The following is a 110,031-nucleotide window of genomic DNA, read 5'->3' on the forward strand; positions in this document are numbered from 1 at the left end:
CAATTGCGTTGATCGATGCTCATGAAATCAATCACTTGTTTGTGTGGTCCAGATTTTTTACAGACCGTCTCCTAGAGCTGGAATATTGCTGAGAGCGGCGTTAAACAACAAACCAAACAAACAAACAAAGCTCTAGGACTGCAACAAACACATCCCCCCTTCGTGCCCCTCCGCTCTGTGTGTGCAGCTCCAGCTTATGGCTCAGACAAGCCTGTATAATTACAACGTACAGTCCGGTCGTTTGTTACAATTGGATAACCTCGCCTGACTGATGCAATCGCGTTATCCTGACGAACTTTTGGAATCTCTGCTCGTAAAATATAGAACAATGAGTAATGTTCAATGAAAATCGATGAAAACTGTCAGCCATTCTAACTATCCCCTGAACAATGAACCTGTAGGTTTTCTGGAAGCATCTCAATTGATCAACCACATTCATGTTTTTTTTCTAGGGAAGCCAAACGAACCGTACTCTTCACTTGTTTATGTTGATATATATTCGCTGTCAGTGTTTGTAAACACGGCTCGTTGATATGGACACAGTATACCGACAGTACGATTGACGATACACGTTATACTAGATTTAAGAACATATACCCATATCTTTGTCCTTTAACGCCCTTATTACTCTAAGTGGATCTGTGCTGTTGTTTTATACTTGGTATTCTCTCAGATAAAATGTGACATGTTTTAATTATCTTTAGAATGAATAGAGATTTCGTCACAAATGAATGATAACAGAGAAGTGAGGAAGTACAATGAGTGAGTGAGTGAGTTGGGTTTAACGCCGCTTTGAACAGTATTTCAGTAATATTACAGCTACAACTAACTGGCAACTCGAAATGACGGATTATCTCTCCCGAGTGAAATAATGATTAAAAATTAATTCAATTGGGACCGGAGAGTAATCCCTCGGATATTCCGTAAATATACTGCCGGGCATAAAAAGGATACACTTAAAAATTGGTTTTGACCAAAATATTTTTGAACGTTATTAAAACGCTACTGGGCTGAAAACATTTGCCGAAACACTGCAAACTTCAGTCCAAGACCCAACTATGATAACGGTATCACCATCACAGACACAAGCAGCCACATACATGCACATGCGTACACGTCGCTAAAAGTGCATTAATCTTGAGGACGACGTTAAACACCATTTCACCGCCTCTGCATTGAAATAGTTACACTGGTTCATACAACTATATGCGTGTTGTTCTGCTTCGTTTGCATATTGATATTGTAATGCCACTACCTGAGCAGAAAATATATCTTAAATAGTTCACTGGTCCTCGAGGTCATGATCCATTAGTCTAAAGTTCGTGGGTTCGAATCCCTGCTTCACCCCGATTATTTTCCATGGTTGGTCAGCACCATACCCGTGCTTGTAGTTGTCCTGGTGGAACAACCTGCATCTATCTCTACTTTCCTCCAACATCTAGACAACAACAAACTGATGAAAAACAAAGAAGGCACCGGTGGCCCTGTCGTCAAAATCTTCGAAATGCGCTGTGCAGAGTTGCGTCCCTTGGGCACGCAAGAAACCTATGATTGTGGGTTCGAATTCCGTTTCGCCCCGATTATGTTTCTAGGTTTGTCAGCACCATACCCGTGCTCGAGGGTTTCTAGAAAGTAGTAAACGTCTGAGACCTGCATCACTTTGGGCTTTCCTCCCACATTAAGCTGACACGCAGTGAGTGAGTCGGGTTTAACGCCGCTTTGACCAGCAGTCCAGTTATATCACGGCACTGACACGCAGTGATATAACTGGAATACTTTTCAAGACGGCTTTAAACCCAACTCGCTCGCTCACTCATGTCTCGGCAAGTTCTCGCGTGATCTGTAAAGCCGCATAGAGTGTAATACTATCCATGCTATAAGCATCACAATAATGAAGGATTTTTTTGTATCGGTATAGTTAGTGGCGCGTTGCAGCAGACACTGATATCGATCACCGTAGTTTGTGGGTACATTTCCAATGTCTGAGATTGATTTTAAATAATGGTGTCTTCCTGTCCTGGAGAAAGATCTGACCTTTAACGGGAAGAAACCAGATGCCCTTTTCAACCACTGAATTCACCAACATCGAAATAAACTATGTGATAAGTAGCAAATAAGATTGACATTCGACATTTATCACATTTGTATCGGTACACTCGATACCGATGTATTTCTCTCTCTGGAGCTCTAAGTTTCAACAAAGGCTAGCAAATGTACAGGGGCAAACCTCAAAATGGAGTAAATTAGAGAAAATAGATAATTTTCGGATAATAAATAATGCCAATGATACCTGTATATCTCTCAGTCATATTTTTTGTTTGTTTGTTTGTTTGTTTGTTTGTTTTTTGTTTTTTGTTTATACTATACGACGTAGGTCTGTAAATAATCGAGTCTGGACCAGACAACCCAGTAATTGACATCATGATAATTGATCTACGCAACTGAAATACGATGACATGCATCAACCAAGTTAGCGAGCCTGACCACCCGATCCTGTTAGTCGCCTCTTACGACAAGCATAGTCGCCTTTTACGGCAAGCATGGGTTGCTGAAGACTTATTCTCTACCCGGGTCTTCACGGGTCTCAGTCATAATGTGGCTTGATTAGTATTAGAATGTATTCCGAACTATATATGGAACTACGTAGTTCTATTCATGTGTTACCGACCACAGGCTTGTATCCCACTTACGGGGTCGGTGAGGTAGCCTAGTGGTTAAAGCGTTCGCTCGTCAAATCGAAGACCCTTGTTTGATTCCCAACATGGGTACAATGGGTAAAACTCATTTCGAAAGTTCCCCGCTGTGCTATTGCGGGAATAATGTGAAAAGCGGCGTAAAACAATACTCACTCATCACTATCCCGCTTACGCTATTGTGAGCATGAAAGAGAAGTGTCTCGTCTCTTCATGGCAATACTGGCAACTTAAGGCGTTAAGAGTTACCTACCTTTAAAGGATTCTACCTCCGCTTCATTATATCTTTCGTAGCTTTTGGTGATATCGATTGAAAACACAAAGTTTGTTTTTTAAAACATATTGCTACAATATGGTAATACATATAATTATTTAATCAGTCATCACATATAGCCAGTCCGTAGGTTGGGCGTGTGATGTAAGAAACTGTTATAGGTGGTGCTAACTCGGAATAAATAACATAATATCGAGCTGAATGAATTATTTCAGTTGAATATAACATAATACACGTCAATATTTGTGGGAGAATTCATATTTATACCTCTGATACATTAACGTAAAAAATGTCCAGCCAGTATATATACACGTAGGAGATCCTTGGCTCACCTTACAGTTGTGACATCAGGGCACTCGTGAAATGTATATATTTGTGTCCTCACCATATAATTCAATCGTTGTTTCTTCATGATTTTGTTAAAAACGCAATGTTACCACTGTCAAGTTGATATCACGTCAATAACATCTGTGCTTGGTCTGCGATATCGACAACACTGTCACATCCAAATGTCGTTCAGCATCGCGTTGCCATGGTTATGGCAAAATACGCCGACATCTGGTGTTGTTTGTGAGAATGTACATGGCGCATGTGGAACTCGTGCATTTAGTAAATAGTGTATTATGTTCAGTATTAATATTTGAGTTGGTGAAATTTTGAGTTTTGTGCTATCCATGAAATCTAGCGAGGAAACAGTATTGTGATCACATCAGCTGTTGTTTGGGTTTGAATGTACACCAATACAGCCAGCAATATTGAACTCCCCAACCCATCTCACTGTGATTCGCTAAATATGAAGGGAAACGTCCATTAGGAGAGAACTATTTGAAACATTTCAGCTTATTTGATTTCGAAACATTCTCCCTGCGGAAGAAGTTCATTATGGTTGCATGTTCTTCAATATGGTTCCACGTTCTTCAATATGGTTACACGTTCCTCAGTTGGTTCCTGTTTCCTCAATTTTGAGTATGAGTTTGCATTATATTCAATAGAACTTTTGTAAATGGAAAAGATTCACGGAATCTTGAAGTGCTTGGCATATGTTATGTCTTTGTTACTCAAATAAACATGTATACATGATGTAAAGAAAGTATTTCTCAGTGAGTTGGAGTTGTCTACTGCTTGAGATGACAAATGAGGGTGAGATGGTTACGGTGACCTGGCTGTGGTCATCGTAGCGTGAATACGTGGTACGTAGTTCATGCTGTCCACCAGTGGCTTGCCAGGGCAACAGGAATTATCAGCTGTACATCACACACTTCTAGTGTCTATGTCTGGCTAATGTCTATGACTGGTCGAGAGTCGATCGTCAATAGAGACGCGAAATCAAATTCCCGAAGCAGTCGTAAAATATCAGCTGAACTCAAGAAATATTTGTGATGACCGTCTGTGAATTATAGTGCAGCTGTTGACACAGGTAAGGTTGGAATAGGTGTGGGTGGATGCTATTTCACGCTGAAATTGACAAGTTTAATCAAGTAGGCCCGTAAACAATCGAGACTATGCCAGTAAAAAACAATAACGATCCAGATTGGTGGTGAGGTGAAATGGTGTTAACGTTGCGTTCAAGATAATTCCACTTCATAGCGTGCATGCGTACGTGCGTGCGCACGCTTTTGCTGATCCTTACGAATTCTGTTTTTAGTGCTAGTCCACTGAGATGCCATGCCGCGCGCCAGGCAGGATAACAAGTACTATCTTTTAACATGTTTTGGTACGACGGGGCCGGGGATCGAACCACCGCCGACCTTCCGGTCTCTGGGTACTTGACCATGGGGATGGTCCTCAACGATCCAGGACACTGTCTTGGTGTTAAGTCATCAGAGAGAATTGCCCACCCCAGGGTACAGATCCAGGAGGCGCCTGTGTGAGTAGAATGATAACATAATAATCAAACCATAAGCTCCATATCCTGCAGACATTGTGGCCATCCACTCTTCATAAGATAGGACAGGGAGACATCATGTTATAGGGGCTGAATGCTTTGGTTCCTCACACCCAAAGTCTAGGTTCAACTCTACATGGGTACATTGTGTGAAGACTTTTCTTGGTGCCCTCCACAGTTAATGGATTGAATATGTTTACAAGTGGCATACAATCCTGTCCCTCTTACTTAAAAGGGTTTTTCCTTAGTTGTTGTTTAAGGCAACAACCAGCAATATTCCAGCTATATCATGGCGATCTGTAAATAATCGAATCTGGACCAGAGAATCCAGTGATTGACATCATGCACATCGATCCACATAATTGGGATACAATGACATGCATCAACCAAGTCAGCGAGCCTGACCACCCGATCCCTTTAGTTGCCTTTTACGACAAGCTTAGTTGCCTTTTACGGCAAGCATGGATTGTTGTGAATGACCGAGTCTGGAGTAAACATCACACGTGTCAAGTGGTCAGGGTCGCGGACTTGGTTGATGGCTGATCCCAATTGCGTGGATCGATGCTCATGATATTAATCACTGTATTGTCTGGTCAAGGCTCGATTATTTACAGACCGCCGTATTAAAGCTGGAATATTGCTGAGTGCGGCGTAAAAAAACAAACCAACCAACCAAATCATATATGTCGATCCTTGCTATAGGTAAGTGAGCGAGTTGGGTTTGCCGCTTTTAACAGTATTCCAGTTATATTGCGGCGTTTCAGCTTAATGTGGGAGGAAAGCCCGAAGTGATGCAGACGTTTACCACTTCGGTGAAACCCACAAGCACAGGTATGGTGTTGACAAACCTAGAAACAAAATCAGGGCAAACCGGGATTCAAACACACAATCATAGGTTTCTGGCGTGCCCAAGGGACGCAACTCTGCACAGCGAATTGGAGCGCCTTAGACGACTAGGCCATCCATGCCCCCTTTCTCGGTAAGACATGACACCGCAATGACTTCTCCCTGTTAGACAAGACACCACAATGACTTCTCCAAGTAAGACAAGACACCACAATGACTTCTCCAAGTAAGACAAAGACACCACAATGACTTCGCCCTGTAAGACAAGACACCACAATGACATCTCCCAGTAAGACAAAACACCACAATGATTTCTCCCTGCTTTATTCCCACCATGTTTGTGCATTCACAATTACATCATACACACGTGATGCCGCTCACTAAGTGCCCTGTTACGACGTAAATTGTAATCAAAAGGTAAATTATAATACTTGCAATCTATGCTGCATTTGCTGATGACTGTATTTTTCCATTTGACATTGCACAGGAGATCTGTCACTCATTTGTTGTATTTGAATTCTTCGTCAAAATATAATACAAAACACATAGAGTATTTCTCAAATAAATAAGAAAACTAAGTTCATTCTAGTAATTAATCCTCTTCTGGACAACCATAGAAATGAAATTCCAACAATGTACGATAACGACATCAATCCTCCCCCACGCCCATACTTTAATGACGATTGTACGATAAACCCTGTACCAACCCTGACAAGGATAGGTTCTAGACATTTAACGCCTTTGACACTAAACTTATAAGGTTATTACAATTTACGTAAAAAGTTATTACACTATACCGCAAGTTGAGATTATTACAATTTACGTCAAATTTTATAAAATTTACGTCAAAATTATTACAATATACCTTTTATTACAATTTACGTCGTAACATGCCCTCATATATACAACATTGGAACAAATGTAAACAATCAGAAAATCAAATAATTTATACAGGCCTTGAGGCAGTGTGAACATAAATATCTGGAATAGTTAGTCATGAATACACTTGTAACATTCAAATACACCTGCATCAATGGTATACAGATATATAACAGAAAACAACATATCCAGCTGTGACACATTCTGCTTTTAAGAATCCAAATCCTTATTTGCATACCCCTGTCACAAGTCAATTCCATCTTCCCGAGGCAAGAGAGTTAACTGACTATAAAGTCCAGTTTCCACCCTTGCCGAACAAGGCTGGAATTCCTGGGCTCTACCACAGCGCCACCAGTGGCTATTACCAGTTATGTTCCTTCTAAGCCTCTCCTATAGACCAGTCAGATTCACCTCTCGTATCACTGGCATTTGCTTCAAACAAAACAGTGGCTCCAAGTCAGGACGATCTGATCGATTCAAGGTCTATATTGTGATAAAATGCATCAAATCAATAAAATGAAAACATGAAAAGATTTCATAAATATCTGTTGACAACGAGTTGACGGTGCACATGCTTTGCAAATCTTGCAATCGACCAAAATCTGCAGGATAGTTTACGAACTTGATTTCGATTTCGTTGCGCTGTTTTGATTGGACTATGCAGAGACTTGTTAGTCCAGCCAAAATGTAACTCCATAATACCAGCCTAGTTCGGCAAGGGTGGAAACTGGAAACTTCAAAGTCAGTTAACTCTTTTGCCTCTGGAAGATGAGTCAATTCACCAAGAGGCTTACATCAGAAGAGGAATGTGGACCTTAACAGGATTAACAGCATTTCAATAATAGCATGGTGTGATAGCTGGATGTGGGAGGAAAGTCCAAAGTGATGTAGGTCTCAGATGTTTACCACTTTAGTGAACCCACACAAAAGATGGTGATGACAAACCAAGAAACAACCGGAGCAAACCAAGATTCGAACACATAATCATAGGATTCTGTCATGCCTAAGGGACACAATTTACCCTGCACAGCACATTCTGAAGACAGGGCCACCTGTGCCCACTGGTTAAATAAAAAGGTTATCTCCAAGATGTAACATAAACATGGATGAATGTGTCGAACTCTGTGAATAGTTTAATAACAATTTGAAGGTGGACAGTGAAACCCAGGAAACTTGCACCATTCCTAAGTGATATTATACAGATGCCCTGTTTAACGAATCTTTAACATAGAGACTTATAACAATTATCCTCCGTAACAAAGTGAGTGAGTGAGTGAGTTGAGTTTAATGTCGCTTTAACAGTATTCCAGTTATATCACGGCTTGTCAGCTTATTGTGGGAGGAAAGCCCAAAGTGATGCAGGTCTCTGACGTTTACCACTTCGGTGAAACCCACTAGCACGGGTATGGTGCTGACAAACCTAGAAACATAATCAGGGGAACTGGGATTCGAACCCAACAATCATAGGTTTCTGGCATGCCCAAGGGACGCAACTCTGCACAGTGAATAGTCCCGCCTTAGATGACTGGGCCAGCCGTGCCCCCCATAACAAAGGGTTTCTGGACTAAAGTGTCAATGAAGGAAACGTAAGTCCGGGTTCCACTTTTACTGATGGAAATATAATGAAGATGGGAAAGCCAATTACATAATTCATCAAAGCATTTGTATTGTCTTGTGTAAAACATATAACTTAATAAAATATAAAAATGCTGAGTAAGAGGATCAATTAGGATTTGATGAGATCTAATACTTTGTAGGAGACATCAGTTTGTAATAGTACCATCAACAAACTGATTGTGGCAAGACTTACGATAAATATTTAAAAAAAAGGCCACCTTGTGTTTGACAACCAGCTAGACTTATCCATCTGTGCCTTGCTTATTTCAAAGGTTTAACACATGTGAACAAAACTAATAGCTTCATGATACAAATAGTCCGTTATTCAACATATTGATCACCCATCAAAAGTACTCTGCCCCTTACATTTTCAAAACAAATTTTCAATAACCCTTAAAATGAATTAGACCCAAACCTAGTGGATGAAAGTAAGAGCATTAATACTGTTGATATCAAGAGTTAGTTCTTACTGTTATAGCTGTGAGGAGCTCGGACAAATACATGTGCACATAGAATGTGATGTCAATGTTTGTTCATGCGTCTGTGAAAATACAATCTCATTAAAATCAGATCTAAGTTCTCATTGCCGCTAAACAAAGATATGAGGACATCCTATTATGGGTCAAGTCAGAACGACCTTTCGCGAACTTTGACAGACCACTGAAATGACTAACAAGAAGTCGACATCAGCCAATTAGAAAGCAGCTTTCTCAAACTTTACGGCACTCGTTTCAACCAGGCAACTTCCATTTCAGACTACGCTTGAAAAATATGTTTTCAGTTCTTGATTAAAATTTTGAAAACTGAACTAACGAACATTCTGGAATGTCTAATATATAGTTGAGATTGTATGGCAATGCTTCCCATGTACTTTGCAATGCCTCCTCCTTTCAAATGTTTATCCCATGGAAGTGAGAGACAGACAATAATTTTGACTGAATCAGTCCTTCTGACCGTAATTGTCATACAGAATACAACATGTTAACTTTTTTTTTAGGTTGGATGATTAGAAAACACATTCCAACTGTCACTTTCATGATCTGGTAAGCGACGCTTTGATTGGTTGAATGAAAGGTCATTCTGACGTGACCCGTAATGGGATGTCCTCAGATCTTTGTTTAGCGAAAGCGAGAACTGAGTTCTGATTTAATGAGATTGATCAAAATATTGGTCATTATTAATTGAGCCTGAGAAAATGAAACAGGACAAAAAAATCCAAGCACAACGCTATCTGCACCTTCCATTAGCACAAATTAATATTGTCAACAAAACTCTTTAATAGCCAGACTTAGATTAATAACAACATGAAGGACTGGATTTCCAATAAACAACATCATCAACCTATACTTTAGGTGAACTTGGTCCTGCTTCAAGGCCGTAGTTAACATTTTTTGACAGGGGGGGCAAATACTTGTACAAGTATCACTTGTCCCCAACTTGATTCAAATATACTGTTTTCTATAAAGAAATCATGGGTGGGCAACCGCCCGGCTGGCTACGGCACTTAAGTAAGCAATAATTATCAACATGGATATATTGAACAAAACTGCTGATATCGAATGGTGATGATTGACTGGTCCCTATACAGAGTGACATAGCAGGGCAAGTACACGTCTCGAACTCGTCCAACTGAAACAGTGCTGCGTGGCATGTCGGGAAAACGTAAATTGCGTCAGTGTCCTTTCGAGAGCAACCCAGACTAACACAGTTACAATAGATACCAGAAGTATGGCTACTGTAAATCTATAATTAAAACTACAGGAGACACGTTGAATTGATTGTAAAATAAACACTGTAACAATACCATACCAGGAGTATGGCTACCGTAAATCGGCCATAGAACATTATCCCACTTGCAAAAATCACTTGTGACACCATACTCCCATACTTTAATTCACAGACCTGATACAGTTGTACAGCTGTGATCACTTTATGCCAAATTTGTAACTGACAAAATAGCACAAGGTCAAGTAAAAAGGATGTGTGCCGAAAATACAATCTGTTTTTCTATTTCAGTTTTTTATCTAAGCTGCTAGTAAACAAAACATTAGTTTCAGTTTTGACTTCAGGGTAAATGTTTCAGTTTGAATGTTTCACATATTTCTTCTAAGCTATACACATAAATATAACATTTTCAAACTTCTTGTATAGACACAAGGAAATCATTAAGTTTGACAATATGTAAGTCATAAGCTGTTGATATGAGGTGGGGTTCAACTCCACAATAAATCTCAATTTCAAACTGCTCTAAAAAACAATTTTAATATTTTTATGAATAAAATTAGGGATTATTCCAAAAGCTAAGCATGTTCCCTCAACAAATACAAAAAAACAAATCTTCCAGTAAGAGGTAGGAATCTGTTGTGAATGAAAGCAACATTTTAAAAAAATTGGTCGGAAACAAATTTAAAGATTTGCGGATTTGGCTGCTGTATTCCTTTTGTTGCATTAGGGTTACCTCCCCTTTGCCAGCATGTATATATATTGCTATATATATAGCTATCACAACATGAATACACACACATAAATAATTGCATAACAACCATATCTGTAAACAAGCAACACTCAGTCTTCCACACAATCACTGTGTAAAAACAAACACTCAGTACAAAATTGCAACAATTTGTTGATAACAAAAAGGAAAAAGCTGTCCAAAATAAACAACTGTATAACATTAGATCACCCACCTTGCAAACCTATGAATTCATATCTTATAACCCAGAATCACCATTTATTGCATGTAAATATAATATGTTTAAAGAAAATACAATACATACTAGACCACACTTTTGCTTGACACTTGCTTAGAAAAGTTGGAATGGAGCAAGCAGCATCGTGACCGAGCTGATACAAAATGGAGTGAGTGAGTGAGTGATTGAAGTTCAACTCTGGTTTGAACAGTATTTCTGTATTACAGGATTTCAGTTTCATGGGGGGGACACCTGCATGTGAAGCAGGTCGTAGATGTTTACAATCTCACTAAACCAGATCTTTTACCGACATGATACCCAACACTTGAACATCGGAGAACACCCCATAGGAAGGCTTGTCAGGTGAACTATCTAATCAGCATATCAGCGTCTAGGCTTCTAAATTGTAGTGCGACTGAGCAAAACATTCACACCAGCATATCTGATTTCTGTTTCTAGAAAACTTGTCTATGGGACTTCCGATTGTGATAAAAATAAGGCAATGCTTCTATATTGTGGTGGACGTGTTATACATCTTGTCATTTCTGAACAGCAGGCATGTTACACCAAAATGGGAAGATTAGAACCTGAAATCATTTTAGAACATTCAGATTGGCTCAAGAACTCACACAGAGCAATATTCCAGCTATTTGACGGCAGTCTGTAAATAATCAAGTCTGGACCAGACAATCCAGTGATTGACATCATGGGCATCTATCCACGCAATTGGGTTACGATGACATGTATCAACCAAGTCAGCGAGCCTGACCACCCGATCCCATCAGTGGCGTCTTACGGCATGCATAGTCACCTCTCATGGCAAGCATGGGTTGCTTAAGACCTATCCTGACCCGGATGTTCACATGTCACACAGAGAGCGGTATCATATCGGAGTAAAAGATCTGATCTGAATAGATTGTACCAGTATGGTGCTGACAACCAAGTCACGTGAGGAATCTGGGATTTGAACAAACGATAAGCGGATACTTGTATGACTAAGGGACGCAATTCTGTACAGCATAATTTAGCACCTTAGACCACTGGGCTACCAGGCCCCCTAAAAAATGAAATACACTGATAACAGGTTGAATATAGAGAATAAACAGGATTGTAAATCTTAGTCAGCAAATGAACTATGTGTATATATATCACAGGATTCACAGACGGCTGAGAAAGAGACAGTATTGAAGGATCTTATCAGCAGATTCCATGAGTTATCTCCCTTATATCATGTAATAGTTTTCTGACATCATATCTGATGGTCATGATAATTCAATTTTGCTGCTCAGAAAAATCAAAGTATCAAGCAAAAGTCATCTTCAGAACACGAAAATACAATCCTCTGAGTTGTAACAGCGATGGCCTCTAACATGTGCCTCAGCTAAATCTTTCTAAAACTACATCCATACCTAGATTCAGAAATGAACCTAATATATCATGAAAATATATCTAGCTCACACTGACCAAACTCATCACATATATACTCTATCTCCCACTACTGTCATATTTATCTAAATTATCATCTGGGGTCTGTATAATCTATATCTTCCTCTAGTAGTTGTGAAGAAAGTAGTTTCAGTCAGTCACCCATATCTTATTGAATAGGGCCATGAAGTTGTCGTAGATCATGAAGGTGATGGCGACATCCAGGCACACTCGACTTAACCGAGGAACTGTGCCCTTGTAAAATCTGAGGAGAACAAAAGAAATGTTGTAAAAGAAAAATTGAGAAAAGGAGAATCATGTTGACTGGAGAAAAGTGAGTGAGTATTGTTTTATGCCGCTCTAGCAATTTTCCAGCAAAATCACGGCAGGGGGTCATCAGAAATGGGCTTCACTCATTGTATCCATGTTGGGAATCAAACCCAGGTGTGAGGCGTGACAAGCGAATGCTTTACCCACTAGACTACCCCACCCCGCAAATGTAGAAAAGATGATTACAACAATGAAGGTTTCAACAAGACACAAATATTACATTGTATACACACACAAATTTAGAATGAAAGCAAATAATTTACATTTGAAGAGCTGGGGACACAATATGTCTGACAAATAAAAACTTATTATTGTTGATGTTATGTTACATATAACTGACATTTCTGTTCTAGTTGGGAATCATGGTTGTCCGTAAACGATAGCCTGGTCCACACACCAACTGTATGAGTGAGTGAGAGGTTTAACACAGCCTTTAACAGTATTCCAGTTATATCACGGCATGTCAGCTCAATGTGGGAGGAAAACCCGAAATGATGCAGTTCGTTTACCACTTCAGTGAAACCCACGAGCACGGGTATGGTGCTGAGAAACCTAGAAACTTAATCGGGGCGAACCCGTATTCGAACCCACAATAGCTTTCTGGCGTGCCCAAAGGATGCAACTCTGCACAGCGAATCGCGGTGCCTTAGACAACTTGGCCACCCGGCCACCCGTCCCCCCCAACTGTATGAGGTGCCAGTGATCTATTCTGAACCAGAATCTACACAGGCCTTGGAAAAAGACAAGATAACTGTTCACATTATCCAAATATTTCTACTCACGCTCTTGGACCCTCGTGTTTAAATATCTGTGTGGCGCAGTGGAGGGTGTTTTTGTACTTGGCCGCATCCAGACCCTGTTGTTTTGTAGGCAGAAAGTTAAATTTACTTACAAATAAAAAGCACCAAAATAACGAATATTAGATGAACAATTTTTTTCTTTCTAAAAAGACAACAATAGACTCTTTTTTTTAAAAGTTTCTTTTGCAGAAAAAACATGTTATACAAATCAATTATTTTCCCTCTCGTGAGCTGATCATTAAATCACCACCAAATTAATTGGAAGTATTTTTTCCCACACACATCCTTCACTTCAGCTGACACAACCAGTAATACTGATACCGAGGTTTCCGGATATCTGAAGTCCGTATAAGCGGGGCACGACTGTATAAGTATCACATCACAACAGTTAAACCTCACAAAGTTCTTGGGAGCTTTGGAAATACATGGAGGACATTTGGCTTTTCTTGTCCAAATGACTTTATTTTATCAAGTGACCTGATTAGAATTGACATTTCCATTTTCACAACTATTCATAGGAGAAAGATTGAAGACGTGACATAAAGTGTAGACTGCCTTCAACCTGAAACGCCTAACTGCATGTGTTAATCACATCTATGTTATCACCTCCATCCATCAACGCACCTGCATTCTTGTTTTGATCACATCTATGGTATGACCTCAATCCATCAACGCACCTGCATTCTTGATTACATCTATCGTATGACCTCAATCCATCAACACACCTGCATTCTTGATTACATCTATCGTATGACCTCCATCCACCAACGCACCTGCTTTCTTGTTTTAATCACATCTATCGTATGACCTCCATCCATCAACGCACCTGCATTCTTGTTTTAATCACATCTATCGTATGACCTTCATCCATCAATGCACCTGCATTCTTGTTTTAATCTCATCTATCGTATGACCTCCATCCATCAACGCACCTGCATTCTTGTTTTAATCACATCTATCGTATGACCTTCATCCATCAACGCACCTGCATTCTTGTTTTAATCTCATCTATCTTATGACTTCCATCCATCAACGCACCTGCATTCTTGTTTTAATCACATCTATCGTATGACCTCCATCCATCAACGCACCTGCATTCTTGTTTTAATCACATCTATCGTATGACCTCCAAACAACAACCCACCTGCATTCTTGTTTTAATCATATCTATTTTATGATGACCTTCATCAATTAACGCACCTGCATTCTTGTTTTAATCACATCTATCGTATGACCTCCAAACAACAACCCACCTGCATTCTTGTTTTAATCACATCTATTTTTTGATGACCTCCATCAGTCAACGCACCTGCATTCTTGTTTTAATGACATCTATTTTATGATGACCTCCGACCAACAACCCACCTGCATTCTTGTTTTAATCACATCTATTTTATGATGACCTCCATCAATCAACGCACCAGCATTCTTGTTTTAATGACATCTATTTTATGATGACCTCCGACCAACAACCCACCTGCATTCTTGTTTTAATGACATCTATGGGCGTGTTCCCGAACACAGACGCTGCCCCAGCGATGGCGCCAAACAGTCCGACCAGTAACGTTGGGACATGCTTCTTCTTGTCCTCCCCACGGTACATGTCCTTCATAGTCTCCATGACAAAGAAGCGGATGGCCTGGTTGCTCCCCTGTTTGATGATGGTGGGCGTCAAGCCCTGATATGTGCCACGGATACCTGAAGTGTCAACATGTCTGCTCAACGACTACTGCATAGTTAAGCTCAAATAGTGCTGATTGAGTTATAGTAACTACTCAAGGAGATTGATGCCAAGTTAGCTGCAATGGGTGAGAGACAAAACACGTGTCCCATCTTAAGTCAATTTGGGGAGAAACTAAAGGCATGAATATATGTCAGATCCAAATTCCCAATTCCTATGGCAACAAGAATCTCCAGGCGTTGTTGTCATTTCAGATCTGTTCTAAGGTTTTACAAACTTATGAAAACATAAATTAATATTCCAGTTTTTAACTGAAATATGTCTGTTCATTATATTTTTTCAACTCTTATTATTTAGGATCATTGATGCTGTGGTTGTTGTTTAATGCCAGCTATATGATCTGTCAATAAATGAGTCTAGACCAGACAATCCAGTGACTGACATCATGAGCATCGATCCACACAATCGGGATACGATGACATGCATCAACCAAGTCAGCAAGCCTGACCATCCGATCCCATATTTCTTATCATCCTGGACAATGTCCATTATTCCTACTTGCCTCATGTCTCGGCATAGTGACCCCAAAAATGTGTAATGTTCCACATTATCAAAATGATAAATTAATATTTCAAAAATTTTGGCAGGTCTATTCATCAAAACAGAACTATAAAGTTACTGGTCTGTCCTTTTCAATAACTGAGTCTTGGTTTCATAAACTCATTAATCACATGACTATATAAGAAACACTTTGTATAACCAATGTATTTTCAGTTTTTCACTGGCACACATGCTTCCAAAGAAACACTATCCTGAAGCAAGTTCCATGCTTGTCACCTACCTTGGTCCTTGATAATACACCCGACGCCGTGGACGAAACCACGATATTGAGGCTTGTGAGACGTTTGGTCGTTGATGAATTTAACTTTGAGAGTTTCCATTGGCGTCACCGCCAGTATAGCTTCGCATACTCCCGCGCCTGAAACAAGATAAACATGACTGTCCGGGCAAATCGTTCATATATTGCCTTACTTTAACCTGTATTGCAATACTCCCGCGCCTGAAACAAGATTAAGAGGACTGTCTGGTCAAAACGTTCATATATTGCCTTACTTTAACCTGTATTGCAATACTCCCACGCCTGAAACAAGATAAACAGGACTGTCTGGGCAAAACGTTCATATATTGCCTTACTTTAACCTGTATTGCAATACTCCCACGCTGAAACAAGATAAACAGGACTGTCTGGGCAAATCGTTCATATATTGCCTTACTTTAACCTGTATTGCAAGACTCCGACACCTGAAACAAGATAAACAGGACTGTCTGGGCAAAACGTTCATATATTGCCTTACTTTAACCTGTATTGCAAGACTCCCGCACCTGAAACAAGATAAACAGGACTGTCTGGGCAAAACGTTCATATATTGCCTTACTTTAACCTGTATTGCAAGACTCCCGCACCTGAAACAAGATAAACAGGCTGTCTGGGCTAAACGTTCATATATTGCCTTACTTTAACCTGTATTGCAATATGCATTGCAATAAATTGCCAATTTACATTTTCATCAGTTAATCAGAGTTATACCCTGTATTAATGTCATTTACCATCAGTCAGTGTCCCTCACTATTTTTCCTTTTCAGTGAATACTGTATTCGACGTAATAAGCGCCCAGGGCTCTCTCAAAATTAGAAATAGGGGACTCTTATTAGAATATAATTTTGGTGAGAAAAAAGATTGCAAATTTCGTGATTTATGCCGACAGCCTGAAATGATACAAAAGAAAATTCTGTGCGTATTATACACGACATATATTTTCCAGAATTTCATTGCCCATAATTAAGGGTGCATATAACACAAAAGTGTGTATTATACACAAATGAATAAGTCTTGTGTACATTGATCAATCGGGAGGGGTGCTAATTGGGATTGTTCACAAGCCAATATACCGTAATTGACGTAATAAGCGCCCAGGGCGCTCTCAAAATTACAAATAGGGGGCTCTTATTAGAATATTATTTTGGTGAGAGAAAAAAACAGAGTTGAAAGATACATTTCGTGGTTTATGCTGACAGCCTGAAATGTTTATGTACGACAGATATATTTTTCTGAAATTGAATTGCCCATAAATAAGGGTGCAAATAACACACGAGTGCGTATTGTACGCGAATTAATAAGTCTTGTGAACATTGATCAATCGGAAGGGGTGCTAATTGGGATTGTTCACGAGCCAATATATTAGAAAATACCGTCGTGGGTGCTTATTAGAACGGGGCGCTTATTACGTCAAATACGGTACTACCAAATATCACCGTGGGTGCTTATTAGAGCAAGGTGCTTTTTATGTCAATACGGTAAATGTATGATAAAGAGATTAAAGAATAAAAACAAAACAAGAAGAGCTTGATAGAATGTGTACACGCTAATTGATATAAAGATTGTCAGAGGCAAGTTGAATCAGAAAGATACTATTTTCCATCTCAATATCGATTAGGAACACATAAATATACTTATTTATATTTGCCCCAATATATTGCTACATTTACAAACGTCTTGCAATATGTATTGCTGGAGGTTTGCACAACAATATACCGCACACCCTCAGTTGTCACTACCCCTAGTGTACAGTACATACACCCTGTGTACTCAGAACAACCCAATGGCAGATGAGCAGATGGTGGAAACACTTATATGTTCCTACACCCAAAATCTTTCTTCTCCATAATCAAACAACAGTGGTATAAAGTCAGTTGGATTGTTTTAATGTAGCTTCGCGCTTTGTTTCAGTTACATCATGACATGTCAGCTTTATCTGTGAGGTGAATGTAAAAAAACACTCTAGTTTGGTTGGGTTGTATACTCCTCAGGGAGTTCAGAATAGGGACAAGAATGCAAACAGATCCACTGGTCGGAGAACAAATAAAACAGCATTTGAGCAGACACTAGTACCTAGATACGTGTGGTATATAAAAGCATAATATAAATATATAAATATATTATTTCAGCTATATCAAAGCTTCCTGCACACAAAACTTCTTGGCCGCAATATAGCTGGAATATTGCTGAGTGCGGCATTAAACAACAAACAAAACAAAAGTTCTTATAACATGAGTAGCCAGCCACAGTGATGGGGTACGATGATAAACCATGCATCAGGTCACACATTTTAACCAACCAATTCTCATTTTAGCTGGATGTTACACATTGTATTTCTGCCCCCAAATCTCCACAGGGGAAGTATGCCAACAAGCCAAATACTCAAGTCCTTGTTAACTTAAACACTGTGTTCCAGCTTTAAGAGAGTGAGTGAGTGAGTAGGGTTTAACGCCGCTTTTACCAGTATTCCAGTTACATCACAGCGCGTCAGCTCAATGTGAAGCCTAGAAACATAATCGGGGCAAACCGGGATTCGAACCCACAATCATAGGTTTCTGGTGTGCCCAAGGGACGCAACTCTGCACAGCGAATGGCGGCGCCTTAGACGACTTGGCCACCCACGCCACCTCCAGCTTTAAGAGAATCAATGATATGTACACTAACTTTTCATGAAGAGAATATTCATCCTTTTCACACCCTTTCTTGTGGAGAGATTGTCAATGCTTAACACTGATATCGATTCACAATAACACACCTGTGTCTATATTTAAGCCCCAGTAAGCTAACAGCAAAGGAAAGGGTGAGTGTTATATAATTGTAGCTTGGGTGTCTGTCTTTTCAAGCCAGAAGACACAGAGTGATTAGTTCCCAGGTCAGACTGGTATTGAATGGATGGGCCAAATCAGCAGTGTTTAAACCACAAACATTTCTCATCGATTGGATTCTGATGGACTTATGTGCAGAGACATGGGACATCATTCTAGCAAAAAGTATGACTTTCTAATTGCATTCAGTGACACTGATATTGGACTAATGTTATGGAAAAAATTGTGAGACTGGCAGAAATAAATTCTTCTTAAATTGTTGTGTGACCTCTCTTTGTTATAGATGGAGGCTGTGTAATGGATCCACTCTTAACAATAGAATATTAAATTTTGGTACATTCAGTTCTGGTTTGTTTGTTGTTTAACGCCGCACTCAACAATATTCCAGCTATATGACGGCGGTTTGTAAGTTATCGAGTCTGGACCAGACAATCCAGTCATTGACAACATGAGCATCGATCCACACAATTGGGATCAATGACATGCATCAACCAAGTCAGCTAGCCTGACCACCCGATACCGTTAGTCGCCTCTTACGACAAGCATAGTTTTGTCCACACCTGTCACAAATATTGCAGGGCTATTGACGGGGTGAAAATGCGATTACAAGGCCATGTCCCTGGCAACATCTGCCCGAACAAGCCTGTAACTAATACAAACAACGCTCACTTGTCCCCACCGATGTTCACAGCTGACAGATCTTATTTCTATAACAACATTTACATTGTCCAAAAATAGGTCAGTCTAAAACCATTGACAGCCTCAAGACAGTATGACTGGTAAATAACTATTTTCATTTTTACTTAAGTCATATAACACATGATTTCTGTTGTTAGTTTATTCTTAAGCATATCAAGAGAACTTAGTTTCTGTCAGTACAAATAAGGTTGGAATTGTGACAGTAAGGTGAGGAAGTTTGGTCCTTTTTTGCCAAAAATGTCACCGTCTTACAAAATGTTGAAGAAACAGTCACATACTGTCCAAACTATATCTGAATATCAAGATATAATACTATTTGTTTGTTTGTTTGTTGCTTAACACTGCACTCTGCAATATTCCAGCTACATGACGGCGGTCTGTAAATAATCAGGTCTGGACCAGACAATCCAGTGATTGACATCATGAGTATCGATCCACACAATTGGGATACGCTGGCATGCATCAACCAAGTCAGCGAGCCTGACTACCCGATCCCTTTTGTGTCCTCTTACCATAAGCATGGGTTGTGAAAACCTATTCTAAAACACTGAAGGTAGCGGGTTTCTTTTTCACCTTGTATTTACCAGCCAGAGGGAGCGTTTCCAGTGTAGCCAGGGCAGATTATAGGAATCCCCCCCCCCCCCCCACCCCCTCACAAACTGACAGATATATGCTGTTTATAACAAAATGATAATCTCTGAGCTGTTCACGTGCATTCGTCAGTCTATGAAAACATACGAGTCTGTTTAAAACGGCAACAAATAATTCATATGCATATGATATATTCCATAACGAATATGATGAATAAGTGCATGACATGTGTCGTGTGATATTCAATTTCACAGGTGGGTTAAACAATCTTTTTCACTTGTTTGCATTCATGGAATAGTAATAGAATGTTGACAGATGTCACACAGGTGCAAACACAGGGCTATTTGAGTCGCCCAGACAACATGTGGGGCTAGGACTAGAATGAGCATGCCTCCTCGGAGTGGATATTAATTAGTATTATTTTAATAATTATTATTTTTAAAACAATATTCATACTTACCCAAGCCACAGAGCAGCCTGTGCTGGGGTAGTAACACCCCCCTCTCGTCTGCTAAACGTTTCTTAAATTCTTCAAAAGTACCAAATCTGAAACAAAGATTTAACAGTCATCATAGATATACTCATAGCTTCACTGTATCAATACCACTATCCTTGGTGACAACGTAGATTTGAACACATTAGCCCACACCCGAAAGCACATAAATTATCCATAATTTGACTCTACTTTGTGAGAATGTTGAAGAATATATCATGTTTATTTGTTTGCTTGTTGTTCAAGCCGCGCTCAGTATTATTCCAGCTAAATGACAGCGGTCTGTAAATAATCGAGTCTGGACCAGACAAATCAGTGATTGACATCATGACCATCGATCCATGGAATTCGGATCGATGACATGCATTAACCAAGTCGGCAAGCCTGACCATCCAATCCCGTTAGTCGCCTCTTACCAGCAATGTCACCTTTTATGGCAAGCATGGGTTGCTGAAGATCTATTCTACCCCGGATCTTCACGTGTCACAATATATCATGCACAGATGGAATATGTGCATGTATGAATGTTACACAATATATCATGCACAGATGGAATATTTGCATGTGTTATACAACTAAACATGTACTGATACAATCTTATACAATGTATCCCAACCGATGTATACATGTGTGAACCTGCCCTCTGTACTGATTTCGCTATCTCCAGTGTAGGGCCAGGGAAGTCTCCATTTGATGGGAGAGAGCACCTGCCAGGTACATTTAGTGATATGGACTTGGAACCTCCTGACACCACCACCTAGCAGACTAAGTCGCTGCAAGTTATCTTTAAGATGGCAATTGGCTTTATTTGTTTGTTGTTTAACGCGGCACTTTGCAATATTCCAGCTACATCACTGCGGTCAGCATATAATCGATTGATGCGTGCGTAGATCCCAATTATGTGGATCGATGTTCATGATGTCAATCACTGGATTGTCTGGTCAAGACTTGATTATTTACAGACCGCGGTCAAATTGCTGGAATATTGCTGAGTGCGGCGTTAAACAACAAACAAACAAACTTGGCGAACTGGACTCATTACTCAAACCGCCCAATCTAAATGGCTGTGTGTAAATAATTGAGTCTGGACAAGGCAATCAGTGATTGACATCATGAGCATCAATCCATGTACTTGGGACATGATGACATGCATCAACCTAGTCAGCAAGCCTACCCACCCGATCCCGTTAGTTAGACAAGCATTGGTTGCTGAAGACCTATTCTAACCCGGATCTTCAGAGGTCTACCAGCATTTTAAGTGTTTAAGAATATACTGCAACACCTTTGCTTACATTTTAATTTCCCCTCATTACATCACTGGTTTATGTTCACATTTCTTTCTAACACTGCACGCCTTCCTTCTGACATTTATATGTTTGAGTAAGGATGCTTTAGGCTTCAGTAAACTTCGGTATATTCATGATTAGATCATTTTATACATGTATATAAATAGTTTTTGCCAGGGCTGTGTAAAACAATTCCCAATCAGACATTGAGTGAGGGAGTGAGGGACTGAGTGTGGTTTTACACCGTTTTTTACACCAGCAATATCAGAGCGGGGGACGCCAGAAATGAGCTTCGCACGTTGTACAATTTGTGAGGAATCGAACTGAGGTCTTCAGCATGATGAAGGAACGCCCTGATCACTTGCCTACCCCACCGCCTCCATACTGGAAGTAACCACCCACTGTCAGCTCACATGGCCCCCGTGTGAACAATGTCATCACCATCATGCACACTCGTTATGGGAAGGCATATTCTGTCAATACCAGGCAAACATTACCCAGACCAATGTGAGCGGCGATCGCTGTATACACCTTGTCCATGGCATCAATTAAAATCTTTGCTTCAGTTGATAACATACGCTTGCATCTTATTGGATTATATATGTTTGCAAAATGTCTTCCCAATCAAGCAGCCTCCAGACTCCCACATAAGACACTGATGCCAAGTGCAACAGACATATTAGAAATAGGTTCTTGAAATTAATTTTGGCATTACAAAGGCTCCAATATCTCCTCTGTGGTGTGTGAATTGCAAAGAGTGATCGATAACGTTCCCTGTTAGCAAATAGGTTCCACTCGTTCCAATCAACCTAAAAAATAAATGGCCCATCCTGAAAGTAATAGGCATTAATGCTAACTCTATCAATAAAACTGATATCAATAACTTTCTGTCCAAAGCCACACAAGTCAACACTGAATTCTGTTCCCAACTCATGGCTATTGTATAATTTGAAACAAAATGTCTCCATTCCTTCTCAACATTGTCATTACATCGAAACCGCATAATAAAATCATCTCATAGTTCTATTCCTTAACAGGAATACAAGTATCGAGAAAAGTCTATGCTATTTTCAGCCTTATCTGTCAAAGCCCGAGACAGTGTCATTGTGTAATTTCATTTAACTTTTGTAGGCTTCAAATTAAAGAAATCTTGAGCCTACATTCAGACAGATCTGAGAAGGACAAGCAATGTACTCCTCACTGACATCACAATAACCAAGATCGATACTGCATGCCCGTTATACACAACGCCCTACTGGTTTTCAAATGACTTCAGAAAAAATGTCTTAGAGGATATCTGTATTCTCTAATGACAATAACTCCTCTATGCAAGAGCATATTTCTGTTGAATGGCGGGTTGGGTCAGGAGTCTGATATGGCTGGCTGACCACAGAGGTCGTTACATCCTCCAATATCCAGTGTGCTGTCTCCATTCTATTTACAATTAAATGATGGTGGGAGTTGTTTATCATGTGATAAAACACGGCAGGGAGAATAAACCATGCTGTGTGCAGCCCCGAGTGGTTTATTCTTTCTGCAGTGTTTTATTGTACTATAAACAATGACCATATATGAGACATCAACATTTTGTAAGCCTGTCATATCTCTCCCACTTTTGAATGCGATCGTTCTGCCATTGTGTTCATCTGCGCTGCCCAGCTTCATCTATGGAGAACAACTCACAAACACTTCCCTCTCAAAAGTAACGTCAACCAATTTATGTCATCAAGTTGCGAGCGCATGTCCAAATCTCCAGAAATGACGTCATGATAGATCAATGTTTTATCAGAGACCATATAATAGAATAAGCTGGGTTTAACATTGTTTTTAACAGTATTCTAGTCATATTACAGTATTATGTGGGAGGAAAGCTTGAAGTGAGTGAGTGAGTGAGTGAGTGAGTGAGTGAGTTGTGTTTAAGGCCGCTTTTTTAACAGTATTCCAGTCATATTACGGCGCATCAGCCCAAGGAAAGCCCAAAGTGATGCAGTTCTTAGACGTTTACCACTTCAGTGAAACCCACGAGCCGTGGGTATGGTGCTGACAAAACTAGAAACATAATTGGGGCAAACTGGGATTCGAACCCACAATCATAAGTTTCTGGTGTGCCCAAGGGATGCAACTCTGCACAGCAAATTGCGGCGCTTTAGACGACTGGGCCACCCGTGTCCCTGAAAGCCTGAAGTGTCAATCATGAAGAAATGAAATTTGATTGGATGTCTATTTTTAGCATTGTTGCATTTGAACCAGACTCAAAACAAGGACCTTTTGTAGAAAAGCCAAAATAACATGACAAATTCATTACTCTGTTGATATGGGTATAAAGTTTCCTGGATAATACATGAAAAATATTATTGACATATGATCCAGAAATGAACACTACCTGTTGATATGGGTATAAAGTTTCCTGGATAATACATGAAAAATATTATTGATATATGATCCAGAAATGAACACTACAACCCATCTGGTAATGAAAGTGACCTGTATTACGGTTACCGTATTCAACATAATAAGCGCCCACGGCGATATTTGCTAATATATTCCCTTCTGATTGATCAATGTACGCAAGACTTATTTATTCGTGTATAATACGCATCCGTGTGTTATATGCACCCTTAATTATGGGCAATTAAATTCTGGATAAATATATCTGTCGTGTATCATACACACAGAATTTTATTTTGTACCATTTCAGGCTGTCAGCATAAACCACTAAATTTACAATCTTTCAACTCAGGTTTTTTTTCTCCAAAATATTATTCTAATAAGAGCCCCCTATTTCAAATTTTGAGAGTGCCCTGGGCACTTATTACGTCGAATACGGTAAGTCCAACCTGTTGACAATGAAACTGTAAAAGGCACAAGTTCAGCACGTGTTGGATATATATGCAAAGTAATAAAATATTGAACAGTGTCCAAGTTATGCTCCGAAAATGAAATGGGACAGACAAACGGACAGACGGACGGATGGACAGAAGGGGGGATGGACAGCACTTATTCCTATGGCCCTCTCCCAATTCGTGGCAGAGGATAATAAAGTGCATCCTTGTTTCATATATCAAAAATAATAATTGTGCAAAATATGTTACATTCATGCTTGTTTGCAGGACTAATTAAATTCTTGTTGGTCTTTTATTAAAACATGTCAAAAGGAAGGGAGGAAAAGTAAATGACTGTCTTGTTGTGGGTGTTTGTTTGAAGTTATTTTTCTAAAATGTATATATTTAATTACATAAAGATGATGAAAAAAGCTCATTTTCAATCAAAAACTTTGAATTTATTCAACAAAGTTCACCCCATTTTGTTTTTTACTACAATTTAGGGTAAATTTGTGAAGAACCTAAATTGGCCTTGCTTTATTGTGTAGGCATGTCTGTTTGTTGTTTAACTGCACTCAGTAATATTCCAGCTATATGAAGGTGGTCCCTAAAAAAACAATCTATAATACAAACCATTCACACAAACACCTCCATTCTGAAGAAAATGAATATTTTATCCATAGTAATCCATTTGCTTTGAATATCCAAGAAATACACCAGCAGGCCTGGTAGAATTATCTCCCCTTATTGCCCCACCAAAGGGAGACAACTCCCTCCACAAGGGAGACAACTGAACTAACCTGACAGCAGATTTGGGTATGGAGCCATACAAGAGGACACTAAGTCCTCTATATAAGCCACGGACTCCATGTTCTTTCACTGTCACTTTAACACAATCTACTGGTCCCTTGTAACGTTTCACAGCACCAGTCCTTTCATCCAGCTGAAGCTGGGTTTTCACATACTCTGTGGGGAATGTAATGCAGATCTCAAGTCCTCCAGTAATGCCACCTGCAATTGAAAATAGAATTTTGTCAATTTTCAGTAGCCATGGCAACAGTGAACTCACAGCGTCAGACAATCAGTAGTTTTATTACCAAAGTCATCGAAGAATGTGGGTGATTGAGTGAGTATGGTTTTACACCACTTTAAGCAATATTCCAGCTATATCACGGCGGGGGACACCAGAAACAGACAGGCTTCACACATTGTACCCACGTCGGGATTTGTACATCACTGAAAACTCAGCTAAACACGTGATACATGGCATTGCTGATAGCCTCACGATAGTGTTTGTTAACCAATATAGCCACAGTTGAGAGACTGCTTGTGATAATTGCTGTGTCCACCTGATATATATGCAGAAAACCTTAGCTCCAAAACTTCAGGAACAAATCATCCAAAAGACAGAATTAGATCAAATACTAAATTCCATTTAACAAATGTTATATTTGGGACAACACTTCCTTAGTAAAGTGGTAAAGTAAAGTGGTAAAGTAAGGTGGTTAAAGCGTTGGCTCGTCACGCCGAAGACCCGGGTTTGATTCCCGACATGGGTACAATGTGTGAAGCCCATTTCTGGTGTCCCCCGCCGTGATATTGCTGGAATATTGCTAAAAGCGGCGTAAAACCATACTCACTCACTCACTCCTTAGTAAACTACAATTTCTGGTACATTTTTGGGTTGTGTCAAATCCACGATACGAACCCACACTCCAGAGTGAGGCACCTACTTGCCTGCACACAAAGTCAGCGATCTAACCCACAAGAATCTGTACTTTTCAAAATTATCGCCTATCTCTCGCTTCCGTGAGATAAACATTTGAACGGAAGAGGCGTTGCACAGTACAGAAATCTCTATGTGTGATGTACAATCTCAACCATATATTAGACATTGCGGAATGTTCGTTTGTTTTAAAAAATTTAATCAAGAACTGTGTCAACATATTTTTTAAGTGTAGTCTGAAATGGAAGTCGCCAGGTTGAAACGAGTGCCGTAAAGCTGGAGAAAGCTGTTTTTCTAATTGGCTGATGTCGACTTCTTGTTAGTCATTTCAGTGGTCGGTCAAAGTTTGCGAAAGGTTGTTCTGACATGACCTGTAATGGGATGTCCTCAGATCTTTGTTTAGCGGCAACGAAAACTTAGATCTGATTTTAATGAGATTGGAGTACATTTTTAAAACTGTGTAAGCTCTTGCTTTATGTGCTACATAGTAACTACGCCCCTGTTAGCAACATATAATGTATCCATGGAGTTACATTGTTTCATGACAATAACAATATATTACGTGACTAACCACAGGTCCGGGTAGTCCTGTGGGTACCCAGGTACCCGAGTTACCCATCCCAGCACACCCTATCACTTCCACATGGGGAGCAATATGTCTAACATCAAACAACGTCAAGATGGTAGAATTGTGGTCAAAGTATATTATATTAACCTCCAGCCAGTCAACAAGGAAACTGTCCAAAATTCTTTATATACATTCATTGATCCTAAACATGTTTAAGCTCAGCCAATCATGCAAGGCCATATGGACTGGATATATGGACTTACTGTCTCCACCAACCTAACTGGTATCTGTCATGCAAGGTGTCTCACAACACAGCCATAAACGTTATTAAAGCAAAAGCAATCTTGCAGCAGGATAATTACTGACTTCTCTCCAAGTTAGGGGACAGTTCCAGGCAATACTGGCAGTATTTATTCACAAAACATTTTTTTGTACTCCAAAATAATGACGTCTCTGTTCATAGGTTTGCTGAGTTTGTATCAATGCATGCTGGTAGCTAGTTGGTTGGTTTTTTGATGCCCCACTCAGCAGTTTTTCAGCAATATGATTGCAGTCTGTAATTAATCTAATCTGGTGGATGAGTGGTAGGGTAAGTGGTTGTGAGGGTGGTAAGTGGATGAGTGGTAGGGCAAGTGGATGAGTGGTAGGGTTAATGGTTGTGAGGGTGGTAAGTGGATGAGTGGTAGGGTAAGTGGATGAGTGGTAGGGTTAATGGTTGTGAGGGTGGTAAGTGGATGAGTGGTAGGGCAAGTGGATGAGTGGTAGGGTTAATGGTTGTGAGGGTGGTAAGTGGATGAGTGGTAGGGTAAGTGGATGAGTGGTAGGGTAAGTGGTTGTGAGGATGGTAAGTGGATGAGTGGTAGGGTAAGTGGATGAGTGGTAGGGTAAGTGGATGAGTGGTAGGGTAAGTGGATGAGTGGTAGGGTAAGTGGATGAGTGGTAGGGTAAGTGGATGAGTGGTAGGGTAAGTGGTTGTGAGGATGGTAAGTGGATGAGTGGTAGGGTAAGTGGATGAGTGGTAGGGTAAGTGGATGAGTGGTAGGGTAAGTGGATGAGTGGTAGGGTAAGTGGATGAGTGGTAGGGTAAGTGGTTGTGAGGATGGTAAGTGGATGAGTGGTAGGGTAAGTGGATGAGTGGTAGGGTAAGTGGATGAGTGGTAGGGTAAGTGGTTGTGAGGGTGGTAAGTGGATGAGTGGTAGGGTAAGTGGATGAGTGGTAGGGTAAGTGGATGAGTGGTAGGGTAAGTGGATGAGTGGTAGGGCAAGTGGTTGTGAGGGTGGTAAGTGGATGAGTGGTAGGGTAAGTGGATGAGTGGTAGGGTAAGTGGATGAGTGGTAGGGTAAGTGGTTGTGAGGATGGTAAGTGGATGAGTGGTAGGGAAAGTGGTTGAGTGGTAGGGTAAGTGGATGAGTGGTAGGGTTAATGGTTGTGTGGTAGGGTTAATGGTTGTGTGGTAGGGTTAATGGTTGTGTGGTAGGGTCATGTACAGATGGCGTATCACGTGATACATCAAGATTGTGGCACATATGTGCATCTGTATGGATCAAACAAATTACTCTTCTATTGATGTATTGTACCAGCACACAAGCATCTTCAACAATGTTGAAATTGAAATTAATCAATGACACACCCCTACATTGACAAACAAACAGACATGGCACAAATTGATTCAGTACATAAAATGCCCTCAATTAAAAAAAACTCCCCGGTTGATAATAACCAAACCAAACAATCATCAATGTTGCAGACAAAAAAAACATGTGTCATGCTGCGATCATAATGTGCTATTTTCCCGCTCAGCATGCTGTAAATATTTCATTATTCATCACGACCATCAAAAACTATCTCTCCCTTGCCTATCCAACTTTCAGAGAATTACCACTCAGATGCCTGCGACCAGCAGTCTTAGATTCACACCATGTCAGGAAGTTCATTGACTAAAATCACAAGAGATGGTAATAAGGGACTGGTCATTTATTATAGGGGAGGTAGGTGAAGTGGTCTTAGGACTTTCGCATTTTGTTGATCTCCCATATTATTTCATTCCCCACTACCAATATACAATGTTGTCAGTTGAGCAGTAAAATATTTACACACTCCAAACTGGACCTCTTTTCCTAGACTTGCATTTAGTCCCAGAAATAAAGTTATCTTATTTAAAAACATGTCTACAAAATAAAAAAAAAGTCCAAATGGAGCACAGAAAAATCCTTAATTTACTGAGGCAATCTAGGCTTGCCAAATCATTCTAGACTTTAGTTGGACTCCTTCAATAATTTTTTGTCTAGGGTCTGGGAGAATAGTCGATCTCAATAACAACATGATGATTCACACTTACTTTGCATGACGAATTTTAAATAAACTTCATATCTGAACATTTTCAAAAATAAATTTTGGACTCAATAATTTCATAAATTTATGACAAAAAATATTTAAATACATAAAGATTAAACTAAATTTATTGAACCACAACTTTGATATGCTCCCTTCACAACCCTATTCATTTATAATCTGATCAAACAATTCTGACGACCCTTCACATTATATTGACAAGGATATCAATTTCCTTGACTGAAATAAAGGGTCATTACGTTCAGCACCCTGATTAGCAGACAAAGTATCCTTTACACCAACGATGCGGAAGCAACACGGAGGGATGTTTGCAGCACTTCATCGCGAACAAGACTTGTGAATTATTGAGAGTTTTGCCACCACAAAACCCCTTTGCCACAGCACTATATCCTGCCACTACAGGCACTATATTGATTACAGGGTCTACGCTGGCATTGATTTTGACAAAGTGTAGCAAGAAACGTACCAATTTCGGCCAGATTTAGCAGAAAATAAAATTAGCCTTGGAGACTATGGATTCTTCAGTGACGATGACCGAGAGGGTGGGAAAAGTACTCCCGTGATTATGATTTGGAATATCGCAATGTCAATTAGAAGATCGCATCGTGATGAAGAAAGAGATCAGTTAGAACACAACTCTTTGGGCAGGATTATCAGTTGTGCTGGCTGTAACTAAATGTCTGTCATTGGTTTATCCTCAATGTGAAGAATTCTGGCAAAAAATGTTGGTTTAGGAGGGTGTTTTCTGGCTGTTAATTCGCTGGCCTTTTAACAAGCCACAGTTCCTGTCAGAAAATCTTTTCCTTGTTTCAATGTCACTGTGAGTTGCTAGGTTACAAGGACAATTCAAGTAACATATCCAAATGTTACTTTACTTTCTTGTGTATAATGCACACTCCCTTTTTGGATTTTCATTTCCTTCAATAACTATCTTACATTCAATGGCCAGTTACGCTTAGTAAATTCTGAACGAATTGAGCGAGAGAACAAGTTTAGCCAAAATGTAGATGTAATTTTCTGATTGTACTGGACACGGTTCCTGACTACTAATTGTATTTACTGTGATGCGATGCATATTTGAAATTGTGTGACTTTCTCGAACAATAACCAGACATGGCAAGCCCATTGAATTCAAACAGTGTATTTTGGTGTCTGGCAATTTGATTCACAGTTTAAGTCTTTTACCTCAACAATGAGGTAATTAAAGCCAATCTGACTGTGTGTACTGGACCATGTCATCCTCAGTTGAATGGTAAACTTCAAGCAATATTTGGTTCATCGCCATGATTTGTGTGACAAACTGGAGAATTAAGAATTCAAGATGGATTGTAACGGATATAGTGTCAAGCATTAATGTGTATCACTATCAAGTTGAGTCCTGTTTGGTTTTTTAGATGTCTTTGGCTCACAGTCTAGCATGTCTCCTACGGGATGTAGACAAAAAACAAGGATGGCTCAAGGTTAACTACCGACAAAACAACAATTTTAGATTAACATCTTATAGTGGAGCTCTGCTCCATGATCGGACACCCTATTTTCAGTTTGTTTGTTTGTTTGTTTGTTTGTTTGTTTGTTGAACTTCACACTCAGCAATATTCAAACTATATGACAGCAGTCAGTAAATAATTGAGTCTGGACCAGACAAACCAGTGATTGACAACGTGAGCATTGATCCACGCAATTGGGATAAAATGACATGCATCAACCAAGTCAGTGAGCCTGACCACCGATCCCTTAGGACAAGTGAAGTTACTGTTACGGCAAGCAAGGGTTGCTGAAGGCCTATGATTCGAACCCAGGTCTTCATGGGTTCCCATTTTCAGCAAATGTCTTGATGTTGTTACTGAATTAGTCCTAATCTGATGAGGATCAGGGCCCAATTCAAAAAAGCTGTCGTAGCACTAAGACAATCGTAACTTTAACACAGACTTACGCCAGTCAAAGTGCTACGTTTGCTTTGTGGAATGGGACCCAGATCTTTTACTCCAATTCAATACCTCTCTGTGTCAGCTCAACTTAATCGACCAATCCTCATCTAGGCTACTAAATATTTTTACGAGTGACCGAAGCATTCAGACAAGCATATATATGTTTTCTGTATCTCAAAAATGAATGTTATCAGGTAGTAACGAATGCAAAAAACAAAGTTATATTGTCGTGGATGGCGTCTATACACAGAGCTTAGGTATCATTGAAAGAATATATGTGTTCTATGTGGGAGGCTTGTAACAGGTGTATTGGCAATCTTTTAAGTCAGATCCAAACAAAGTATATTCAACATGTTCAATCCACCACCCATGAACATCCGGGGTAGAATAGGTCTTCGGCAACCCATGCTTGTCATAAGAAGCGACTAACAGGATCGGGTGGTCAGACTCGCTGATTTGGTTGATTCATGTCATCGTATCCGAGTTGTGTGGATCGATGCTCATGATATCAATCACTGGATTGGCTGGTCCAGACTTGATGATTTACAGACTGACGTCATATAGCATACAAACATACATAAAAAATACCCAATGAACCACATACTATAGTTGTTTTTAACTTCAGAAGGTTGTATGATCATTTGTACAAGAAACAATACTTGTCTGGCATAAATACAAAAGAAGTTTGATACCCAAAATGGTAATTAAATATATTTCCCATACTTAATACAAAACACCATGTAAATTAACTGATGTCAGTCTCGCTGACTTGGTTGATGCATGTCATCGATTCCAATTGTGTGGATCGATGCTCATGATATCAATCACTGGATTGTCTGGTCCAGACCCGATTACTTACAGACTGCCGTCATATAGCTGGAATATTGCTGAGTGCAGCGTAAAACAACAAACAAACAAACCAACCGATATATCTTTAAGTGACTGAAATTCCAAATTATTTTTCACATTAGGTTATCTTTATGTGCCCTCTCACAAACACATATACTGGTATACCCTCATCAAAATTACATACTTCCTTTCAGCAACCAGCCTACCATGGTGCTTGGTGACCCTCCCAATTCTCTCTTGCCCACCCCTACAACCCTGGCAATAATAAAGCCCCCCCCATCACCCAACTAGCAACCATTTTTTTAATGTAAAACAAAGGTGAATTTTCAATCCGTGCTTTGCCGACTTAGACCAAATTGGATTCTTCTAATTGGTTTCCGCAGTTACAGGAACTATTGATCCAGAAAGTCATTCAAATCAATGTTGATATCCCCTGAGACATAGATAACCTAATGATAGCGCAATAGCCAGAGAGTTCATAAGCCAGATCAAAGGCAATTGAACAAATCTCTAAGATATTTACACCAGACCAAATATTTCTTTGTATTACAGCTCTGCCAAACTGATTTTTCCCTCTATTTTAGAGAAACAAAAATTGAATGAAATATTATGTTGTTGGGTTTTTTAAACATTATGTCTACAACACTAAAATATTTCAATTACTCAATGGAGCGGAATCAACTCTTGTCACTTGCCATCAGCAGAAGTGTAAATAGATTTCATCGGACGATAGCTGAGTCTCTGCCAGTCATAATCCTCACCACTTGAAACATAATCATGAAATATTTCGATGCTTAATTATTCGTTTGTTTGTTGTTTAACGCTGCACTCAGCAATGTTCAAGCGGTCGATGCTTAATTAACCAAGATAGCTGCATGTGTGCTAATACTTAGAAAGGGAAAACAAGTTATTCCGTCAAAAAAGAATATTACCTACTCTAATGTCAAAAATTGCAATGAGCGTTTTTCAAGAAATGTCCATGTTCTTAGCGATAAACATCATTGAGTTTTGATCACATGATTACAATCTGCTTGAGGATCAGCCGTCAGATGATTGCGAGCAGCTATTTTTAGCAGCATGTGCAGCAGACTACATTGTCAGCACAAACTGAAAGAAAAACGTGCAGATGTACACACTATCAACCAAGGTCACAGCAAAACATAACAACTCGTAGTCACCTGACTGTCGATTCTAACCCGAATTGCAACAATGTGATAATCAAACTCAATTATGGCACACTCGCTGATTTTTTGTTGTTGATTTTCCCTCTTCCATCTATCCAATTTGGTCCAAAGAAAGGTACGAAATGGTCTGGCCTAACTTGTTCTTTAGTTACTTGACTCAAAGAATGTTGTTCCAAAACATTAGGGTTTGTCATCAAAATAAATTGTAACTACAAAAAAAGAAAAAGGTTTCAACATTATTATTTTTGCCTGTGAAGATCTGGGGTAGAATAGGTCTTCTGCAACCCATGCTTGCCGTAAAAGGAGACTATGCTTGTCATAAGAGGCAACTGACGGGATCAGGTTGTCAGTCTCGCTGACTTGGTTGATGCATGTCATCGTATCCCAATTGCGTGGATCGATGCTCATGATGTCAATCACTGGATTGTCTGGTCCAGACTCGATTATTTACAGACCGCCGTCATATAGCGTAAAAAAAGACAACAAACAAACAAACAACAACAATATTTTCAAAAGATTTTTGAAAATGTTCACTCATTCTTCACACTTTCTATGATGAATTTAGATCCCTGCCACTTAATTCTTTTCATTTAAAACTGGGAACTAAAATCCAAGGAATTCCTTAATATCCCATCTTTAATCATATCACAAATCACACACCACTTGTATCAAAGATCCCCAAATAGATCATAATTGATATTACATCAAACTGTCCTTTGTAAGTCAGCAATGCTGAGCAAAATCACATCAGAAGGCAATGTGACTAAAAGATGTCCTTTGAATCGATATCTCCTGTCTGACAAGGACAATTTAAAGAACAACGACGGGCAGTGTCATCCTACAGACATGTCAGGCTTACTGTACCAGGATTCAAATGATTTGCAGAATGAGTGTCCTGGATGTCGTCATTAATCTGTTGTGTCATTTCCCCAGGTGATTAGTGTTTTAGTGAGTCGGCATAGTTTTACTGTGACTGCTGTTAGTGACATTCCTGCAATATCACGTCAGGACTCAGGAGACACAAGATATGTACTTATCAAGGGAATCGACCCCAGTACTTCAGCAATCTGAGCACATGCTTTAACCACACGTCTACACTACAGCTCCATTTATTGATTACAGATCTTTCAAAAACGAGACAAATACTAATCAAGATTTCTGTCAATACTGGACCTAATTAACAATTCCAGTAAATTATGTTTACAACCAAAAGTCTTATAACGAACTGACCGATATAACAAACTTATTTTTTAGTCCAGGCCATTTGTTGTATATATGTTGTATCTAATATGCTTATAACGAACTACGGTAATTACAAACTAAAATTAGTGGTCCCTTAAACTTTGTTATAACCGTAGTTTACTGTACATTATCAAGCAAAATAAACAATGCTGGACTTTCCTAATTTCAGACAAACATTTTGGACCAAATAATAATAATGATGATAATAATAATAATAATTAGTCAATTTGAATGGCTCCAAACTCCATACCAGCTCTTGTGCTCATGGCGCTTACATTATTACCCCAGTTAATGGATCAGTGAGCACTCGATTTTCATTCTCAGCTCCCTGGGGAGTATACAACCCAAGCTGCCTGTGAGGTGCTAGAAGGTTAACAGTCACATTAACATCTCATCCTCACGGGTACCCACTCACTGCTTGGTGAACAGAAGCACATTTCGAACAAAGTCACTTGCCAAAGGTCGACATACATGTGGTACATGTGTTTCAATCATTTTATCATGTAACTCACACTCCCCAGTTCAGTTTAGCTTTTATCACACGTTTCTGAGTGTGTGAAATAGCCAGCCAGGCTAGCCATATATTTTTTTCTAGCCGATATCAGAAATAACCAATTTTTAACTCTACCAAATACACTAAATAGGTATCAATTTGATTAAAGGATTAACTGAAAAGGTACATGTTTCAAGTAATGTTCAAACATTACAAAATGAACGGATATTTTTCTCTCCATTTTCTTTTGAATGGACTGTCACTGTCAAGTAGAATTAAATGTTGAACTAACTTGTATTTATGTAAATAAACATTACTGTACACACTGGTATCTAAGTATACGAGAAATCCAACTTATAAACCGACTCATCACATAGACAACGTTTTTAATTAAATAACTGTAATAAAAACACTCAAATGTATAACCTGTATCAGAGATGAAATATCGCCTGCAGTCGTGAACTCGGTGACCTCAGCTCATTGGTTTCGCAACGGAGCGAAATGTGCGTCTTGCAATGGCACGAAATCTGCATGTGTGTCTCTTAGGCTGAGACTATTACACGTTTTGCTTTGACTGACGCTCATTCATTGTTGTAGTTTGTGTTCTATCAAGGGTTTACAATGATTGTAAGCCCTCCTGCGAGGTGTTACCACAATTTCAAAAACTCCATATCGAGTTACACAAATAGCCAGAAGGTTAATAACACTGGTAATTCTAAGCCACTGACATCAGCCTAAGTTCTCCATGTATGATATATGATGTTGAGAAAAACTCAATACTTGTGATGTGTGTTAGTGACATACATTTACAGTTGAACATCTGTCTGAGCCTGACCTGTGGGACTGAAAATGTAATCAGGTGTAGACAATGGCCCGGATTAGTAAGATCATGTGTGTGTGTTTGTTCTTAATCACCGCACTTAACAATATCCACGGTATGATGGCACCCTGTAGATAATCATGTCCGGACCAGAAAATCCAGTGAATCATGATCCATGCGCTCGGTTATGATGACACAACATGTAATCGAGCCTGACCACCATCAGGTATCCCTGACAATTAACCCCACGGAAGATAAGAGCAGTGTTATGTCCAAATGAATACTACAACTTCTCGTCTTTTTAAAAGTCATGACAAATCACAGACCTTCAGAAATACATGTAATCAATGATTTAGATTGTTCTTTGTATGTTAGCAATGTAAAACTAAACAGAAGAAAAGTGAAACATTGATGTCAAGATGGAGAAAAGGAATCAATACTTCATGCCGTGCCTGGCCGAGCTGGTGACATATGTCAGGATCCAATTAGAGGAGCAAAAACTCATCACTGAACCGCTGGATGCAGTGTGAGATTCCAGGAAACTCAAAGAATGAGTGTTTGTTTGTTATTAAACACCACACTCAGCAATATTCCAGATATATGACAGTGGTCTGTAACCCATACAATCCACTGTGATTGACATCATGAGTGAGTGAGTGAGTGAGTGAGTGAGTGAGTGAGTGAGTGAGTGACTATGGTTTTTACGCCGCTTTTAGCAATTTTCCAGCAATATCACTGCAGGGGACACCATATATGGGCTTCACACATGGTACGGGAATTGAACCGGGGTCTTCGGCGTGACAAGCGAACACTTTAACTACTAGGCTACCCAACCGCCCCTGATTGACATCATGAGCATCGAACCATGCAATTGGGATACGATGGCATTCATAAACCAAGTCAGAGAGTTTGACAAAGCCGATCCCGTTAGCTGCTTCTTGTTGTGTATGTATTATGTTATTTGTCCGACCCGCACATTGGAGGAACATCAAATCTTCAGTACATAACAAAATCGCAGTTGGCTCAATCACTGTTTAATGTGGAACTGGCACTGCCTCACACAGCTGCCCAGGTTACAACAACATAATGACGTCACACCTAAAGTGACGTCACTGCACGTGCGCATTGGCGCACTTACAATGTAAACATACCTAACATGCACAACATTTCTCCCCCTTAAAAGAAATTACTTTCTACTTCTCTAACCAATACATTTACAATATTCAGAACACAGTACTATGAGCTATTTTCTAAAGTTATAATTTAACAATGTTACAACTTTCAACCATAAATGATAAACTCATATATATATATATATATATAATATCTGCTACACATTGCTGAATACTTTATTCTACATTGTGTTCTCACAGGGTTAGTCTATCGGGAGGTTTTCTCACTCTTTCTGAACGTCTCACGGTTTGTTTTGCCGGTACATTTGCAATTGTCACCTCACTGTCTTCACACTGGCGTTCATCACATTGCTGTGATGCACTAGGTATTCCTATAGGGTCGCCTTTGTTGACCCTGATACTTTCTACAGTCCCTGCACTACAGTCACTTTGAACAATCATGTTCTCGTTACCATGGTTACTAGTTGCATCTCTACACCTCAATTGATCAATATGACGCTTGACAGTTCTATTGCCAATGTCAACATCATAATGTCTTTCACCACATTTTGTCATCACCTTGCCAGCCGTCCATTTGTCTTCTTTGTTGTACTCACGCACCCACACCTTATCATTGTCATTTAGCTGTCTTGTGTCGCCAGGTTGACACAATGAAGAAGACTGTTTTGTAGCAACAACATCAGCATGATTAGGCTTGATTAAGTCAAGTCTACATCTTAGTTCTCTTCCAAGAAAAAGTTTTGCTGGAGTTTCTTGAGTTGTGCAATGGGGACTAGAACGATAGGCTAGCAGAAACCTATCAATCTTCTTCTGTAATGTTGCATCATCCCCTCTAGTTGATTTCATAGCTTGTTTGAAGGATTGAACAGCTCTCTCAGCCAGTCCGTTAGTAGCAGGATGATATGGAGCAGATAAAATGTGTTTTACACCATTACTTCTCAAGAATGTTTCAAACTCATTTGACACAAATTGTGGACCATTATCTGTAACAACTTGCAGTGGTAATCCATATTTCGCGAACAAACCTCTCATCACTTTCACTGTCGCATCAGCAGTAGTTGAATTCATAACAATCACCTCTAACCATTTGGAATGAGAATCTACAACAATCAGGTACATGTGACCCATGAAAGGACCAGCAAAGTCCAAATGAATGCGACACCATGGTTTTGATGGCCATGACCAATGATGAACAGGAGCTTTTGTTGGATCATTTTGAACATTCTGGCATGTAATACACATTCTTGCAGTACTTTCAATATCAGCATCTACTCCAGGCCACCACACATAACTTCTAGCAACTGATTTCATTTTCACCATTCCAAAATGACCACCATGTAACTCATTTAGAACACCGTTTCTGAGTTTAGAAGGAATCACTACTCTCATTCCCCATACAATGCATCCTAATTGAATTGAAAGCTCATATCTTCTTGAGTGAAATGGTTTCATTATTTTGTTCTCACTGTGATCTTTATCCCAACCATTCATCACTGCCATGTACACTTGTGAAAGAACAGGATCTCGCCTTGTCTCATTTCTCACATCACCTGCTGTAATAGGCAGATGTTCAAACTGACTTGCATAGAACAATTCTACATCATCACTCACACATTTCGTAGTATCAGGTAGAGGTAAACGAGACAACACATCAGCATTTGCATTGGCAGAGGAAGATTTGTACAGAATTTTGTAATCATATGCACTGAGAATCAATGCCCATCTCTGTAGACGAGCAGCAACTAATGATGGTACTGACCGTCCCTCACCAAACAGGGCAGTGAGAGGTCGATGATCTGTCACGAGAGTGAAATGCCTACCATACACATACTGATGAAATCTTTTCACACCAAATATAATCGCTAGGGCTTCTCTGTCAATTTGTGAATATCCCTTTTCAGCCTTGTTCAGTGTTCTTGAAGCAAATGCAATCGGTCGTTCAGTACCATCACTCATCACATGAGACAACACAGCACCCACGCCATAGGAGGATGCATCACATGCCAATGTTATTGGCAACAATGGATCATAATGACACAACACATCGGAACTTGCAATTTTTGCTTTAGACATTTTGAAAGATTTCTCACATTCAATTGACCATAGCCATTTCTTGTCTTTCTGCAACAGTTCGTTTAACGGGTGAACGATTGTAGAAAGGTTCTGGATGAATCTGCCATAGTAGTTGACTCCACCAAGAAAGGAACGTAGTTGTGTCACATTTTCAGGTCTTGGAGCACTGATGATAGCTTTCACCTTATCTTCTGAAGTATGAAGTCCTTCTTTGTCAATAACATGACCGAGATACTTGACTGAGTCTACAAAGAATTTACACTTACTTTGTTTTACTCTCAAGCCAAATTGTTGTAATCTTGACAAAACTGCATCTAAGTTCTGTAAGTGTTCTTCATCATTTGAACCGGTCACTAGAATATCATCTTGATGACATAATACTTTCTGCAAACCTTGAAGAATTTGGTCCATTGTAGCTTGAAAAATTGCAGGAGCTGAAGCAATGCCGAAAGCAAGTCTTGTGTACCTGTAGAGTCCTTTTGGAGTATTGATGGTGAGTAGTTTCTGTGAGTCTTCATCCACCTCCATTTGTTGATAAGCATGAGCAAGATCAATCTTTGAGAATTTCTGACCTCCGGCAAGTTGAGCGAACATGTCTTCAATCTTGTTTTGTGGATACTGGTTCACATTTAAAGCTGGGTTTACAGTAGATTTGAAATCGCCACAAATTCTGACAGATTTGTCAGGTTTGACCACTGGAACTATTGGTGTAGCCCACTCAGAATGTTCTACTTTGATAATCACGCCATTTTTCTCCATTCTTGAAATTTCTTCACTCACTCTATCATGAAGTGCATAAGGAACAGGCCTAGCTTTCATGTATTTAGGAGACATGCCATCTTTCACTTCTAAATGGGCTTTGATTCCATTAATTGTACCCAGTCCATCAGAAAATACATCACAGTATTTCACAAACATTTCACTGAGTTGATCTTCATTTGACATTTTGTGACACGTGTTGACATTATTTCCTAATGATTTCCAGTCAATATTTACGTATGGTAACCACGCCCTTCCCAGTAACGGAGGACCTTTTCCCTGCACGACATGTAGTGGTAACTGGTTGACTCTTTCACCGTCACGAACGTCAACATGTATGATACCAAGATTTGTGACAAGCTCACCTGTGTATGTTTTCATTGGGATTGGCGATTCTTGTAAGCTGCATTCTGAAAAGTTCTGTCTGTAAACGCCTTCAGTAATGATAGAACTTCTTGAGCCAGTATCTAACTCCATCTTAAGATCACGTCCATTTACATTCACTGTCACCCATATGACATCTGCAGCACCGTGAATAGCGAGCAAATGATTTAGACAGTCACCTAAATCATCTAGAATGTCATCTTCATATTCATGGGTTGAACAAAGTTCTTCATTGATAGCATTTACACGAAAAGTTTGACGCCTACCGTTTCTGTTTACATTGCTGGAGCTAGCACTTCCTGTTTGACGAAACCCGGATGTTGAACTTTGACCTGACCTTTGACTCCATTTCTTCGCTTTGCATACCTCCTGAATATGGCCTTTCTTTTGACAGAATGAGCAAAACTGTATCTTTGAAATTACAAGTATCAGCTAAATGCGAAGGCTTTCCACATCTATAGCAATAACGTTCATACCTTGCATTAGATCTTCTGTTGTTGAAAGAAAACACCTCTGACTGTGATTGTTCCTTCGGTAATCCGTTGCGGCACAATTCTTCTGAATCTTTCGCAGCTAATTCCATTGAATTTGCAATTGAAACTGCACGTTCTAGTGTCAATTCTAATTCTGCAAGCAATTTCCTTTGAACATTTACACTTTTCAGTCCAAGAACTAGTTGATCTCTTAAACGTTCATTCAGTGTAGCGCCGAAGTCACAAAATCTAGCCAGTCCTTTCAAAACAACAACATATTGTGAAACAGTTTCGTTTTCGGTCTGCATTTTCTTGTGAAATCTGTATCTTTCAGCAATAACACTTGGTCTAGGCATAAAATGATCACGTAAAACAGTGAATAATTGTTCCAAAGTACGTGTACGAGGCAAATCAGGAGAAACCAACGATTTGAGAACATTGTAAGTTTTTGCACCAATCATGGAAAGAAACCCGGAAACTCTTCGTTCATTTGGAATGTCATTAGCATCGAAATATAAACTCACTCTTTCAGAATATGACATCCAATCTTCTAAACTTTCATCGAACTGTCCAACATCTCCAATGACGCCTGCCATTATGGAAAAGCACTGACTGTATTCACGTATAGAAAGTTTTATCCTCGTCGCCACTGTTGTGTATGTATTATGTTATTTGTCCGACCCGCACATTGGAGGAACATCAAATCTTCAGTACATAACAAAATCGCAGTTGGCTCAATCACTGTTTAATGTGGAACTGGCACTGCCTCACACAGCTGCCCAGGTTACAACAACATAATGACGTCACACCTAAAGTGACGTCACTGCACGTGCGCATTGGCGCACTTACAATGTAAACATACCTAACATGCACAACACTTCTTACAACAAGCATAGTCGCCTTTCACAGGGAGCATGGTTGCTGAGGACCACTGAGTAATTTAACCCGGATCTTCACGGGTTCAAAGAATGAGTGAGCGAATGTGTCAGTCATACCATGGCAGCATGTAAACAAGCCAGTCTGGGCTAGGCAAAACCAGTGGTTAACAGCATGAGCAAAACTGAGGTACAACCAAACACAATTAGCCATTGTGCCCAGCTAATCCTCTTTTAAGTCACTGTTACAAACTTGGGACATTGGTGACTAAATCTGCCCAACAACATCAAGGAATTCTCAGAATATTAGGTCTCATTCATTCAAAGAGAGTGTCACAGTTTCAATGATAGGCAGTTACACTGACCTGAAGCTCTGCCTGATCATTGTCATCGTGACTTGAATATGTTCCAATTGATTGCTGGGACTATATATCTGCTCAGTATGTTAGATGTTGACGTCCACCTACGTGGGGTTCGAGGTCAGTGTAGGTAGCCAGTATCCCAGGCCAACTAACACTGAAGGGGTCTTGTTTGGCCAAGGCCGAAATAAAAATACAGAAGTGTATCCAAGTTGGACCTGCATATAGAAAAGGCCACACTTTTCAATTTTATGTTTCATGGATCAATTCCAGCTTTTCCACAGAAGGTCAGTCAAAACAGAATTTTAAAAAAATAACAATGTCAATTATTTATAAAGTCATTCTTCTGTGAGTTAAAACTACAGCTTGCTTTTTGAATCACTGATATTGATGTAGACATGGAACTGATATATAACATTTTTCATTGTATAATAAGTCTATATTACAAGAGGAGACATAATAAAAAGTAAATATTTGTATGTTTAATTTATTTCATGGACCGGCTGCTTTTCAGTAGGAGTGGTGGGCCCATGAAAAGAAAAATGCACAATGTGTGGTCTAATATAGCCATAAATTCATTTCACATGTCCATTCGACAATGCTCAAAATCGGTTCTTCTGCAGGCAGACTTCTGGCAGATTCAATCGTGTTGGACTTTTGCTCTAATAAACCATTTCAACAACAACAATCTGGCTTGCAGTACTATTAGTAACAAGATAAGTTAAACATTTCAATGCACCACTCAACAGACACAGAGGCATCAGTGCCATGCAGTAGTCAGCTTGGACACATTCTGTGTTGTGTTTTCACCATGTGTAAAAACTTAATGGGATATAAATTATACAGAATTAAGGTTTGGCAAACTAAATCATCCCTAGTTTCTAATGAGACAGGTAAGCACATGGAATATGAATCACATCAATTTAACAAAGCTAATTGCAATACCACATCAGTTGTAATTATAATCACTGGTCGGGGGAACAACAAATTTCTTCAAAATCAAAGGTCCATTGATGCATAAATAATTGCCTGCACTGTGAATTGACCAAATCCACCTCTTCTCTAATCAGACAAGTCATGCAGATCGACCGTGTACAGAATACTTATTACAGCATTTAAAACCAGACCGAAGCTGTTCATTAGCATGGTTAACCTCGTTAAGCCGTGTGTGCATAATTGCTTGATTGGGTCGCTTGATATATCGCCTAGATGGACAAAGAGTCTGATTGGTTCCTTGCCCCATGTCCCAAGGGGGAAAGAATCAATGTCCACTTTCTGTTGGCTAACGAGGTCTTTAAGTGACACATCAAGTCTCACTACCAGCAGGCATAGCAAGGTTGTGAGGCTTGGGGCAGAGGGGACATCAGTTCTGGAACTGTATGCCACTTCAACCAACTGGAACTTGAGAGATATCACTTTTTTACTTGTGACTAGAATTAAGGCTAAAACGCTACATCGGTGAACTGGTGCATCGTGAGTTTACATGCGATGAAACAAAACACGTTAACTTGTTTTTTTCTGTATCGATACAAGACAATACACTTGTTAAAATTGATCACTATGAACATGTGTCTACAGCTAGCTTAACCTTTTGAACCTGCTCTGAAATATTTATTGTCAAGACGTTTTCATGCAATTGGACGTAAATATGCGTTTGTTCCAGCCTTGTTAAAACACAATAGCAAAACTGTGGATTTTTTTAAACAAATAATTTGCTTAAGAAATTACTGGAAAAAACTATAATATTTCACTTGACATGCAGGAAATCCTGCAAAAATATAATTGTGCATCTACTCCTTTTCAGAGAAAACAAATGTACATCTTGAAGCAGTCACCAAAATATCAGTAGCTAGATTCATGCAAAACTGACCATCACAAAAACAAATGTTTAAGTTGTTTCTGTATGCTTTTTTCTTCAGATCAAAGTGTAAACCTAATGTCTTTAAAGCACAGAACAGCCTGTCCTCAATAACAAATCACAATATAATATATACAAACAAGAGTCATCAGGAGATGACATATTCCTCCGATCTGGTGCAATTCGGAAATGGAGTTTGGCTTATAAGGCTGGTATTATGGAGTTATATTTTGGCTGGACTAACGAGTCTATGCATAGTCCAAATTGTAAACCGTCGTGCAGATTTCAGTCGATTGCAGGATTTACAAAGCATGTGCATCGCCAACTCGTTGTCAACAGATATTTTCCAAATCTTTTCATGTTTTTAATCAAGGTGCTCGCGTGATTTGATGCACTTTGCGGTGTAAGTCCCATTTTATCACAATATAGATCTTGATTATCAAGCCGATCGTCTTGACTGGGTGCCGCCATGTTGTTTGAAGCGAATGCAAGTGAAATGAAAGGTGGAATCTGATTGGTCCATAGGTGAGAAATAGAAGGGACATAACTCGTAATAGCAACTGGTGTTGCTACGATTGAGCCCAGGAATTCCAGCCTAGTTCGGCAAGGGTGGTAACTGGACTTTTAAAGTCAGTTAACTCCCTTGCCTCAGGAAGATGGTCCAACAAGAAATATTCAACAGTTTAGGACTTCTGGTCTGGATGGGAAAACAGAGACATCAGTTGGATGGACGGGCTGGCTGATTGCTATATCCCCCCAGAGTTTTTTTCAAAACAGGGATAGATGACATATGCAGAAGGATCTGGGGTTACAATATCACTACTCCACTGCAGCCTTAAAGCTGATATCATAAGCATTAAGTTTAATTTTTCATATTTTGATAGGATTTAAAGCAATTCACAGAGACTCAGTGAGCACGTTTACTTGGTTTTGCTGTGAAGTAGCTTTCATCTCAGTTGAGTTGTTCTGGTCCAATGATCTCGTTCAAGTTAATGTCTACATACAAGCACACCATATTCTTAGAAGAAAGTAAGTCATAGTCAATAAGCTGGTTTACAAGAAAGTCAGGAGTAAGTCTTGAGCTGACAATCCAATGATGATGATGATGATGATGACGCATGGCTTAGACAACACAAGGATCATAATATGTCTATCTGGGAGAATCTGATTTCTGATATTCAGCTGGTAACCAGGATGATGCTGTGATGATGATGATGATGATGATGATGATGATGATGATGATGATGTTTGTTTGTTGTTTAATGCCGGACTCAGCAATATTCCAGCTATAAGACGGCGGTCTGTAAATAATCGAGTCTAGACCAGACAATCCAGTGATTTACATCATGAGCATCGATCCAGGCAATTGGGATATGATGACATGAATCAACCAAGTCAGCAAGCCTGACCACCCAATCCTGTTAGTCGCCTCTTACGACAAGCATAGTCGCCTTTTACCGCAAGCATGGGTTGCTGAAGACCTATTCTACCCCAGATCTTCACGGGTCGATGACGACGACGATGATGATGATCATCATCATCATCATCATCATCATCATCATCATCATCCATTCCATGCAGGCACCCAGTAGCAGATACACTGTATGAATGTACAGATTACAGGTGTCATATTTCCACGCTATGTCACTGTGACCCAGATGCTTGACATGTGTCATCAGTGCTGGTAACCCCAGGTCAAAAGTGGGAGGGCAAATATACTACTATTATAAATGCTTGTCATGAAAACAACTTGAAAATTTGTGTTGGGAATGCATAACCATAACAAGCGACTGCTCTTTTTTCACAGATGACATTTGCCACATCAGGTCCATATATAATGGGATCCTGTCTCCCTAAAACAATTAGTCTGGCGTTGACAGATTTCTAAGTCAAAATCACCAACACCACAGGAGAAGCTTGTGAAAGAGTTTATCATCCAAAAACAAATTTTCAAGGTGCACAGTTTTTAGCTGCCAGAATAAATATTAGGGGCAGGTCATTGATTCTGTACAAGTGTTGGGCACATAAACAAATCCATTAGTAGTACTATACAAATAGGTAAGTAACCCTCTCCAAATGCATAAATCATGGCCTTAACTGAGTACATACTAAGTGTAACATATTCGCCGTAATAGACCCGTGAAGATCCGGGGTAAAGGTGACTATGCTTGTCGTAAAAGGCGACTAACGGGATCTGGTGGTCAGGCTCGCTGACTTGGTTGATGCATGTCATCGTATCCCAATCGCGTGTATCGATGCTCATGATGTCAATCACTGGATTGTCTGGAATATTGCTGAGTGGGGCGTTGAACAACCAACCAACCATTTGCCGTAATAAGCGCCCTGCTCCAATAAGCCCTCCAGAGAGAGTCTCAGCAACTTCTAGACCAATCTGTAAATATTCTTTATAAGAGGCCTATAAAGACTTAACTTTACATGACAGTCCATAGTTTCTTGTGTATATTATACAAAAAACAGGTATATTACTGCCGACTAACTTTTGTTGAAAAAGTTTTAGTTTCAAGGTCTGAGTTTGTTAGCTACCACTCAATCTCTGAAAACAAATTTAACTTTGTATGGTTTTATGACCTCTTTTAATCACACCAAATGAGGAAAAATTGCCAAAGTAGTTCTCTAGCATGTGATTAGTCTAGGTCTTATGTTACAATATCACTCTGTACTGGGTTTTTCATCTCTATGAACATGTTGTTTTTTTATGCCGCAAATAGCAGTAAGATATGCACCATTAAACAGTATATATAATCATTCTCTCACTTACTTTACCCGTAAAGATCCGTATCAGAATAGGTCTCCAGCAACCCAGCTTGTCGTAGGAGGCGACTAACGGGATCGGGAGATCAGTGTTCATTTATGCATTTAAGGTACATGTATCTTGGGCAATTGAGGATGGTAAATAATGTGTGGCAGGGTGTTTTGGAATCTAATAGTCAGGAAATGGTGAAGCCGAGCAATAGTTATTCTGTATTCTACTTGCAGTATTTTTCATGGAATTAGTGTTGTAGAGAACAGCTTACACTCAGACCTGTCTCAATAATAATGCAGTATAAAAGTAACGAAAGAGATTTTTGTTGGTTGTTTGTCATTTTTTTACCTTTACAATGAACACTAGATTTGTAAACACTGAGCAGTTTTCTATCATCATTACACGTACAAATTTTACGATAAACTATGGACATTCACAGACCAAAACTTCTATTTTTAGTGTTTTAGTCGATTTAAGGTGTGAGTTAAAGCCAACACAAATTAGCAACATAATTGCAGCCCTTGGACAGTTGAACAATGAACACCGAATAACTCAGACTCTACAAGGCTTATAACAACCTTGTTGCGCACCTCCATCTGAAATTCCTCTGCATCAAATACCCAATAAACCCAGGATATGACCGTATACAATATGTTTATCACCAAAATCAAGTACTCTGTAGTTTGAGATGAGTGAGTTCTAAGCTACACCACGTTGCCAATGAACATTTTGCTGGTACCAAAAGTTACATCGTCTCAAACAATATGCTATGTTACAGGTCGGGTTGCAAGGTTTCAGGGCCATACCAGTGTTTGTGTAGGAAATTGTTCTGACACTTCTCAACAAAATTCCATCACACCTGATCAACAAGGTCAAGATTATGAGAAAATCCCAGCCCATGGGGATCTTTACTCACAGTGTTAAATTATGCAGCATTCCAGGGTAAACTAAGTCAATATTTTGGAGAGACAGCCTTTCCGTAAAACTCAATAAGGAAATTTAGTTAACCTGACATGAAACAGCCAAGCATATGGAAATCAATATCTGATCAATACACTGCATGATTTCAGGAGCGTAAGAAAACGGTTATTTATACTGGGTAGAAAACAGATTATTCATCCATGGTCGTACACCAAAACATCCAACATGTCAAATGTGTCATTTCATATGTGACCACATCGTGTTTATTATATTGTATTAATACAACTTGATACTAATGATGACTGCTCCAGTATCACATGTTGCCGCCCCAGTGAAGATGCAGGTTAGAGGAGGCCACTAACGGGTTCGGGTGGTCAGGCTCGCTGACTTGGTTGATCGTATCCCGATTGCATGGATCGATGCTCATGAAGTCAATCACTGGATTGTCTGGTCCAGACTCAATTATTTACAGACTGCTGTCATATAGCCGAAATATTGCTGAGTGCAGCATTAAACAACAAACAAACATATGTTGCTGCATGTGCATAACAAGGTCAAGGACACTTATCATGTTCATACCAAGATATTTAACATGTGACGGGAAATGATCATAACCTGGTGATTACGATGTACTGAAGTACCAACGAAATACCGTATCCGACATAATAAGCGCCCTGCTCTAATAAGCGCCCACCGTGATATTTGCGAATATATTGGCTAGTAAACAATCCCAATTAGCACCCCTTTCAATTGATCAATGTACACAAGACTTATTTATTCGTGTATAATACGTGTGTTATATGCATCCTTAATTATGGGAAATTTAATTCTGGAAAAATATATCTGTCGTATGTAAATATTTCAGGCTGTCAGCATAAACCACGAAATTTACGATCTTTCAACTCTGTTGTTTTTCAGCCAAAAAATATTCACATAAGAGCCCTCTAGTTCTAATTTTGTGAGCACCCCTAGCGCTTACGTCGAATACAGTACATCAAAGGGTTTTGTTGTTGTCTTATTTATGAAAGAATAAGCAAAATTATATTAATAAAACAAAACAAGTTCAGGTATAGTAAACAGACTCGCATGGACAAACCACCATTATGCAGACTAAGTCAGACAAGTCACCATTATGCAGACTAAGTCAGACAAACCACCATTATGCAGGCTAAGTCAGACAAACCACCATTATACAGGCTAAGTCAGACAAACCACCATTATGCAGACTAAGTCAGACAAACCACCATTATGCAGACTAACTCAGACAAACCACCATTATGCAGACTAACTACAACAAATCATCAATAAACAGACAAACATGGATGAACCATGAGGGAACCGTGATGGAACCGACCTGAAAACATGAACAAACCACGAGTAAACAGACAAGCACGGAAAAACTGTAAAGCAACAGACTCCAACATTGACAAACCGTGAATGAACCGACAAACACAGAAGAAACACAACCTTCAATTTGCGAAAGCTGTAACTTATAAGAGAACCGTGACAGATTAGCCACCTCTCCAACTGACTATTCATAACATTCTTATCAAGTGCTAAACACGCCAATGAAAGTGACTCTTGTACAAAAGAGTTCATTCATCGAGAAATCAATGAAGGAGACAGGCATCGATCACTTCATGACAAAGACGGAACGGGAAACACGAGGGAACGAGCGCGTACGAGGCCAACAAGAATCAAGAACCATGTACCTATTTCCAGAAAACCAGACCCCAGTGTGTCTTCATAGATTTTATTGATTTCCCTGTATCAATAATCAGCTATAATTGCATGTTTGGTCAATCCTGCATGTTTAAGCACAGCTTCAAAATGGCTGGATCGATAGAAACAAGATGTTTTTGCAATGCAGTCCCTGGCAATTTAGTGCAGAAGAAATAATTAAAGCTTTTATCTTCTTTGAATAATCTTCTCATGAATTTAACCCTCACTGAGCCAGCCTTGTCCAGAGCTTGGTTTGGTTAAGCGAGGACACATAGAGCAGCCATGTTAAGTCCTAATCCCTATATATAATCTACAAAAACAAAACATTTACTCGAGTCAATGGTGTGCCATTGGTATGGATTCATTCAAGTTATCCCACTTATCGAGACTAGCATCAGAGCTTGATTGGATCACTAATATCATATTATGGCAAGCTATGAGATGCTATTAACAGATGGAGGAGACGGCAACAGACGATTGATTCAAGATTCAAGTTGGACTTGTGAAGAAAAAAACATGTCTCAGAAGATAAAAGGCTAAGCTTTCTACTTATAGGACAAGTTATTTGAGCATTTTGTCCTCAATTATTTTATTAGCTTGCACTGCCTACACACTGGAATAGGATATTACTTAAACAACAATATCTGAAGCATAAGAGGATTTTGTTCATTGAGTATTACCATATTCGACTTAATAAGCGTTCCGCTCTAAAAAGCGCCCATGGCGATATTTGCTAATATATTGGTTAGTGAACAATCCCAATTAGCACCCTTCTGATTGATCAATGTACACAAGACTTATTTATTCATGTATAATATGCACTCGTGTGTTATATGCATCATTCATTGAGGGCAATTAAATTCTGGGAAAATATATCTGTTGTGTATAATATGCACAGACTTTTCTTTTATCATTTCAGGCTGTCAAATTAAACCATGAAATTTACGATCTTTTAACTCACCAAAATTATATTCTAATAAGAGCCCCCTATTTCTAATTTTGAGGGCGCCCTAGGCGCTTATTATGTGAAATACGGTAATGTGAATGAATGTTGTTTCAAAAGTTAAATGCTGTAGTCAGCAATATGCCTGCTGTGACCCTCGATGTGTGTACTGTCATCACTATTCAAAGATGTAACTGCCTGATCAAATCTATACAGTGAATAGAAAGGAATATGCTGGAAAGCAAAGATGGCTTACAGTATGAAAGTGGTTAGTGACTGGGCCAGGAAAACCAGTGGTTGAAACCATGAGCATCAACCAATGCCTTCTGGATGCAATGTCACACAATTAGCCAGGTCTCTGTTATAACTGACTGTAAATGTCCAGTTTCCACCATTGCTTGAACTACGCTGGAATTTCTGGGCTCGATCATAGCACCATCATTAGCTATTACGAATTATGTCCCTTCCATATCCCTCCTATTAACCAATCACATTCCATCACTCATATCACTTGCATTTACTTCAAACAAAATGGCTGCACCCAATCAAGACGATCTGATCGATGATCAAGATCTATATTGTAAAATAACGGGTCTTACCTCGCAAAGTGCATCAAATCACATGAGCACCTTGATTAAAACCATGAAAAGATTTGGAAAATATCTGTTGACACCCAGTGGATGTACGAGTGGGAGATAAATCCATTATGCCAAACTTAGAAGCAAAAAGCAGCATGCTTTTTCAGAGTCAATGAAAGTCACATGACAAAGCAAAGTTAACCTCAGCTCAATTGAACAGCTCTTTTCTATCAATTTTGAATTTGTTTTAACGTGTTGGTAAGATAAATTTGTTGTAAAAAGTATCAAACAGGGTATCCCTCACAGGGATGTATAAAACCACATGTACCCCTCATAAAACTGCTACAACTTACAGCAATACAATGTATTACTACTGCCAGAACTTACGCAATGTCTGCACCAGAACAGGAAACGTGCAAAAATGGTCTACATTATGAATAAATTGTTTGATAGGCATTACTTAGAAGTTGGCGGATGACAAGATAGACACAATTTTTATGGATAACAACTTCTTTAATACTGTAAAAGGCAACGTTTCGGTATAGATCCTTATACCGTTGTCAAGCAAGTCTTGCCTTTTACAGTATTAAAGAAGTGGTTATCCATAAAAATTGTGTCTATCTTGTACATTATGAATCTTGACCTCGAGCTCCCAGCATCATTATCTTGCTAAATTCATCGATGCTGTGCTGAGAGCTTAAAAGACCGAAAGGGTAGACAAAACCTAAGCCACTCCCATTCTTCAATATCTCTGATAAACAACAGTGAGGATTGTTTTAAAAAACAGGAAATGTCTCACTTTCTTCTCAATAGCAGGGTGATCTATGTTCACTGTATCAAGCGGGCTAGTTTTACTTTTAAGCAGGATGGTAGATGGGAACCACACAAAATAATATAGACGGCCTAATAGAGATATTTAGTAAGGCTAGCTACAACCCAGGAAAATCAATGCAAGTTGGCCTGGCTCTAGACAGTGATAAAGTGCTGTGTCCATCTACTGGGCAGATTATACAGTCTGCCACTGAATCGTAGTGCAAGTGTGGGAGAAATCAATGAATGCACTACCCACTTAAAGTGGGAATATCATTAAATATACCAAATTGACTGACCAATACATTTAGTGCGATATAATCTCCTGCCATTTGAAATTGGAACTATCCTTAAATCAACCACAGATTGCTGATTAAATTCTCGATCCAGGTACCAGTCTGCATACAAAACATGCTTGTTTGCATCTTTGTTTTAACGATATAATCAGCAATATTCCACCTTTTGACTTTCCTATCACATTTAGCTGACACACCTTGACATAACTGGAATAATGTTAAAAAGCAGCGTTAAACTCACTCACTCACTCACTAATCCCTGTGTTACATGTTAATTGTCAAGCTCTCTTAGGCTTGATGTCATCAAACTGTGGGTACTTCAAGATAATGTGCACATGTTCCTGTAACATTTTACTGTAATGCATCATTAACTTAACTTAATTTAATAACACTGCCAGCCTATGTTTCAGCTTTGACTAATTTATGGGACCAGGGTGCAACCTGGTGTTGTTTGGTGCAACGTGGTTTTCATGTAAACATGCATCTGGTGCAAGTTAAATCAAGTTCCTTAAAGCAAGTCCTCACTAATATGATAAGACAATCATGAGGTACTGTGGGCCTAGTCAGCTCTTACAACAAGCATGGGGTACTGGGAGTCTAGTTAGCTCTTACAACAAGCATGGGGTACTGGGAGTCTAGTCAGCTCTTACAACAATCATGGGGTACTGGGGGTCTAGTCAGCTCTTACAACAAGCATGGGGTACTGGGAGTCTAGTTAGCTACTTACAACAAGCATGGGGTACTGGGGACCTAGTCAGCTCTTCCAATCATGGGGTACTGGGGACCTAGTCAGCTCTTACAACAAGCATGGGGTACTGGGGGCCTAGTCAGCTCTTACAACAAGCATGGGTACTGGGGACCTAGTCAGCTCTTACAACAAGCATGGGGTACTGGGGGCCTAGTCAGCTCTTACAACAAGCATGAGGTACTGGGGACCTAGTCAGCTCTTAAAACAAGCATTGGGTACTGGGGACCAACTCTGCTCTAACAACAAGGATGGGGTACTGGGGCCCTAGTCAGCTCTTAAAACAAGCATTGGGTACTGGGGACCAACTCTGCTCTAACAACAAGGATGGGGTACTGGGGGCCTAGTCAGCTCTTACAATAAGCATTGGATACTGGGGAACAACTCTGCTCTAACAACAAGCATTGGGTACTGGGGACCAACTCTGCTCTAACAACAAGGATGGGGTACTGGGGGCCTAGTCAGCTCTTACAACAAGCATTGGGTACTGGGGAACAACTCTGTTCTAACAACAAGCATTGGGTACTGGGGACCAACTCTGCTCTAACAACAAGCATGGGGTACTGGGGGCCGAGTCTGCTCTAACAACAAGTATGGGGTACTGGCCTCACCAAGTCACCTCCAGAACACAAACAGGGGAAGGATAAGGGAAGTTACGGGCCCTATTTGTCCCACTGGAAATGTCAAAATTACGTAAAACTTTCTAACGAGATCTTTCTTCGAGAATTAACAGACATGTCCAAATGGTTGACAACTAGCCTTTTCATCTTTTTCATACTTGCAGTTTTCAACTTTCAAGTGCACAAGGATGGCAAAAGTGTGAGAAGAATGCTGAAAATCAAGAGAAAACCTAACTACAAACAAATCTGACCCAAGATGAATTCTTTTACCATATGATTTAATTAATATCTCTTCAGAAAGTCAGTCTGTGTCAGCTCATCTTCAAATATTAAAATGTTTCCTGAAAACCTCTACAAGCAGGATATTAGCACACCTTTACCTTAACTATGTTCAGTTTTGTTTTGAATCCAAAACTTGCAAGTGTGGAAAAAGTCTAGTTCTTATTCATGAGCTCATCTGGTAAATGTCATAACAGTTTCTATGTCTTTGTTAGTTGTTTAACGCCGCACTCAGCAATATTCCAGCTATATGACGTCCGTCTGTAAATAATCAAGTCTGGACTAGACAATCCAGTGATTGACATCATGAGCATTGATCTACACAATTAGGATATGATGACATGCATCAGCCAAGTCAGCGAGTCTGACCACCCGAACCCGTTAGTCGCGTCTCACGACAAGCATAGTCGCCTTTTACAGGAAGCACGGGTTGTTGAAGACCTATTCTACCCCGGATCTTAACAATTTCTTAAAGTTTTGCTCATTTCTTAAATCCTGCAGATCATGTTGGCTACAAAAAAGCCCTTGCCATACCTTGTCCTTTACAATATGTTTAGCCCTAAATTTCTTTTAAATTTCTCATTATATACTTCTTTTAAATTTATCATGTCAAGTTGCCATGGTTACAGGCCAAGGATAATGGTGATGAATGGCTGCTGTGGGCGATACCTAGCATTAAGTGTTGCAAGGGGCACTCAGTCAAGTGGGAGAGGATGAAATCTCACAGTTGAGCTATTGCCCTACCCTACAGGACACTGAATCAGCATGAGCTAACAGTGCTTGTCATTGTGCCAGTGAGCAGTTTCATAACAAATTCCATGTCAGCCTGATTCATTCATCGCAGAGAAGTGAGGGACTGTTCAACAAAGTGATAATTATGTCCATTTAAGGTTTAGGGAGCCCTTGATTTTCTAGGAGAAGGCCTGAGAAATTCTCAAAAAAGTAATCTTACTCTTGGTTTTAAAAAACCCCAACAATATATTCATTGGATATCTTCAAAAATGTGTCATGGGTACCAACACATTGTCTCCTCCATCCAGAAAAAAGAGAGCCACTAGGCTCTGTAGTTCACCCGAATTATGAAGAAATTATGCCAACCATGTTTAATCTTATCAGAATTCTGTGAGCTGTTTTTTGAGGCATCACAGCTGGGATCATTCATACAAAGTTTCAGGTCAATATGTATTGTAGTTTCGGAGTGAGTGAGTGAGTATGGTTTTATGCTGCTTTTAGCAATATTCCAGCAATATCGACAGGGACACCAGAAATGGGCTGCACACATTGTACCCATGTCGGAAATCGAACCCAGGTCTTCGGTGTTATGAGCGAACGCTTTAACCACTAGGCCACCTGACCACCATTGTAGTTTCAGAAGGCACATAAAAATGCTGTAAAACTAGAGCTGGGGGGATGTGAAGGTCAAAAGGTGTAGCTTGATTACAAAAACTGTATTATACATGTATGACACTCTGCACACCACATACTTGCTGCATATCAAATTTCACAAAGATACATGCAGGAATGGCTGAGTAATTGGCAAAAAACGTTTTCAAAACACTGTGGTAGCCTTGCTTAATTTCAGTGAGCACTTTCAGAAACAAAGCTGGAATCATTCATGCAAATTTTCAACTCCATAAAAGTTGACAAGATGGACAGACAGATAATTGGATAGACAGTCAGGCGGCCCTTGGACACTTCGCAACAATATAAGCTCACTTAAAGGAGCAACAGGAAAAATGGTCTGTCTCTAACAAGAAAAACTCCCTAGAATATTACATCAAATAATGTTAGAGTTATGACACTGACCAAGAAAAAAACAATACATTCTTTCAATTACCCTTAACATTTTCATCTGGCCAGTTTAATTCTATATATTTTACAATTTTTGGTTACCTCATACAAACTGCTGAATGTGATGCATAATCACATTCACTCACCCTTTAATTCAGTGTACACCCAATAGAAACAATATAGAAAACAACACAAAATCATAAAATACAAATTGACAAATTTCAACTTCAAAGTTTCGCCTGCAAAGGCTTCCAATCCAGGTAAATATTATAGTAAGTAGTAGGTAAACAGTATGTCCACATTCTCCTGAGCAAAGTTTACACAGGCGTGAGGTGGGATCTTGATAGATTAGAGTCCTCGGGAGGATAGCAGCACTTGCCGATTGTACACAGAAAGGAAAACGTGACCTCTCGGAAAATTGACCCTCTACTGCAGCAGCCGATCACTACCATTCCCAGCATGCACCTGTCTACAGTCAGCAGATGCCATTTTTATGTTTATATTTAAAAAATGATCAATGTGTCAAGCTGTCGTAAACAGAGTCAGAGGAAATCTAAACGTTGTATTGGGTGAACCGCTTCATTCTACACGATGGATATTAATATGATGGTTTTGGGACCTTGACCTTACGAGGTGACAGATTTTCCCTTGTTCGTATTTCTATTGATATTGGACACTTGATACCCCCAGTTAGTTTTACTATTGTTTATTATAAAGCTCATTAAACTCAAAAACAAATTAAATAATGTTTTGACTGATTTCACTGGTTATCACAACTTGAGCCTGTCTTGCAAAATGCACTCTCTACTTACAAAATATGCTTCAATTCCATCAATATTTGTTGAAATAATTGTCTTGTATTAAATAGTACTTGGCCAATTTTAGATAATTTACCTTTGACCAACATAATATTGATGATGAGGGCTAGTCTGACTACCCACACATATAATTTGTTCAAAATTAATGTCAGAAACCAAGATGCCTTTATGGATGACAGACGACCAGACATTGTCTGAGCCCTGGTGGTCTTTCATCAGTCTGCATCCTCGATTATCCAGGGTATTTTATTTCCATCATATTAAAATCAATTTCCTGGATCCATTCACTACCCATCTTCCTGAGGCAAGGGAGTTAAGTGACTATTAAAGACCAGTTTCCACCCTTGCCCACCTAGACTGGAATTTCTGAGATATATTTTGGCTGGCGAAATGGTTCTATGCAGAGTCTAGTCAAAATCGTGTAAAGGAATTGACATTCAGTTCATAAAAAAAATAGATTACAGGACTTGCAAAGCATGTGTACTGTCACCTGTGTGTCAACAGATATTTTCTAAATTGTTTCAGGTTTCAACCTTTCTCGTTTTCACTCGGGTTCTATGGAGGTTTTATGCGTCCCTTGTTTTATACCATGAGCCAGAGTGATGCATAAAACCCCACGTACCCCTCGTGATCCTGCTACAACTTACAATAGCTACTTGTGGCACTATATCAAGTCACGGAAATAAGAAATTGTTTGCCACAAAAATAACATTTTTGCTATGTGTTTTTTAGAAAAAAAATTTCCGGCTCATTCTTTTAATTAAAATTTTATCCGCAACAGTCCATATTTTCTTGTGTATATTACAGAATTATTTTTTTTAAATAGCAGCGCGGAAGGGACATATCAATGCCCAGTAACAATTATCAGAGTTCCATTGATGTTTGTACAAACTTTGTTCTCTCCTGTTCGATCTCTGACAACAAATTGAACCTGTTTTCGAAACGCCCAAAGCAGTCATTACAGCGAGTAGGGTATGTGGTCCATCTATGATATGTGGGTTATATGAACTGATATTCATTAATGTGTATGGCAACAAATTCCTGTGGAACAGGTGTTTCTTAACTAAAAATATTAATATCCCATCAATTATACACCTGACTATCACACATTGAATATCCCCAATTTTAATAGTGTTTTGGCAATTGTGTACCGGCAACATATTTCAATTGTTAGGGGAACACATTTCATTGATGCGTTTTATAGTATCACGTAAACAATGTCCTTCATTAGGCAAGCCACAGCCAGCTGTGTGTGTTCCCAATCAGGATCAGGACAAATTGCTGAGTGTGCTTTTAATAGACCCAGATCTTGTGTGTGGCAAGCAGACACTTTAATCACTAAGCTACTCTACTGCCCCCAGTTTTGTATGAGGTCTATGTAAAAAATAAAACAACAAGTACAAAAAATCTGTTTGCACTTGAAAATGAAAATGATATTGACTAAAGCCTTCAACCAAGGATATAAATTACAGAAACTGGAAATTGTAGCATTCAGCTGTCAACCTAGGGGCTGTAATTCTTTCAAACACTGATTTACACAGTGTCAATGTTTTAGGTTTGATATAGTGTAATTAGTTTTATAGCACACATAAAGCTCCAGGCTAGAATTGGTCTTCTGCAACCCATGCTTGTCGTACAAGACGACTTACGGGATTGAGTGGTTAGGCTGACTTGGTTGTTGCATATCATCATATCCCAATTGTGTAGATGAAAGCTCATGATGACAATCACCGGATTGTCTGGTCCAAACTTAATTATTTTCACACGCCATCATACAGATGGAATATTGATGAGTGCACTGTTAAACCAGAAACCAACAAGAATATATTATAGAGAGTGCATTAGAAAAATAATGTATTCAACGTAATAGGCATATATTGAGTTTTTGGGTTTTTTTTATAAATATACAGAATTTGTATGTGCATGAATATAATAATCATAAGTGTGGTCATGTTCCACAGTATAGTGAAAATAACTGTATGTAACCTTGGACTAAACCTACTTGAACTCCAGTCAGGATGTTAGACTTTGAACTCCTGTCTACAGGAGATACCCGTGTCTAATCTTGTTTTCATGACCCCTGGCTATCAAGGTCAGAGACAGGCCTCAAAGTTTAAATTTTTACCAAGTAGCCATATGGCTACAAGTATTTTTTTCCAGGTAGCCAGTGGTAAAATCAAGAAGTCAAGCCAATATTGTAGGTAGCCAAAAGCATTTAAAATGATCTTTTATCAAATAACTATTATAATATGTACAAGTCATAGCACTAGTCTTGGAATTGTACATTAGTGGAAACTGTACTTGAGTTATGTTATTTGTGACTTGAACAATGATGCAATGTATGTTACTAGATTATATAGGTATATCCTTCCTTATCCAATAAACTATTAACTAAAGTAAAATACTAATTACATTAATATTTATGTATTTCGGTTCACTTTTGACTTTAGGAGGAATTATTTGCCAGTACAATTAGTAGCAGACATGTTTATTATTGAGTCTACATATGTGTATCAATAGAATTTTGAATCTATTTTGTAGCAATAGATACTTTTGAAGGTAGTCATTTGGCTACCTCTGAATTTTATACAGTGGACAAATTCAAATTTAGGTCGCATTCGTGATCATTTTAGTCGCAACTTTGAGGCCTGAGCAAATGTGTTGACCTATCTTATAGGTGCTTGTGTCTCCTTCATCGAGTATGTCAATCAATTATCAGCTGTTGGTCAGCTGCTACTGTTTGTTTGTTGCTTAATGCCGCACTCAGCAATATTCCAGCTATATGAAGATGATCTGTAAATAATCAAGTCTGGGCCAGACAATCCAGTGATTGACATCATGAGCATCTATCTAGGCAATACGGATCCCGTTAGCATAGTCGCCTCTTACAGTAAGCATGGATTGCTGACCTGGATCTTCATGAGCCCAGTTAATACTGAATATTGCAGTGTCAATTTTCATTCATACTGAGAATCCAGGCATTAGACTCCCAATAGTGTGCAAGATGGTTGTCATTTAGGTATAATCATTCAGAGATGCCATCCTTCTGAAGTAATATCTGTGTAAACCAATTAGTTACCCATCTGCACCCACAAAGAGCAATTGGTCAAATTACTTGAGTGTTTTAACATAACAACAATCGGCGACCTTGCATCACTGAGTAATCGCTACTTTAACATGTAATGGTATGTGAATTGAAAGTATGTCTCTCATTGGTCAACATAGTCTTGATATCAAATGCATCATGTCATACTTTTAGGCTCAAAATTGTAACGTTTACACCAAAATCTCAATGACTGCATCTCTGTTATGTCACTTGGCACAGTATTCAGTGACCAGTGTATCATTATCACTGCACGTCAGCTTATTGCTGGAGGAAAGCCTGAAGTGATGCTGGTCTACAACTTTGGTGAAACTCATGCGCATGCATGTGGTGATGACAAACCAAAGATACTGGGAGATACTGGGATTCACGATCCTGGCACACCTAAGGGTAATTGTAACGTTTACACCAAAATCTCAATGACTGCATCTCTGTTATGTCACTTGGCACAGTATTCAGTGACCAGTGTATCATTATCACTGCACGTCAGCTTATTGCTGGAGGAAAGCCTGAAGTGATGCTGGTCTACAACTTTGGTGAAACTCATGCGCATGCATGTGGTGATGACAAACCAAAGATACTGGGAGATACTGGGATTCACGATCCTGGCACACCTAAGGGAAGCAACTCGATTCAATATCAGAATCCTAACAAACAACACAATTCACCCACACATGAAACATCTATAACAGACATGAGTCTAAAACCTGGGATTGTGCAGAAGCCAAATGACTGTAGCATGTGGAATATGTTGTTTCATGGATAGAATCAGAAATATGCCTGACAGTCATATGTCCACCTAGGTCTAGGTCAGGCACATAGGTAATGTATATGATAGCTACCTTTACTATTGCAACAGTATTGCGATCATAGTGAACAAACTTTACAGCTTGATAATTATATTAATCAACAGAAATATACAGAGTAAAGCTGATCTCTAAGTCGGCCATTTTCCTCCCTGTTGCTACTCAACCCAAAGGGGAGTAACTCTAATCTGATGTCCTAATCCTTGCTGGCGAACACAGGCAGGTTTGAAGTTCATGTAATTTATGTTGCTTCCATTGAAAAATAGTATTGAAATTTTTAAATTCCTAATGATACTGTACTATCATATGTCAATAAATTGCAATACATGGATAGTTTGATATATTGTCACAGTCCTAAAGAGCAATGACCTACATCATCGAGATGATTCCAGCAGAAGAACATAGGTTACTTATCTGACACATGAGTTTGTGACGGATGGATGATCAAGGATCGCAATCAGAACAATCTGGGAATAGAACCATGTACAGCTAAGGGACACAACTCTGCAAATTGAAGCACCATAGACTACTGGGCCACCCTTTTTCTGCATAGCCTGACTACATGAGAGTCTTAATAATCATGATAATCATGATAATCCTGACAATAATGACTATAAAACCATAAAGCTATAATACCTTAATTTACAGCAGGATAAAATAGGGTCATTCTCCAATTCCTACTGAACACAACAGAGTGCATCTGATCTCAAGTAAATGTGTTCAAAGTCCAATGAATGTACATACATAAGAGGTCAGCTTCTTGAGATAATGAATGTGGAGACGGAGATAGGACACACATGTAACACCTGGATATCAGATGTGCTCCCTGTACAAAGACTTCATCATCACTCCCAACACAAACAGCCTCAACACTAGACTGACATTTAGTCCCAGAAATAAAATAATGTAATTTAAATATATAGAGAGAGTAAATTAAAAAAATAAAATCCAAATGGAGACCAGAATAATCCTTATTGAGGCAATCTCGACTTGCCAAATCATCCTAGACTTGCCAAATCATCCTAGACTTTAGCTGTCTTGACTCTTTTTTCAATTTTTATTCTCTCGGCTTTGGAAGAGAGACTACCTCAACACCTGGGTGAAAGACAATCAATGGCACTCTGGCAACATGTGTTTAAATTGATATATTAGATAAGTCAAAATAGACAGTCTTTTTCTTTAAGTGTGAAAGACATTTTAGCCAGTTGTCCACATTCCAAATTTTGTCTTTTGGCCAAACCACTTGTTACATTTGTTGTTTTAAAACCATATTTGTTAATAGACCCCTGAATATCCGGGTTGGGATAGGTCTTCAGCAACCCATGCTTGTTGAAAGAGCCAGTGAACGGGATCAGGTGGCCAGGCCCGCTGACTTGGTTAATGCATATCATCATATCCTAAATGCATAGAATCGATGCTCATGATGTCAATCACTGGATTGTCTTGTCCAGACTTGATTATTTACAGACTATCATCATATAGCTGGAATATTGTTGAGTGTGGTTTTAAAAAACAAACAAACAAACATATTATATATGTTAAATATTTGTGAAAAGGACAAGATACAGAAATTGATTTGGGATCCTATAACCTGATAACAGCCAATGGAAATCAACAATGATAAATGGTCAATACAATATTTTTTACAAAAATTATTTCTTTATATATTTATAGGGAGAACCAAAAATATCCATATGTTTGTCTGCTAGCTGCTTAGCACCAATCAGCAATATTCTAGTTAAACAAAGCCTGGCCTCAAATACTGCCCAGCTGTTTTACTGATCATGCTGATACAACGGAGTGTAGAATGTTCATTGTTTGTTTGATCAATACAAACAAAGGCATTTCAGACATGACTGATATCAAACAACTATGAGGATTCCTTTATAGTAACACTATTAGATCGCAATCAGGACGAAACAAAGGATAGAGTAAAGTGCCTTCTACAAGTGTAGTAGCTTGATTAGAAATAATCAAGTGATCTTATGACAGAAAATTTACAGTTTCATGTACTACAAAGTTTTCTAAAATTAAGGAGGGGCATGTGACAAGACTCCAGAAGAGAGTCACATCCCAAAAATGGACTTAATGACCAGTTCTTAATGTAAATAATGAAAGATCTATCAATTAATGTATTGTTGTGGATACACTTTTTCATTCCTGAGCACTGTAGCATGTACACTCAAAACATGGAACCATACATCTATATGTTTGCCAATCAGCAATATTCTAGTTAAACGAAGCCTGGCCTCAAATACTGCCCAGCTGTTCTACTGATGCAACGGACTGTAGAATGGTCATTGTTTTTTTAATCAATACAAACACAGGCATTTCAGACATGACTGATATCAAACAACTATGAGGATTCCTTTACAGGAACACTATTAAATTAGAATCAGAATGAAATAGAAAATAGAGTAAAGTGCATAATATAAGAGCATTAGCTTGATTAGGATTATTCTGGTTACCTTATGACAGAAAAGTTACATACTTTGATGTATGACAAAATTTCTAAAATTATGGAGGGGCATATGACGAGACTCCATAAGAGAGCATAAACATGTTTTCATGAAACAGAATATATCTGTGCTTCACAGAACAGAGTTTAATAAATATTATTCTAAGATTGACTTTGGCTATAAAATTTTAAATCTTATATGTGCCTTATATAAATGCTAACTGCATGTGAGAAATCTCATGGTTTTTTTTATATAGATTATTTTTACTATTTGTAAAAGACTAAATCTGAATTAGCAGTTCTCTAATTTAGCCAGACTCTTCAAAATGGTGTTAAATATACCAAGTTGATCATGTTGATACTTCTACACTATATAACAAAAGACGCACTCAGATTTTTATGTCTCGAAAATGAATTTAAACAGCCAGTTCTGAATGTAAATTAAAAAAGTACTATTATATTGTTGAAGATACATCCTGTCATATCTGAGCACTGTAGCATGTACTATCAGAGGGAGAACCAAACATATCTATGTGTTTGTTTGCTTGTTGCTTGGCCCCACGCAGTGATATTCCAATTATATGACAACAGCAAATAACAGTAAATAATGAAGTCTGGACCACACAAACCAGTGATTGATGTTATGAACAACGGTCCACATTGTTGGGGCACAATGACACACTATCACTCAAGCCACAGAGCCTGAACACCTAATCTATGATGTCGTACCTCCTACGACCAGCACAGATTTTAACAGGTAATTGCCACCAGGGCATATTGAATTGCAAGTGAGGATTCACACCTACGGAACACACCTAAGGTATTTTAATAAGGTGGTTTGGATTTGTTCATTCCCCCCCCCCCCCCCCCCCACACACACACACACATCCATCACAGGTCATAGATTGTCTTGTCGGGGACCAGGAAGCTCCATACAAAAACACTCCTGTATCTATAACACCAAACATGCTAAATACATGTCGCATAAAGCGTCTTACAGTCTCATTTACAAACCACAGCTCCAGATAGATATAATCAATGAACCCAGTTGACCCTTTCTAATTATAGACAGGCTTCTAATACAGTCTATCTTCTATTCATTTCATACACATTGAACAATAGCTTCAACGCTATTCCAACGTCAACTTCCTGAAACAGGAGCTCTACATGTTTGCTTCAATGTCTTCAGGCATGTGTGAAAATGGGGAGGGGAGTCTAGACATCATTGATAGGATTTCCACGAACAGGTGGGATTGTGTACTGATGAACTTGGAAATCAGGACATTCGTAGTGTATATAAAATTTAATTGGATACTGACAACCAATTTGAACATTTCACACCTGAGAAATTTAAGTATTTAATAGATTACGGAAATACACATTAGTTTAGTATTAGATTACGAAAATACACATCCCATAATAACCTCTAAACTGTCATATATTTCTACTGATAGACCAAATTCCTATTGCTCATGATTTCTGTTCATGTTGTGTATAATAAATAATAAATGTAAATTTTGAGACCTTCATCTACATTTGGATACTAAAAATGATTAGAAATGTCACTAATGAATGATCAAACCTTGTAAAAACATACTAGATTCTACTATCTATCAAAATTGAAAATGTTAAGATGAATATATAAGTTCAACCATATAATTGTTCAATCACAGACAAAACATTCAGTTACAAATAGAGTTACTTGCACAGATCCAAATCATTTTAAAACAAGCTCTTGGAAAATCTTCAACAGGACCATGACATGATGATTGAAAAAAACCCCAGAAAATCAGACACCACCTTAAAAGTCACATCCCCGAATTGCCACCTGACTGTGCACAATATAGACCTTGAACATGGTGACCACTGAGGCAAACATGAATCTTCAAAAACATTTATATACACATGACAAAGCTCCAACAATGTCTATTCCGTGCCCAGTCAACCGTGCGATGTCTATTACTGTCCATTCACATTTTGGTCAGCGCACTTTTATCGACTTGCTGAGTGGGCGTGTCGGCTCTTTGCCCCAGTCAGTTGACATTCAGTGAAAAATCACCATTCTGTGCAAATACGGGTTTTAAGAAACGTTTGCAAAAAATATCTTTTACCCCTGCTACAACTGAATGTAAAGACAGGCAAGCTATCAATTATTGACTTCGACTTCGTTCTGTGCGCAGCGTGGCGTTACGTCGCCAATGTAATCGAGGTCAACATCGATCCAAATTATGTCTCCTATTAACTTATAAAACCACCGCAAATACTTATTTTCTTGACAGTTGGAATTTCGGCAAATAACAGCCACGATGTGACATGACCAATCGAGATGACACAGTCACGCTGTGGAAATCACATGTAAACAAATAAACGTGAACGGGTCACGATGCATTTGCCAAGCTGTATAACTTTGTAACAAAATAATGTTCCACGCACCTGCTAAAATTCCCTTTAGTGTCTTGGCACCGCTTCTCGGTGCGGCTGCCATTTTACTCCCATCTCTCCCGTAGAAGGGGGACACAAGCCCCTGCGTTCCCCTGTCCATAGCGCTGTCAACTCAGTTGTGGCTGCATCAGTAATAACACTAGCGCGTCACCAGTTGCTCGTCCGATAATCACGCTAGCATTCAACGCCCTCTACACGTGGGAAATTCTGTGACCTAGTTCAAGGGTCATGGTGGGATATAGGTCATTTCCGGGACTTGCATCATTCAGAATCTATCGGAATCCTGTTTGAATTTGGTTGGATTTTCAGTAACAAAATGTAGCACACGGCTTCAGATGCAGGTGGCATATAATGTTTATCTTAAGAAATGTCTAGCAATTGTGAAAAAAAGTAGAAATGTTTCAAATTCACTCTTCGTGACAAATGTTGGACAAGACTATACAGCGATGTTCCGATTGAGCCGATGATACTCGTAAAAGATAGTAGATTCTTTAAAACATTTTCTGTCTTCATTGCTGTTCGAGTGCACTTCGATCGATCGCAAATAGGATTGTACACAAAAACATTGACATTAAGAATAAAAATGGGTGCAGGCTAAAACGTCACCAATTTCAATAAAAGGCAGTTATATAATCTCCATCTTTCATGGACATGCAAGTCATGCATGAACAATGTAGCTATATTTATATTTCATGCAGTCAGTTCATATAGTTGTTGCAACTAAACAGATAGCTGTCACCAAGAGATAGGTGCGGAAGCTCAAATGAATCGCCCTTCTCAGCTTGGGTAATCCCATACTACCTAGTACCGACACCAACTGTCCTTCTCTGCTAGGCTATACAAACCTGATTATTTGTTTATGAGTGAGTGAGTGAGTTTGGTTTTACGCCGCTTTTAGCAATATTCCAGCACTATCACGGCAGGGGACATTTGTTTATGAAAGTAGAGTTGGAATGTTCGCCGCTTTTGGCAATATTTCATCAATATCAGTGCGGGAGACACCAGAAATAGGCTTCACACATTGTACCCATGTCGGGAATCGAGCCCGGGTCTTCGGCGTGGCGAGCGAACGCTGTAACCACTTGGCCACCCGACCGCCCCTAGTTACAAAGAATCCTGCAAATCCTAACAAAACAAAATAATATACACTGACATTAATTATGAGTAATTATTAACATTCAATTCCAATATAACAAAGACACGTCTATGAATTCGCCGTAAATTGTGTCTACGAGTTGGTAGTGGCTGCGGATTCACCGTTTCCCTTTTTGGTGTATATTTGCAGTTTATATTACTTCATTTTTAAAATCATATGATATAATTTAGAATATACATTATTACTTAAAGACCAAATATATTCAGCCCAGTTTGACACAGTTATGTTAATGTAATGCGTATCTTAACTATCTCAGTTTACTCAAGTAAAAATTGAATAAACGTCGAAACTTTATATCAGATCATAAATTGCTTCTAATTATTACCGGATGCTTACATTCTTTTTATCAGTCTTTTTTCTCTATAAACACTTACGCTACGTTTGTGTCCCAAACATAATAATAATCGTTTTCGTTTGGTGACGACCCGTGAAGATCCAGGATAGAATACGTCTTCAGCAACCCATGCCTGCTGGAAAAGGCGACTATGCTTGTCGTAAGAGGCGACTAACGGGATCGGGTGGTCAGACTCGCTGACTTGGTTGATGCATGTCATCGATCCCCAAAGTGTGGATTGATATTCATGATATTAATCACTGGATTGTCTGGCCCAGACTCGATTTTGTACATACCGCCATCATATAGCTGGAATATTGTTGAGTGCGGCGTTAAACAACAAACCAACAACATTTGGTGACAAAACCAAATTTATTATGCCATCCTAAAATATAAATTGTGGCTTTTATGATTTTCTTCAATTAAAAGAGATCTGGAATATTTTTAACCTGGCCCATCTATTTTGTCGATTTTTTTTAACCATGAGAGACACAATAAAATTATTTTATTTGGCTATATATAATAAAGCATTTTTCAAGAAAGTTTATTTCATGGAAGGGGTAAGAAAGGCTATCATAACATATACTACATAATTAAGCTGCGTAACAGGTATCATTTAAAACATGTGTTAACACACAAGAAATAACATTAAACCGCACAAGCAGCCATACTCCCAGCAGCTACAGTCGATTCTTATTAGTTGTAAAGCTAATAGTTTCACAACAACTTCCTGTTAACGCACGCGCAGTTTGCTGTAGCAACCACGGTTGCTAGGAAATCGCCACTGTCAAATAGGCTGGTAGAAAAGAGCACACTGTTTAGGTCAAATCGCCAGATATTCGCGATCCGTTGGAAGTTTCCCGAAGTTTCAAGGTAATGTTTCTGATTTGATATCTCGTTCAACTTTCTCCGGGTCTGGTATAGGAAACTTAAACACCGTTACTTTGCACGACCATTATACAACTAGAAAGTACCGATAAAGGACTTTGTTTACATGGTTTAGCAAATTCACAACGATGACAATGTTGAATATCGGAGCGGCTTCAGTTATTAAGTGCCATTTATTTAAAGTGTGGGGAAGATTTATTGACCTACTACAATATATACCACCCTACCATTTACATTCTTTCTATCCAAAGACCAAAAAAGTAAAGCAATGCACACCACTTCACTAGATGTGCACTGGGGAAAAATGCTTTTGGGTTTCACAAACGCTTTTGTCCAAACAATAAGATGAAATATTTCTCACTGGTAATGGGCAGAGTTGACTGAATGTATTTTGTTTATTTTCAGACCCATCCTTTGAGAAGCCATGGCCAAGGTGGTTTCAGCCCCGTCACGCTTTGCTCACGAGGACTGGACTCGGTCTAACCTCACAAAATATGCAAATGCTGAAGTCGAAAGGGCAGCATCTGAGAGATTAGTTGAAGAATCAAAACGTTTAGCTGATGAAACAGAGAAAAGGACAGATAAAACTCAAAGGGATGTCAACAAGAAATTCGGTAAGAATTCAACTGACAATTATCCTTATAAATAGTTAGGGAACGCTATAGAACTTTAAACAAATAACAATGTTTATTTCTGTTCAGCTCACTATTCATGGTTTATTTTTTTTATTTGCCCCCTTATCATCATAACCATAGGTTTTTATACTGGTTCTAATGATGTGGTATATAATCTGTTGTTGCCAGTGTGTTTACATGGCTTTAAAATCATGTTTTCTGTACAGTGTATGTTTTTAAATTACAGATTAAATAGAAAGTAGAATAAATTATTAAATCACAGCACACACATTTATACTAGTTTGAATGAAAACTAATTCTAGTACATATTCTAGGTAGCTGAGGATGATTCTAATTATTATCAAAGCCAAAGAGAAATGATAATTATAATTTCAAGAGCCTTATGACAATGACAACAAGAAAACTGTGTTATCACTATCCCCCGCTATGGGGCACATTAGAATGTTGTTTGTTCATATAGTAGTGAATATGAACTGTAAAAAAAAAAGTCCTTTCTAGCACTAGGCACTAGGGTCCCTTTATGTCACCAGAAAAATGTATAAATGTGATTTTAATATATACGAATGGTCCATTCTCTGAAAAAACTCTGTTCCAATATACCCCCCACCACTTTTAGGCAGGGAATAATAATCATTCACAGAGCCTGTTGGCAGCCATCTTGATCATGCTATTAAATCATTCGCATTGCCTTAATAATAGGTTTCAAAATGTTAGTCCACTAGATTGATACTACCGGTACAAAACTTCAGCCATGTGAAGATTCCCGGTTAGAACAGGTTTTTAGCAATCTGGCCCCTTAAGATCAGGGTTAGAATTGGTCTTCAGCAATCCATGTTTGTCGTAAGAGGCATCAGGATCAGGTGATCAGGCTCACTGATTTCGTTGATGCATGTCATCATATACCAGTTGCGTAGATCGATGCACATGATATCAATCACTGGATTGTCTGGCAAAAAAACAATAAAAACAAACTTAAGCAACCTATGCTTGTCATAAAGGGTGACTTTCGTGATCGGATGGTCAGGCTTTCTGACTTGGTAGATTCATATCCAAATTGCATAGAACATTTCTCACGATGGCAATCACTGCATTGTCTGGTCCAGACTCAAATATAATTATTTACAGACCTACAGAATAGCTGGAATACTGCTGAGTGCGGTGTTAAACAGTGCAGCATTAAACACCAAACAAACAAGACAAAAGTAAACATTAGGATTAAGTGCCATTTCCGTGTGGACTACCACTTTTACCAATGGGTAGATGGCAACTCTGTAGCAGATCAATATGCAGACAAGAGAAAATGTATCTAAATTCTTTTCCCTGAAATCTTGAATGACAATGATTATTATTCCAATAGTCTTATGACAATGATGATTATGATTGACAGAGCAGCGCCTGGATGACATCAAGTACTGGAAGAAGGAGCTTGACGACAAGCTTGACAGTCTCGCTACGGAGGTTGACAGTCTGCAGACCTTCAAGACCCGAGTGGAGAAAGCACTGGAGGCTACAGAGGAACCCCTGCATATAGCAAGGCAGTGTCTCATCAACAGGTAGGAACATGGAGCTGTTAATACTACCATATTCAACGTAATAATCGCCCTGCTCTAATAAGTGCCCACAGCAATATTTCCTTATATATTGGCTGGTGAACAATCCCAATTAGCACCCCTTTCAATTGATCAATGTACACAAGACTTATTTATTCATGTATAATACACACCCGTGTGTTATATGCGCCCTTAAGTATGGGCAATTAAATTCTGGAAAATATATATGTTGTACATAAACATTTCAGGCTGTCAGTATAAACCACAAAATTTATCTTTCAACTGTTTTTCTCACCAAAATAATATTCTAATAAGAGCCCCCTATTTCTAATTTTGAGAGCACCCTGGGCGCTTATTACGTTGAATAAGGTAATGCTTTTGGCGACTGATAGTTTATAGATATTTCAACAAATAGGAAAGGTAGGTCGAAATAACAATAAATATATCTCATCATTTTTTAGTTTGCATGATTTTGTTTGGTATGGTCAGTTAATGGGTTAAATATAAATACCAACTCTCTTTGACTTTGTTTTTGGAGTAATATTTGTTTAGTTGTTTTAAAAGCAGGAAACCAAAACCTCGTTCGGCCACATACCCATTGTTCTTTAATCCTGGAATGATTTCACTGAGGATGGAACCATCTGGATTAACATGGTTTCCTTGAGCATACCCAGGTTAGAATAGAACCCATGCTTGTCATAAGAGGCAACTAACAGGGTTGGATGGTCAGTCTCGCTGACTTGGTTGATGCATATCATCGCATCCCAATTGTGTAGATTGATATTCATAATTAATCATCCGGGTACTCGGGTCTGATTAAAAGTCAGTAATGGAACAGATTTTTACTGTGTGGATTGCTTCTGCAGAGAAAAGCGCTTTGGGATCGACCTGGTCCATGATGATGTGCAGAAGGAACTGATCAAGGAGGTGGAGACAATCGAGGGAGTTCAAGCCCTCCTCAGACGCACCCTCGAACAGGGCACTGAGCAGATCAGGTGAGTTGTCTCCCTTGCACAGTTTTTAGCCAACCAGCCAGGACATGTTGTGAACATCATTGTAGATTTTTCAGTAGATTTTCTTTATAGAAGTTTCTTTGATTCTGTTTTAAAGTGCTGGATATTTAATATTTTAACAGTGAGTATCTTTTTATGCTCTTTTAGCAATATTCCAGCAACCTGAAATGGGCTTCGCACACTTTACCCATGTGGGGAATTGAAGCTTGACTGGTTGATTGACAAGAGGACGCTTCAATCACTAGGCTACCCTACTGCCCTATTTTAACAGTGACATGTATATGTATATGCTTGTAACAGAGAGCTTTGAACTAAGAGATTAGGCACTGAATGTTGAGTTCCTGTTTTTTCTTTTATGGATATCAGGATGCAGCAATCTGTCACAAGCGCTGGTGTTCTTGCAATCTAAAATGTGTGTATTGTTTCAGACTGAACCGCAAATCACGTTACCAGTTGGAGAAAGATCTGAAGGATAAGTTCTCCTCCATGAGCATCGATGAGTACTGTCAGAATCTCCGCAACAACTCAGCCAACCTCAGATACAAGGAGGGCACTGCCAAGATCGAGGCAAAGTAGGTGTTGGTGTACACACTATACAGCTAAGGCCTGGATTTCACAGAATAGTAGCTTTAATGAATCAATACCGGGCATACTTGGAAATACAGCTTTATTTTCGAGTGAATTTATGTACTGGGTTTGGCAGTATGCAATTTAGCAAGAGCTGTACATATGATAACATATAGTATAAGGGTAACGCTATTTTTCAGGGCATCATCATTTGCAGAAGCCTGAGGTCTTCCATTAACTGCCTGACGAAGGAGGGCAGTTGAAAAGACCGAGGGCTTCTGCAAATGATAATGCCCTGAAAAATAGCGGTATTATTATTATAGCTAAAATGGATGGAATTTGTTATCAAATAAAAAGAAACAACAATATCGGTTTTGAAACATTTACTGCAACCAACACAAATGTCACTGACCCACTTTTACAAATATGGAAACGTCATAGAACAAACCAGATGACGTCACTATTGAACGTGACATCACGTATCCCTATCCTATGATGTCACCTAACAACGGGCGTGATAATGGCCCGTCATCAAGTAATATGAGGGCATTATAAAGTTACAGTGGCCCACGCATTCCTGATAACATGCAGGAGTTTTAATGATAATTAAATCCATTTTAGCTATAAAATATGATAACCCATGTGTTTATGATAACACTTTCAAAAGTCTTAAAACTGAATTTATGGTGTGAGTTGAGGAAAAGTAATAGCAACAACTGTAGTCCAATTGATTAAAGATATATAAAACTCCAAATTTCCATACTGGAATGGTCTTGCATCACCAATAATACACCTCCAGTCTATTAGAACAAATATTTGCTACCATATAGTTTAATTAAGGAAGTCATGTGTCTATCACCATCACTCTATGACACATGTAATTTGATTGGATGGCTATTTTCAGCATGGTGTTATTTAAACATAAGTATGCAATGCTAGCAATTTGGTTCTTGGATATTTATAATAACAGAGCTGAGATAGTTTACGCCTGCTAATCTAAGATGAGAATTATTTATTGAACCATTTCCTAACATGAGTTATCCCCCTTGAACAGTTCCGTTACACCAGAGGACTGGCAAGATTTGCCTCGATCTTGGATATTAATGATAACAGAACTGAGTTTACACTGGTTAATCTAAGATGAGAATTATTTATTTAACCATTTCCTAATGAGAGTTATCCCCCTTGAACAGTTCCGTTACACCAGAGGACTGGCAAGATTTCTCGAATGCCAACATTGAGCAGGCAGAGCGTGAGAGACAGAGCTCTGTGGATCTGAGGTCTCTGGTCGACGGTATCCTGCAGCAGTCGTCCAATGACATGCAGAAGCAGTGTGAGGCTGTTGACCTGGCCTTCAGCAAGCGCATAGCGGAAACCAAGGACACCAAGGGCAAGCTGGAGGACCATCTTAACAAGGTACTGGAGGCCTTTCTTAGAGCAAATCATATCAGGACCCTGGTTAAACAACCACAACGTGGCAGAACAGTGATATTCGGGCTGGATCTGAACATTTACTTACTTTAGGTTACAAACCTGTTGGGAAGATTCTCCCAAAGCTATGATCTATTCTGATTGTTCCATCAGAGATTTCACATTGAAAAGGTTTCTGGTAATTCTGGTTTCAATAGAAAAAACATATCTGTTGGCCTAGCATTTTCAAAAGTGTATATTAATATATATAAATGTTTTTAATGGCCTTGTATTGCAAACATAATAATAATGAACCATTTCCATCTCCAGGTTCTTGCCCAGATCAAGGAAATCGAGGAGAACATCTCGCGCCTCACGAAAGCCATCGCTGATAAAGTATCACCACTAAAACTGGCTCAGACACGTCTTGACACCCGCACAAACCGACCCAACGTAGAACTGTGTCGCGACCATGTGCAGTACCGCCTCATTGAAGAAGTTGGTGAAATCGAGGAATCCGTTGGACGTCTCCAGGAACGTCTTCAGCAATCCCAAGATTCCCTCAAAGGACTCATTCGTAACCAGCTGTCGCTGGAAGAGGATATTCAAGTCAAGGCCAACACCCTGTTTATTGATGAGGTCGAGTGTGTGGGTATGAGGAAGAGCATCAACATTCAGAGTTATTGAGGGTCGCACTAACAGCTATGTTGATTAATAGTTACACTCGAACATCGTTTGGAATTATGAATTTGCATCTCCAAAATATGTCTCTTTGTTAAAGATTACAAACCTTTCCATTGAAATTCTATTCATTTTTAATATTTGGTCAAGAAACAGCAGAAACGTCAATTTGAGGTCACTGCTTACAATGTTTACATGTTCTTGATATTGAGTAGAAATGACACATATCAGAAAATTATTCATATCTGTAACACTCTTTTGTGGTCAACATTATCTTTTTAATTAGGTTGAGCTTTAATGGAACATTTAATCAATTCAGTTGTGACAGATCTTGACACCAAATGAATCTGTTTCCAAAGTTTTAAAGAGTTTGTCTTCATGGTTCTGTTCTAGCAATACTACCATTGAACAAGTTGATGCATTAACCTGAGAATGTAACTGTGAATTTATGAATTTATCACCAGGTACTGCATCTATTGTCCAGTGCTTATCTTAAACTGTGATGAAGATTTATTTTGCCAGTGTACACTTTATATAGCTGTACATTTTGTCAGTATATGTATTCTGTGAATTTACATGTTATCACAATCGTAGGTAATAAACCTGGAATTTAACTATCATTTTTAGTTGTTTTTTTATGAATTGAGATGAGGTGTGGAACCAACACGAGGTCATACATCAATGAGCATAAACAGGCGGTGGGGTAGCCTGGAGGTTAAAGCATGACTCACCTCACCACACTGAAGACCCGGGTTCAAATCCCCACATGGGTACAGTATTGAAGCAAATTTCTGGTGTTCCCCGCCTGGATATTGCTGGAATATTGCTAGAAACGGTTTGAAATCATCCTCGAGCTTCAGCAGTGTTCGAAGGGTAGCTCGCCTTCAGGTGAAGTCTTTTGAAAGGAATATTTTGTTTGTTTTGAAAATGGCTACAAAATGACTTGGGGACAGGGGCAAAACAAGGAATTAAACTGGTTTGACCTAATGTTAATGATATCAATAATTTATATAAATATCCAATTCTATCCCTGAGAAAAAAATCAAAGTCAGAAAGGTAAAGGATGGCAAGGGTGTAAAGTGTCAGAACTTGATTGGCAAACTAAGAAATGTTGAATTAATCATAGTATTACAGAAGAATATAAGATAGGCTAGCTACACAATAAACTGCAAAGAACAATAAAGAATGAAGTGTGATTTATTTCACGATAAAACATTGTTCTATCATGTCATTTCTGGAGATTCGAACATGCACCTGCAACTTGATGTCGTGTATTGGACAACATTATTTTTGAGAGGGGAATGTCTTGTGAGTTGTTCCCCTTAGATGTAGCTTGGCAACACAGATAAACAGGATGGCCAAACGATCACATCCAAAAGCCGGAGAGATATGACCATTAGTATTGGAAGAAAAGGTACAGGTGAGGATTGTGAGACTATACAGGAAATATCCACCTGTTCCAAATATGGACTTGTCCGACATTGCCAAGGTTGGATTCTATTGAGGGAGTCATTATTAAAATATGGGTAAATATTTTAAAGCTTGTACAATTATCATCACCCTTAAAGAGACTGTAAGTAATGTGTGATATATCATAAAAGAGATTCTTAAGTAAAAGGATGTATCATAACCTTGTCCAGCAATAACCAGTTAATTTTGGGCAGAATAGGTGACCACCATGATGAAGAACCCGCAGAGAATCTGGGTGTCACATTGTGTGACTCACCCGTTTGACTTACGCCCTGATGGCTCATGCTGTCAACCACTGGCAAGCCTGGCCTAGACTTGTTGATTCACGGAGTGAGTTGGGCTTAACACCGCTTCGAACAATATTCCAGTTATATCAGGCATGTCAGCTTAATATGGGAAGGAAAGTGATGCAGGTCTGAGACATTAACCACTTTAGGTTACCAGCAAGGGATGCAACTCTGCACAGCGAATTGTGGTGCCTTAGATAACTGGGCCACCAGTGCCCATCACAACACCCCAGAACATTGTAGAAGTGTCTATCTATTGTTTCAAAATAAAATGTGAGTGAGTGAGTGAGTATGGTTTTTTCGCTGCTTTTAGAAATATTCGAGCAATATCAAGGTGGGGAGGACACCAGAAATGGGCTTCACACATTGTACCCATGTAGGGAATCGAACCCAGGTCTTCAGTGTGACAAGTGAATGCTTTAACCACTAGGCTACCCACCCACCCCTCGGCTGACGTGACACCCGAGGACTGGTGTTCGTTGTTTAACGCTGAACTCAGCAATATTCGAGCACCAGTGCGGACTGGCGTACAACAACACTCATATCAGGATAATGCACAATAACAAACATACTAAACTTGACAAAATGTTTATTAAATGTGTGAAAATATAAATCTTTTGCTCACGATAAATTAATAAATTAGGCTTACATGCATGATAAGGAATCGGGCAACAAACAAACAATGTAAAATACACACTTCATACAGTCAACATACAAGATACAATCAAAGAATTTTACAATCTGTATGAAATGAAAAATCCTAGAAGAATCAGATCTTTTGCTCCAACGCGTACCTTCCTGCATTCCACAGGAGGTTGTATAAGCAAGAAAATCATTCAAAGCAGCATGTTATTTCTGTATTCAAACATAAACAGTCAGTTCCATGTGGCAATAATAAAGGATCTGCTTAATTTCTTGAGGATCCACACCCGATCTCCTCTGACTGCCAAGGCATCTACACCCAAAAGGAAGCACTATCGAAAGAAAACTTGCGTTTTGTGTTGTTTTTCTTTTGTTAAGATCAATGTTTCTGACCAAGGGAGGAAAGAAGTTATGCCAAACTGTTTTAGAATGCTGATAGCTGATTGGCTCAAGTACCAATGCATCCTTCACTGATATTGGTCTTTCAAAGCTTAATCGGAGTAAAAGATTTGATTCTAATGAAATGGATTAAGGACCCTTGGAAATAACTAAGGCTTTACATAATTACTTGGTTTACAGATTTTTCACAAATGTTGCATTAAAAGAAATTATCTTTTATGACGAGAAGCAGCCAATTGTCTTTACTATTCATGCCATTTTCCTTTAACCAATGATGAAAAACAAAATCAAAATTAGGAATCCCACACACTCCCCAAAAAATAGACTTACACTTTACACAAATTCTGCTTGTATGTTAATGCCACACTCAGCAATACTGCCACTATGTGATGACAGCCTGTAAATAATCAAACCTGGACCAGTGATTGATATTGTGAGCAGCGATCCACGCAGTCAGGGTACAATGACATGCAATCAACCAGCAAAGCTGCCCATCTCACCAAGCCTGTCCACCTGATCCATTTGGTTGCAACCCATGAAGATCCGGGGTAGAATAGGTCTTCAGCAACCCATGCTTGCTGTAACAGGTGACTATGCTTGTCGTAAGAGGCGACTAACAGGATGGGGTGGTCAGGCTTGCTGACTTGGTTGAAGCATGACATCGATCCCAATGGATCCATGCTCATGATATTAATCACTGAATTATCTGGTCCTGATTGGTTATTTACAGATCGCCATCATATAGCTATAGAATATTGCTGTTTGTGGCGTTAAACAACAAACCAACCAACCAACCATTTGGTTGCCTGTTAGGACCAGCATAGGTTGCTGGGGACCAATTGTAACCCGGAATCCTGTATACAATTTTGTGATGAAGACAGAAAAGACACAGATACAAACACAAATCATTACAGGTGTAAGTAGAAATCATTTCATGACATATATTTATATATATATACATACATATATTAAAAAGCTGAGCAAGGGAGGTAATTCCGGAACCCCTTCCTGCTGGTAATCGCCCCTCTCCTTACCCTGTATGTAGAAGATTAATATCGTATTCGACGTAATAAGCGCTCACGGCGATATTTGCTAATATATTGGCTAGTGAACAATCCCAATTAGCACCCTTCAGATGTATCAATGCACACAAGACTTACTTATTCGTGTATAATACGCATTGGTGTGTTATATGCACCCTTAATTACGGGCAATTAAATTCTGGAAAAATATATCTGTGGTGTATAATACGCACAGATTTTTCTTTTGTATCATTTCAGGCCATCAGCATCAACCATGAAATTTACGTTCTTTCAACTCTTTCACCAAAATTATATTCTAATAAGAGCCCCCTATTTCTTATTTCGAGAGCGCCCTGGGCGCTTATTACGTCAAATACGGTAACTGACAATACAGACATAAACATTTGAGAAACAATGAAATATGATGCATACAAGTGACTGAGTTGGGTTTAATGCCACTTTGAACAGTATTTCAGTTATATCATGGCATGTCAGCTTTATGAGGGATGAGAGCCCGAGGTGGTGTAGGGATCAGACATTCACCACTTCCGTGAGTGAGTGAGTTGGGTTTAATGCCGCTTTTAACAGTATTCCAATTATAAGTGATGCAGGTCTTAGACGTTTACTACTTCGGTGAAACCCACGAGCACGGTTATGGTGCTGACAAACCTAGAAACATAATCGGGGCGAACCGCACAACTTCGGTGACAACCTTGAGCACGGGTATGGTGCTGAGAAACCTAGGGACATAATCAGGGCGAACCAGGATTCAAACCCACTATCATAGATTTCTGGCATGTCCAAGGGTCGCCACTCTATACAGCAAATAGCAGCACCTTAGACAACTGGGCCACCTGTACCCAACCAAACACAAGAGCGACATACAACATTTACACAACCAGTTTTCGCTATTGTACTCGTCTCTTGAATAATTCTACCATGACACTGAAGGATCATCTAATTTGATTGGTTATTTTGAGTAAATTTGAAGAGAGTCTTTGAAAGGCATTTAGAAGTGATACGCATAAGGAAGAGAATTTATGGATGTCCACTTCTTTATTATGATGAACGAAACGTTGTGTTCCTCATAATAAAGAAGTTGACATCAATAAATTCTCTTCCTTAAATTTGAAGTGGTTAAGACCGAAAAACCACTTCCGACTGCATCACTGAACATGTGAGCTAATTTAAAAAAACATATTTTAGTCATGGTAGAATGGAGATGTTACATGTAGCCGTGTATAATCAACAACAATGAACCACTTCGAAATTTAAAACAGAATATGTTTATCACCTTATTAACTGTCAGCTCATAGTGATCAAGTAAAAGTTCTTTCATAAAAGAATGAAGTCTTCAAGCACTGCAACTATACAAGAGATTTAAGTTAAAATGTGGAATTCAAGTCATTTTCAAAAGTATTTAAGTCATATCACAGCATTTCAGCCTAATGTGGGAGGCAAGCCTAAAGTGAGGCAGGTTGTTGATGCTTGTCACATGACACCCATTTAATATTATTTTGAAAGATGTTGTGCACACAATGCCATACGAAGATAAATCATATTAATATAAGATATGGATCAGCGATCAATTAAATTATCAGAATTGTTTGTTTTTATCTATGCTAAAAGTTTGTCATGTACAAATGTCAAAGAAAGTCATGAGTATTAGCATGGGTTTATTTTTCGACTGAGTTGCATCCCTTAGACTACCAGGATACACTAAACATGGGGTCTGTGTCACTTTCCTCCTGTCAAGCTTGTACACTGCAATATATGGCACTATATTTAGAATTATTTGGTTTACAGATCCGACAACCATAAAAATCAAGAATATGAAAAAGGAAAGAGTTAAGTAAAAGCTTTCCTTATTACAGCAAAGCCTGATAATATAAGTTGTAGCAGTATCACAAGGGGTACATGGGGTTTTAAGGTATTTATTCTGCATCTCAGAAATCCATGTGCAGTCTGTCTTGTTCATGGCGGGGTATAAGCGACTTCTTCTCCCCCTGAGACATTTATTTCACTCCAAGGCAGGACACATAGTATTTTATCAAGATCATGTGGACCGATCAGATCTCGGCATTCTGACACAGGGTTTTTATTTTATTTTGACTACAAACCCAAGGTTTCGAGAGTGAAAAATCTTTAAACCAACTAAAAAAGGGTTAAGTGAAGAAACATAATATTCAGCATAAAAATAATATTCCGTACCAAGTCTGAATTCCATAAGACTATTTCAACACACACTAACACAAGGCTACACAACTACCATCCAAACATACAAGGACTTCAACTAACAACAATGCACAGCTGCAATGACACTGAACAAAGACACAGAACTTAACACAGTTACATATTCTGAATACTAAGCAAAACTAAGCCAGTATGGTACAGAAAACTTCATCTTACAATAACCAGACATGGTCATCTCAATAATACAAATTTAAAACGTGGACACACAAAATGTCATAACAAATTGTAAAATCAATAGAAGTGTAGATTGTTTGAAAACTGTTAAATAGATTCGAAGCCCTGAAGCCCAGTACAGGATCACTGTGACTTTGTAATCTCAACATTAAACTTAATCACTATCTCCAAGAGGCTTCTATTTTTCTTTTGCTCAATGTTTTCCGCGATAGTCAAACGTGTTGTCCAAGAATTCTTGATATGATAAGTTTTTAATTATAATAAACATGATGGGAGTGGGTGTGAAATTTCATGCCTGGTGTATATAGAGAAGGTGAAAGTGAAAAAGGCATCAAGTTTCATGGTATAAATCAGAACTTTATATATCTGCATGGTGCCACCCACCACCAACTGTGGATGGTTGGTTGGTTGTTTTACGCCCCACTCAGCAATATTCCAGCTATATGACGGCGGTCCGTAAATAATTGAGTCTGGACCAGACAATCCAGTGATTGAAATCATGAGCATCGATCCACACAATTGGGATACGAAGACATGCTTCAACCAAGTCAGCGAGCCCGACCATCGATCCCGTTTTCGCCTCTTACCACCAACTGTGGACCAAGGTCCTTGATGTTAGTGATGCAGCAAGTACAGACACGTGCACCATTCATACATCTCCACTGGTCTTGTCAACTTATCTGTAGTTATTTAAGGTCAAGTTTAAACCACTGGACGAGAGGCGAAACTGACGTTCATAAGTGTATGAACGACACATGATGGCTTTTCACAAGATTGTATTCATGTGAGGACATAAACACTGATGGACTACTTCCACATTCCTAGGAAATCCCCTGGAATTCCCTTACATGAATAATCACACAAGCATTATTTCTGATCATTTAGACCCCTTAATCTTGAACTTAGTGCTTTAGCACACATTGGGATATGTCAGAGAGTTTAACTACATGCCTGTTCAAAAATATACTCACTGTGACCCATCCTAGTGAACAAAACGAAGAAATGCAAACCCAAACTAAAGACTCCATCCATGTCTAGACTAACAAGTGACAGTCTACAGCAAACTATACATTTACATAAGTATCTATTTGACACATCTTTAAAATCACCTTTCAAAGATCAGCCAATTGATCAATATTAGCTAACACCTGTAATCGCCACAGATTCATGAACAACACTGAAATCTCTCACGTTTTTCGTGTCAGCCATTTTGACGTCCTGTATTAGATGTAAATGTATTACAAGGCGCTGTCACAAGCTCCAACATTCAGACAGTTTGGCCCTCACTAGAAATGAAGGTTCATTTTCCAATGAACTCACATGAAGGCAATTCTTAATTTATAAAACCCTGAAGTTCCAACTGTCTCTATTCTCCATTATTTACATTAAGTAAACTGAAAAAAACAACAAACATACTCAAGAGAATGACAACACAACACACATACTCCCATAACACCAGAAATAGAGCCAGACAGGGTGCTCTCCCCTTGTTTTCAGGAACCTCCTAGTTGTCCCTCCTTGTGTGTTCATCCCTTGACTAGGGTACATCACCAATACTCTGTTTTCAACCAATCAAACAAGCCACAGCCTGGTTCAATGAGAAGGAACCAGTGAGTATTCTGTCCAATGATCGCTCAGTTCTTACATAATATGGCAATATAGAGTTCACCCCCTTTTCAAAATGTGGATGTGCCTTTGTGAGCTTACAAATCCCAGTGGTCGAGAGCACCACCTGCCTGGCGCTGGGCCTACTCTCGTCACAGAGGTCACACGAAATGTCTACCTTCATTATAAAACTACTATCTAGCTGCCCATGAAGGATAGTCATTGAGGATAAATATAGAGCTTCTCACAGAGAACTACATGTATGTACAATTTCATGGTCTGTACATAAACAATTCAAAAGATTATAACAAACAGGCAATAGGTTAATATACAATATGGCAGAATACTTTCACTTACAAAACATTTCCTGGAGTCCTAAATCAACAGTTGATATTATTCCTACAATTTTGCATCCAAACTCAATGGTTTGGTTTTAAGTAGGAAACATTAAATAAAATTTGAACTCATCTTCGATCATCTAGGGTATTATGTTTCCATTCAGTGGAATGAATACCATGGACCACGTTCCACAAAGTGATAGTAGCACTAAGACGATCATAACTCCCCTACTTTAATACAGACTTACATCAGTCGTAGCACTAAGACGATCGTAACTCTCAAAGGCCATTTTGACATCCTGTATTAGATGTAAATGTATTACAAGGCACTGTGAGTTTGGCCTCACTTGATATAAAGGTTCATATTCCAATTTGAGCGTCTTTTAGGCTCAAAATGGCAACAATTTCGCCCAAATCTTAATGGTTGGTATCTCTGAGTTAGGGATAAGAGAAATTTCAATGGCAACATCACTTTTGAAATAATGATTTTATGGTACAGGATATTTTTCATGACAGAAGGCAGATATGAAACCGATGAGGGTGATGTATGTTTGGCACAAGGTAGCATTCTACTATTGTATACACTGCCTGCAAAAGCCAATAGCACAGACTATTGTAAGTCTACATAAAGCATGGGAGTTGTGACGGTCTTAGCACTAAGATCCGACCCTCAAATGCCCTTTCATGATGTGTCTCATAGTGAGTGAGTGAGTGAGTGAGTGAGTGAGTGAGTATTGTTTTAAGCCGCTTTCAGCAATATTCCAGCAATATCGCGGCGGGGGACACCAGATATGGGCTTCACACATTGTACCCATGTCGTGAATTAAACCCGGGTCTTCGGCGTGACGAGCGAACGCTTTAAACACTAGGCTACCTGACCACCCCTGTGTCTCATAGGATGACCTCAGTATCATTAATGCCACAACACAAGCTCCATTATCAACACCCTCTTCATCAACGTCCTCCAAGTATAAACACCTGTCCTTTTGTCTTATTAGTGTAGGTGTCCTCCACATACTCAAGTTTCCTATTAAAATTAATGGAGGAAACGATTGAAGTGAATGTCCGTTTAAGTCACTTTTGTCAGCTATCATATATATCATATATGAATCATATATTTTATATGAAAATACCAGTTTACTTGCCCAGAGAGGGGTATCAACACTGCCATGAATGCAATGAAGATGCTTAGAGTAGACTAGTTTGTTATTTACACCACACTCAGCAATATTCCAGCTATATGACATCAGTCACAATCGAGTCTGGCCCAGACAATCCAGTGACTGACATAATGAGCATCGATCTGCGCAACTCGAATGCGATAACCACAGAATCCACTTAGTCGCATCTTACAACAAGCATGGGTTGCTAGTTGCTGGCTGCTGGGGTCTTATATTCTCACCCAGGATCCCCACAAATCTAAGACAAGTGAACATGAATCGCAAAGCCTGAGTGTCCAACACTCAAGAGGGGAATTATGAAATCAGCAACTAGCTATTCAATAGTCATGCTGTAAGAACACACAACTGGGCCTGCCCAATATGAAGAACAGAAAGTTTCCAAATGGACTTGTGTTTGTCAAATATGTCAGTCGGCAGTCAAGCATCCATTCTCGTAGATGCACAATCCATGATGAGGTCGTCTAGGAAGAGCACAAAGGTATCACAGCGCCATGTTGTTACTGTCAGTGATTACGCTGATCAAATGGTCGAAGCGTAATGTTCCTGCAGGAGGGCGCGCGTCACATCGGTGTCATCCGGGTACTCCGTCTGCTTCTCCTGGTTGGGGATGTAGTGTGTCCCTGTGAAGGTCTGGAAGTACCGACCCACTTCAGGGTGCTGGATCTCGCGGGGACTGTCCGTGTACAACATGTTTTCTGGAAGTAGAATCAAACAGAGCTTAATTTCCTAATTCACGCCAGACTGCATATATTTGAGGTTAGGTCAGAGACAAACAGTAGTTAAGAGTTGGGCTCCAACAAGTACTTGGATCCAGGTCCATTTAGGCCGGCCTAAGTGACATCCTGTGTAATAACTCTGCATACAGATAACTTCAATGGCAGCTCATTCTTAGAGCATAATACTAGTGAACCATGCAGTAGGGCTGGGTCGAGTCCAAATTACACCCTATTAACAGGCCCTACCCGGATACCCGCTATAGGTCTCAAGAGTTGGGTACAAAATGTCCGAATGGGAATTGTTTTACTGCAGCCCTGGCACAAACTATTTAGATACACATATTAAACGATTTGGTCATGTTTACACTGCAGTTAATAGACGCTTTATCGAACATAGAAAAGTCAGAACGAATGCTTGCATAGTGAGAAAGAAACTGGAACATTAGCTATACTTGTAGTGTAACCATTGAGTTTTATTGTTAATGTCATTAAACAGTATATCAAGTGACTAACCACGGGTCCGGGTAGTCATGTGGGTACCAGCCCGACCCGAGTACCCGAGTTACCCGTCCCAGCTCGACCATGCAGCAGAACAACAATGTGAGCAGCCAGCATGTTATAATTCCTCATATAGATGATGTTACTCTGCCCCTGGAATAAATGCTGATATTAGACATACCTTGTGCAGCATATCTATTGCTGCCATCTTCCACAAGGACGCTGTAGAAAGGCTGTTTGTGTTGCTTCGTCAGATTGTGAACACCCATCTGCACTATCCACTCCTCGCTCGCCTGACAAGTCTCATCCCAGCCAAAGATCACACAAGTGTAGTCGTACCTACACAGAAACCAGTCCCCTCAAGCTCGGTAGTCCTAGCCTACATAGCCTATTGTCTCATCTTACATTATAATATGAGATTCTGATCGGTTAAGAAGCAGGCAATTATTTTCTATGTAGCTTGCTTATATACCCTGCTGAGAAATCAATCAGAACACACCTTAGGTAACTTGCTTATCTTAGGTAACTTGTTTTAGCCCCTTAATGCAGAGCGCCAGGCATGTTAATAACAAGTACCATCTTTTAACATATTTTTGTATAAGGCTGCCACTCTCCAGGCAGAACTCTACCACTAGACCACGGAGGTGATCCTTTTCAATCATGAAAGAGCAATGTTAATTTGACTGGACATGTAATTTCACATTGCATCAACAAGACCGAACCAAATTTGACTAGGCTCGGGCTTCAGACTAGTGACTAATATCGCAGATTGAGATACAATACACCAGGTGATGTGACATGGGGTTTATTGTTGCATTCAAGAACATTTCACTGACACAGTGACCATAACACCCTTGATAACCAAGGATCGTGGGGGCCTCACCTCTTGTGCTTCATCACCATCCCCACAGAGAACTTCACCTCCTTGTTGTCCTTCCGCAACTTCCTCTTCGGCTGAAACAGTAGACTAGTCTCAGCTCTCCGCAAACACTGATGACTGACTTGCTATACTAGCAGTATTTAAGTAATATCAATGCATGTCAGCTTAATGGGTGGATGAATGGAAATATATATATGTAGATAACAGGTTAGATATCAACAAGGACAGACATTTAACAAAAGTTGCAACAGCTATGATATTTAATTATTTCTGCATAAATACTAAGAAGAAAAAACTGTTTTGAGATGAGAAGTCAGCAGAGCCAAATATGCATTTTAAAAGAATTTTAGAGCGTGGTTCAAACAATTATTCCAAAGAAATGTGTTAAATTATATTTTTTACTACTCATACACACCAAATTTTTATTACATTTCGAACAAATATGGCCGAGGAAGAAATGAATACATTTTTCAATGAAGCTGCAACTTATGGCATTTTTAAAACTTTATTTTTAAATATTTGATTTCTGATGAAAATACCTTGATCCAAATTGGTACCTAATAAGCCTACCATCTCACCCAGCTACAGGCCTCTGGTCCTGGTTACCTGGTGGCCCATCTTGAAATTCCAAAATGAGGCCTTGAACAAACTTGAACCCCCTTATAGTAACAGGTATACATGTATCCGCACAAAATTTCAGCTGAATCCATCTGGTCATTTAAGAAAAGAACAAAGACTAGGTAAGATAAAAATGGACCAATGCCTCAGACCCCAGCCCGGACTCAAAACCTGATATCAATGGTAATGTGCCACACCTTCAACATTTGTCAAAATGGGTCCAGGCACTGTTCCACGTCTGCAACAAACACTTGCAAGGAAAAGAGAAGATTGTCTCCCCTGATCGGCAACTCAAGGCCATCTCAACCTGACCTGTGCTTGACGATGGAACATTTACTAGTCTGGTGGAGCGCCCTGCACAGTTCTGAGAATCATTCAATCAGCTACCTTTTCTCTCTTTTCTGTGTCCTTGTTTTCCTGTATGTGAACCTGGGCCTCCTGCAGCAGGTACGCCACCAGCCCCATACGTGTAGGGTCAAGGTCAGCGACATGCTGCAAACTGTCAATCACCTGCGAGAAAAGTCAAGTCACTAAACAGACTAAAACAGCTTACAAGCTTGAACTTTGGCTTCATTTACACCATAGTTTAGTCCTAATAAATTTATATGGATCACATGGGTCATTAGCGGGATGTACTGGATTCTAAAATTGAAATGAATAGTTGAATTATTGATCTATTTTTACGATCATGATAGTATTGCATTAGTACCCCACACTATTGAATAGTATTGCAATAGTTTTAAACCAACTTTAAGGCTCGGTAATTATATTAATCAAAGCAACAGAAGTGAAGAAAGTATTGCTGACAATGTCAGACAGCCATTTTCCACCCTGTAGCGACTAAAACAAAAGGGAAGTAACTCTAAACTTAAGTTGTCAAATTCAACTGGGCCAGATTTGAAATTTGACTGAAAAATAACGTAACAAAATCGACATCTGGTTTCCAAATGGCAGTTCAGATTTCTGTTGATTGCAGGCTTTGCAAAGCATGTGTACCGCCAACACGGCTTTAACAGATATTTTCCAAATCTTTTCATGTTTTTAGTAAAGGTGCTCAAGTGATTTGATACACTTCGTGATGTAAGATCCGTTATTATAATATAGATTTTGATTATCGATCTAGCCACTGTCATTTTGTTTGAAACAAATGCAAGTGATTTAAGATATGGAATCTGATTGGTCAATAGGAGGGACATAGAGAGACATAACTCATAAGAGTGACTGGTGGTGCTATGATCGAGCCCAGAAATTCCACCCTAGTTCAGCAAGGGTAGAAACTGGACTTTTACACTCATTTAACTCCTTGATGCTTGCAACTCAGAATCACCGATTATCTGTCCCTTATGAATTCCTAAGTTTGATAACCTGTTCCCGATCCTTTTGCATTTGTGAATAAAATATGTTTAAAGTAAACTATAGTACAGAAGAGTTTTCAGGCTACCTCATTACAGCCTGTCTGTAGGCAAAGCACATGTACTCACATCTGGCAGGTTGATGTTGAGATGGAGGTTGATGCGGACTTGGAGCAGCCTCATTTCCAGGTCATCAGGGCTGATAATAAGAAAGAGATCGAGGGCATTGCGTAAACATAGCAGTCCGTCACCAAGCTGACTCTGATGGCGCCCGATACCGACCAGGTTCCTGGCCATCCGCTCCAAAACCTGCAACCGGTAATTAGAGTTACCATGGTAACTAGGTAACAGAAAGTAGGGTACCTGAAGCGTGTCACAAATACCATAGCAACAAAAACAAGAGACATATCCCCCCGATCTGGTACATTCAGGAATGGCTTTTCAGGTGGACAAACAGACTAGTGCACCAGAAAAATAACAAGAATTGGTCTACAAGAATTGGCTACTAAATTGCAAAATACCATATTTCCATACATTCATATTCTGTTATAAAAATCAAATAAGAAATCTGGCATTTCAAATCTTCTTCTAGTCAGTCAGCCCACCCCAATTGTAAAATGACTGGACCTAAATAATTTTTACTAGTATCTGTTTGATAGGCCAACATTTTTTATATGCTGAACCTGGAAGGAGCTATTGAGACTCTTAGAACCACCTTTGTGAAGATGTGATGACCCATCCTCTATTATCTAGGGTATAATATATCACCTTTCTATTATGATAAATACCATTGGCCATTCATCGACTAATCATAATCAGCATCTATCCACATTACGTAGGTTTGATCTCACACTAACACAGCCAGCTCATACCTGGGAGACCGTCTTCCTACTGGCTAGTATTTACCTTCTTTGGTGGAACAGACATGTAGTGTTCCTTCTGGAAGCCGAGTCCCTCCGGGATGCCCACTGCACGACAACACTCATCCTGCTGCAGGAAGCGCCCTCCACGGAACACATCCACGAACACATACTGCTGACTGACTGGGGCTCTGAAACAACACACCTTAACCAGTCAATTCTAAAACGCTAAAAGGATGAACGTCTGAAAATAGTTAAGATTCAGCAGAAAGGCAAAGTATCTTTCAAAAAATGGCATAATACCTTCACCATGTTCATGATGTTCACATTTAAAATTTGTGGTTGTATTGAGCTGCCTGTAAACAATGGAGTCTGGACCAGACAAAACCATCGGTATTATGAGCAACAGCCACTGCAACAAGGTACAATGGCAAGGAATGAACCAAGTCGCCAAGCCTTACCACCCAATCCACGCTCTTACAACCACCATATGTTCCTGGGGACCAATTCTAACCATGCTAACCTGGAATCACTTCAGGGCTAGTCAGTAATAAAAGTAACACCCCTATCATCAAATGACCATGGCTGATGTAATAAAATCAGATGTCAAATTAAAGAAATATTTCTAAACCCTGGAAAACCACTAGTCGCTTGGTTATGTAAAAGATATCTTTTATCGTTTGAATTTGAATGGTTCGGTTAAGATGTTGTCTCACAATTTAGACCGATTTCCTAGTTTCAGAATGTAACTCCAAGCTATAAGGCTAAAAACATGTAAAGAACAGCATGCTTGGTGCCAAGTCAGGGATTCAAACTCATGGCGAAGGGCTGCTATTCTGACACTGCAATTAGTAGTGCCTTATTCAACTGTGCTCCCATACCCTCCTGCTAAAGGACAGTTTGATCATCCCTACTGACTTACATGGGCCGCTCCAGCCATCGCAGCAGGAAGTGGGAAGGAAAGTTGATAGCTTCACACACAACCCCCAGTCTCCGCGCCACAGCACTGTAGACAATGGACAGCGTGATCGGAATCCCCTTCTTCCTCTCCAGAACCTAAACATTGCAACTGCAGTCACTACTGTGATTCTGTACACAGAAATGGACCCTGGCTGAAATCCAAATACAGAAAGGGATCCAAGCTAGCCATTGCATAGCACTGGGCCCATTTCAATCATGAATCCCTACAATGCTGCATAAAACTGGTTTCTCTGCACACCTTCACTTAAGACTTCAGACTCTTCATTTAAGTGCCATGAAGTGGTCAGCTAGGCTACATTTACATCCGTGACTTTGGCCAGGGTACTGTCCCTTCATTCTTACTTAATATAGTTTATAGAAGGGAAATAATTATTGACAGATTGTGTCTGCTTTTGACTATAAAGAGGCACTAGGACTATGTTGGCCACCCATCCTACTTTAGTTGCCAATGGTTACCACCCATACTACCTTAGCCTATGGTTACCACCCATCCTTCCTTAGTTGCCTATGTTGGACATCCATCCTAACTAAGTTGCCAATGGTTACCACCCATCCAACCTTAGTTGCCTATGGTTACCACCAATCCTACCTTAGTTGCCTATGGTGACCACTCATCCTGCCTTAGTTGCCTATGGTGACCACCCATCCTACCTTAGTCGCCTATGGTGACCACCAATCCTACCTTAGTCACCTATGGTGACCACCCATCCTACCTTAGTTGCCCATGGTGACCACCCATCCTACCTTAGTCGCCCATGGTGACCACCCATCCCACCTAAGTTGCCCATGGTGGCCACCCATCCTACCTTAGTTGCCCATGGTGACCACCTATCTGACCTTAGTTGCCTATGGTGGCCACCCATTCCACCTTAGTTGCCCATGGTGGCCCCCATCCCACCTTAGTTGCCCATGGTGGCCACCCATCCCACCTTAGTTGCCCATGGTGGCCACCCATCCCACCTTAGTTGCCCATGGTGGCCCCCCATCCCACCTTAGTTGCCCATGGTGGCCACCCATCCCACCTTAGTTGCCCATGGTGGCCCCCCATCCCACCTTAGTTGCCCATGGTGACCACCTATCTGACCTTAGTTGCCCATGGTGGCCACCCATCCAACCTTAGTTGCCCATGGTGGCCACCCATCCGACCTTAGATACCTATGGTGACACTTATCCTATAGTGACCACCTCAGCCCACCTTAGTCGCCCATTGTTAAAGACCAACACACCTTAGTTGCCCATGGTGACCACCCATCCTACCTTAGTTGCCCATGGTGACACCTATCCGACCTTAGTTGCCCATGGTGACACCTATCCTTTAGTGACCACCTCAGCCCACCTAAGTCGCCCATGGTTACAGACCAACACACCTTAGTTGCCTATGGTGACCACCGAGTCCGGGTCTCCATCAGCAATTTAAGTGGAGGAATATTCTGCCCTGAAATAAGCATTGTTAGTGTCTACTTTCTTACTCTATTGATGTAGGAATTCTTTGGATCGTAGTAATTCTCCTCATTGCCACAGAATCCAAGCTTGTCAAACAGTACATAGTTTAACGTCTCCATGACAACTCGGCATAGCTGAGGAGACCACAGATGCTCTGAAATTGCTGAAAACAGATAAATTAAGAGATGATGCCAACAATTTAAATTTAATTGGGATACCAAGTTGTAGCTTGTGTACATATTTTTTTAATACCTCAGAGAAATATTTATAACATCTTACAATCCTACTACTGGTAGGACAAGTAGCATCATTATAGTTGCATTCACAGGGTTTTATACACTACATTCCTCCATAAGCCATGAATATACTGGGCCAATAAGGTATGCTAACCAACAAGATGACCACCCAAACATCGCCTCATACAACAAGCAATAGTCCAGGCTAAATAAATCATGTATAAATACAACTGAAAACATGGAAAATGTACTTTCAAGTAGCCATTGAATCGCTGAAAGATGAAGTGAAAATGTGAAAAACTAAAATGAAAAAGTCAAAAACAAAAGCGAAAATGTCAAAAACTAAAATGAAAATACAGAAAACTATTTCCACCACAGTGATAATATTACCACTGCTGTGATATTATTTCACCGAGGCGTAAATAGTTTTCACCGGGGTGGAAATAGTTTTCTGTATTATCATTTTCATGCAACAGAATTAGTTTCACAATGCATTCCTACAAGGTAAAAAGAACAACATACAAAAAGTCCCAAACAATCCAAGTTTGGGAAATAAATCTAATTTGCATAATCCAATATGGCCGCCAATTATCAATATATCTTCCATATTTCAGATGAGGTTCAATCTGCTGGGCTGCTGGGGACCTATCCTCAATGGAATCCCAATGTGATTCACTATTACTAGATGAGCTTACAAGACCAAGACATATCATCTAGATTCTTGCTTCAGTGGCTGTTATCGCAGACTGATAAATGTGTGCATGTACAAGATTCAGCTCACCCCCTGCATTGTGGTCCATATTGCATGCTGGGTGGTCCGACGACCTCTGACACAGCTCCCGTCTCACCATCCGCGCTATCTCATCCAGCTGGTCATTGATGGAGTTCTGGGTAACACTGATAGTTGGGTGGCACCACTGGGCAATCATCACAGCACCTGGGGGACAGAGAGGAGGTGACATTGATGGAGTTCTGGGTAACACTGATAGTTGGGTGGCACCACTGGGCGATCATCACAGCACCTGGGAGACAGAGAGGGGGTGACATTGATGGAGTTCTGGGTAACACTGATAGTTGGGTGGCACCACTGGGCGATCATCACAGCACCTGGGAGACAGAGAGGGGGTGACATTGATGGAGTTCTGGGTAACACTGATAGTTGGGTGGCACCACTGGGCGATCATCACAGCACCTGGGAGACAGAGAGGGGGTGACATTGATGGAGTTCTGGGTAACACTGATAGTTGGGTGGCACCACTGGGCAATCATCACAGCACCTGGGGGACAGAGAGGGGGTGACATTTATGGAGTTCTGGGTAACACTGATAGTTGGGTGGCACCACTGGGCAATCATCACAGCACCTGGGGGACAGAGAGGAGGTGACACTGATTGAGTTCTGGGTAACACTGATACCCGATCTTCACGGTATCAGTAGCCGGATGATAAGTAGCTGATTGATTGGCTCCATCTTCCTCTTTGAGCTTAATAACATCCAATTCAGTTTCAAATCCCCAGGTTTATTTTATGAATCATACTGTGAATTACATTATATATAATATACATTATCACAAGGAATATTTTCATAAATTATGATTTCTAATTGTGACCCTCAGGCACCAGGAATTTATCAAAGCTGTGCCATTGTTCATCTAACTGTATATGGCACTCTCATACAAGGACGTTCACACCCTGAAGTACCTACCCAACTCCAGATTCTGGTCGGCCTCCGGTAACTGGAGGTACTGCTGCCATTTGGTTGCCAGGTGGATCTGACTTAAATGTCTTAAGACCTTCTCTGCATAGTATTTCTCTGTCAGGTTGTGGCACCTATTGAAACAGAAATGTCAGACATTGTTCAGTTCCTCAGAATTATGTCTGCAAACATCAAAATAAGCCTCTTTAACAGCCTCTGTGGTGCAATGGATAGATAGTCTGAACAGAGAGCAGAAGGTCAGTGGTTCAACTGAGAGACTGATTCATAAGAAAAGACGTTAAAAGATGGTACCTACCTACCTGTCTGGCTCGGCATTAAGACACTGGAATGTTGAGACTCATGAATGATATGAATATGGACATATGCTTGGCTACGTGGAGCACCTTTCATATGCCTAAGGGACAATTATGCTGACACAACATTTTCAGACTGATCACTCTGTGACTTACCTCTAACATGTCTTAAGGAAGAAAATGTGCGGGGGTTTAGATTCTCAATTTAAGGCGACAAACCTAACATTTTAACATTTACCCACCTACCTTCCCTACTACTAATCTTAAGTTTGTTTGTTGTTTGACGTCAAACTCTGCAACACTTCATCTATATGACATCAACTTGAAAATAATCAAGTCTGGACCAGACAATCCAGTGGTTGATATTGTGAGCAACACTCCAAGCCGTCAGGATACAATGACACAACATCAACCAAGTCACCAGGCCTGTCCATTTTGTCACCAAACACAACCAGTATGGGACATGATAGGACGCAGACGGTAATGTTCATAACAGTCAAGCAACGATTACACTTTCAAAAATCCTTTACTCACTTCTTCCCATCATGCACTATGTTCATGAGTTCATCCATGATGTAATTCCCTGACTCCTCATGTTCCTCGAGGAGTACAATAAACTGCGAGAAGCCTTCCTTTGATATCTCCTGAGTGTTGAAGTACTCGGCCGACAGCCCTGACACCACATTCCTCGTTCTGAGTCCATACAGCACACGTCCCTTGTACACTTCCCGCCAACACTTGTGCACTCCTCGGTCATAATGGTCGTACAGGTCTGGAAAACTGCACAGCACAGAACAAAAGAAATATTATTAGTCAAAAGAATATTGGTTCCCATTTTGTGACTGACCCTAATCTAAATCCCCTTACCCTTCACATTATTGTGGGTTTTTTCCTAGTTGCACCACTGCTGTTATCATCATCCCAGTGTTGTTCATATTTTATGCCACTAACACAAATTTGTTGCATTTTACTGTAGATAAACCAGTAACTTAAAGATGGAAAACCTGCCTATTCCAATTTTATTCATCTTCCCATGGCAAAGGAGTTAACTGACTGTAAAAGACCAGTTTCCAACCTTGCCGAACTAGGCTGGAATTTTTGGGCTCAATAGTAGCACCATCAGCAAGATCAGTGGCAAATACGAGTTACCATAATCCACGTAATAAGCGCCCCACTCTAATAAGCGCCCACGGTGATATTTGCTAATATATTGGCAAGTGAACAATCCCAATTAGCACTCCTTCCTATTGATCAGTGTACACAAGACATATTTATTCGTGTATAATACGCACTCGTGTGTTATATGCACCCTTAATTATGGGCAATTAAATTCTGGAAAAATGTATCTGTCCCATATAAACATTTCAGTGTGTCAGCATATACCACGAAATTTATCTTTCAGCTCTCTTTTTTCCACCAAAATAATATTCTAATAGGAGCTCCCTATTTTTAATTTTGAAAGTGCCCTGGGCGCTTATTACGTCGAATATGGTATGTCCCTTCTATGTCCCTCCTATTGACCAATCAGATTCCACCTCTCATATCATTTGCATTTGCTTCAAACAAAACGGCAGTGCCCAGTCAAGAAGATCTGATAGAGCATCAAAATCTATTTTATATTAGAAATGTCTTACTTCGCGAAGTGCATCCAATCACATGAGCACCTTAATATAAAAATATGAAAAGATTTGGAAAATATCTATTGATGCCCAGTTGGCGGTACACATGTTTTGCAAAACCTGCAATCGACCGAAATCAGCACGACAGTTTACAAACCAGATGTCAATTTTGTTACACGATTTTGATACGACTATGCATAGACTTGTTAGTCCAGCCAAAATAAAACTTCATAATTCCAACCTCGTTCAGCAAGGGTGGATACTGGACTTTTATTGCTTATAGTCAGTTAACTCCCTTGCCTCGGGAAAATGTTTTCACTGTGCTGAAAAAAGAAACGCACGTATGTTTTTAGAGGGGCTTAGGTTAGACCCTTTTCAAAATGTGGACACCATGGATACAGCTGCCCCAAAAACTAATCTTCTTCCCACTAACAAAGTGTTGCCTAGACTAACATAAGTCCCAGAAATAAAGTTAGTTTATTTAAAAATATATATCTACAAAATAATTAACATAAAATCCAAACTGAACCCAGCACATTGCTTAATTTCAGGAGATGAGCGACCTAGACTTGCCCAGTCATTCTACACTTGAACTGGACTCCTTTTCTTATTTATTCTCTAGGGTCTTGTTGAGGGTTGCATAATCAATCATGTTATCAGGTTGACCAACCATGTAGATGGTACGGACTCGAAGGTGACCGATCAGCACCTGCCATCGGGCTCAAGTTTGAAAAGAGTGAGTACCAAACAAGATGGTGGGCGCTACAAGCATGCATGAAAATATGCATGTATAGCGTGAGATTCAGACCATGACCAGTCACTGGGTGGAAGTGATAGCTCTTCCAAATCTGGTAGAATTTTAAACTTGAGGAAAATATCCTTGAAGCTTGCTGGGGCGCCTTCAAAGACAGAGCTATTCTTGGCAGAGGAGAGAGTCGTTGACAGTCCACCCAAGGTAGGGGAGGACATCCTGGCCGCAACAGTAGGACGTCCCACAACAGGTGGGTTAGACAACAACACTGTCTCTTTGGCGTGAGCCGGTTCGCAGGAAATCCTGGTTTACCTGTAATTCTAAACCTAAGCCTACAAATAAGTACTCCACCAGGAGCTATGATGGGAGGAAGATTGGTTCACATTTTCAAAAATTGTAAAAGAAATTACTCTGGCCCCTTGGGTTCTACAGTCAGTAGAAGGATTTGACCTGCTGTCTCTACCAGTCCTAACAGTATACCCCGTTCACATCTGCCTCAACCAGAGCAACTTGAACTGAGCAAGGAAATTCAAAAGATGCTCACAAAGAAAGTCATAGAGAGGGTTCCCGTTATTTCACCAGAACAAGGCCAATTTCTAAGCACAATGTTCGTGGTACCAAAGAAAGATGGCGGTCACAGACCTTTCATAAACCTGAAAGCCCTAAATGCTTGTATCCCGTACAAGCACTACAAGATGGAAGGCTTGCACCTCCTGAGAGATTTTCTCAAGGAAGATTACATGTGCAAACTCGACCACAAAGACCCTTACTCAGACCTCAAAGTTGCGACCAAAACTGTCGCCAATGTGACCTAAATGTCAATTTGTCTGCTATAAAATATTCATAGGTCGCCAAATGACTACCTTGAAAAATCTTGTAGTGACTAAATTCTATTGCTTCAAATATATAGATACAAAAATAAATAACTTGATTGACATTTGCTACGCAGTTTTCTCGACTGTCAGGTTTTTTCTGATTGCAATGGAAGTCACATAACCATACTCATTATCTGTTTCAATGAACATCTCAATAACTTAATGCAGCATACGAGGATTCGGTTACGCTAAATAATTGCCCTGTGTGCAGAGCATCGGGTTTTCAAACTTCTGACGTGCGTAGAACATTCTGTTCCACTTGACAACATCATGGCAAAAGTACTTTGCCTTTTTGAGCAAAAAAAACCCAAACCACCAAAAGTTGAGAGTTAAAAGAGTATGAGTGTAACTTTAACTAGTAATAGTGATGTTGAAAGTGACAGATAAATTTCAATTTTGGAATGACAACAAAACAAAAAATAAATAGATATACCTACAACCCTTTCTCCATAATAATATACAAAATTCAGATCACAAACAATCATATTTTAGATGATATTCACCTAGTCTTCAGTTTAGACGGCACTGGTGGTAGAGTTTTCATGAACATACATCTTCTGCAAGAATGTCCACTCTGTGCAGATTATGAATTTTGAACTTTTTCTAGTGGTCAAACATCAAGTTGAATTTAAGAGTTTAGAATATGCTACAATATAATTGCTGCCAGATTTGTCCATAAAAATTGAAAATGTGACTGAATAAATCATATGTAACCCATAAACATCATGAATGTCAACATGGCCAACAGTGTTTCAGAGCTCCAGATAAGCTTTTGGTGTTGTGGGTATTTTACCCATGCATTATAAAATCATTGGGTTTCAGTAATTCTATCTTGGTATTCAAATATTCTAAATATTGAAAAACACTATTCATCTAGTCCCTGCAAACTGGTGTCGTGTGGGTTCGAGAGCTTTATAGGACTCAAAAATACCACGATACTTCCACAAGAAAGTGTGATGGCAAATGATCATGATGTAACTGTCATCGTGGAGTTTGGCAAGGTTGACGGAATGCCCCTTTATAATTTCAAAATAAGTTGCTGATTTGCTAATATTTTGATGTTACGCACAAGTTTTATTTTTGTAGCGCATCTGTAATGTTCGTTGCATATTTGATACGCTTGGATTTCATTTTACTGCGTATTTCTGCATTTCTGATGCGTATTTTACGCAGATACGCAGCTTACCTGGAGCTCTGCTATCAATAAATGAAATAAATCTTATATGGATTTGTGTTAGTTGTGTTTCTCAGAAAACTTGTGTCCATTTTCTCTAAACACTTATGGCCATTTTCTCAAAATCATCTGGGGCCATTGTCTCCATAACCCCTGAACATGCATACACTGAAGTTGACAGAGGCTTTATCTTTATCTTTTCTCAATACACGTCAAAAAGAATGAATGCAGTCAGAAAGAAATGCGAACATTAGCGACCTAGTAGTGTAACCATGGAGTTTTATTGTTATTGTCTGTCGGCAGCCCGAGCCAATAAGAACCATATTTGTGCCTGGTATTTATTTAACCACATTGTTACCTTGTCCATAACAGTATCACATGATTTACCATTGGTCCAGGTAGTCCTGTGGGTATCCACGGGTCACCCTCAGGACCCACTCATCTCAGACTACCCGTCCTAGCCTTAGGATAATCGAGGATGCCCCTCCCTACCCAGGGACAAATACTATTGAGAAGCAACTTTACAAGAATCTTTATTTAGCTGGCCTAAACAGAATTTTTGTTAGTATGTCTGGCACAAGGCATGTCTGCTAGCAGCACTAGCTGAAATCCGAAAAGTGTGGCATATAAAGTGCATTACTCTCCTGCATCTGAGCAACAATAAACATGACGAATTTCGTGAAGAAAGGGAAAAGTAGGACAAATGACGATAAACTTACCTTTGTTGTAGTTTCTTTCGCCATAACTCGTTGCTCTTGCAAATTTTCTGAAAATATTTGCATGTAACGGAAACACTTGTCAGATCGACGTGATCTAACACAAATGACATAAAAATATGTTCCCATATTTCCTCTGGAATGCCAAGTATCCACGGTTGACAGTCGTGCGATCCATGTGTGACCGCCATGTTTGTTTACGATCTGAGGGAGCGGTTATTGTGGTAAATGGTACTATTTTTGTTCTTTCATTTTTGTAGGTTGGCTACCGGTTTGTTTTCACTAAAATTGTCGCATGATCAGTTTGAATATATTTACGCTTGTGAATGTATAACTGTAGAGATAATTCCCAGTTATATACAACCCATTTAATCGGCATAACTAAAGCAAGGTCTGCACGTGTTATGATTGTTTACATCGGATCCCTTGTCACGTGTGACTTTCGTTGTTCCAAGGACTTACATAACCGTATTATATATACGTTTGGTGCACGTGTACGTGCCTGCTCCATGTGATAGTGTGACAGGGCAATCTCAAGTAAATGTCACGAGGCTCTCATATATGTGTATATACATCCAATGATTTAAACGTATGTCATGCAACGCATTTTCTCAAAATGTGTTTCGGTGTGATTTTAACACAGCGATATGGGTCAGCTCACTGGCACTTTTTACTGGCACATGTGCCGATCAGTGGCACGAGTCTTCCCCATATGTTTTATAGTTATCATCATAGGAATCACAATTACAAAAATAACCACGTCTCTCTCCACGCAATTATATCAACAACGTTGGGCTTAATTCCGGCTATGGGGTCTTTAATTGCGTACTGCGCATATGTATGTGCGAACCTGACAGGGAATTCTTCCCTCCCCTTGGCTATGGATGTCTCACAGTCCCTGAACCATAAGATTTTCTTTTCCGTCCAGCCCTTTCTGTAATGCAAAAGCCCTAAATGAAGCAAGTCTAGATTTTCACCAGGTTCAGGCTCCCATCTCACTGTGGCTCCTTTTCAATTTAAATGGATATTTTTTTTCAGTCAAAATTACATATGTTTTTATACTAAGCGTTAGTGTACCCTAGATATTGACGATAGCGCAGATAATTTTCTCAAGAGACGTTCTCGTAGCAATAAGGGGTGCACTAGAAACGTAGAGTTGTATGTGTGGTCCTATTAGAATGGTGTTCTCAAGCTGGCCAAATCAAAGCGAAAGAAGTGGCGCTCGCATTGCTGTACCATAATGCATGAAATACAAGAACAGTGTTATCATAAATTTCAGATAGCCCAAACCTGTAAGAACTAATACAATTCCGATGAAGCTTTAAGGCTAATCCATTTCACTTCATTGTTTATCCGTTTACGGCGCAGCATAGTTTCCGTGCAACTTCCCCTTCGCGTTAAATTATGCAATTATCATGTATCATCTATCTGTAGAATAGTCAAGCAGTATGCACACCTATATTAAGAAATGTGCACCGTGTAACTTTACCTAGCGTATTGTACCTGTAACAAATGGTCTCTGACTAGAGTGGGTGAGTTGGGTTTAACGCCGCTTTAAACAGTATTCCAGTTATATCACGGCGTGTCAGCTTAATGTGGGAGGAAAGCCCGAAGTGATGCAGGTCTTGGACGTTTACCCCTTTGATGGAACCCACGAGAACGTGTGTAGTGCCGACAAACCAAGAAACAAAATCGGAGTGAGTCGGTATTCGAACCCACGATCATATGTTTCTGGCGTGCCCAAGGGACGTAACTCTGCATAGCAAATTGCGGCGCCTCAGACGACTGGGCCCCCGGCGTGCCACCTTTAGAGCGTTACATTATAATGATATAGTGCACGAATTATGTATTTTGTGCAAGTACACAAGCGGCATCTGATTTGCAGCTTCACGTAATGGATACTATATAAGGATAACCTCTTGGTTTCTTGCAATGAGTGAATATCAATAGAATATTTATCCCTACGCTTATGGACATGGTCATGTTTGTTTGTTGTTTAACGCCGCACTCAGCAAAATACCAGCTATATGATGGCAGTCTGTAAATAATCGAGTCTGGACCAGACAATCCAGTGATTGATATCATGAGCATCGATCCACGCATTTGGGATCGATGACATGCATCAGCCAAGTCAGCGAGCATGACCAGCCGATCCCGTTATTCGCCTCTTACGACAAGCATAGTCGCCTTTTACGGCAGGTATGGGTTGCTGAAGACATAAGCATGATAGACAGTATGCCTGTCACTCTTATTTATTACTAATCATTTCAAATCTTCCATTTCAAGATACCCTATCACGCAAGTCACTCTGTTGTATCCTTGGACAAGGTTATTGACTCCACTTGTCCTGCTGTGATATATGACGTGGACGAGAAATGCCTGTTTATCATTTTACCCTTACTTGGAAAACAACATAAACATATGTATAAATACAAATTGTTTATTGCAATAACCTAAACTGACGAACAAAAGAAACATTACCAACCAACTTTGTTTGTTCCTAAAAACAGTACCAATGTCACGGAAGATGCTTGTATTGTTTAAAGACATAACCTATCAACATCATTACAACATATATGCCGTGAATGAAAACAAAAATCAAGGTATTGTGTCCACAGTTTGGAGGATTGGGTCAGTTGTTCGGTAATAGATCTACCATCACGACTGAAGTCAGCACATGGGATTCCATTTATCCTTCAAAATGTCAAAGTTGCCACCAACTTGTCAGTCAGTCAGAACTCAACGACGGGCAGAAGATGTTTGACGTCTGGCCACAAGAAATGGGATTCAACGCTATTCTTCTCGGAGGGCCTGTGCTAACTGAGCCTTGTTATAAAGAGCGACCTGGTCAAGGTCATCCCAAAAGTGTTTTCTATGGGCGATAAGTCTGCTGATTGTGATGGCCAAGGCAAGTTGTTGTATGAGGTCTTGTGTCACATAGTTGAAACCCCACTTCAAACTCTCAAGTTCCACGGATCTGGGTACTGTAGCACGTGCATTACTCACCAAATTGTTTTAGATGTGTTTGGGCGAATGATTCTCAACCATTTCGTAACACTTTGTGGTTTGGACCTAACGTGTACAGATTTGAGTTGGGTAACGATTCATTGTCAATTTACGTCAAACGTTATGTTATTTATGTTGATCATTCACAATCTTAGACAAGTACATTCTTCCGAGTAGCCTAGGGGTTAAAGCGTTCGTTCGTCGGTCGTTCCCCACATGCCATAATGTACAGATCGAAGCCCATTTCTAGTATCTCCAGACGCGATAAATTACTGGAATATTGCTAAAAGCGGCGTAAAACCATACCCGCTAGATTTTGATGAACTGAGTCGTCACCTTATCTTACCCAATAGCCCTTATTCATACATTTACAACTCGCTCGTTTTGAACCACCAAACATCAGAAAAAATGACTGTGATCCTGACTTGCGTAGAGCAGGAAGAAAACTGTCCTGCCGTAACGTCACGTGATTCTTTGACAGTCTCGCGAGAGTTATGACGTCGCCATGACGACACTTTACTACTGATGTCGCCATTTTTGTGACAATCATACTGTTATCATCTTGCTAATATTTTGCCGCTGTTTGCCTCGTGTTGTGCATATCTTCGTCTGTGAACACTATGAGTTCCTACGCCCAAGGTATGTCATTATTTCTGAATTAATCAATTCTGCTTTTTTTTCTTTTATGACTTATTTACTTGTATGATCTGAAGTAGATCTAGCCTGAGGAAAAGAGGAAACTTTCAGAAGATAACGCCATCAAAGATAATCATTTGTCCACTGTTAAGATCTTTTCAGCGTTAATTAAGGCCGATTTTTCAACTCTTTCAATCTGTTAATAAACATATTCGTGTTTCATTATTTCATTTTTTCAATTTTATATATTTTATCTACTCGTTCTCTCGACCTGGGTACCATCGATGTGATGGGGACCGACTAGATACGAGAAGAGATACGCAGGATACAAAAATATATTAACAGAACATTCAGGGTACATTCCGATAGATCAAATTGTGCAGACACCGATGGTACCCGGGTCGAGAACATTCTCATCAGTGTCCCTAACGCCACTGTCACAGCTGATGGCGTGAGGCTAAAAACGTTTTTGGAGGCGAATGTACCATTGGTCCTTGATTACCCTCACATCACATTCAAGTTTTGGATTCACTGATTCTTTCTTGTTTGTAATGTAATAAAAAAAGGGAAATCCCACAAGAGGAATTTGTCATTTCTTAAACTCTTAGTGATTCGTTTTCCTGTCCAAAATGTAGGTTATTTGCCTCTTTGTCTTATTAACAGTGTCTTTACTAGGCCCTTTTCAGTAGTCTACTGTAGTTTACCCTCCATTTGCACTGATGAGGTTTTCTGTAAGTGTTAGCCAGCAGGCATAGGTCAGCTATTAGTAGCCCTATATAGATATAGTTTACATGTCATTAATAATTGAGGTAGTGTTGGTTTCCAAGGCTGTTTCTCCTAATCGGATGTTGGTTTCTACTATGATTTATAGAGCTGTTAAATACATAGACACAACAATCAAATACCAATGATTATACAATTCATTAATATAGCCCAATGTCAACATACTGAGTTGAATTATGATTGAAATGTGTACTCACCCAAAAAAGAAATTATTATTCTACCCATTAACTCCTAGACTGACTACACTGTTACCTATACACGTACTCTTAAATACAAGAACTTTGGTGTTCAAAAAGACTTCATGTACTTGTGTTCGCTTTTCTATATAGAAAAGACTTCATGTACTTGTGTTCGCTTTTCTATATAGAAAAGCGAACACAAGTACATGAAGTCTTTTTGAACACCAAAGTTCTTGTATTTAAGAGTACGTGTATAGGTAACAGTGTAGTCAGTCTAGGAGTTAATGGGTAGAATAATAATTTCTTTTTTGGGTGAGTACACATTTCAATCATAATTCAACTCAGTATGTTGACATTGGGCTATATTAATGAATTGTATAATCATTGGTATTTGATTGTTGTGTCTATGTATTTAACAGCTCTATAAATCATAGTAGAAACCAACATCCGATTAGGAGAAACAGCCTTGGAAACCAACACTACCTCAATTATTAATGACATGTAAACTATATCTATATAGGGCTACTAATAGCTGACCTATGCCTGCTGGCTAACACTTACAGAAAACCTCATCAGTGCAAATGGAGGGTAAACTACAGTAGACTACTGAAAAGGGCCTAGTAAAGACACTGTTAATAAGACAAAGAGGCAAATAATCTAAACAAACACATTTATATCACTGCTTTATGAACACACACAGCCTTAGACTAGTCCTATAGTCCTTGCCACACTGCCCAATATGTATCATAAGCAGCGTTAGAAATTGGCACTAGTCCTGTAGTCCTTGCCGAACTGCCCAATAGTTACACAAGGACTAGTAGAAATTTGCCATTTTTAAGGGTTTTGCTATATGTTATCATTATAAGGACTAGTGGACTAAAACTGTACGTTTCTACCGCTGATAAGGACAGTAGAAATTTGCCCTTTTTAAGGGTTTTGCTATATGTATTCATTAAAAGGACTCTAGTCGACTAAAACTGTTAGTTTCTGTCGCTGACATGCTGTTATTTTCTGTCCAGTCTACACCAATACTCATTATATTTCTGCTTTTAGCCCAACCTGTAGTAAGCAGTCCCTTCATCAATCACACACGTCTCGAATAATTCTCTTGCAATTCTAAATGTCCCAAATCAGTTAACTTTATAATAAAATGATTGTGTATTGTCTATCAAAGATGTGTGTAGTTTTATGTTATTCTACCTTGTTATTGACAGAGTAGTTTGTACCTACCGAGATCTGTATGTCCTGATTTTCAAAACATTACCTAAGTAATTTGTATTGATGAGTAATCGTTTTTGCATGGAGTGTTAAGACTGCATCCAGTGATGTGATTACCACCCTTCACTTTTCAGTGTGTAATATATTTATTCCGAATACAATGGGTCAACAGAATAGCTGTAAAACATTTTTCTAAATCTCGCTTATGTACTGTGCAGTTGATCCTGTCTTGTTTACCCTTATTTAAGACTCTCATTCCTTCTTACTTGACAGCTGTTGACCTCGTGATCAGGTTCCCCTTGAACTTTGACATCTGGGCCCCTCCTCGCCAAGTGGGTGTCTTAGGAATCAGTACTTTACTAGAGTTGTTGTAAAACTGAAATTGTGTGTCTTGGGAGATCATCAATGCATGGCCTTAGCCATATAATCTATAACTAACACATCAACACATGTGCTGTTGACTTGCAATCTAATATATATGTTCCATAGTAACCACATATCATTGACTTCTTCTTTTGTTCTTGTTATTGTTAAATTGAAATTGAGTGTCTTGTACTTCATGGGCTTAACCAGATAATCCATACTATTAACTTGCAAAGTAATTTATATGAGAGGTAATAACCGCACATCTTAATCACTGACATCATGCATCATAAGTATCCCTTAGTCAGTTCATTTCCAGCATCTACACCTGTCGTTCTCTACTTTCTACTTCAATCTTCTGTCACTCTCTACATGTCTTTCTCTCCCTCCCTGTCAGCGTCGTCCAGGGAGATACATGACCATCCTTGACCCCCTGTCAGAGCTGCCCACCCCTCCCACCTCTCTCCCTGCCCCCCTCTCTACCCCCGTCCTCCGTGATGCCCCTCACTTCGTCGATATCGACCTCGATGATGACGACACCCCGACCCAGTCCCCAGTTCGAGTCATCCTGTCACGTGTGTCTGGATTCTTGAGGAGAGTATTCCGTGTCAAGATGGACGCTTAGAGTGACATCTTGCTACCTCTTGGACGATGTGTCAAATAATAATTAATCATATTGAATCACAAACACAAGATAGTTTGTGCTTTTGGTATTTTTGGTCATTTCAGAAATGTTTGTTTTTTTACTTTTCTGACCTTACGGACATTTTGTGCTTTTGGCTTTTTTTTTAAATTGTACTATATTAGTATTTATAACACCTTTAAATACGTATATGTTGATTGACACATTTTGGCCCTTCCGAGTGTTCCGTGTCAAGATGGACGCTTAGAGTGACATCTTACTAACTCTTGGACGCTGTGTCATATAATACATTGATTCAATCATAAATACAAGATATATTGTGCTTTTGGCATTTTTCGACCTTTCGGGCGTTTTTCTACTTTTTGGACCTTTCGGACACTTTGTGCTTTTGGTTGTTTTTTTCTCCAGAAATATACGCTATTTGTATTATACGTTTAAAGACGTATAGTTTGATTTACACATTTAGGAACTTTCGGACAAGGTTTTAACTTCTATTTTATTTGATTAAATCGATTACCAATCAATATTAACTATTAAAGATTGTCTTTAGTTTTTAGCCCCTTTGTTTTGTCTTAAATTGTTAAATAACACACGATCTTGAAAATCAATCAAGCAACGCGTGGTATGTGCAGAAACTGCGTATAACGTTTATAGCATCATATATTGTTCGTGTGGACTCATCACAACAGATGGTGACAGAATCTGACTCGATTCTTTGCATCCCTCTCAGCATATTTGCTGTAACATTTAACATTGACTTACAATACTAAGGGTGCCAGGTGCCCTTTTGGCACGCGGGATTCGGAGTCTATTTAGAGGATTTTCGGGACTCAGCAGTGTTGTACGCGGGACGCAAATTAAATCGTATTTGAGATCCAAGATTCGAACCCCCAGTCATAGGGGTCAAGGTACGGTGAACAACGCGACTGCACAGCTTCCAATCCCTTGGTCACCCGCACCTCCTTGAAATGTAATGTCGGAGTAGTTGGTCCTATGTCCTAGAGTTCCTTGATGTCCTATGTTACTGTACAAAGCTGGAGGTGCATTCATCCTCAACGGACGAGATTTAGAAATATTCCGGCCCTGTCACGACGATGGACATCAAGATACTGCCCGATACTGTAGTCTCTCTTTGAATATACTTTGTTGTTTGTTTGTTTGCTGTTTAACGCTGCACTCAGCAATATTCCAGCTATATGACGGCGGTCTGGACCAGACAATCCAGTCATTTACATCATGAGCATCGATCCACGTAATTGGGATCGATGTGATGCATCAACCAAGTCAGCAAGCCTGTCCCCGTCCCCGTTAGTCGCCTCTTACGACAAGCAGTCGCCTTTGACGGCAAGCATGGGTTTCTGAAGACCTATTCTACCCCGGATATTCATGTTCATGTATTCTATGTGACAATCCCAGTGTAATTTAATTGTACCAGTTTTGCACACTGATATGTCTCACGAGTTCTTACATTGGACTCGAAGACAGTCGGAGTGTGTGGAGGAGGTTTTCAGTGAGCTAGACATGAGCACTTATTACAGATCCTCATGACACCAGAACAGCCATTCTTTCAGTTTCGACAACGCCGACAGTACTCACGTGAGTTCATTAAGACTGAATTGCAGATATATTTATGTATCCATTACATTGCTTGCGAAAGGTTGATTTGTGATATGAATGAGTGCATGTGGCGAGTCCAGTGGGGAACAGGTACAATATCCTAGTACTATGTCCTAGAGTTCCTTGATGTCCTACATAACTGTACAAAGCTGGAGGCGCATTCATCGACTCTACGGAGTGAGTGAGTGAGTGAGTATGGTTTTACGCCGCTTTGAGCAATATTCCAGCAATATCACGGCGGGGGACACCAGAAATGGGCTTCACACATTGTACTCATGTCGGGAATCGAACCCGGGTCTTCGGCGTGACGAGCGAACGCTTTAACCACTAGGCTACCCGACCGCCTCCGGCTCTACGGACGAGTGTTTAGAAATATTCCGGTCATCAAGAGAGTGGCCGATACTGTAGTCCCCTTTGAATAGACTTAACTGCGTGAGTGAGTGAATGTTCTTCAGTAATATTTCAGCTATATCAAAGCAGTATGTAAGTAATCGAGTTTGGACCGGGGAAACGGGTGATTGACTGCATGAGCAACGACCCACACGGTCGAAACATGGTCGTGTGGGGAGATTATTCTGCCCCGCAATCTCCAAGTGGGGTAAGTAACTCAGGGTCCCAGCTTTATTTCCACACTATTCCATTTGAATCGCCTCTGAATTGGCCGCAAAACTTGAGACCGCTTTTATCATCACCAGAACAGCATTTAAGAAATCCACATTTACTTTGCGATACGCTGCGTATCGCAAAGTAAATGTGGATTTCTTAAAGTCGCATATTCATGTAAAACGTCATAACATGTCAGTAATAGTATCAGTATATGATTAGACATTTGTCCTGTGTCAAACGCTGCGTTAAATTGATAATATTGATAATGCCGTTGATTCATTTCTTATAAGTCCACCGTTTGCTCAGAGAAATCATCGGCATGTTTCAAGTATGTTTCGCAGAGACGGTTTGTTAGGACAAATCACGACACATACTTTATTCTTGGCAAAACCCTAAGGAATTGAGGCAGAAATGATTAAACAAGAGGTGAAACATCGATTTCAGAAAAATAAAGTATTTTATCAAAAATGCAGTGTCACATGCTATCTGCTTAATATTGCATCCCAGTTAACTTTGTTCATATATTTTTTCCGTCTTTTCACAGGAAGATCCGCAGCCAACCCCTCCACTCGCTAGCTATGCATCACTGAGCAGCCTTCGTCTCCATCTGATGTGTATCGCGCCTGTTATAAACACGTACCAGTGAAACGTTTAATAAAACTCTGCTGTGAATGTGAATCTGTTGTCTGCTTCTTTGTTGCTCTGTTCAAATTGTTTAGGTGTAATTATCACTTGAGTGAGTTAGTGAATTGGGTCTAACGCTGCTTTTTACTGCATGTCCGTTTGCAAAGTGTGAAATGCAGGTCTTGATCGCTTATAGTTGTTGTGAAACCAACCTGCACGGGATTCGAACACATGGTCACGGGATTCTTACACGCCAAAGGTGACGAACATCTGGACGTGTTGTATCCTTGGTGTCATGTTATTAAAATAACCAGTGGAAAGAAGGTATCCAAGATCCATCTCTACCCGTTCATCATGCTTTAGACATGCTGGAACAGTAGTGGTGATTGTAGGGTATATCATTCTTTAACCAGTGATTATATTGGATTATTTGTTCGTAACATCCAGCATGTCCTGAGTTGTTTCAAGGGCACAGAATGTCAGAAAAATAACAGAAACAGTCCATTCTTTTCGGACAAAACTCTTCAGTTAGTTAATCAGACTCGTTATTAATAGAAGACACCACCTAAATCGGCGGAAAATCACGGTGAAACAAACTGGTTAAAGTTACTGTGGCGTATGTGCCATGTACCCGTATTAGGGTGCTATTTATCACCAATATTGCACGGGGAGATTCAAGACGAACTACATTGTTCGATACCATCGTTTATCCCCCAAGGGAAGTAACTCTCATCGGTATACCATCTTCGGTAAAGGCCAACGGGATTATCTCCCTTATATAATTCAACTATAACCATCAGAACAAAGTCACAGCAATTGTAACCTAACTACTCGCTACATCAACCTTATCTTTTCAAAGTGAAACCACTCGAACAAAACACATTTTGAAACATTTCTGTATTAAGGTAAATAAGAAAAAGCAACTTGTAAAAAGTTTTAAGAGAGACAAAAATAAGCCAATTTTTATAATTGTATTATTTAAATATCACATTGTAATAATATGGTGTTGTAGTATTTTTGCACGGCGTCGTTACAAAACACTAAACCTTAATCTGTGGTGAAATGAAAACTAACATATGCAAGACTTCTTTTTTTTCTTCTCATAAACTGCTATGAACATTTATCATAAATACCTTGCACATATTTGAACTAAATTATAACCATCGTAATAAAACAACACACGTGATACATGTGCTTACATTAAAAGGTGTAGACCTTAACGTTTTGTTGCTACCAGAGAAATATGATTATTATCACTATAGTACAACAAATACATTCCCTTGAATATCTTAAAATGAGTACACAAGGATGAAGGAAGTTCCTCAACAAAATGGAACTGTTACATTCAGAAAAGGTAAAGTCTTATGCCTGTATACCTACAGTCAGTTTCTGACATTCATACAATTGAACGTAAAACAAGAGAACTGACATGCGACAACAATATTGTTTCTTAAATCTGAAAATACCATAAAACATGTAGTAATCATGCAAATACAATATACAGAACAATTAATAAAATCAACATCGCTGACTCTTGGAATATGTCCGTATCTTTGAGTGAGTCTCTTCGACTAGTTTTTGTTTGTTTGTTTGTTGTTTGACGCCGAAATCAGCAATATTCCAGCTATGTGACGGTGGTCTGTAAATAATTGAGCCTTGACCAGACAATCAAGTGATTGACATCATGAACATCGATCCACGCAATTGGGATACGATGACATGCATCAACCAAGTCAGTGAGCCTGACCACCCGATCTTGTTTGAATTATGTTTGAATTATCTACCCTAATCATTTCAAAGGATACTGAGGATGATACCATATTTTTTTACAATACTCTTTCCTGAGAGTCCTCTCAAATCAGTAGGTCTGGTTACTCTGACAACAAGTCTGGCGCAGTGTCTCAGCTTCAGTTTCAGAACATCTGTCAATGGTAGGGGGGACTTGATGGCCCAACAGAGGGGACTTGATGGTACAGATGGCCAAATACTGTCAGCATCTGCAGGAGGTCTAGGGTCAGCAGCTTCTTAGATTGGTTGGTTTGTTGTTTAACGCCGCACTCGGCAATATTCAGGCTTTATGACGGCAGTCTGTAAATAATCGAGCCTGGACCAGACAATCAAGTGATTGATATCATGAACATCGATCCACGCAATTGGGATACGATGACGTGCAGTCATTGAGCCTGACCACCCGATCCCGTTAGTCGCCTCTTACAACCGTCACCTTTTAAAGCAAGCATGGGTTGCTGAAGACCTGTTCTTCCCCGGATGTTCACGGGTCCATCAGCTTCTTCAGGTTCTTAGAAAACTAATACAAATATTGATAAACGACTGTATAACCATCACAACAAAGTTACATCAATATTATAACTCAACCTTTTCTCACCATGTTAGGGGGCACGGGTGGTCCAGTCGTTTAAGGCGCCGCGACTTGCTGTGCAGAGTTGCGTCCCTTGGGCACGCCAGAAACCTATGATTGTTGGTTCGAATCCCGGTTCCCCCCGATTATGTTTCTAGGTTTGTAGGCACCATACACGTACTCTGAGACCTGCATTACTTCGGGCTTTCCTCCTACATTAAGCTAATACGCCTAGATAAAACTGGAATACTGTTAAAAGCCGCGTTAAACCCAACTCACTCACTCACTCTCACCACATTACCCAAACAATAACAGGCTCCAAACAAAATGCAATGAGTGTACCTTCTTCATGTGCAAATCCTCCCCAATACAGAAAGTCGAATAGTCTTTCAATTTGTGCCAGTGAAGCGCTAAAACTGAAAAAGAACTATAAATTACTGAACAGCAAAAGGCACAGGTTCAGCATTTGTCTGGTGACTATACAAAATTTGACCAAACTGACACCATTAATGAATGGTTTATGATATATGTTCTGGAAAGAACCTAACTTGAAGTACAGGACCATGTAATTAATAATAATAAGAAACACATTCGCAAAACAACCTCCTAAACAAGGCGAGTATGTTTGTTGTATTATTAGTTATTTGGTCCTGTGCTTGAACGATTTCCACTTTCTTTGCCATGGCGTCAGAAATATCATTAATATAAAATGACTCTTCCCTACGTTGTTCCCAACGCAGCATCCGAGACTACAAATCCAACAATAAGCATCCTGCAAA

At 39.5% G+C, this 110,031-nt stretch overlaps 4 protein-coding genes across 4 annotated transcripts; 2 read left to right on the forward strand and 2 right to left on the reverse strand.

Annotated features, from left to right (window-relative positions):
• Positions 1-6,018: 6,018 nt before the first annotated feature.
• LOC139456351 (putative tricarboxylate transport protein, mitochondrial) lies at positions 6,019-65,044 on the reverse strand. Its single transcript, XM_071238002.1, has 7 exons — positions 64,878-65,044; positions 25,514-25,724; positions 20,573-20,658; positions 15,962-16,099; positions 14,917-15,137; positions 13,422-13,495; positions 6,019-12,574 (listed from the first exon to the last, which is right to left on the reverse strand). Exons 1-7 carry the CDS (start codon positions 64,984-64,986, stop codon positions 12,460-12,462), a joined length of 954 nt encoding a protein of 317 aa, XP_071094103.1. The 5' UTR covers positions 64,987-65,044; the 3' UTR covers positions 6,019-12,459.
• A 2,100-nt stretch (positions 65,045-67,144) lies between these two features.
• LOC139455622 (tektin-1-like) lies at positions 67,145-73,722 on the forward strand. Its single transcript, XM_071237178.1, has 7 exons — positions 67,145-67,249; positions 67,670-67,878; positions 69,287-69,452; positions 70,316-70,444; positions 70,891-71,034; positions 72,223-72,445; positions 72,770-73,722. The coding sequence occupies exons 2-7, from the start codon at positions 67,689-67,691 to the stop codon at positions 73,124-73,126; spliced, it is 1,209 nt and encodes a 402-aa protein (XP_071093279.1). The 5' UTR covers positions 67,145-67,249; positions 67,670-67,688; the 3' UTR covers positions 73,127-73,722.
• An 8,446-nt stretch (positions 73,723-82,168) lies between these two features.
• On the reverse strand, positions 82,169-97,399 carry LOC139455623 (F-box only protein 21-like). The gene is made up of 12 exons (XM_071237179.1): positions 97,222-97,399; positions 92,618-92,863; positions 91,779-91,903; positions 90,857-91,012; positions 89,866-90,002; positions 88,338-88,471; positions 87,462-87,606; positions 86,685-86,864; positions 85,591-85,713; positions 84,589-84,659; positions 83,887-84,044; positions 82,169-83,186 (listed from the first exon to the last, which is right to left on the reverse strand). Exons 1-12 carry the CDS (start codon positions 97,329-97,331, stop codon positions 83,011-83,013), a joined length of 1,761 nt encoding a protein of 586 aa, XP_071093280.1. The 5' UTR covers positions 97,332-97,399; the 3' UTR covers positions 82,169-83,010.
• A 3,445-nt stretch (positions 97,400-100,844) lies between these two features.
• LOC139455624 (uncharacterized) lies at positions 100,845-104,028 on the forward strand. Its single transcript, XM_071237180.1, has 3 exons — positions 100,845-100,863; positions 103,314-103,372; positions 103,801-104,028. Exons 1-3 carry the CDS (start codon positions 100,845-100,847, stop codon positions 104,026-104,028), a joined length of 306 nt encoding a protein of 101 aa, XP_071093281.1.
• Positions 104,029-110,031: the final 6,003 nt, after the last annotated feature.

The sequence above is a fragment of the Haliotis cracherodii genome, unplaced genomic scaffold (assembly GCF_022045235.1).
Source record: "Haliotis cracherodii isolate W230 unplaced genomic scaffold, xgHalCrac1.p SCAF_11, whole genome shotgun sequence".
In the NCBI taxonomy this organism is placed as follows: Eukaryota; Metazoa; Mollusca; class Gastropoda; order Lepetellida; family Haliotidae; genus Haliotis; species Haliotis cracherodii.

Excerpts from the sequence above, each read along its gene's own strand:
- LOC139456351 (XM_071238002.1), bottom strand. The coding sequence starts at position 64,986 with ATGGACAGGGGAACGCAGGGGCTTGTGTCCCCCTTCTACGGGAGAGAT. Across the intron at positions 20,659-25,513 it reads ATACCCAAATCTGCTGTCAG|ATTTGGTACTTTTGAAGAAT; the intron begins GTTAGTTCAGTT and ends TCTTTGTTTCAG. Across the intron at positions 16,100-20,572 it reads CAGGCTGCTCTGTGGCTTGG|GCGCGGGAGTATGCGAAGCT; the intron begins GTAAGTATGAAT and ends ATCTTGTTTCAG.
- LOC139455622 (XM_071237178.1), top strand. The coding sequence starts at position 67,689 with ATGGCCAAGGTGGTTTCAGCCCCGTCACGCTTTGCTCACGAGGACTGG. Across the intron at positions 70,445-70,890 it reads CAGGGCACTGAGCAGATCAG|ACTGAACCGCAAATCACGTT; the intron begins GTGAGTTGTCTC and ends GTATTGTTTCAG. Across the intron at positions 71,035-72,222 it reads ACTGCCAAGATCGAGGCAAA|TTCCGTTACACCAGAGGACT; the intron begins GTAGGTGTTGGT and ends CCCCTTGAACAG.
- LOC139455623 (XM_071237179.1), bottom strand. The coding sequence starts at position 97,331 with ATGTCATTTGTGTTAGATCACGTCGATCTGACAAGTGTTTCCGTTACA. Across the intron at positions 86,865-87,461 it reads TGTCTGTTCCACCAAAGAAG|GTTTTGGAGCGGATGGCCAG; the intron begins GTAAATACTAGC and ends TACCGGTTGCAG. Across the intron at positions 83,187-83,886 it reads CAATAGATATGCTGCACAAG|AAAACATGTTGTACACGGAC; the intron begins GTATGTCTAATA and ends TTCTACTTCCAG.
- LOC139455624 (XM_071237180.1), top strand. Across the intron at positions 103,373-103,800 it reads TCTGGGCCCCTCCTCGCCAA|CGTCGTCCAGGGAGATACAT; the intron begins GTGGGTGTCTTA and ends CCTCCCTGTCAG.